The sequence below is a fragment of the Triturus cristatus genome, chromosome 3_1, assembly GCF_964204655.1.
Source record: "Triturus cristatus chromosome 3_1, aTriCri1.1, whole genome shotgun sequence".
Classification (NCBI taxonomy): domain Eukaryota; kingdom Metazoa; phylum Chordata; class Amphibia; order Caudata; family Salamandridae; genus Triturus; species Triturus cristatus.
Window position 1 is genome coordinate 874,491,323 of NC_140583.1, and position 144,179 is coordinate 874,635,501.

Sequence of the window (144,179 nt, forward strand, 5' to 3'; positions counted from 1 at the left end):
ACTAGGTAGGAGTACATTATGTTACAGTATTCATATGCAAGTATATATTTTCTGTAACAGCAAAATGGTTGAACTGTTTATCTTCCATTCTCATTATGTTAATAACATTATTCTGTTTCCTTCTATTGATTATCGGCACAGCACGTCTTTTACTCAAGAATCACAATGTTTCAATAAATATTGAAACTGCATGTTGTGTATTTCTTGTGTATCTCTCTGGGTATGCATGAGTAACCAAATGAAAAGGTTCTAGATCTGTTACCACAATTTCATTGGGGAGTCAGGGTTGTCATGTTCCGGGGTTGCAGAATCCATTTGTTGCCTGGTCAAGTTTAGGGTACAGATGGTGTACTGTGAGCTCGCAGGACAAAGGGCAACTCATTCTGATGGTATCTGTAGAATCAGTCTTGCCCAGTTTTGACGTTTATGTCCAACAAACAGACAGTTTTTACTAAGAAACTATAAACCATATGCCATAAGGGCTCTCATAACATCAGGAGAGCAGTTTGTGACTAGCAATGGTTTTATTCTTTTAGGGGTGTATGTTTGTGTTAGCATGTCCTCTCTATACCCCTATGTATAGTTCACTGTACCCCTCCCATTTTAAATGATTTTCCATATTCCTATCATTTCCCCCCACACACATCTACACCTAAATCATGTACTTATGTGTGCAGAGATTTACACATAGAAAAGATGAGAGAGGCAGAGGTTACTACACATGGGTCAGTGAATAGAATTTTTGTTAGTATTACTGTACAACTACTTCACATACCACAACAGTTTGTCAATAGGCCCCACAGTGTGCTGTGGTGCATGAATCTTTTTCCAGGAAGAGATGTGTGATCAAACAGTTGAAAGCCTGAACACCATCTCTGTGTTATCAAAGAAGCCATTATTGAAATTTTTCAGTACTATCCAGCAGCATTCACGTTGTACTTGAAAACGGTTAGCAGGCTTCAACCTCTAAAGTGAAAATATTTAAATTATCGATTTTTGACTGAGTCCAATAAACAAGTCTAAAAGCAGAGCATTCGTTTGATATTTACATTTTTGGCTGTCGAGCCAAAGAAGTAGAGTTCTTTTCCCAGTGTCACAACTTGAGCGAACTCTGTGATGATGACACATCCCTTTGCATTCCCATGTCTCGGCTAACATGTTTGTCAAAATTCTGAGTAGCCAAAACAGTCTAACCTCTAATATTAAGTCCAGTGTATCTAAACTGAACATTTGCATGAAGAAGACTTTAAAGAAAATTAATAGGTGCAATTCTACTTCAAACAGTGGAAAGGCACCAATATTAATTTTGACATGGAGGGTAAGGGCTAGATGAATGTTTATGAAGGAGGCTGGGCCTTGCCTTCATCTCCCCTGGGAGCTTATATACCTCAGGCTAGGTAGCCAGAACAGTGACCGTAAGTGGTCATACTTAGACATGGGGTGATGACCACAAGGAACACTCTTTGTTTCCTGCAATGCTGCAATACGCATGTCGCAAAGGAACACCCAGCCTACAACCCAATAGAAGGGCCAAAATCTGCCACAAAATGACAGTGATATCTGGGAGAGTGCAGGCACAGCTATCTCGGGTACCCCTGAAGTTATTTGGGGTGTGGCTAAGATGTGTCAGAGTGCCCTGACAGGGAAAAGGTGGTTTGCGGTCCTTGAAGACTATTAAGCTGTGATGTGTTACCATATGTCAACATGACTTTATCTACTATGCCATATTGGCTGAGACAGACGTTATGGCCATTCCTTGAAAAGGGGCTGTATATAGAAAATGTGTGCAATGTGATTTATGTTACATTGTATGCACTAGTCTTATAACATGCAATTGTTGCTGCAATACATTGTTTGTTGTGAAGTAAACTTGCTACATCCTAACCCAAGTCGATTGGGGTCTTTGAGATTGCAGGAGAAACAGGTATGGGGTAGGACCATTACAAGAGTGTGCTTACTATATGTCAGCCACTCTACTTGTTATTTCCTTCAATTTCGACTTTTCACGTATTATATACAATTCAGCTTTATTTTGTTCACACCTATTGAGCTTATGACACATTTTTTAAACTTTTACGAACATTTACAATTGCGTTTTCAAAGACATGTGGTGTTAATTTTTCATGGGTAAGCCATTGCACACACTGTAGACATGGACACGGTTTTGTTGGTACCAGGCCCCTGACCATAATGCGAGTAGGCTCTGTACTTGAGTCTTTCATAGGAATAGCCTCTAATCTTGGCCATAAAAATAAATAAAACTGTGAGGTGCTTGGGCTGGAAGCAACAGTCACACATTATGAGTTTACAACTTTGTTAGTTTGAACAGATTGAGGCGTGTTGAAAGGCACGATGCCCCGGAGGCGTAGCGTATCTCTTTCAGCATTCCACTCCATTCCTTTTTGTCCTCTTCATACCTGTGGAGAAGGGGAGCACAGACATAGTTAGATGTGATTGTTCTGTGTTGCATTTTTATATTTTTTCACACAGTGTCCTCCATTTCTTTCTCTACAGGTTTTCTGTTCGCTTTGAACAACTGCCTGTTGAGGTCTGGCCTGATTTCAGGGAAGTGATCAACAGAAAATGGAGCTTAGAGAAAAATAATGGTAGGGGCTTCAACTTCTCCCAAATGTTGATTTCATTAACTGTTCTGGCTGATGAGGGGTGAAACCCCGAAACCGGTCCTAGGATGCTTGATTCCGGTCGAGGGAGACGAATCTACCTGTTCTCCCTGAATTCAATTCCTTGTAGGGTAAACTCCTATTGGGTGATCTGAGCGACCAAAAAAAAGCGAAAGTATATTAGTCTCTCATTTGTAACGGCCCAGTGGGAGGCAAATATTGGAACCCTAGAGAACGAAGATTGGACTGAGGCCCTGGGGGTGCCCCGGGAGGCTGCTATATCTGCCCATCTCAAACTAATATAACTCAAATATCTCCACAGGGCATACTACACGTGGCACTATCTGTGATGTATGGGGGTGATTGCCTTCCTTGCTTGCCTTCGTTGCCACACGGCGGAAGGTACATCCCCACATACAGTGTGGAGCTGATCAGGGCTGGACCGGTTCTGGAGCTGAGTGACGTCCTGTCTCAGTGAAGTCTTATCCTGGTAAATCCCCCTAGACCCGAAATTGATGCGCCTGCATGTCACAGATGGTCTTGAGGTAAATAGATATAAAACACTACTCTTGTTTTTGGGATTAAGCCTGACAAAGTGGGATATACCAGGACATGGAAGGCCAAGTCGCCTCTGCCCTCGCAACCTGGAAAAAGGGGATGGATCACTGCATGGGTCTCGAGGTCGCAGTACCAGGGGAGGGTATTTCTGCAGAAACATCCCAAGATGAGGCAGAAGTGGGTGAATTATAGAGGAGTTGTGCTGGACCCTGATCTCTCCTCATCGTGGATGGATGGGAAGATTCAAATGTATGAGGGCGGGGCGAGGAATAGAAAGGCAGGGGACCATTGTTCAAGTTGATGTCCATGCTATGTATTTTTGTGTTGCATTCATGGGGGGGATGGTGCCAGACGTGCAGGTTCTTTTGAATGCTTATGGATATGTTGAAATTATCATCCTGTGTATATTTGCAGGCCCAAAAAGCCATAGATCGCTGTCAAAACTCAATATAATTTGTTGTGGAAAGCTTAATGTTAAAGGGCGGATTCCAGTAGATTTTTACAGTATATTTTTTAGAAGAATAACACACCACCAACAATGTCAGCCAGTGTAGCTCACAGTCTCCAACTGACACACATGGAACTTCACTTCCCTGGAGACTGTGAACATTCCTGGCATGCTCTGCCTACATGTACTTAAAGGAAAGTACACATATAATATAGCTACAACACATCCCCCTTACCCAACAATACAGAAAATAGCCAACAATTAAATATAAGAATAATAAAAATGAAAATAACGTTAAGCATACAAACCATGTTGTAATAGGACCAAGAGGGCACTAGAAGATAAGAATCATTTCATGAAATAATCTTTAAATCAAATTGGTTTTTCTAAATCTTGTGGAAGACTAAAATCATAAGATCTTTTCCAGAAGCACACCTCTTGGAAGAGTCGTCTGGTGAGACCACCTCGCTACTGTGTATATTTGTCCTTGGCAGAACTGTACCTTTTCCAATTTTTAAACTAGCCTTGTTGCCAGAGTACCTCACCAGTCTAGACATGCTCCACGTACAACCCGTATGTACATTTACCACATTTTTCTTGATTGAAGTAATAGCAAAAGAGCTCATAATCTCAGTCACACCCTTTCTATCCCACCTCGGTTTCTTTAGCAGAACTAGATCCCCCACACACCACTTCTTGCCTTTGACCGAGTTCTTTTCATCATATCTGAGCTTATATCTCTGCTGATAAGATGTGAGTCTGGCCCCCATCTCCTCCTTATCCAAACCCACAGCTCTGTTGGTTGGTAACCACTCTGGGTTTAACTTGGAAAGGGCTACTCTGCCGTTAATGATTCAAAAGGAGGCCTTTGTGTTATACATTTAGGAGCAATGCGATGTGCCCACCACATGGCTCTAAGAACCCCTTTGAGTGGAACTCTGGTTTCCAAGGCTCTCTGCACACAGCCTCTTCCACTGTTTTCATTCGTTCCATTAGGCCATTGGCCTGTGGTGCATAAAGAGCTGTCCTTTGATGAGTTATCGCAAAATCAGTCAAGAATTCCTACATTTCTCGTGAGATAAACTGCACTCCATTATCTTTAAACAGATACTTGTGTACCCCTTCACTGAAAAATTCTTCCTTGAGAAACTTCAAGACTACCCTGGTGTTCACTGTACCCACACATGGTTGATACCAATTTTGAACTGTAGTCCACCAGCAACAAAACAAACCTTTCTGTAGGTGACAACAACTCAAAAGGGCCCATAATATCTAGAGCTAACTTGGTTTATAATTTGTCAGGCACAACAGCAGGTGACAGGGGAACTGAGTTGGTGATGCAGGTCTTATCATTAGAGGCACATAAATAGCATTCTTTGAACACGATCTCCACCTGCTGCAACATGCCCGGCCACCAATATCTCAAACTCACCCGGGCTTTGGTAAGACTCATGCCAAGACGTCCCTCATGGCCTGAATTTATTACCTTTGATCTTATGTCCCTAGGAGGGATAATTCTATCCCCTCTCATCAGGCCATCTTGGTACAACGTGAGTTCATTTCTCACTGACCAAAATGGTTTTAAGACTAGATCCAACACCTTGTAATCAGGCCAACCCTTGATAGCAGGAAATACTTTGTCGTCCTCCACACTCTTTACCCACTCATCTCTCGTAATGGCAAGCTCCATACCCAGCTCACACAACTGGAATCATTAATGATTTCATCACTCTTGCTTCCTACTAGAAAATGTGACAATCAGCAGCTTTATTTGGCAACCAGGAAGATATTGTACTTGAAAATTAAACTCCTCCAATCCTTCGCTCCATCGTTTGATTCTCAGAGTTAGCCTCTAGCTGTGATAGCAGGAAAAAAATTGAATTAGGGACATGAGCTGTTCTTGCTAGAAAGTGAATGCCCCACAAATAGAACTTAAAGTGTATGACAGTCCAAACTATACCTAGAGCTTTTCTCTCAATGCACGAGTAATGTTCTTCCGCCTCTTTGAGTGCTCTTAAGGTGAAAACAACCACCCTTTCTTCACCATCTACTACATGGGTAAGCACAGCACCCAACCCCTTAAGACTAGCATCTGTGGTCAGGATCGTCTTATTTTAGTGTCAAAATGGCCCATGGTAAGCATCTTGCTGATCTCTAGCTTGACTGCCTTGACCGCCTTATCAAGCTCGTCTGACAACGCAAAATTAACTCCCTTTTTCAGCAATGTCCTGATGGGCTCTACCTCACTCGCAAACCCCTTTATGAATTTTGAACAAAACTCTGTAAGCCCAAGAAATGACTTTACTTGTTCTTTGTTACTGGGAGTGGGGACATTTACTGTGATATCCGCCAACTCTAGTTTGGGCTGGATGCCCTCACCCGACTTTTTATAGTGAAAACACGTCATAGGCAATAGCTCTTTAAGGGTGGATTGTTATTACGCTTTTTTAAAGGCTGTAGACAGGTATTTTGTCACATAGAATCTCACATATTACCACAGTAGGTACAGGTTTTGATGTTGGTTACCTCCTCCGACAAACACTGAGCATAGCAGAAGTGTAATGTGATGTAATTGTTAGGCTCTTAGATGGACTTGAATATTGTTTTGCCAGCTATAAGTGTGTACTTTTATGACTGTTGCCTTGTAGGAAAGCTTATCTTCAATAAAGTTAGACTAAACAGGTTATATTTCACAAACCAATGACAAAACTATATGCCTGACTGGATCATTTGAAAATGTATGTCTGATGCCACAGATATGTTTAATATTATTTAAAGGGTACAAGGCCTGACTTATTTGTTTGTGAAAAGCATGTGTAAGATCCAGTAGGCCTTTAACACTGGTTTGATATTAAACGTGTTAAAGCCTGTAGACAGGCATTTTGTCACATGGAATCTTGCTTTCCCTTTATGACAAAACCTGGTGATAGCAAATCTTCACAGTGATAATCCTTGTTGGTCCTTTTCGACTGGGCTGTATTTTATTTGTGAACTGTTATTTTGTACACATTTGCAATTGTATGGTAGTATGCCTGGCAGTAGCTTTTCTTTTCATGGTGTCAAACCATTGATAAAGACCATAGGTTAATTAGGAAAACGTTTTTTTTTTTTTTTAAAGCAACTTTTTAATAACTTTAAAATAAAAGTAACATAGTCGCCATATGATCACTTAATGGGTTGCACCAGAGGCAGATTACAGATCCTTTCCCCAGCTGCACATACTTTCGCTGTAGTCCATCACTTTTACCCAATAATAGAACATTAGCAAAGACCTCAACAGCATCAGGAATGACCCTTTTACATCTTGAATCATAACACCCCTCTGGATTGCTGCCATGGTTGCCATTTTTCCCATTTGTTTTTGAGCTTCCTCACTCCTCATAGATTTGATTTGTGGCCAGCATTCACCAGTCGATGTCCAGCTATCCAGATCAGGTGCATCGCTCACTCCCCACTCTCTGGCAGTATTTCTTCCTGCCACTATTAAGCCAAGACTGCATAGTAGTTTTGAGTATTTCTGTGGGTACACTGAATAGTAGTAATTTTACCCAACACTATCTACTTGTGTGCCAAATAAACTCCTCAAGAATTACTCTACCTCCTTCGAGAAGTGTTCCACCTGGAGACATGCCCAGAATATATGTGTAAAAGTGACTTTCCGGTTCAACCTCTTGTGCGTCTATCTGTGTAAATCTTCCAAAGAAACGTTAAGTTAGATGCATCGATCTGTTTACTATGAAAAGCTATCACAAAAGCAGTAGGTCTCACTTATTTATTAGTGGAAGCATATTTTAACGTTTGCAACCCTTTACTGGTGGGTTATTATTTTTACGCTGCGTTAAAGCCTATAAACGGCTATTTTGTAACATCGAATCTCAGATTACACTAGTAGCCAAGGGTTTTGGTGTTAGTTACCCACTGTGACAAACCCTTGGAGCAGAACCTTTGCACGGGTATTCCTTGTTAGGGCCTCTTATTGGAAGTGGTATATAGCTTTCCTAAATGGAATTCTTTACACATTTGAAGTTTAAACACTATTTCTGATGGCTACCTTATTTATGATTAATTCTGTAGGCCTGCGTTGATTATTTGCCTATAAGAAGTGGTATATATCTTTCCTAAATTGAATTCTTTACACATTTGAAGTTTAAAGACTTTCTGATGGCTACCTTATTTATAATTAATTCTGTAGGCCTGCGTTGATTATGTGCCTATGAGAAAGTATTTAGGCCTGATTTGCTCAACTGGGAAAATCAATCAATCAATCAATATGAACTTTATTCGGATAAAAACAACATATCCATAAAAGTGCAGTTAAAAAACATTATTACAGTTGGACATAGAAGAAATTAGTCCGAAATCATAGAATTACGAAAACGTACAGCCATTTTTAAAAAGGATCCAACTCGGAAACATAATTCATCATTATCAATTGCAAGCATCAACTCATAGGCTATTTTATAATCAGTTACGCATCGGGATTTAAAGTACGGAATCAGAAATTTTTTCGTGAGCGGTAAATAGAAGGAACAAAAGAATGAGAAATGTAACATTGATTGTTTCAGATTGTGGGTACATGGACAGGGGGTGTGATCAAGGTTCAGAGAATAGCCAGTTGGAAAAGACAGTAAGTATTTCATGGTGTCGGTCCTTAGCCTGAAGAATAGACCCCGTTCCCAACAGCCAACAGGTTTTAAGAGATATGTAGGCATTACTGTGGATACATGCTCTATTCGCATATATCTAGCAACGGAGGTTTTATTACGTTCAGCTGCTAGCCTAGTTTCTTTATACGATGCATAGAGTAGTTTTTCCACAGTTTTAATGCTTGGGGGGTTGTGGGCTAAAGGGTTTCTAAAAAGATGTTCCAAATTCAGGCTAATTAAGCTTTTGTGGACTCCGGCCAACCATGATATGACCAGCCCTCTGTCACATTTTAAACAATCCAGGATAATTTCCCTAGTCAGTTGTGCGGCCGGATTTTTCCAAATCCTAAGCCAGAATAATGTCGGGCGTGCCTTAATAAAATCCTCTATATAGGATAAGTGAAGCTCGCCGTGACAAGCATATGTAGATGAGGAAAATGGGGCACCCAATATTTTGCGACAAAACCTGTTCTCTTCTCGTTGGATAGGTGAGCTGGCAGTGTTCCCCCATACCTCTGCGCCGTACGTAACGGTTGGAATGCATTGTTGTCTGTAAATTTTGACAATAGCAGGCACTACCTCTATGTTTTTGGGTTTGGGTAGCCTGAGAATTGTATTAATAGAATTAATAAATTTCCTATTGCAATGGGCAATGTGATCATTCCACAAACCGTTAGATGCAAAGACCTGGCCCAAATACGGAAAAGTGCTGGTGCTAGACAATCTGGTAGAGTTAGATACAATAGAAAGGTTAAAATACTTCTTAGTCCCACATGACATTAAAAATGATTTCTTAAAATTAGTACACAGATCTAATGTTGCCATAAATTCCACAAAACCGTTGACCAAAGCTCTCAGGGCATTAGGGGTACGCCCCATTAGCACAGCATCATCTGCATAAAGCAGCGCGGGGATTTTATTCCCGTCGATGCTAGGGACGTCCTCAGTTAGGGGCAGTAGAGATTTAGATAGGTCATTGATGTATAAAATGAATAGGAGGGGGGCCAAGACACAGCCCTGTCTGACCCCCCTACCAATTTCAATTGGCTTAGAGACCTCACCGTTCCTTCCAATGCGAACCCTGGCTTTCAGGTCTCTGTGTATATATGCTAAAAAGGAGACTAATGAGTCGTCAAGGCCGAGAATTAAAAGGGTTTTCCACAGCTGGGATCTGTTTACAAAATCAAAGGCTGAGGTAAGGTCCATGAATGCCAGATACATTGGTGTTTTCTTAGCTACGGTGTATTTACTGACAATCAGGTGAAGATTCAGGCATTGTTCAACAGTGCCGACCCTACTCCTAAAACCCAATTGAGACCGATGCAGGACCTTGTTATCCTCAGCCCATGAATTAATTCTGTTAAATAACACCCGTCCCAGGATTTTTAGGGTGTTATCAATCAATGAGATTGGCCTATAACAGCTCGGGTTGGATCGGTCTCCTTTCTTAAAAATTGGGACAATAGTGCTAACTGACCAAGTGTCTGGGATAGATGAGTTGGTGAGATTGTTAAAAACATTCGTAAGAAGTGGCGCCCAAAAATCAGGTTTACTTTTAATAAGGTCGATAGGGAGACCGTCTGGTCCGGGGGCATTGCCCCCCAGGCTTTGAGTTATTGCTTCTTCGACCTCATATAGTTCAATCAATATCCCACCAGTGTATATGTATTCTTTTTTGGGATTATTGGAAATTGGGGCAGCATAAATCTTACTAAAATGATCTTCCCAAGATTCACTCATAATGTTACATGCAATTGGTGTGGGGATATTACCCATAGATTTCATATCCTTAACTGCCTTCCAAAAATTCTTGCTGTTTTTTAACACATTAGCCTGCACAAGATTTGCCCAGTTGTTATTAGTAAGCTCTTCCTTTCTGCGTTTTATAACTTTTTTATAGTTTGCCCTGAGTGATGATATAGCGGACGCCACTCTGGGTTTGCTTACAAGGGCCTTTCTTAATGCTCTATTAGCCGCAGAGCATTCAGCATTAAACCAACCAAGCTCATAATTCGGCTCCCTTATTGGTTTAGACAGTATATTTTTAATGCCGGAGCATAGCCCTGAAAAGGCGTTAACTACCTTTATATTATAAAGGCAGGGCGTTAAACAAATGTCCACCAGATTTGAGTGGTGTTTAATCATTTTTTCAAATAAAGTGTTGTTGTCAATATTGCGCCAAACTACTCTGAGTTTGTCATTTGATGCCACCAGATCTCGTGCACCGAGCGCAAAATCATGCGCAGGGCGACGTGAAAAGCTTAGAGTAGTACTAATCGGATTATGGTCGCTTTGCATAGTTTGTATCACCTCTGCCTTTAACACATAACTTTCTAAAGAGGCGGTTACAAATATATAGTCAATAATAGAAGTGGAGCCTCTGCTTCTATAGGTAGGAATTGCGCTACTGTCAGGGGGGGAGGGATCGGCAATCTGCATAACATTCCGGAAATTATGGGAACTTAAAAGATTCACTAGTTGTTCCCCTCGTTGACTCAGAGGAACTTGTGTGTCAAGTCGGATAGCAGAAAAAATGTCTGTGAATCTTAACATTAAAATCACCGCCCAAACATATACCCATAATTTGGTCATCGCACGTACTGGATTGTAATTGTAAAACAAAATTAAACAGAGATGAAAAGTTCATATTGGGCACAGTTTTAAAATCATCATTGTAAAAATTTATCAAATAAATTGAAACTCCCTAGTATAAAGAACTGCATGAAATTTGTCGCTGTTCGTAGGTATAATTCTGAAACGACCACCTGCCTTAATATTAATCCAAATTGACAGACCTCCAGCAGGTCTGCCTGATGTGGGGATGGGGGACAAGATATTAAAACATTCAAACCCCTCCATATACAAATCCTGGGTTGCCCAAGTCTCCTGGAACATAACAACATCCTGCTGATTAATTAATGCTTGCCAATCCACTAAATTTAGCTTGGATGACAAACCAGCTATATTCCAACTTCAGATTTTAAGTGTCTGATTATTTTCCCTGGTGTCTAATATATCCAATATGGGAGCATGGGGACTATCTTGGGTTGGTACTAGGATTGTAGCGTTAGTTCTTGGAGCCTTCACTGACTGAGTACGCAGTCAATCTTGACAGTCCAAGCCCGACAACGGGGTAAATCTGTTATAAGTTGTAGTGTAATCGTGTATATTACGGGGTGGCACTTCAAATACAGGTTTATAGAAATAACCTAAAGGTAGGGCCCAGATATTAGTATCTTGACCCATCTGTTCCATCTGGGGTGTCAAAATAGTTTTAGCCACTGATTGTCGTCGAAAATTGATGATAATGCAGTCACCATCGATATCTTTGGGTGAAGTCCCCAACCAGCCTACTCGTCGTACCATAATTATGTTCCCGATCAATGAGGGCCTGAATCTCTTATGTTTGGTAAGCCAATCCACGCACTTGCAGCGTAGTTGCTCCCAGGACTCAAACTGATCTTCTCTTAAGGGGGGAACACCTGCTAAAATTACGACGTATGGGCATGCCTCAGGGGGCAGGTTTAACACCTCCTTGTTGCCCACAAGATTAGTTGTTGGCTTTGGGTTAGTATCGGCCTCTTGTATGGTTTTATTTATTTGGTTTATGGGTACATTTATGGTGTGTGACTTGTTATTTGATACATTACCATCTGAAATTTCAATAACACGGTCCAAAGGGCTATTGGCATCCCTAATATTTCTCACATCAAGACAGGTGCGAATCTTATTACAAGTCACGCAATTACTAGGTCCCGGAATTGGATTGGGTGTCACTTCAGTATTTGGCTGGGGAATACATTTACTATTTGAGAGAATATTAGCATTTCGCCCGCCAATATCGGCACGGTCACATGTATAGGCAACTGCTTGAGGTACCACGTTCGGAGGCTGTGGTACCGGATTAGGAAATTGAACAAGCAGCAGGCCGTTAATACGGTCTTGTAAAGAGGAGAGGAAATTATCGAGAACTGGCTTAATATGATCTGTAATAACAGTTACTAGATAACTAGTATCAATTACTCTGTTTTCAAAATCATTGTCAGTAGTAGAAAAAGGGCGACTATTGTCTGTTTGTGTTCCAACCGTACGGGAGATCATATCAACCAGAGAAATGTCCTCAGATATTTGATTAGTGGATGGGTGAAACCATGAGGTTAGGGTCGAGCGTGTAGAGCAGGGTCGGCTAGGTTGTTTTCTCTTCACGCTTGCAATCTCTCCGACTTTCCTTTTGCGTTTGGCCCCCATAGTAGATGTCGGTACGTTTCTAGCATCTGGGTTTGGTACAGGTGAATCTGATGTTATAATGTCACATGCCGCTTCAGAAACTGAAGCAGGGGCTATGGAATTGTTAGCAGATAGGTCACAAGTCTCGTCAGTGAATCCGGTAAGTGGTGCAATAAGTGGAGCAGATTGTCCCAGACCGAGAGATAGCCGCCTCTCCGTAAGTTCAATTTCATTACTTACGATGCTAACTGCCCTTTCCAACATATTTTCAATACAAGTAGTAGTTGATTTCGTAACCGTAGCGTTAGTGCGCTTCCCCATGGTTTTCAAAGTGGCTATACAACAGTATTACAGGGGAGTAACAATGTCAGAATAGAATAGAATAACAATGGGGGCGGGTGGCGCTCACCTGCGCAGCGATCGATGGCTGCTTTCAATTGTCGGAGGTGTGGCCCAGACCAGACTCCTCCGGGCTCTGACGGGCAAGGACGGGCCCGCCCTTGGCCCGGGCTTGGCCCGGGCGTCGCCCGCGCGCGTCCCGCGCCGCGTTGAGCCTGTGTGGGTTTTAAACAGGCTGGGCGCAGGCTGATCTCCTCACAGCCGGGCGCCCAGCAGCAGGGCCTCTGGGTAATGTAGTTCTCCTCCCTCACGGTGTGGCCTCGGGAAGTGACAAGCACAGATTTCCCCAGCAGCAGGGCCGTTCCCCTCACGGCGATAGCAGCAGCAAGTTTGCCAGGTCACAGGTAAGGTCTTCAAAGAGCGCGTCCCGCGCCGCGTTGAGCCTGTGTGGGTTTTAAACAGGCTGGGCGCAGGCTGATCTCCTCACAGCCGGGCGCCCAGCAGCAGGGCCTCTGGGTAATGTAGTTCTCCTCCCTCACGGTGTGGCCTCGGGAAGTGACAAGCACAGATTTCCCCAGCAGCAGGGCCGTTCCCCTCACGGCGATAGCAGCAGCAAGTTTGCCAGGTCACAGGTAAGGTCTTCAAAGAGCACGTCCCGCGCCGCGTTGAGCCTGTGTGGGTTTTAAACAGGCTGGGCGCAGGCTGATCTCCTCACAGCCGGGTGCCCAGCAGCAGGGCCTCTGGGTAATGTAGTTCTCCTCCCTCACGGTGTGGCCTCGGGAAGTGACAAGCACAGATTTCCCCAGCAGCAGGGCCGTTCCCCTCACGGCGATAGCAGCAGCAAGTTTGCCAGGTCACAGGTAAGGTCTTCAAAGAGCGCGTCCCGCGCCGCGTTGAGCCTGTGTGGGTTTTAAACAGGCTGGGAAAAGTGTTGTCAGACTCCATAGGTTCGATCTGTTCACTATGAAAAGTTAGGACAAAGGCAGTAGGCCCAAATTATTTACTGTGAAAAGTATGGTAAAGCGAGTAGGAGTTTAAAAGTGGATTGCTGCTATCCTGTGGTATAGCCTGTACACAAGTAATTTGTACATGTAATCTCACAGATTATCGTGAGAGGGTAGGGTTATGTTATGTTTTATAGGTTTTATAGAGCATGTTGCTACCTATATAGGTGTCCTGGCACTAAGAGACCAAGCTGAATTACTAGAAGAGTGTTCGACATTTTGGCTGCCGCCACCGAAAAAACTAAACCTTTGGACCGAGTCCAGTTAAAATCTAGGTACAAGAAGAAGACATGCATCAGTAGAGCGAAGGGTGCAGCACAGAATGTAGAAGGTAAGTTTATATCTAAGACTCATTGGACCGGTGTGGTGTAAGGCTCAATGTACATGGCAGATGGATTTAAAGGTAATCCTTTACTCCACTAGGAGCCACCGCAATTAAACCAATGTGGCAGAAGAGTCATGCCAAGATAGACTAAGAGCTAGTTTGACAGCAACATTTTGGATGTGTTGGGGTTTTTCCAGTAGGCCCATAAACACATTTATCCAGGAAAGGAGAATTGCCATAGTCTAGATGACTCTAAATGGTTGCCACTGAGAAGAGTGTCAAACTTTTCTTCAGCACTTGTAGACTTTAAGAAGCATGTGGATGTCAGAAAGTTGATTTGACGTTCATGGGATACATCCAACTCAAAATTTAAACCCAAGTTATTCACTGATGTCTCTGGATCAGGAGGGTCGGAGAAAGATAGAGGCATGAAATTGGAGAGAAAGGGTTGCATAGGTTGATTTTCGTTAATCCAAAACACCTCGGTTGTGTCAGAAAAAAACTTTAAAGCAATGGAGTGCAGCCAGGAGATAACTCCAGTCATACTTAGATAGAAGGATTAGATAGAAGGATTAGATAGAATACATACTTAGATAGAAGGATGAAAAACCATGTTGATCCACACTAATTAATAATTGAGTATTGTCTGCATAATTCATGCAGCTAAACCCAAAAGATATAACAGATTTTGCCAGATGATGGATATCGATGTTAAACAGCATGTGACTTAGCGTAGACCTTTGTGGGACTCACTCATGCACAGTTTTAAATTCTGACATAAAAGGTGGAAGGAATACTGCATGACACCTTTCCTTTAAATAGGATTCTTACCACTGGCATGCTAACTCACCAATGCTGGCCTCCGACTGTGTGGACAGAAGAATGGAATGTGACACTGTGTGGTAGACGGCCAACAAATCCAGTAGCACGAAGGCCACCGGATTAGCCCTATTAGCTGACATACGCAGGTCATTCAGAATTGATAGCAAAGCTGTTCCCGTGCTGTGTCCCAGTCTGACCTCAGACTGTACAGGCTCAGGATCTGAATTTGTTCCAGAAAGACAGAGAACAACCTGTTCACATACTTCTACATGAGTGTAACCATAAAGAGCAGCATAGAGATCGGCCCAAAGTTGGGAAGGACAGTTTGATCTGTGTTAGGTTTCTTTAATGAGGGAATAATGAGTGCCTCTTTCAAATCAGCGGAACCAATGGATTAGCTAAAGAACTATTGCAGACATCACGCAAAGGATTGATAAGTTCGGTAGGAAGGGCTTTCCACACAGGTGAAATTGGATCCAAAGGCGATCCGGATGAAATAGAACATGCAATCCCAATAAATTGCTCCAAGCAGAGTGGATCAAAGTGATCCAAGGAGGGTGCCAGTGATCCCTCTGTAGTCGTAGTGACCCCACCAGTTTGTGATGTTGGAATATCAACAATATCGACCAGACTGAGGTTAGGAGGCCCAGGTTTGAGCATGATTGGCTTATATAATTCAGTGTGGAAAGTCCCAGTGAATCTTTTTTTGTGCAACATTCAGCTTTAGAGGTAACTAGCATTTGTTTATAGTGCTTCAGGGCATTTAAGCTCCAATTTGGACAAAAAGGTGTAGTCCAGATGCCAGATTCTTTCCAATCTCTTACAACCAAACATGGCCTTTATTGAGGATGAAGTACACCAAGGAGCCAAAAACCTGTCTCTTTTAGTACTAGCCTTCTTTAAAAGCAGCACTGCACCTAGGGCTCTGTCAATCAGTGACATGGCAATTATAATCCTCAGCAGTAGAATCTGTTATAGGAACCCTGTGTATGGTGCCGAGTTTACGGCCAAAGTCTGGAAGGGATAACCTACCCCAGGGGCATCTCAGCTGTACTATGTTAGATCTGTCCAATCTAAGAGAGATGTTAGTCTTTAAAGTAATGGTGAACCTGACCAAGTAATGATCTGATCACACCTGGGGTATAATTTCCCCACAGTGCACAGTGTCAATTGGACCAACCATCAGGTCCAGCATATGGCCTTTTAGATGGGTAGGCCTCGGAACTCTCTGCAACAGCTCTTAGATAGTCATTCTCCTACTAAATTTAGATGCCGGTTGACTAAGCAGAAATTCTGTCCAGATGTTAAAATCTCAAGCGCAATGATTTGATATGGGACAGTAACAGAGGAAGCAGAAGAGCTAGGAAGGCATCCAAGGAAGTTCCCACCGGAGTGGGCAGACAGTAACCTAAGACACCGATCATGAAAACAGAGGCTGGGGACACAGTAGAATACCCTAAAACCTCTGCTGAGGAAAATTCCATTGGAGAAAGTTACATAATGGAGTATTTGCTATAATTGCACCTCTGCCCACACGTCTGAGGGGAATAGTAAATCCATTGGGACATAGGGCAGCAAAATCAAGAGAGGGGGTGTTGGAAAACCATGTTTCAGTCAGAAATAAAACTTCAAGCAGGGGCGGCTCCTCCACTGAGGTGGGGGAGCGTTGCCCCACTGCTTTCAGAGCAGTGAAAAATTAAATGATAATAACGTGGTTATTATTATCTTATTTTATGTTTCTGAAGGGTTGGATTAGGGCGGGCGGGGCTGGTGGCTCAGGGAGGAGGAGTGGATTGTGCACACTAAGGGGGAGATTTACTAAGATTATGCACCTCTGTTTGCGTCACAAAAGTGACGCAAATCGGTGCAAAATCTTTTTTTCCCACTTTACTTTCCAGTGCTAAACTTGTTTAGCGCTAGAAATAACGGAAAAGTAATGCAAAGCAGCGCATAGCGCTGCTTTGCGCTATGGGGGCGTACCAAGGGTGGTGCATGGGTGTTTTCATGCAACTACCCAAGGTTTCTCATGCTAAACCCAATTTACTAAGTAAAGTATATTGGGTTTAGCGTGAGAAAACTGCACCCTTTTCAAGTAGGCGCAAGAAAGGAGAAATGCTTTAATTTGTCCTTCCGTTTACGACTTTTCAAGTGTGCTGCACTTTGTAGCACACATACAAAGTGGGAAAATGAGTAAAGTGAGTCTATGCATTGTAATTTGTACTGGAAGGGTTCCTTCCAGTACAAAACCTATGCTAGACTCACGGAGACACCCTTGCACAATGGCACAAAGGTGTCTCTTTGGCGCACAGGAGCGGATTTCAGCGCCGGTGCTAATGAGAGGGGAGGAGAGTGCCTTATTTTAGTAAATAGGGCGCTCTCCTCCTCTCTCCTTTTCACACAGCGCAGCATAGCATTTGCGCCTGCTGCAGTGCGCTACATGAAAAAAGTAGTAAATCTGCCCCTAAGTGCGCAGAACTGCTTGGCCGGCCGTCTCGGCGGCAAAACAGTCCTGCACACTTTGCATATTCCCCACCCAGGCTGCATTGCAGCCTGGGTGGGGAACATGCACAGGCTCTCTGTCCCAGTCTGAGTGCCGAACTATGACGCTCACCAATCACAACGCTGCATTGCAGCAATGTGATTGGCTATGGGGAGTCTGTGTGCTTCCGGACTCTAAAGCAACGAGGGAGACGAGGCGGAGGAGGTAAGTGTTTTTCCTTTTGTTTTAAAAATATTTTGTACCCCCCTGCCAGCCCCGCCCTCCTGCCCCCGTTCCCTGCCAGCAGCCACTGACTTCGAGCCCACCTTAAAAAAGCAACTCAAAAATCTCTTTTGCATATTTGACAGGGAACGGGCATCAATTAAGGCACCCCTTAAATGACCAGTGAAGTGGGAATCTTCACGTATTACCGTGTGACCTACCTGTTCGTCCTTACTCGTATTTCCATTCATATTTCTCATAGCTTAGCCTCCTCCAGTCTCTCGTACCCTTGTAGACGGAGACATAGGGTCAGCACTCTGGTTGAAACACCAGCTGGGGGGCAATATCAGCCTAACACACTTCACAAAGTGACCTAAGCCTAGCCTTAGCACACCAAAATTGAGTAGCTCTTTCCTGGAGTACCTAACCTAAGTATATTTGTCTTTCTCTGCAGAAATAAGACCATCATGGCTGGGATTTGGTGTTGGTCACTCCCTCTGACTAACCCTCAAGGTAGAAGAATGCAGGTTGAAAATCCTTGTTAAGGGAACCTTCCTGCACAAGAGGCGTTTTCCTTGTTCTGTGTGTGCTGCAGAATGGGGAATGGAGAAAGAGGAACAAACTAGGAGAAATGTAAACATTTCTCCTTTTTACGCCTGCTCTGGGGAGGCGTACGTTTTTGGTGCTGCCCCAGGTTTACATGATGTATTAAATCTGGGGCAGTGAGTTTTGAGTGGGAACACCCACTGCAACGGCCATGGAACGCCTCCTTGACGTAGAGTAAGGCAAGAGAGTGCTTTGTACTGCCTTGCCTTACTCCATGTCAATGAGGCCATGCAAAGTCACCTCACAGATATGACTGAAAGGCCTGCACCACTGGATCGTCATAAAAAGTGACGCTCCAGCAGCACAGGGCTCATGTAAATGAGGGCCCAAGTCCCATGAAGGCAGAATACAGACAACCATTCCAAAGGATGGAAAACAGCCTAAGGTGATTAAAACGGCACTGGTCTAAAAGGCCCTGGAAGTGGGGGACTAGATGTCATACATCAAATGCACTCTGGGGTTGGGTTCAAAGATGATATTGTGGTGTTGATGGACACGCAGCCGTAGGGTGTGTCAACGAATAAGGTAACGACAGACCCCACCGACACACAATGTTAGAAAGCAAAGTGCCTATGGAAGAAGGGCCTGGAGAAAAGGTAGAGGTGGAATGTGCGTATGATGACACAGTGGCTCTGAGGCCAACATTGATCAGAGTGAGGCTGAGGTGGAGTCTGATGCAGCAGACCGGCATAGTGCTGAATCCAGCCACAAACGGGCAATGCAAGCTGCATAACCACAAATGATGGCAGCTGTGGAGTAACAGGAGGAGGAGCTTTGTAGAATGACACGAGAAACAGCAACAACAATATACTGAAGAGGCAGGAAGTGGTGTTGTTTAACCCTTTTGTTATGTCTTGTGATCACATTTAAAAACTGACACGGACTAGACGGACGGAGAACTGCGTTTAGAGTGTGATAAGGCACTCACTCACATGGGGTGGTTTGACATGGCGAGGCAAAACTTTCCAAAGCAAAGGCTAGCGACAATGCACACTGACCCACGCATTCATGGGAATATATGAGGGTAAGGCTCAATCTGGCTGAATTGACAGATCGAGGTGTCTTTTGCATAATTATCTCAGTCACATACATTTTTTTGAAGTTCCTAATAATGGCAGTGAGAGGGTACTCCCATGGGAAATGTTCAAGAGTCTCGTTAAAATGTATTTGAACCTATCACACTATTCGAGAGGATTTACCACATTTAAAAAAAAAAACTCATCTACAAATGAGGAAGTTGAGATGCCAGAAAACTATCTGGCAGACTGTGGCAAGCATCTAGGTCATAGCTTAAGTTATATTTGAGTTTTTGTGGTCCTTATGTGATGTTTGAAAGTTATCACTAGGGCCCTAAATACAAGTGGGCTGGAGAATTCTCTTCTGAGCAAACCTGTGTTTGCACAGGCGATGGAACTATTACACCGCATAATTACTACATGCGATAAAGTCCACATCTCCCTGTTTATTATCGGGCATGTGGATTCTGGTGTGGAAAGCACTACAGATCTGCATCGTATTCCCTATTGTCGGGCAAAACCTCAGAAGAGGTTGTGTGATAAATACCGAAATACACCTCGGGAGAAGTCGTAATCCCGGTCCTAAGTGTTTGTACTCATTTTGCACACAATGTGAAGGTATGTAGGGGTAAAAATGATAAACCCAACCACTGTAAATGCATCTGAGCCTCTCACAGGAGTTTAATGCCGACTCCTAAAATGGCACTGGTGATAGGAAAACGAAGCATAATTATTAAATCTGAGCTGTATGTGCTACAAACAGTCTTGCATTATTGTGTACATTAGAAAACCATAAATGTGTGTATATTTTGAAAATAATAAGATGCACTTACTTCCAGACATCAGTAACTTCGGTGGGTGCGTACTCTTGAGATTCAAGCTGAACCATCGCAAATCCACCAATGGCATAGAGGGAACCTCCCATGCTGACCAGATTTATGGAGCTTCTTTCCTGTGGGAACTCAGGAATGGCCTCCCACCTTTCAAAACATGGAAAACAAATTAAGAAGGAAAGAAAAACTCAAAAAAAGAAGACAACAATTGTAAGAAATTGGGTTGTTGGTTGACTGGAGTGCGAGCCCTGGTCAAGCAACAACCACAATCCTTGTCAGGGCGAGGCACAAGCCGAACGTAAATTAACCTGTGCCCAACCGTCTAGTAGCTTGGGACAGAGCAGTAAGGCTTAACTTAGACGCAATGTGTTAAGTATTTCTGCAACACTTCAAACAGGAGTAAAGTAAAACCACCATACAAAAAAGGATACCACACCAGCTTAGAAAAATATACATTTCTTTAATAAATAAAAACAAGACCAAAATGACAACAATCCAATCAGTAGAACTGGAGATATGCTAATCGGAAGATCTTAGTAAAAATAGCACCAAAAAGCACAAAGAACCAACTCTGGATATCTGGTCACGCAGGACGGAGACAAAGTCACAAGCTCAGGCCTATCACGATGGAGTGTGGTCCGATTAAAGGGACCCAGTTAGGCCCATTGAACAAAGTACCTTCAAACCTGGTTTGCGAAGCATTGCGAGGATCAACGTCAAAGATGGTTTGGTTTTGAGATGCGACAAGGTTGTGGTGCAAGGTCCTGCTTCCCTGTCGAAGATCCCGTCAATGAGGGCTTGAGATGCAAAGTATGGCATCAAGGATGCATCACACAGTCGAGGCGATACGTTGGTTCAGAAGAACTGAGATGCAGAGTTTGTTATCGAGGCTATCATTGACAACGGATGCGAGGGCCTGCACCGAGGATGTGTCATGCAGCGGAGGTTGTGATGGCCTGCGATGCAGGTATGTGTGACAGGTCTGACCCACGCAGCACCTGCGATGCGTCAGTTCTGCTCAGGTTTGCGCTGCGGAGCAGAGGAGATGTATCATTTCCACTTGATCACAGACACTGGCAGAACCCTTTAAGCCAACTTCCAAAGATCCAGGACTGTGGTGGCACCACTTGGCAGGGTAGACTCACAGCTGTCAGAGTCTGAGTGCAGGTGCAAGGTTGCTGGAAGCCTGTTGTGTATCTGAGACTTCAGATCAGGAGGCCAGCAAACTATCCCCTGGAGTCACTCTGGGGTCCTGGGTTCAAGAGATGCAGGTATAGTCCTTCTTACCCAGGCAAGAGGGCATCAGGCAGCAGGCCAGCACAGAAGGGCAGCAGTCCAAAAGAGCAGCATTCCAAAAGAGTGGCAGTCTTTTCAGCAGCACAGCAGTCCTTTTTTCCTTGCAGTGTATCCACAGGTGTACTGAAGAGTTGGTGTCTGAGGTCCAGTATTTATACTCAGTGGAGCCTTTGAAGTGGGAAAAATCTTCTAGACGAATGCATTTAAAGAGCAAAGTTGCCCTACGTTTCTGGCCATGGCTCCAGACTAACTACAGGGGCCCTGCGCCCAGCCCCTTCCACCCATCCTGCCAGTGATGGCCCATCTATACACTTCCAAGCTCCCTATTGTGTGTGGCTATCTAGAAGGAATACACAAAGCCCAACTGTCAATCACACCCAGTCATGTGACCCAGAGACAGCTGCAGGCACCAAATGGCTAAGACAGGAAAATGCCAACTTTATAAAAGTGCCATTTTAACATTGGATTTAAAATCTAACTTCACCATAAGTTAGGGTTTTTCCTTACAGTTTCAAAGACACCAAACATGAACTGGTTACCCATTTGGAAATTAAAGCTTATTAAATGTAATAAGGTAGTTCAAATGCTATCCCATGGGAGAGGAAGGCCTTGCAGTAATGAGAAACGAATGTAAGAGTTTTTCACTACCAGAACATGTAAAACTTAAAATGTACATGTCTTGCCTTTTAAATACAGTGCACCCTGACGTCTGGACCGTGCCCTGGCCTACCCTTGGGGTGACTTATATATATTAAAAACGAAGGTTTGGGCTTGGCAAAAGGTTTATTTTGCCAGCTCAAAATGACAGTTTAAAACTGCACACACAAGCTGCAATAGCAGCCCTAAGACATGTTTAAAAGTGCTATTTAAGTGGGTGGCACAACCAGTGCTGCAGGCCCACAAGTAGCATTTAATTTGCAGACCCTGGGCTCAGGTAGTGACACTTTACTACGGACTAACAAGTACATTAAATATGCCTATTGGATATATAAGCCAATTTTAACACATTTTAAGGAGAGAACTCCAGCACTTTAGAACTGTTTAGCAGTGGTAAAGTGTACAGAGTCATAAGGCCAGCAAAGAGAAGTTAGCAAAACAGAAGGACTGAATGCAAAACGTTAGGGGGAAAACCAAGCCAAGGATGCCAGGTCTAAGACCAATTACTTATTTTAACACATGGAAAACATTTACATTTTTCACTCTACTTATTCACCCATGTTAACATTCTGCCAATTCACAAGAAAAGGGGCTGATTTTAAGGTGCTCATTATGAGCTGTTCGGATTTATGTGCGAGGATACCAGGTAATGAGAATTAAAGTTTCCAGCTAGTGTCCTCACATCTAAATCCAGCTATGCCTGATGCCTGGACCTGCCTGTGATTTTACCAGGGGTTACTCTGCACTCTGTACAATTAGCTCAGTGTTCTTCCACATGGTAATCTCATTTGCAGGAACATTGGGCCAAGTGTGACGGGGCAGAGTGGTATCACCTCTAAGGATAATCCTGCCTTAAAGGTTGGGGGTTTACACTTAAGGTTTTAGCAAATATACTCTTTTTGTGGTTATGAAAATAAAACATGCCATATATTCTAAAAATCAAAGCTATGCACGTATGTGCCTATCTAAAATTGTGGATGTTAGTGAATACAGACTATGTTGGGACACTAAGGGGCATATTCTCAAGCCCCTATCGCCACGGGAACGTCACTTTTTCTGACGTTCCCGTGGCGATAGGGTCAGCACCTTATTCTCAAGACAGCGTTAACCCACTTAACGTGGCTTTAAGCCACATTAGGTGGCTTAATACTGCCTTGAGAATAAGGCCCTTTCACGCTAAATTTAGCGTGAAAGGGGCGTGCAGTGGGAGTTGCAATGGGCGTTCTACCGCAACACCCATTGTGATTGACTCTGCCACCTATTATCAAGGGCGGCGATAATAGGTGGCAGCGCCGAACTGAAGACCAGAAAAATCCTGACCTTAAGTTGGCGAAACAAGGAGAAATGCTTTATTTCTCCTCGTTTTTGCTTTTTCCATGTGTGCTGCCTTGTGCAGCACACATGGAAAAAGCAAAATTCCATGGTTTGTTTATGTACAGGAGGGTGTCTCTCCCTGTATATGAACAAACCTTTTCAAAAATGCCATTTTGTAACGTTGATGTATGCTGCACGAAGCAGCACACATGAAAGTTAGAAAATTGTATTTTAGGATTGTTTATGTGCAGGAAGGGGGTCCTTCTTGCACATAAACAGCCCTCCCCTGCACACAGACACCCTTCCACTCTGGTGCAAGGATGTATGCGTTGGCGCTAATTAATATAATATATTATATTAATATCCCCCTATATTAATCTCATCCCAAGTTACCAACCTCTATGCCACACTCCCTTGGAACACCCAAGTCCACCCTATACCTTAAAATTGTAACTGTGGAAAATCTACACTACTGACAGATTTTTCCAGAGTTGTAAGTAGGAAAATTTGAGTTTTTGAATGGTAAATCATTTTGCTAGATAGATTCCTTCATAAAATGTTTGCGGTCTTAAGTGTTTAGTTTTCAAAATAACGGGCTTTCCAAAAATGCTGTATGTAATTTCTGATTTCCTCTTATTATTGACATGCTAAGTAAATTGGTATCAAATGGTGTTTGGATGTTAAGGGCATGACTATATTTTCAGTAAAACATTCTGACGAAATGGCCCAAATGCCCTCTACTGGTCACAGAGTGCACCTGCCAATCATGAATGAATGAATTAATGAAATACAACGTATAGCGCGCTAAATAAGCCCAAAGGCATCAAGGCGCTGGATACAGAAACAATATGCAGATAGACAAGGAAACGCTCAAACAAGCCCCACAGGGAACAACCAGGTCTTTAAAGACTTTCGGAAAAGAGTATGTGATCCTTGGCCCGAGAGTTCATCAGGAAGAGAGTTCCATAAGCTGGCTGCGGCAGTTGAAAAAGCTCTCCCACCCCATCTCAACCTTTTAAACCTCGGGACAATGAGGAGATTCTTACTTGCAGACCTGAGGTTCCTCAAGGGGACATAATGCTGGAATAAGGTCTTAATACCCATTGGGCCAATGCCATAATAGGCATTATGAGTGAGGCAAGGAGTTTAAACATGATTCTGCGCTCCATAGGGTGCCAATGTAGCGAAAGAAGGGAAGCTGAGACAGTGTGGTGTTTAGGCAGGTCCATCACCAGCCTTGCAGCAGCATTTTGCACCATCTGTAGGCCCTGCAGCTGTCCTTTGTTAATGCCCAGATACAGGGTGTTGAAATAATCCAATCTGGACAGTATTAATGCAACAACAACATGTTTACGAGCTGCAACAGAGAGGAATCGTGAGATTTTCCTAATAATCCTGATTAGCCCAAAACAGGTAGCCACTATATGGTTTCAAACATTGTTTATGCACTTCTCTACCTGCGGGTGCAAGATCTCTACGCCAGAATCTCTCCTTTCTTCTGCACTCCTGTCTCATCTTCCGCAGTCTATCCGAGAACCAGGGTGCGGAAGGCCTTTTTCTAGCTGAATAGTGACATTGTTTAGGAGCAAGAGTGTCCGTGACTGCTAAAAGCTTTTGTGAAAGCTTGTCTGCGGCTAAATTAGCACTTAGGTATTCCGGAAACTGAAAATCTATAAAAAGGTTAGCAACGTCCTCATTGCTGATCCGGTTAAAATTTAGTTTATCCGCCGCTCTAACCTTTTTAGGATGGAAGTTCTCAGCTACTACTACCCTTAAATTAAAGGGAATTGCAAAGTGGTCTGACCAGGCTAGCGGGAGGGGCTCTCCCAACCAAATCCGATGGTCACTGGAAAAGATCCCATCTAGAGTATGGCCCGCTACGTGAGAAGGAGAATTAACAAGCTGTGAGAAGCCACAGCCGTTCATGCTTTCCAGAAGGGTTTGTGTATCGAGGGTAGCATTGTTCTCTAAGTGAAAGTTAAAGTCCCCAAGAAGAGTGAAATTTGCTCTTTCTAAACAGGGCTCCACCCGGTTACACCAATCCTGACTAAAGGGTGCTCTAGGACACGGCTGTCTGTAACATAGGACACCGGAGAAACTTTCTGTGGGGGTCATATTTATAGAGAAGTATAGTGCCTGGAAATTGTCAGACGGAGAGGAGAGTGGTTCAGAGCGACAGTTAAAAGTATCCCTGAACAAAATGCCTAGACCCCCCCCACGTCGTCCTACTCTGTCCAGTCTGGTGAGGCAATATCCCAAAGGGATAGCCTCTACAAGGTCAGGCCCAGAATAATCATTGGCCCAGGTTTCAGTTATAAAAACCCAATCAGGATTATGTTGTAAAACAAAATCCTTAAAGGCAACATTGTTTTTGATCAGGGACCTGGCGTTAATAAGAAAACCCTGCAGCGGCTTCCCAGTTTCCACAGGGGTAACTATGTTTTTGATAGTAAGCAAACACTTTACCCCCTCCCCTATAATGCCAAAATCGCACTTTCTACATGAAGAGGGCCCCATTCTAGAGAGGGTTTTGGGGTAAAAAACCTGCTTACAGGGCTGTAAACTAGCCAAACGCAGTTTCAAAAGTTCCTCCTTTGAGTACTTTGTCCGGACAGTGGATCGCAGCGGAAAACTATCCGCATCCCCGGCACCTGGCGCAGACTTAGCGCGGACGGGCGCCGACGGGCTTGCCTTTGGCGCGCCAACGGCGCACCCGCTGCACGCTTCCACTGCGCGGAGGACCGGACATGCTGTTTAAATAGGGTTGGCTCAATAGAGCGCTAACCACCCTGTCTCCGCCCCTTGCCAGCCGGGAGAGGAGCAAAGGAACCGCCTACACCCTCCACTCAAACGGTATGGACCGCTGTGGACCGGGGTGCACGGCGGGGTGCAGGAAGTACAGCAAGTGAGGTAAAGAATGTGCAAATAGCGCAATACAGTTCTACAAAAGTATTAAAAGTCCTCAGGCAGTGTCTAATTTACAAACAAGAATGCCCCCCACAAGCTTAATTTAAAATGCGTCCAGGCAAGCCTGCAGCCTGCGGCCTGAGGTGTGATTGGAGTGCGAGCCCATACCCATTTTCAACTTCACTTGGTTATTGTAGCACGTACATCTTCTGAAGCCATTCATAAAGTTCTTCATGCACTTATTGCATAAAAAACAAACGGAAGATGCAGGAAGGAGTAAAACGTATCCGCTTCATGAGAAACTCTTACTTGTTGTTTTACGTCCTGAACAGTAAGAGCCCCATAACAAGTTGGCTGATAAAATGAGGCGGTAAAATCGGACTTGGTGTTACTATTACCGGCTAGCATTACCATTCCATGTACAAACCAAGGGGCATATTATCAAGGACGGCGTTAAAATTATTGCCGCTAAAGCGGCGATAATGGGCTTGATAATATGCCACAGAGAATAGAACATGGGCTTCTTTATGAAAACCCCATCCAGGGGTCGGATCTCCCCTCCCTGCTTCCCCCCCTCTTCCAACCTGTTATGCTCTGCTACCTCAAATCACCACTGACAACTTCTGTTGGGTGCCTGAAAAGGTCGCAGTTTATTCATATCACAAAAACTTTATACAATCGTAATGCATTGTTCATGGTCATGTACATAATGCATGGTTAATCTTGCCCCAGCTCTATCAATCAACTGGGAGGGGAGGGAACCCTTTCTGCTTCCGGGTTTAGGCTTCAGCTTGCTACCGATTGGGCGGGTCTCCGTTTGGACCTGTCCGGGCCGCAAGTGCCGTCCCGCTCGCCCTGTGACCTTACAGGGGCCCTCCCTTCTCCCCGAGGCCCCTGCCGGCTGGCATCCCAAGGGCCTTTCTTGTGTATCTACTTTAACTTCTTGTGACTGGGTCCTTTGTTTTTTGTCTCCCTCTGAGCCCCTGCCGTGAGGCATCCCAAGGGTCATGGGGAGAGTATTGTCTCTAATCCTTGTTGGCGGCGTGCCGCCCTTTTGGCTCCCTCAGTGCCCCTGCCGTGCGGCATCCCCAAGGCATTGCGAGAGCCTCTCATCTATCTTCTACTGGGTTCTCCCCTTTCTTTTGTTAACTTAGTCTGCCTAGCTCCGCCACGCTCCCTATGGTTTTTCGATCAGAGGGAGCTCCCCCCTCGCCGACTCCTACCCCCGACTGTCATAGGAAACCCCTCTGTTCCAGAACCCCCACGATGTTCAGCAGGAACATATCCATACCCACTCCCGTGAGGTGAACTCCGTCTCCGCTGTGATACCCCGGGGATCTTAAGTTTATGAACCCATGCCGCACGAAGCCCCAACCATTTGCCTTACATACTTTTGCCATGGTGATATTAAGTTTTTTCCTAGACTTTTCCACGGCCCCCAGGTCAATCGCCCCCCGCCAGGTGCTCCGCACGATGATTTCTGAAAAAATTATGTCCGCGGGGCGTGTCATTCTTGCTAATGCTGTGAGGCCCTTCCGCATGTCTTCCAGGAGTGCCTTTCGCCCCATTGTTGCCAAGTCATTCCCGCCCAAGTGGACCACCACTGCGTCTGGCTTGCTGCCCCGCCGTTGCGCCTCCTGCGCCATGGACAACAGCTCTCCCCATCTCATCCCGGGGCGCCCCCACCATTCTATGTCGGTGTCCCGCAGCCAGATACCGCCAAAGTCCCGTCTAGCCGCTGCCCACCGCTGTGCCCGCGTAACGTACGAGTGCCCCACGATCCACACCTTCTTGCGTGCAGCATCCGCGCCTAGGAGAGAGGGGAAAGGTGGGGGGGGGGGGGGGGGAGGGGGGGGCTTAGAATGCTGCTGGGCGAATGTACCGCTTGTACGCGCCGGATGCCCACCGCCCTATCCCCTTAATAGCGCCCCCCCCCATGCCCAGCCCTGCCGCCGTCGTTGCCGCCCCGATCCTGAAGGAGTGTGACCCATATTCCCGAGCGGGGAGGCCCAACGCTTCCAATGCCTTCCTCATTGCCGCTATAAACTGAAAGCGGCTGAGGAAAGATCCATCTCTGTGCTGAAATAGCGGCCCCGTCCTCCCCTGCACGCTCTCTAGGTGCCTCTTTAGCAAACATACCGGGCAATGGTCTTCATTGTCCGTGCAGCGCAGTCTGGTCCATGCTCCCTTGCCTGTCTGGTCCGTCTTGGACCTCCTTAGTAGTATGTCCATGTGCTCCTCCTGCATGACCACCCCTTCTCTCTGTATGCATGCTGCTCCAGCCTCTACCACTGAGGGGGCTACCACCTCGCTGACCCTATATGCCCCGAAGAAAGCTACTGCAAATGCCGCCCGGAACAGCTTAACTTCACACCTCGAGGAGCATATCCCGTCCAGGGCCCCCAGCATTGCCTGCAGTAATCTGAAATGGATGGGGCGCCTTGCATCCTCCGGTGCCTGCTGCAACCTACCCCACCCTTTCATGGCCATGCGGCATTCAAATGCCCCTGTTTGATCGGCCTGCCCTGCCAATTTCGTGTAGTAAGCTACTGCACTTAAATGTGCTTGTGCCCAAGATTTTGATTTCCCTTCCTGGAAAGCCCACTCGATGAACTCCAGGATGTCCCTTTTTGCGGCCAATTGCCCCTTCCGCAGGCCAGCTTTAGCCCTGAACGTTTCCCAGCATTTCCGGTACCGGCTGTTGGTCTTTGGGGCCAGTGCATTCTCCAGCAGCCATCTCAAACCGCTTCCACCCATGCCCACGCTTCCTCCGGCATCGGGGTCATCTGCATGTCTGCGCCCGGAGCTAGCTTCCTGAATCTGTCCCACTGGAAACGAGAAATAGCATCCGCCACTAAGTTTTCCACGCCCGGAATGTGCCTGGCCCTTACTGCAATGTTCCCTCTCAACTGGCAGCCCACTAACTTTCTCAGCAAGGCCGCCACTGCTGGGCAACGCGCTGTTCCTGTATTGATCGCCTGCACCACTGCGTGGTTGTCTGACCACAAAGTGATCTGTCTATTCGCTAGTTGGGGGGCCCAGATGTGGAAGGCTACTACGATTGGAAACAGTTCTAGTAGAGATATGTTTGAGGTTAACCCTGCTGTGCGCCATGCCTCCGGCCAAGCCCCTGCCGACCACGCCGTCCCCAGCAGGGCCCCGAAGCCGTAACCCCCTGCTGCGTCAGTGTAGAGTTCCACTTCACAGGCCAGAGCCCAGGGGGCCCGCCAGATCAGGGTGCCATCGAACTCTGTTAGAAAACTCTCCCATTGGACCAAGTCGTCCCTTACTCCCTGCGTAATGCGAACCCTGTGGTGTTTTTGTGCCAGACCCCTCGTGAGCCACGCTATCCGCCGGGCAAAGGCGCGTCCTGCGGGGATTACTCTTGTGGCAAAGTTCAGTTTCCCCAGTAGCTGCTGTAGCTCTCCCAGGGTCGCCTTCTTCTGCTGCCTCAACCTACGTATATCGTTGAGCATGTCCGCTATCTTGTCAGGTGGCAGCTTGCATGTCCCTGCCACTGAGTCTAGCTCTATCCCCAGGAATGTCAGTTTTGTTGTGGGGCCCTCGGTTTTCTCGTGGGCTAGCGGGATCCCGAGCTCCTGCGTCAGTGCCCTGAAACTAGCGAGGAGGTTGGTGCAATCCTCTGTGCCTGCCCTACCCACGAACAGAAAATCGTCCAGGTAGTGGACCCGCCCTCCACTTGGTGTCCGCTGCCCCAGTTCCCACTCTAAGAAACTGCTAAAAGCCTCAAAATGTGAACATGAGATTGCGCAGCCCATGGGGAGGCACTTATCGTAGTAGTAACCCCCATCCAGTCTAAAGCCCAACAAGTGATAGCTGTCTGGGTGCACCGGTAGTAGCCTAAACGCAGACTCTATATCAGACTTGGCCATGAGGGCCCCCGCCCCTTCCTGTCTAACCAGGTCCACAGCATCGTCGACCGAGGCATAGGCCACCGAGCATGCTCCCTGATCCAACCAGTCATTGACCGACTCCCCCTCTGGGTATGATAGATGGTGAATCAAGCGGAATTTGCCTGGCTCCTTCTTGGGGACTATACCCAGCGGGGATATTATCATGTCCTCCAGTGGCGGAGTGGGGAAAGGGCCTGCCACCCGGCCCAGCCCCACCTCCTTTTCCACCTTCTGTTTTGCTACCTCAGGGGCGTCTTTGACCGATTTCAAATTAGTGCTCTCCCGCGCCCCCTTCGGGCCGCAATATGGGATGGGGAAACCTTGTGTAAACCCTTCCGCCAATAGTTTCCTGTCTGAGTGTTTGTGGTACCTGTTTAGTAGTTGCAATAGCCTACCTGCTCTTATGGGTGTGGGGAGCGCCTGTCCCCCGCCCCCTTCCCCCCCGGCCGTCCCCGTTGGGGCCTGCGCCTCACTTCTATTTCTTTGGGTCAGCTTTTGTTTTTTCTGCTGCCTGCCCTGCGTGACGCCGGCATCGTACTGCAGGGTGGTTCCCCCCGCAAGACCCGCACTCATGCTTGAATTTGCATGCGGCCCCCCACTTGCACTCGTCCTTGTCAAACTTCCAGCATGTTTTGTTGGATTTCGTGGCTGTTTGTCCCCTTCCCTTGTGGTCCTTCCCATACCCTTCAAATTTGCCCTTACTCCCGTAGGGACGAAAATTAGCCTCCTTCACCCCCACTCCTTCTCTGGCCGCCACCATGTGTTTGGAATAGCCCTCCATGTCCTGGCAGTCCCAGCCTATCGTTGGCCATACCTGCATTTTTTCCCTGAAGCCCTCGTCATATTGTAGCCATGCATTCCCCTGGAACTGCTGCTGCGCCTCGTGCACCTTCTGTTCGTATAGGATCAGTGCAGCTGCGCACTCTGGAAATTTCTCAATAAATACGCACGCTAATGTCCTAAAGGCTTTCAACCAGTTCTCTATGCTTCTTTCCACCCTGGGTTTCCTGGGGCCCCTCCTGTCCTCATCTTTCCTGTCCTGTGTGGTTAGATCCAGGCCCGCCTGCCTTACCTCTAGCAGGGAAAATATGTCTATAAATTCCTTCCTCCAGATTCTCTCCTTCACCGTGAGTGGGATGAGGTTTGCCAGACCCAGCAACCTTGTTGTCGTGGGAGGGTCGCTTGGGGATGGGCGTATATACTCGCTTGCCGGCTTGCCCTCGCCGACCCCGGCTGTGGCTGCGCCCTCCCCTGACCTGGCCTCAGCGTGCTCCTGTCGTGCTTGCACTGCCTCCGCCCCCTCTCCCTGGCTACCCCCTGTGGGCTCCTCATCCGCCCCCCCGGCTGCTTGTGGCCCTTGCTTGGCCGCTTTGTCCGCCGCCAGGCTCCTTGCTGGCCCCCCTGCGTTCCAAGGTGTATTCCCTGGGAATGGCACCCCACTTCCTGGCCATTGCCACCAGGGTACCCAGGGTGGAGGTTGCATTGCTCCCCCCGGCCAGGCCTCCAGGCCTGCGCCTGCTTGCCAGGGCGATGGTGTCTGCCATGGCCCCCCTCCCGTCGCGCTGTGCGTGTTACCTGCCTCCACTTGTGGCCCCTTTCTGTTTTGTGGCCCTAGCCCCCCCGGCTGCACCCGAGCGCTGCGTGGTAGTCCATGCTTACCCAGGGTGCTCTGCGTGGGTCCTTCTGGCGGGGCCGCCGTGTTGGCCACAAACCCCTCGCCCTCGCTGCTCTCGTCCGAGTCCGAGCTGTCCACCTGCACCGCTGGTGGTTGGGTCTTCCTCCTGGATGCTTGCGACGAGGTTCCCTCTTTGTTTGCCCGTGTTTTGTTTTTGTGGGGGGGCGCCGTGTTGGCTACAGCCCCCCCTGTCTTTGCTCTCTTTGGTGGCGGCGAGGGCACCTGGCTCCGTCGCCTCCCTTTCCCAGAGGGGGCTTCTTTGATCTGCTGCTCCATCCAGCTCCTGCCCTTCAGTGCCACCAGTGCCCTTGCCTGTTCCAGCATGTCCAACAAATCCTCGTCCATGTCGTCCTCCTTGCGTTTCCTTGTGTCTGCTGTCCTCATGGCTGGCTGCTCCTGTGGTTCCCTGAAGCGGGCTGGGGGCTGCCTCTTCCTTCCTGTCGCCCCTTTCCTGCTTGCCATCCTCTTTCCCGGTTTCTCCTTTATTGCCGCTGCAACTTGCTCCAAGGACGTGTACTGTCCCTTTAAGGGGGCGCGCCCCTCTCCAACTCCCTCCCCTCCGCCGGTGAAATTGACTAAGGCGGAAGCGTGCTGGAGCGAGGCGTGCTGGAGAGAGGCTGCCCGCGTTGCGGTGAAGCCGGGCAGCTCGCTGTTGGTGTCCCGGGGAGAGGCGCGCTGGCGAGAGTTGCTGCGAGGTAGGTGTTTGCCCTGATATTCGCCGTCCCCGGGGGTCCTTTAGTGCTGGCTGCCTTTCCCGCTGCCTGCCTCCCCTCCGCCTTCCCGCCGCCGAGGATACCTGGTCGGAGACTCAGCAAGGCTCGTGACCTCTGCTGAAGCGTGGCTGCTCCTCCGCTGGGTACTCCGCCGTCTGCGTCCTCGGAATTTTTTCGGCGCCAAAATCCGGTCACCGCTGCCGCCGCCGGTTCCTCCGGTGATCCCGCGCCGATTTCTTCCTTGCTCGCCCTTAGCCCGGGGGGGGAATTGTGGAGACCTGCCCTGGTGACCCCCCTTTTATTCCCCCCCCTGGCCCACGAGCGCGACCCCTGATTGGGGGGGGGCTCGCTCCCGCCTTCGGGGCCAATCCTGGCACCCGTCGGCCTAGCCCTTAATTTACATTCCTGTGGGGGTTGGCCGGGGGAGGGGCGCCGCCCCCGGACGGCGTTTTGCCCGGGCCCCTATCGGGTCCGGCTTCGCCTACCCGGCCCGGGCTCTTTCTCTGCGGCATATTATCAAGCCCACTATCGCCGCTTTTAAAGCGGCGATAATTTTAACGCCGTCCTTGATAATATGCCCCTATTTGAGTCCTGAAATGGGGACTAACAGTCAAAACCCGGAATCCACGTGCCATTTACTGCATGTTTGTTCTGAAATTCCATATTCCACCTGCTGCTAGCAATGGACAATGTGAGGAGTTGCAAAGGCGATTTTGTTGGGTGGAACTCTGCATCCAGTGACATTTGTTATGATGCGGGGTGATAACTCCAAAGAAAACTTGTGAAATTACCAGTCTGCACAACTCAAAATGAACCCAAAGTATTGCTGTTCCAGAACATAGTACTGCGCTATCTATCATGTCTATGCCTGGCCAATACAGGTTTTTTTGGGAGGTTGGACATTACAGCATTGCCCTCTTTACGGGGGGCCGTAAAATTTATTTTTCGTACTGTTCGTCGCGTCAGGCTTCGATACAAAATAAATAAATAATGGGCCGCACAATACAGGCGAAAACTTCCAAGGGTGGGAGGGTCATTGGTTATTTGTTTTTCTGAAACAAACCTTTGTGTTTCAGAAAAACAAAAAGTTTTGAAAAGTTTTGAGAATGGCCGTATAAAACGAACACACTTTTTGTACATTGAAAGGTTCATTTCAGTGTACAAAACGAAAGTTTAGCTAAATTCGCGACCCCCACCTTCACCCAATCTGCCCACACCTGGTCCCATTCATAAACAAGCGTGCTTTGTGATCTGGAGCAAACTGAATCCTGACGGATATCCAGGGCTTTAAGTGGGCCGGGTCTCACAGGGTCTGAGCACCGGCAGTTTTTTTAAGGGGCCACGAAACGGGTCTCTATCGGGCTCTGTTTTGTGCCCTGGCTGTGACAGCAGGCACATCAATGTGCGCGTGGTGAGCGTTGTAGAGGAAGGGAAATCCTATAAAGATAGTCATTTTCACTCTGGATTTCCCTTCTCTTTTTGAAACTCAGGAGCAGCAACATTGTCGTGGTGTCACCAGGGCTTTAAGTGGAAGTTTTTTTCAATATTATATACAACAAGCCATAGTTGCTGCTTAGTTATCTTATGCAACTAGCAACCAATGACAAAGTCAATATTAGTGACTTGTAGGTATGATGTTACTTGTTGTATCATATATCTGGATGCAGTGACAGAAAGAGTAAAATACAAGTGGGGCAGCAAACTTGTGCTAAACACAGATTTTTAGCTTACGTGTCTTTAAGCCAAGCCCTTAATTACATTGACCACGCCCCTTTGAGAGGCCCCCCCAGGTTTTTCATCCCACTTAAAGCCCTGCGGATATCCCTATGGTTTCTGTGTTACTGATTTCACTCTTCTGAGCTTTCACAAGGTGGCTGGTGAGAGGCCTAAAGACAGCTATGTGCTCTTTGCATTCCTGTCTGCATGTAGGGCTGTGAGTGGTAACAAGGGGAGGGCAGCCCTACGACCCGCACAGATTGTAGGACCCAACACGTGCTTTCCTAATAGAAAGCAGGCCAGACCTGTTAGTTTGTGGTCCAGGCAAAGGTACAACACCACTAAGTGGCATCAAATGTGGAAGAGGTGTGCTGCAGCGGCCAGGGTGCCTGACTCTGGACCACGCGGTTCACTGTTCGATCCCCAGCACCGGCGGCAGGTTAGCCCAGAACCATGTGACTCTGAGCAATAGCTTGCTTAATCCTCCCGAGGGCCCCCAGAGGCAGGTTAGCCCAGCACCATGTGACTCTGGGCAATAGCTTGCTTAATATTCCCGAGGGCCCCCAGAGGCAGGTTAGCCCAGCACCATGTGACTCTGGGCAATAGCTTGCTTAATATTCCCAAGGGCCCCCAGAGGCAGGTTAGCCCAGCACCATGTGACTCTGGGCAATAGCTTGCTTAAACTTCCCGAGGCCCCCCAGCGCCGGGACACCTCTCCGGAGGTAGCTGTGCGCTTTACAAATCCTGGTATTTCATTTCAATACTGATTTCTTCTCTTTCACCAGCATGACCGCTTGCTTAATTACCAGCAGCAACTTAGATAGGAAAACAATCAGGGCTGCGCCAACATTTTGGCCCTCAGCTTCACTTCTGGCACGCCTGGGTCAATGCCTCTTTCAGAAAACTGACTGTAGATGAGACTGATGTCAAACCAGCAAGTTTAATGCGGGAAGAGCAGTAATCCTATCAATAATAGAGAATGAGGAAAAGCACTGCAGAGTTTCTGCGCAGAGTGTGGGGGTGGGAGTGAGTTGTGGGGAGGAATAAAAGCCACCTTTCTGTACATTACTAATAATAAAACTACCATTGATAAATCCACTTTCCCCATTGATAGTTTTAGATATGTTTGGGATATATATAGGATGATAGCAGGGGAGGAGCATCACCGCACTTAAAATCCCCCCAAAATCCCAGAGATTAAAAATAAAATGGTAATTTATTACCATTTTATTTTTCATCCCCTCCCCCAAACAGAGCATCCAAATGGGGGATGGGCCGATACTGAGTGACAGCAGCAGGGAGGAGGGTGGGCTGTCTATGTGTGCACTGTTCAAAATGTGCATGTCTTTTTGGCCAGCTGTCTTGGAACGGCCAGCCACACAAACACACTTTAAACATCTCTAACCCAGCTGTCTTTAGACAGCTGGGTGAGAGCAAGTGCAGACCTCCAGAGCGCTGTGGAGCGGCGAGGGAGGCTGCTCCCTCCAATCAGGGTACTGCTCTCATGCTGCATGAGAGCAGTGCCAGGATTGGTCAAGGGAGTTGCTGCATCCAGTTCCTATGGAAAGAAGAGGACCGGAGAGGAAGATGCTGCGTTAGGATATGTTTTATTTATTTACATTTTATTTTACATGTGCACCTGCCCGCCTCCCCGTAAATGCCAGGCGCCACTGGATGATATACCAATAAAGGCTCAGACCTTGCTCAAGCCACACACGAGGATCAGCTCTGGCTTAATGTTCTGGAAAAGAAATCACCAAAGTCTATTGAAGTCTGTCAGTTAGGAGAGGCCATACTGAGACCGAGTAGAAGTCTGATCTCGAAGAGACAAACTATGCATCCTTAATGCTTTACTGCCTGGCTCAGCTTTGTAGTTACTAAATGCTTATGTTGCATATGTAAAATGTGAGGCAGTCACTGGCTTGGCGCTAGCTTGGTTCTGCCACAGGCTCGCTAGCAGAAAGCCATATCCTAGTTAGACTGATTTGACTTCAGAAGGCATAAGAGTACTTCAAGACCATTGCCACAGCTGTGACTCACAATGTAAAGATAACTGAGTAAGGGGGGCCTATGTTGGTATGGGGGCTGTGAATATGTGGCCTTACAGCCAGAGCTGCTGATTTAGGAACTGGAGAACCAGGTTTGAGTTAGGCGATGGCTCAACATCCTGTGATTCTGGACAAATCCCTTAGGGGCATGTTTACAAGCCCCTTTGCACCGCTCTTACACCAGGAAACGTGGTGCAAGAGCGACGTCACTTAATAATGAGATATATAAAGTTGCGCAAGGCCACCTTGCATGGCCCTGAGTGGCTTCATAAATCTCGAGTAATGTAACGCAGAGCAAATCTCGGCATTGCATTACTCTATGCCAGGGAGGCGTTTCCATGGGTGTTGCATGGGTGTTCCCAGGCAACATCTGTGGATTTTGAGGCATTCCCAGATTTACCAGAAGTGGCAGATCTGGGAATGTAATCTTTGAAATTTGCCCACACACTCAGTTGATTTCACCAGGTCTGAGGCCGAGGTGAGTAAATTACTCGCAATGAGGTAGCGTGCAGTAAGGTAGCACTTTCTGATCCAAAGTGTTTCTAAATGAAAGAATAAAGCGCCCCGTCCCACCTGGGGGTATCATCCCTTAAATGCACAGCTGGATACTGAGTATTGGATGGTTATTAGATTTTTCAGTTTTTTAACAACAACCGATGTAAAAAGTTCCTTGGTTTAATCATTTATTTTAAGAAGTTTGTTTCATTCAGAAATTTCATCTTTCAAGAAATTATAAGTTGTTTCATATGAATAGCATACCCGCAATTGTAATGATGAAGTACATCAAATTGTATCCGTCATCCCAATGCATTGCGGGCAGATGTTGCCCTTCATCAGGGGAAATGAAGTTGAAGACTTGTGTTCTCGACTTGCGTCTCTCACGGACTCCGTTAAGGTGGACACCATAGGTGCAACAAGGAGAAATGTCTTTCTTTCTCCTTGTTTTTTCCTCTTTCTTTGTGTGCTGCATTCTGCAGCACACACAAAGAGGAAAAAGCCTCAGGGGATTGTTCTGTGCAGAAAGGTTCTCCTTACTGCACAAAAACAATCCTGCATGCAACGGAGGCAGCCTTGCACCAAAGTGCAAGGCTGTCTGTTTGCTGCAAGGCTGCCTGCATTAACGCTGGGCTGCCAAAAGGGCGCCAGGGCAAGGGAAAAGCAGGAATGCGCCATATTGACTTAAATACGGCAATTGCCTGCCTTTTGCTTGTCAACTTGTTGCATTGCACTGCCTGTCTTGGCCATAAATATGGCCATTATTCTCCCCGTGCCATGCATAATTTAACTGTTGTTCATGTAAAGCGCTCCAGTACTTTCGGGTCGATTTCGAGCGGAAAAAAAAGCGAAAAAAGAAAAAAACGACATCAACATGATGAGAGTTTTCTAATTCAACACTAGTGTAATCTGCAAAGTCAGTGTTTCAGACACTGTTGAAAGGTTAGTAGTACATTCTATCAGGAATGTAAGTCTCTGGATTAAAAGTGCTACCAGCGTTTTTCTAGGTAAGTAATGTGGGGGCATATTATCAACAGCCAGCGATAATTATCGCTGGCCGAGCTTAGCGATAATTTTGTTATCGCAGGCTATCTCTGGAATTTATCGCCCTGGTAGCGCAATATTAACAACGTGTTTCTCCAGGGCGATAAAAATTCCAGAGATAGCGAGGTTATCGCCGTTTTGCAGGGAACATCGCTGGTTTTCCAACGATGTTCCCTGCAAAATAGCGATAACCTTGCTGATACGACCCACAGGGTCGTATCAGCATAATCCACCCCAATGTTTGGGATAGGTAAGTCCTGCATTCTAGCTAAAATGCTGGGGCAGCCTTGTAAATGTCGCAATGTGAACATCAGCGATATTTGCAAGGTAGTCTATCCGGAGTACGCCCAGTGACACCCACTTTGCATCTCATTAGAGATGCAAAGGGAGGCGTTGGGAAAAAAGGTGCTAACATGCGATTATGCATGTTAGCACCCTCTTGTAAATAGGGCGATCATTTTATCTCCGCTTTTTTGGCTTTTTAAGCCAAAAAAGCGGAGATAAAGCCCTTCTAAAAATGACCCATGTTTTTTTTTTACCTCAAGAGTACCTCATTCTCGCTAGATTGTTGATGCTGCTGCAGAGTTTTTTTTTGTGTACACTAACTACAAACTCAACTCCTGCATACTGGCAGAAAACAAGCCACTCGGTCAAAATGTCAAGGTCATTTGCACAAAGAAAGCACATTTGATAAATGCATTGCCAAGGAAATGTATATAATGTTGTTGTGACTGCAACCCATCCAGTGCAGCTGACACAGATTCGCTCAAATGATAATAAAAAAAGAGATCTCACTCAGGGACGTTTTAAGGATTTTGGGGGCCTAGGATCGAACGTATTTTGGAGGCCCCTGTTCAGAACAGCCTTGAATTTATGATCCAGTTTCAGCTCTTTCATGTCCTCTTTGACCTGGTCACTGACAGTGCAATTGCACACTGCTCCAAATTCTAAATGTGTTTACATCTGATATTTAGGAATAGTGAATTATTTTTTTCAATATTGTAACACAGCAGCAGCTCCCTAATATTACTGCAAATAATCTCTGTGACATATGAATATGTGCGGTCCTGTTTTGATCTAAAGGAATGAAACATAAATGCAACTTTTCTCTGCAAAATGTCTGTAATAGACTCTCACACGTCACCCACTTTAAAATAAATTAAAGGAAAACGGTATTTAAAACAATCTGTTTAAGAATTATTCAAAGCCATCAGAGCATGACTCTCTGCAGAACAGAGCAGGCTCTATCAGGGGAGCCCCTGAAAAGCTGGGGCCCCCTAAATAGCCGGGGCCCTGGGCCAGAGCCCACTTTGCCCATGCCTTAAAAAGTCTCTGATCTCACTCACTTGTTGCTGGCGATGTCGTACACTTCCGCTGAGGCGATAAGGCCGTCTTCCGTAACGCCCCCGGCGATGTAGATCTTGCCTTTGTGCACGGTTGCACCAAACATCGATCGAGCGGTCCTCATGGGCGGGAGGTCTTTCCAGCCTCCTTTCTTGGAGCTGTAAACAAATACCCTGCCAGTGCTTTTCCTGTGCAGAGAAAAGAGGAGGTAAAACAAAACCGTACACGTCACTAAGTGAAAGGTTTTCAGGGATAATCAAACAAGCAAGCAATCATTTGATATTTAATTATATGTATGGTTATATTTGTAGTTTAAATACACACCATTTCTTCAAATTAAGCAGTATATGACATTTAAGGACATGGTAGAGAATGTAGCCTTCTTGTTGAACATTTATCAATATAGGTCTCTGGTTAGCTACGTTATAGATTCAGGGCCGGCTTTAGCCCTGGTGGCGCCTGGTGTGACAATCTTTGTTGGCGCCCCCCACCCATGACCTCCTCCTTGGTTTCCCTCACTACCACATGGCAAAAGTGCCCCTCGTCTCTCCATAGTCCCTCTCTTACATACATTTGATTTGTTGTAAAGCACTGGTAAAGACTGGCTTTACTAATCCATCAGCTATCCACATAAAATACAGATCTTTACTTGCAGTAGGCACTACTTTGAGTCAAAACTGCACTAGACAAAACTGCGATCTCTCTCTCTCTCTTTCTAGTAGGACCATTAATCACGAGTTGTCTTGACATTTTTATTGCTGCCTGAAACACTGGCATAACGAAACTTGAGGGGGACACCCTGCAAGGTTTGTGGAGGGGTCCCCTCCAGCTGGACTCAATCAGGAGCTCTCCGGCCAGAGAGGGGGCCTCCTGGAGCTTGCCCCCCCCCGCACTGCAGTGGCTGCGGGGGCCTGTGTTATGCCACTGGCCTGAAAGCTGGACACTTAAGGAACTCTACAGCAGTTGCTTTTAAATCATAAGTTATTAATAAACACTGCACCGCCCCTGAGGTCAGTCCCCACCTCACAGGTCAACGCCCAGTGCAGCCCCACAAGTTCACCGCCCTAAAGCCGGCTGTGTTAGAGATTTATGTAGTGTAAGCCAGGCCCACAAACGTGTTTAAAGTGCTGTAGCTAGGGTTGAGAAGTACAAGGCTTAAAGAATGTACGTGACTGAAAAATTCTTTCAATAATAAGTAAGAAATAACATAGACATGTGAAGCAGCATGCGCTGAAAATGGTTCTATCTTAAAAAATAACCAACATTGGCAAAAACTGTGGATCTGTCTTTAATTAATTAATACATGCATATGGCTGTTTGACAGAGGCACGCATGGCTGAACCACACATGCTTCTATAACGCCATCCTAACCACAAATGCATCTAAACCACACATTCCTTTACCAGGCATGCCTGTATCCCGCATGTCTTTACCATGCAATTTTGTGGTAAAAGCCTGATTGGTAAAGGGCTATGCGTGGTAAAGGTTACCACTACACTGACCCCCCCAGCCCACCGAAGCCCTAAGATCCTATTCCCCTACCTCACCCCGTGCCCTCAGGCCTAAAACCTACCCCGCCCTTAAATGCCCTTTCCATTTTCCCTGCCCTGATGCCTAAAACCCTGCACCCTACCAAAAACAACCTCGACCCCAGCCCCACCACCCTGAGCCCTAAAAATTACCTTGCGCCATCCTTAACACTACCCCTACTCCTTCTACTGCCCTCTACCAGCTTGAAAGACCAAAGAAGAAATAATAGGCTGTCTGCAAAAGAGAGCACATTGCAGTTTCATCTAACTGTAATGGGATGATCCATTTACTAGCACTGTAGTGGTTCCTTTTGGGGCAGCAGCCCTTCTATACATAATGTAATTGAAGGATCTGAGTGGGCTTTATTTCACAGCAACTGCTGCAGAAGAATGGAGAATGCACACTTGCCAAAATGTATTCTTGTAATAGAATGCACTCACCATCTTTAGATCTGTTTACAGACATCTTTGGCTGCTTGCCTGACCTTTTGCTGCCAACACTATAACATTTTAAAATATACCTATATATACCTTTGGTGCCGCCCAGAGGAGTATTTCTCTCACAGCTAATGGCTATTTGCTGTATCATTCTGCCACCTCTGAGTGCTTGCAATACAATTTTCAAGGCACTATTATTCATCTAAAGTACTTTCAATTACATTTTTTGTCACATTAAATTCTTTATCGCATTCATGCAATACCACCACCAATATAAGTGCCACCAATACCACCTACATTATCATAACCACCAATTCCACACTTACTACCACTATAAATACCACCAGGAATACATTCCCCGTCAATACCACCAACAATTGGACTAAAACCACACCCATCAATACAAACACCAGTACCTATACCACCACCAATACTACCACGGGAAACATATCACCACCAGCAATACCACACCACCACCATTACCTACTTGTCTGTCTTCCTTGTCCCAGCCCTGACATAGGTGTCCCATAAGAGAAGTACCCCATATAATTTATCTAGGAAGGAATACTTTTACCTATTTACATGCAGTGTCTTTCTTCCATTTCCATAGTTATTACCTATTTACCAGGGGTGTATTTCTTCCATTTCCATACTTACACAAGACTGTCCTCTTACCTATAAACCATCCACCACTATACTGCGGAGACGATTGCCCAGTTCTTGCTTGCAGGTATGTTGACATGTATTAATTTAATGTGTTTACAGTCCTTATTTCTTTATTAAGCACTCGTACAGATTTGCAGTCTGGTGCTTGGATGTCACCGCTATTGTCATGCTGTTGCATGGGCTCCACGTTTTTTTCCAGGAGTGCTGCTTCGCTCCTCTCATGTACTTTGGCTGGGGCATGGTGGAGAGACAGAGGGCCATATTATCAAGAACGGCGATAAGGGGCTTGATAATATGCCCAAGAGAATTCCAATAGAAGCCCAGGTTTGATGTCCTTCACACTAGAACCTGGGCTTCTATTGGAATTCTCAAGGGCATATTATCAAGCCCCTTATCGCCGCTTAAGCGGCAGTTTCCTGCCGCTAAAGCGGCAATAATGTTATCGCCGTTCTTGATAATATGGCCCAGTGTGCCTTGCCAGGTTTTACAACTGTGTTCTCACTAACGTAGGATGGGACATTTTTACGTTTCCGCTGCAATAACCAGGGCAGGGAAAGTAACAGCAACTTCCCCTTTTAAGAACAGAACAAGGGTAAATAAAAAAGAGAAATATGCACTTGCCATGGCCTTATTGTATGGCTGTCTCACTTTCAAGAGGCAATATTTACAATATCCTCCTGTTGAAGTTTTTGTATATAGTACTAGATATCACATCACACAAAGATTAGGAGAGAGCACTATTTAGCTGGTTGAGCATTGTGGTTTGTTTCTGGTTCTTCCTGCATTGAGCATGGAAGGTGGAAGGAGTAAGGAGAAGCCTGATGTTCATCAAGTGCTCATGTTGAAGTTCTTGGCCTGATTACTGATGCTGTGTCTGATGTTTAGGGTTCCTCTGATTTCCCACTTCCCGAAGGAACAAATTCTGATCCAGGGCATGACTCTGGCAATGAGGATCAGGATTCACTTTCCAAGAGGAAGTATATCCAAGGGATTCAGCTTACTGAGTTTGAGAAGCATATTTGAGAATTACTAGGTGTGAAGGAACCTGGATTGAAGGTCACTTATGATGTTTATGCCGACTATGAGACCTCACTGTTGATTCGCTGCCCGTTCATTGCATCCTCAATGGAATACTTTGTAGGAATGGAGGGATATTGACTGGTCAGGCTTTCTGTGTTTTTTTGTGAAAAAGCTATAAGTTGAAGGGCTTCAATAACGACTTTCCACAAATCACTAAGATATTTTTTCTCGCAAACTTGACGTCTTTCTCATCCTTGACCTATAGAGAAGCCCTGCTTCCAGATTCTATGGAAAAGAAGATTAAATGGGCTCATAAGTGGTGCTACACAGACTCCAATTTTGGAATATGACGTGTGTCTTTATGGACCTTTATTGACCTTCACCCCTATGCCCAGTTTGTTTTATCCTGCAGTTACTCATTGTTCCGATGTTTCTCATATTGCATGATATGCCCCAAATTAAGGGCCCTTCTTGGGCAACTGCCCTGCCCTGTGCTCTGAAGCCTAGCACGTTTTCAGTCTACCCTCTCCTAAGCCACTTGTCTATCCTGTCCCTTCAGCACTCGTGTCTGAGAAGCATCAGAATAGACGCCATTTTCACAATCCACTGTGTACAAAATGCTCTAAAACAGCCTTGCACCCGCTAAGAATCGACGGGGGGAGTGGGGGTGTTGGAGAAGGGAAGTTATTCCTCCGTTTTTTAGAGGGGGGCTAGAGGGACAGAGGATTTAAAGACGAGATAGATTGTACATGTTTTCTTGGTCATTACTCATGAGAATAAACAACTCGAATTCAGACCATTTGCGCAGCTCACTTTGAAGCTCCAGCCCGCTTAGAGGTGCCTCAGGGCCAACGAACTATTGGTCCTAACGTGCGTCACATTATGTGGGTGAGCATGGCTTCAATTAGAAGCGCCTTTTCAGGGCCGCAGTACATACTTACAAACTAGCGCTATGTATGACTGCATTTACTATCCCTGCTAGTTAATTGGAAAACCATGTCATGTTTCTACAGGTTACATTTGCACACATTTTGGATCGGGTCGCGATCATCAGAATGTTAGTGTCACCAACGCAGCCATGCACTCACTTGTCGTCTGTTTTCCCGCCGAGACAATACATGATTCCATTGTACGAAACCACTGAATGGCCGTAGATTTTGATGGGAAGCTTCTGGGTTTCTTTCCATGCTACGTCACTGACGAAACAAATAAAGATGGTTAGTCAATCCAACTGTTTTAACTGTGCTGATAGGCTACGAAAACATCAAGCCATGTATGACCTACTTGGAATCGTAGCACAACACCGAGTCGAGGGGCTCCTCCGTCTGTAGGTCTCGGCCGCCAACGGTGTATATCAGGTTGTCGGCCTCTGCCAGCCCAAAGAGGCATCTGGCGGAAGGCATTGGCGGGAGCCCAACCCACTCGCCAGCAATGCTGTCCAGCTGAAACACAGAAAAGTACACAGCCGCATGAAGTCAGACATAAAAAAGTGTTTCAGAAAATAAGCTACACATATATTTAAACACACAAGTATTGTCCCTTTTAAGCTAAAGCCAAAGGCTCCTGTCATTCTGGCGCAATCATTTTTTTTTTGTTTTCAAATGCTTTTATTGAATTTTCTTGGAGGAAAAATGTTAGAGGGAGTACAAAATCAGAAGCAAAGCATAAATACAAATAAGGTAAGTTCAAGCGCTGCGAGATATGTAGCATTTATGGAGTTACAAATATGAGCTTGCTATCTAAGGGTTTCCGATAAGCATTAAAAATCGATAGTACAATATCTTGCAGTACCTCATAGAGTTTCAAAGAGGTAACATTCAGTACAGATGATAACACAATAAAAAGAAAAACTAATAAACATAAATCGACATGTTGAAATTGGAGAACAGTGTACATCAGTGTTCAATAAACAGCATATTACCACTAGTGGGTAGTAACCAATGATCATACATATTGATTCACCCATCAGTTCAAGGCATTTTGTGTTTTTTTCTAGGTATAAGCCCGTAGAGGTCACAATTGTCCCTGAGAATTTGATTTATTAAGGATTGTATTGTCAGCACTGAGTGAAGCAAACCCATGCCCCTCAGGTGTGGATGGAGGGATGTTCGGCCCCATCCCAGTAGCACATAATGGTCTTGGTACCTATAGTTATTTGTAAGTATATGGTGGCATATTATCAAGGGCCGGCGATAAAGATCGCCCGCTGTCTCTGGAATTTATCGCCCGGTTAGTGCGTTAATAACAACGTGCATCGCCGAGGCGATAAAAATTCCAGAGATAGTTGGGATGTCGCCGTTTTCCATGGTGGACAACGGCGATATCCTCGATGATAGGGCCTGTGGTCTTAACCACACAATCCACCCCCATGTTAGGTATGTCTTAGTCATTTAACAGACATTAAATTCCTGCGTTAAGGCATACTTAACGCAATTTTATATATCGCTAACCCTCCTTGATAATATCGCGAAGCTGCCTTCGCGATATTATCCCATGTTGTTTCCACAGCCACGCCTCTTTTGCATCTCATTATCGATGCGATGCGAAGCGAGGCGTGTGAAAAAGGGGCGATACGTCAAGGAATCACGCGCTAGCGTGCCCTTGATGATAATGCGATAATATTATCGCCGCTTTTCGCCCGAAAACAGGCTCTAAAGCTGCGATAATATTATCGTCGCCCCTTGATGATATGCCCCAGCGACCGTAAACCCAGTACACAGAGCCAAAGATTGAGGGCTTGCATCTTGGAACTGCCATGTAATTGAATTATGAGTTGCGTAATTTGCTTTTGCATAATTACATGAACATTTTTGAAAAATTAAGCAAAATTACTCAAATTGGAAAACTGATATTTAAATGGTAATCCTTTACTGTGAAGCGGATGTAAGCAATGTAGTATAATAGCATAATTATGGGACTTTTGAGTAGCAAGATTAACATAAAATTATTGAAATTAGGCTAGATTATGTCATCATAATCAACATTTCGCCTGGGCCTAATCAAATGCCCCCTGCTTTCTGCCTCATTTAGAAGTCGGTAACTCACATCTTCTGAACAATTTTCTTTTAATACTAAGAAAGAACATATTTTGACTGCATTGTTTAGTCTATCACACAGCTGCATTCTTGCTGTGACATTATTTAGTGCTGCTTTGAAAAAAAGGTCATGAGGAATCAAAACTGCAAATTAATCAATTAATTTATTTGTTCATTCAGTAATGCATACTTTCCTTTGTGCAGTACGTTTTACTGTTTCTTACTGACCCCACATCGGGCGTTTAGGGTAAAGATTTTACTTACATTTTGCCAGTGCTTAATTTCAGCCGGTGCTTTCCAGTGCTAAGCACCGGCACTCAATTGTTAACACTGGTGCTTATGACAGTCTGCCACATGGTGTCACTGTCTGTCTGATTTACAGATGAGCACAACAACAGTTGTTTATTGACTCAATATACATTTATAATGGCGAATACCTGCCACCCAAGCTATTCTTATAGCTGTAGGGGCCTGGCATAGTCTGAGGTGTCAAACATGTTGGAATGTGATGCTTAGTAGTTGTGTTGGTGCTGTCATTGGCAGAGATGGCAGGGGCAATGGGTAGTGCAAGTTGCAGAAGGCTCTTGATGAGGGTCCTGGCACTCAATGTTTTTTACAAATTAAGCACCGCATTTTCCTTTTCCCTCCCCCAACCCTCCCTTTTTAGGTCTCGCCTGAGCCAGCGCATGCGCTGCTCTGGTGAGACATTTAGTGAGTGGGCTTTAAAAAGCCGACCACAGCTTTTTGTGTGGCATAGAGCGTGCGGTTAAGCGCACAATTAAGAGCAGAGGCGCCATCTGGCTTTCCTCTCTCGTCATGGTGCGTGCACATCGCACACCACTCGCCAGACGTGACGCTGAAGCTGCTTTCACTTTTGCCGTTGCGCGCGCACCACTCGCGTGCTTTTTAAAAAATTTCTTTCAGCGTGCGCTCCCCTGGAGTATTGGCTTGGGAACGAGCAGCACCACGCACTTAGTCCTCACGCACAGCTGTTCCCCTTGCATTGGCATTTCCAGCGCAACTCTGTCTTCCACATTGCTCTCACGTAGCGTGCACTTTACAGTGCCGCTGGGGCACAAGTGTACACTCTACGGTGCCCCCGGGGCACAAGCAGGCATCCACTCCAGATCACCAGGGTTTCCCAGAGACCGGTGCCTTTTCCAAGGACGCGCACTGCACGGATGGTGATCGCGCTGAGTCCTTCATAAACATGCTTCGTAGAATGCCGCTGCATGGTTTGTTTGTATCTGTAGTCAATTGGTGTGCGCTGTCTGGCTAGATTGCCTCCTTGGCCCCTACCACCTGGAGGCTCCCGCCCTGATCGGGTATGTTGGCATGTATTTGTGTGTGCACCTTACCCAGCCCTGCCAAGTACCACGCATCACCATTAAAATAACACGTTTTAATGTGGTGATATGCATCACCGCATTAAAATGCATCATCGCGCATTTTAGCGCGGCTTGTTGTCCACCTGCTCGCACTGAGCTAGTGGAACTATGAAGGTAGTAACCGCGACCGCCGGGTACAGCAGTACAACGTTAGAGTACTAGGACAGCTGTCTTTGTTTCTCCTCCACATGTTTAGTGCAATATCCAAGCCACAGCTCGGCATGTGACACGACCACTACTTAAGGGGAAAAAAACCCCACATAACTGATCAAAACGAGAGGTGTTTAAATGCATACTGTGATTGTACAGTGTCACTGCTGGTGCTGTGCTCAGCTGTGTGTGCTGTTGGACATTACATACGTGTGCAGCCAGACCGGCGCTTTAAAGTTATTTAGCCACTGAGGGAGCTCTCTCAGCTGCAACCCAAATCGCCACTTAGCGCTTCATCACAAAAAGAACGGCCTAGGAATTAAATCAGTGGAGCTGAGGGGCCAGAGGTGAGTGCTGATCTAGCATCACTCCCACAGATGCCCAAGAAGGAGCGCTTCTCAGGGGGCGCTAGGGTGCGCACACGCAAGATGGCCGCACAAATGTGAGGCTCCGGCGGCCCGATGCATTTATCCTCCATATATCCTGCTAATCTGGTCTCCCCCTATCTGGAAGAGGTGGGATTTGCTGCATCTACACTGTCTGCCGACTTGAGGTGAATTGCGGCGATTTTGGGCGAAAACTGTGAGTGTACTGGCCCCACGCGGGTCCGACCGAGAGTGACAGCGGAGCGAGCAGGAGACCCGAAGCGGCCCCAACTGCTAGGGGAGTCCGCTGCTGCACACGTGGAGACTGGGCCCGGAGGTGCGGCCCGGGTGGCAGTGGGGAACGCGTCTGGCGACCACTGTGCGGCGATCTAGAACTGTGCACGGTGGCTTCCCTGTCGGCGGGAGCCTCGGACTACTGTGGCATCGGCGGGGACAACATCGACCCGCGTCGCGGAAGCCTCCGACTGCTGTGGTATCGGCGGGAACAGCATCGGCCCGCGCCGCGGAGAGTGTGGTTAGTCGGGGGCGGCGAACATTGCTGGTGGCAACGGAGGGTGGAGGCAGAGCCCGGAGGGGTGCCGTGGACCTTGCTGATCTTGGGGCCAGGAAGATTGGTGAGTGCTGCTGGACCTATCGCGCCTTCCTGCGGCGGAGTGGCCTATTATTGGCGGGAGCCCAGGGCTGCCGGGGATTGCGCAGCACCCTCGACTCGGACAGCGGAGGGGGCAGATTTACCACTGTAGGACGGTGTTCAGCACTGACCTGATACCCGGTGGCAGCTTGAGCAGCGGTGGAAGCGAGGCGAGCTCGGCGCTCGCGGACATTTGCCTGGAGGACGCGGAGGGGTGCGCAGGCAGCTTCAAGCATGCGATAAGTAACTGAGACTTTGCCTGTAATTCAAAGCTTGTGGCTGTGTGGGTTCTGGTCGGGGCACGGACACGTCTGAGGGCCACAAGAGGTGAGGCTCGGGACACCGGGGGCTATTCCCCCCCCCCAAGGCGCGCTGGGTATATTGGGGGCCCGTTGGCCAGGGGCAGCTGGAGAATCATTGGCAAGAATATGTAACCTTCCCAAGTAGAATGTTGGAGCTGTTCGTTGGCCCCCAATCTAACACCAGCGTGCACAGGCCTACCAGGACTCGAGTTGTGGGGTTTGGGGGGGGCTGACATATTTGTCCCGCTGGCATTGAGCGGTGACAAAGGTACGTGTGGAACGCTGAGCCATCGAGATTGTCGCTGCGGGGGTGGTGGGGGCGGCGACCCCGCTGCTGTACCGGATTGTCCCTGCTGGCGCTGATTAGCGCAGGTGTGGGTCCTAAAAGAAGGCGCTGCAGGGCCGCTCCGGAAAGGTACGGCATATACGAATAGTCTGCCCCCTGCACTACCACTACCATGGGCAAATCGGATGCTCGACAGCCGAAATTGAATTTTGACGCTGCAAAGAAGGTCCCCAGGGCCTCCCAGGACGATCGGAACGCAGACACAAGGGTTGGAGATCAAGGGGGGGCGATGTCCCATGATGCCGACGTCCAGAGTATACTGCAAGAAGTTAGGCAGGGCTTTGCCACCATAGTGGACAAAGTGGACAGAATGTCCACGCGAATGGACGCTATAGCCCATAAGTTGGAGGGGCACGACGACCGTACAAAAGAAGTGGAACTGCGTGTATCGGACGTGGAAGACGCGACGACCGGCCAAACAGCGCAGTTAGCCCAAATGGACAAGCTTCTTAAGATTATCGCCGCAAAGAATGAGGACTTGGAAGCGCGCAGTAGGCGCAACAATATACGCGTCATAGGTATTCACGAGTCAACCAATACAGGGAAAATGGAAGAGTATGTTGAGAGGCTGCTACTGGCCGCCATTGGAGCTGAGTCCTTTTCCAATCAGTTAATTGTAGAACGGGCTCATCGATCTCTGGGGCCGCGGCCTCCACCTGGCAGCAGCCCTAGGCCAATTATAGCGCGACTACTGAACTACAGAGACCGGGATGTGGCTTTGAAAGTGGCAAGAAGCAAACGGAATCTGACGTATGATGGGAACGCATTTTCCATCTACCCGAACTTCACGCCAGTAGTTCAAGAGGAGCGGCGCAAATTTGTAGATGTAAAGGGCAAGCTGCGGAAAGCACAAATAGATTATGCGTTATTGTATCCAGCGTGGCTCAGAATAACTCATCAGGGGAAACAACATTTTTGTACCAAGCCGCAACAGGTAGAAGATTTCCTCAAGCGCCTCAAGCGCACGAATCGCGCGGGTGGAGGCAGAGAATCGTCACAGCAATCGTTGCCATTGAGAGAGGAAGAGGACTCGTGAGAACAGTGACCTTATTGAAGGGCTGTGATATTTTTTGTCATGTTATGCACAGTTCGTGTAGAGGTCGGACTCATAGTCAGACCCGTTAGTTTTTATGTTGTGCTGCAGGGGGGGACCTGTTTTGAGCAATACCCACTACACATCGGGCACCCTCTGCCTGTGTGGGCCCTGATTGGCTGTCAGCGACGGGCTCCACGGGTGTGAGGCATCTGTGCCGCCACCCAGTAATGTCCCTCTTTGGGAATACCCCGGGGAATGCTCTCTTTAGGTTCATTGCAGGGGTGGAGATGTTGTTTTTGTTTATGTTGGAAGTAGGGGAGGGCGGTTGGGTGAATATTTCTGGCAGGTTGGGGTTGCTTCAGTGGGAGGGGGTGGGTAGAGGGCGAGCCTGTTCTGTAATCTGTGTGACGCTCATATCACAGACTCTTTTTGTTGAGGATTCGAAAATGTTCCCAGTTGGGTTGAAGTGCGAGCATACTAAGCAACGGCAGGTAATGTCCTACACTAGCGTACATGGCATGGAGGGCCTTTCAGAGGGTAGCATGCAAGTTGATGATGCAGGACTTGGAATATGACTGATATAGACCCTGGCATATTGAACATCATCACGTGGAACATTAGGGGCATGGGAGACCCAAGGAAAAAGAGACGCATGTTGGCATATCTTGACAGGCACAGGGTGCACATAGCCATGCTACAGGAGACGCATCTCACTCCCCAGAAACCAAATAACTTTGCGCAGAAATGGGCGGAGTATAGAATTTTCTCCTCATATTCATCGTATGCACGGGGAACGGCAATTCTTATTAAGAAACGGGTACCGTTTCAACTGGCTGGCACCACATGTGACCCACAGGGTAGATATTTTTTGGCTTGGGGGAGGTTGGGCTCGGTTTCGGTCACTTTAGTCTGTTGTTATGGTCCAAACATGGATGCACCTGAGTTTTTCACTTCATTGTGGGCTAGGATCTTCGATATTGGCTCCAGTCACATTATCTGGGGTGGGGACTTCAATGTGGCGTATGATCCAGGATTAGATAGATCACATCCTACACCTCACCACTATACCAAAGCGCGCGTAGTTCTCCAGGATATCATAACCACCTATCACTTAATAGATGCTTGGAGACACACCCACCCACATGCTCGGGAGGGGATGCATTACACAGCGCAGGCAGCTTCCTGGGCGCGGCTAGATTATTGGTTGATGTCCCGGGGTGTGGGGCCGGCGATAATTCAAGTGCAGCATTTGGCTCGCACTTACTCGGATCACGCCCCAGTCAAGATCACGTTGGCATCCTCTGAATTCTACATGCACCGTGGGGCTTGGCGAATGCACGCTCCCATTTTGTTAGATACAGTCTTTCAGACAGAGTTGCGAGAAGAGATTAAAGATTTCTTTGTACATAACAAGGACTCGGTGGATAGTGTGGAGATCATTTGGGAGGTGTTTAAAGCCACGCTCCGGGGGTTTTGCATTGCAAAAGGATCAGGGGTGCTCAAAGATATCACTAATACCCTGAATAGACTGGAGGGGGAGCTCAAGTCCTTGGAAGCACAACTAGCCTTGGCCCTGAGTAATGATACCCAACTCAAGTTTTGGGAGACACTTACGGAATATATGGATATGGCGCAGAGGGAGACCCGATTCAGGGGTAAATACTGGGTGGCGCGTTGTTATGGTGAAGGAGATCGCCCTGGTAGGGCCTTGGCGCAGACAATCAGGAAGACTCGCTACTCAGGATATGTTATGGAGCTGGAGGATACAGACGGAGTGGTTTATTATGATACTGACCGCATTCTTAAGGCCTTTACGCACCACTATACCCAATTATACACCACCCAGGGGAGAGACAGCCTGGATTTGGAGCATTATTTAGAGGACGTAACGCTGGCCTGGTTAAGTGATCGGCAGAGGGAATTCTTATGTGCACCATTTGAGTTGGATGAGGTCCGGGAGGCTATTATGAGCCTGCAGTCCGGGAAGGCTGCGGGATCGGATGGCATCCCGATAGAGTTTTACAAAACCTATATAGACCTAATGGCCCCCATTTTGCGTGAGGTGTATGAAGAATCCTTGGAGGCTGGCCATCGTCCTGCATCTATGAGGGAGGCTACTATTGTCTCTCTTTTGAAACCTGGGAAATCGCCCCGGCACTGTGACTCCTATAGGCCGCTTTCGCTTCTTAAGTGCGATGCTAAAATCTTGGCTAAACTCATTGCCAAGCGCTTGAGTTTGCTCATGGAGAACTTGATTCTCCCAGATCAATCGGGCTTCGTGCCCGGCAGGGCCACCTCGCATAATCTGAGAACACTTTTTGCTATTATGAATAATGTTGCGCCGGAGTTGCCATTGGCTGCTGTATTTTTGGACGCCACTAAGGCGTTTGATTCCATTGAATGGGATTATATTTTTGGGGTTCTACTGCGGATGGGTTTCCCGCCCCTATTCCTGTCCTGGATTCGACTACTGTATCAATCGCCGGCTGCCAAGGTGCTCATTAACGGCCACATGTCCCAGACTTTCCAAATTACTAGGGGCGCCAGACAGGGGTGTCCGTTATCCCCTCTGCTTTTCGCCATTGCGATGGAGCCGCAGGCAGCGAAGCTGCGCCAGCACCATAATGACAAGGCCCTACGATGTAATATGCGGCAAATTCTTATATCTCTATACGCCGATGATATCACCCTCTATATACGAGACCCGCAGCAGAATATGAATCCGATATTACGAGAATTTATAATATTTGGGGCCCTGTCGGTAATTCAAATTAATTGGGGGAAGTCTTGCATTTTCCCGTTGACGACGTCGACGACGCGCTTCCCGCTGGATTACCCATTGGAGTGGTGTGATGACGAGCTGAAATATCTGGGCATTAGGATCACAATAGATGGGGAGGAACTCCTGCGCTTGAATTATGGAACTACTATGTTTCACATCTCCGAAAATATTACTCGCTGGATAGTACTTCCCCTCTCCATGACAGGAAGGGCTTCCCTTATCAAAACTTCCCCAACTGCTTTACCTCTTTTTAAATATCCCATATTATCCCGGGGCTTTCTTTTTCAAGACACTCAGGTCGGAGTTAGTGCGTCTCGTGGGGGGAGGGAAGCAGCCCAGACTGCAATGGCAGGTGCTTATTAGGTGGGTTCGGACTACCGGATTTTGAGCTCTATTATCTTAGCGCGCAGGCTCACTACGCGTGGTTCTGGTTAAAACAGCCAAGGTATGTGCTGCAAGTCGCGGCTGAGCACTGGCTTGCGCACCCCACCCCGTTGGAAGGAGTGTTATTTGACCCAATTACGTCCAGAGATCGGGCGCGGACCACACTCACGTGTACAGTGGGGGCTTGGCAGCGTATTGGCCGTATGTTGAACGCCGCCATACTTTACTCCCCATTGATGCCTCTCCGTTATCATCCGAGTGTACCCCTGCTACAAGAAACAATATTCCATTGTTTCCGGGAGCGCACTCGTATCGACACTTGGGGGGACCTCTTTCATGGTGGTCGCTTTCGCACTGCTGAACACATCTTCCGGGGCCTGCAGCAGACCCCGATGGATGTCTTCCTATATATCCGCCTTTGATTAGGCATTCGGGCTATAATCTTGGAATTCCCGGCGGAACCGCAGGCACTGGCCCGCTTCAATCGATACTAAAAAATACGACGAATAAACGTCTTGTCTCCTTGATATATAGGATGGTGCACGCGCAGAGGGAATTGCCGGCCACACTCTCTCGCTCGCGATGGAGCGAGGAGTTGGGTTTTGCACTGACGGATGAGCAGTGGGAATACTGTTGCCTGAAAACTGAAAGAGTTTCGGCTAGCAGCAGGCTCCGTATACTTCATTATAAATTTCTTCATAGGTTATATTATACTCCAGTTAGGATGCACAGATATCATTTGCAGGAATCGGACTGTTGCAAGAGGTGCCAAGCCCCAAGAGCAGATTTTCTTCATCTGGCGTGGGACTGCCTGGGGGTGCACAAATTTTGGGGGCAAGTCTTTGACGCTTTGGCCTTAATGACGAATACTCGCATTGAGCCCACGCCGGTGATGGCGCTGCTAGGATATGTCAAACCAGTACAGGCGATACATCGTAAATACGTCGCTCTCGCTTTGCTCATGGCTAAGAGGCGGGTGGCGTGCCGCTGGGGCAGGGGGCGTGCGCCCAAATTTAAGGACTGGGTGGATTACTTGGTGGTTTGCCAAGACAAGCACGCCACATATGCTGAAATGCTGCCGAGTGCCTCCAGACCTAGGGATATCTGGGCCCCCTTGACATGTTACTTACTATCGCGCCCGCATGGGACGGATCCCCCTGGTGCGGAGGTGCCCCTGCAGTCAACTTCGTGATAGGAATGGGAGCGCTGTAGTGGCCCCCCTTGTTCGCCATTTACTGCATACTCAGATAGACAGTCCTCTAGAACGAGGGTGGGGTCTGTGGTGCGGGCTCCATGCTGGTGATCGTACTGATATTGTGGGCCTTGTGCTGAGTCATCGGGTGTCAATAAGTGAAGGGGAGAAGGCCCAGATCGCATGAGTTTACAGGATGTGCCTCTAGATGTTCACAGCAGCATAGCTGCAGGCGGCACCAATAGAACCAGGTGCCGGCAGAATGTAAAACTGCCTGCATGTCGGCCTTCGTGGCTGGGCAGATATGGAGGGCTGACAGGTGGTGAAGCCGAGTGCATGATATCGTAGGGGCAGCCTCATAGTCTCTAATGTATTGATGATGAAATGTGATGTTCAACTATGTTCTGAGAACTGGTCTCAGGTCATCCATGCTGGAGAAACATGTGTACTGCTGATGTATTAATTACTGCTTGTAATGATGCTCACGATTTTTTTTGTTTGGTTGAAAATCAATAAACAGAATTTATTTTTAAAAAGGAGCGCTTCTCAACCTGCCTGTGCCACTAACTCCGCTGCACTTCTGTGGCATGTATTACTCTGTCAGTGCACGTGCTGGGGGAATGTGCCAGAAACCTCCCTGAAGGTCCATGTTAGGCAACGCTGACTGCATTCTTTAGCTGCTGAGACCCCGCCATGACAGCCTGCCTGTCGAGTGGCCTGTAGTTCCTTTAGTGCTAGACAGTAGACTACGTGATTTATCCTCGGTGGCACCTTCCCGGTTGCTCTTATTCCGGCAACTGGCACCACTACCCCCACTGGCACTGACAGTGACCTTTCCTTTTTGCGCTTCCAGCATGATTCTGAATGCTGCCAGAGTCGGAGAATCATGAGCGCCGGCATCATGATTATCACTGTAATACTGTATGTACAGTATTTTTCTATCTGCGGCACCCATAGGCAGAATCAGAGACATCTTAAGGATTTTGGGGGCCCTGGGCCAAACATATTTTGGGGGCCCCTGTGCAGAACAGCTTTGAATTTATGATACAAATTGAGCCCCTGTTTCCCACGCAGTTTCCGCTTCCTCAGCTGCGTTAGCGATCTAGTTTGCATCATGGGCATTAGGCTATATTTTCCCCGATGTAAACAGATGCGCGCAGCTGACAGCGGTAGGATTTAGTGTTCCCTGCCCTGCTACTAGGTTTTTAATACTTTTTAACTTGTATATATGTGGCTGAATTACTCTGTGCTTTTTAACAATTTCTCCTACCTATGCGCACTTGCACTTTACTTGATTCTGCTTGCCTACACCTCCTTAGCTGCTCCGATTCGCATCTCGCTTTTCCTCCAGTCCTTGTCCGCCGCGGCTGATACACCGATTGAGCGGAGGGCTGGGGCTACTATTGGGCCCCTCACTTCCGCCGTCACAGTTTCCGCTTCCTCAGCTGCATTAGCGATCCAGTTTGCATCATAGGCATTAGCCTAAATTTTCCCGATGCACACAGACGCCCGTCAGCATCCTGGAGGCGTCCGGCACCAGCCATGCTGCTCAGTTCCCCCCCAGTGAGTTTCTTCCACTATATTACATTAGGGAAAAACCGCTTAGCCTTAGGCGGCTACCATTATGTCAGTGTACAGCGGCTGATCCGAGCTTGGAGGTAGACTTTCAACGCAATAAGTGCAACTGGTCTCCTCCAGCCAAGGAAACGTGTACCCAAGATCCTCCCACGCAACAATAAGTGTAAAAACAATAAGAAAACAGAGGACTTAAAGGCCACACTTTTAAATTGTCGCTCCATGCAAATGCATGAACCACACATTTATGACCTACTTTTAGATGAGCAGCCTTATCTCTTATTTCTCACTGAGACCTGGCTGTCTGAAGCCACCAACCCTACTATCACCTCCGCCATCCCTACGGGTTATAAAATCCTTAGGAGGGAACGACCGAGTGGGAAGGGGGGCGGTGTCCCCATAATTTACAATATAAAACTAGACTGCTCTCCCATCCCGATGGAAAACATTGAGGGCGCAGAGTCCTTAGACTTCCGCTCAACCTTATCCCCCCATCATAGCATGGCTGGTTTTCTGATTTACAGACCTCCCAGTGCAATTGGAAATTGTATTACTACGCTTAATACATCCACCACCTCCCTGGCCTTAAAATACAACAACTGCCTTGTTGTGGGAGATCTCAATATACATATGGATAATAGAAAAGAACCTCAAACAATTTCCCTTATTGGAGACGCTGCAGGCCTGCAACATGTTTCCATGTATTTCTTCAGCCACCCATGAGAAGGTCCATACCCTCGACCACATTTTTCACAACTTTGACAGATCAGTAAGCTTACTTCTTCTCATTACCTGGTCTGACCACCGCCTATTAAAATTCATCATTCCCAACTCTGCCACTGCCCCTCGGGCTAACGCAGGGCAGAGGGTCCCTAATTACAGGACATTCCATAAAATATCCATCCCAATGTTAGCAGACGCCCTCAGTTATTCCTCACCGGAGCTGTCTGGCTGCCCCGACTCGGACGCCCTCTCAATAGATTCATAGCTCCGAACCAACATCGGTGCAGCGGTATCGGTTGTTTCCCACTCCTCAAAGAGGTGGGCCCCACCAGCTCCATAGTTTTACGGTTCCCTTAGATGTAGCAAAAACAATTGTAGAAAAATGGAACGGAAATGGCGTAAATCCTATGCACCTTAGGACAGGAAGGTGTAGAAAGACACCTTAAAAGCTCATTACATTCTCGTGAAGGCAGCCAAGAAAAACTTCTTTCAAACCAAGATAGAAAATGCCCAAAATAAGAGTAAGGAAATCTTTAGCATAGTTAAATCCTTTACCGCCCCGAAAGCCGGGACAAAGGAAGGGCCATGCACAGAGGAATGGTCTAAGCAAATAGCTCAATTCTTCCACAAAAAGCTCTCTCGTGATCAAACAAGCATTCACTAACATCTCAGAGGAAGAACTGACCTTCTACCTTAGTTCTAATAACAAATTTCACCTCTTGGATCCTCCATCTTTACTAGCTTTCCCTGAGTTTCAGCTTGAAGAATCACTGACCCTTCTCCAAAGCATTAAGTCTGGCTCTCCTATCGACCCATGTCCAGCGAATATCCTGAACCTATTAGCTCCCACCATAAACCCCATGGTAAACCAGCTCTTTAATGCTTCCCTCTCCTCAGGGAACATGCTGAAATTATGGAAGAATGCTAAGATTCTTCCACTGATAAAAAAGGCTAACGCCAAACTGACGGACCCTGCCAACTACAGGCCAATCTCCCTTCTTCCTGCTCTCTCCAAAGTATTAGAGCAGCATGTAAACAAGGCCCTCCAAAAACACATTGAAGATGGGAAGCTCCTTCCTGAGTCCCAATGCGGTTTTAGGGCTAATTACAGTACGGAGTCCGCTTTGCTGGAAGTGACTGAATTTCTCAAGGGTAAGCTGGACCAGGGAGGCAAGGCTCGATACTGCTTGATCTGTCGGCGGCCTTCAATACAGTCCCACATGAGAGGCTCCTGGAGAGACTTGCTAGCAGCGGCCTGGGGGGGACCGCCTTAACACGGATGTCATCCTTCTTGGCAAATAGATCTCAGGACATCTGGCTCCCCCTTTCTTATCCCCGGTTCCGGCCATGAATGTAGGTGTCTCTCAGGGCTCCATTCTCAGTCCTACCCTTTTTAATATATATCTATCCCCCCTTGAGTTTCTGGTAGAGGAAGAGGGCGTCAAAATAGTTTCCTGTGCTGATGACACTCAGCTGAGATTTACATGTGAAAAAGGAACCAACTTTGACGTGCAATGATTAGGTTTTTCCTCACAAAGGTTTTTAACTGGCTTAAGATCAATCAGCTGAAGTGCAATCCTGACAAAACTGAAGTTGTTTTCTTTGGTAATCCAGAAACGCTCTTGGTGACAAAAAGATCAGCCACCCCCGCCCGCAGAAAAGGAGAAAGTGAAAAACTTGCGCTTGCTTTGGCATGCTCCGGATGCCAACAAAATTCCTGCCACTGTTACCGCTTGAGAGTAGAAAGATTGTGGTGCAGGCTCTGATTACATCAAAGCTTGACTATGTCATCAGCTTGTACCTCGGTCTTCCCAAATCCATAATCCAGCACCTACAAGTGGTACAAAACGCGGCAGCCAGAGCCATCCTGAGACCTAAACCCAGATCTAGTATGACCCCTATTCTTAAGTCTCTACACTGGCTCCGCATGAAGAACAGATCGACTTCATAGCGATGACCATCTTCTTTAAAGCTTTCCAAGGCTTAGGAGCCAGCTAACTAAATAAGCGCGCTAATCGCTACACAACATCTAGACCCCTAAGATCTTCCAATGCCAACCTGGCCATCGTGCCTAAAATATGCCATGCCTGCACTGGAGGCAGATCCCTCGCCTTTCTAGGCGCAAAATTGTGGAAAAGACTCCCTGAGTTTCTGAGACTAACCACAGACCTACTCTCTCTCAGGAAGAACTTAAAAACCTGGCTTTTTAATAACTGATGGGTCTTTTATGAATGTTTTCCTCCTACTGTCACGCGCCAGGACACTCTAGTATGAGTGCCTGTGCGCTTTATTAAATACAAAATTTCATTTCATTTCATTAGGTCCCTGACAGTGCAAAGGAACACTCGTCCAAATTCTAAGAGTCTTATTTGTGAGGCCTTACTTCATTTTTATGCCATAAAATTTTTGTGACGCACCGGCAGCGTAAAAAATGTGCATGTTGCACACTATTTAAAAAGTAACGCATCTAGGCAGATGCGTCACTTTGTAAACCCCTGCACCGCATTATACCTGCGCCAGGTATAATGTATGCAGGGTGGGTGTTACACCGCAAGAAGCCTTGCAGAAGTGGCGCATTGAAATCTATGAGAACTCAGTGCGCCGCTTCTTGGACACCATTGCGTCAATATCTTACCCCTGCCTCACAGCAGGCATAAGACTGATGCAGGCCCTTTCACATGGGGCTGCCCCATGTGAAAAGACACATCGCTGGATTTGTATCTATTTTCAAACACACCCCAGCAATGCATCACTGTTGCGCTTACAGATACGTCAGAAATACTGACGTATCTGTAACTCCTTGCGACATGATGCGTCATACAGTAACTATGATGCATCCATCATGTCGCAAGGAGGGCGCACTAAGAATTGACGCATCCCTGTTTTCACACCGCGATACATCACTTCTCATAAATAAGGCCCTAAATGTGTTTACAGCCAATATTCAGGGATAGTTATGTGTGTTTTAAATATTGTACCACACCAGCAGCTCACCAATATTACAGCAAATAATCTCTGTGACGCCCTCCCATTTCTTATATGTTAGGCCTTGTTTGATCTAAAAGAAACTTTTTTTTATGTATATTGCATGAAACATAAACACAACATTTCTCTGCAAAATGGCTGTACTAGACTCTCACACACCAGCTACATAAAAAATAAAGTAAAGGAAAACAGTATTTAAAACAATCTGTTTGAGAAATTTGCAAGGTCATTAGGGCAAAAGTCTGGAGAATGGAGATGACTGCCAGGGGGCCCCCTGAAAGGCTGGGGCCCGGGGCCAGAGCCCACTTGGCCCATGCATTAAAACGTCTCTGGGCAGAATGCAGCCGCTGCCGCCTCTCAGGTCGGTCGAGTCCGCACTATTCAAGGTAGGATTGCAAGCATTCAAAAAATATACTGACTAGTCACATTTGTTCATGTCCACATAAAGCCATATGTATGACATAACTTTTGTGTTTTTATTTAATTTATGTATCTGTCAGGGATCATCAAGTGCAGCTCTAAATCTTGTTTAAGTGCTTTCATAATTTCTTCTGTTTGTAGTATGTACTAAAGAGGGAGAAAATACCTGCTTTCTGTGATTTTTGTTTCTAATGTTCTACCACTTGGTACAGTAAAATGCGAGTTTCTGGTAGCTCAAATGGGTGTAATTTCTGATATTTATGTTTCCCTGGTCTTCATTGCTTGATTTTGCTCACGAAAAAGTGTCTCTCATAGTCATTGAATGTCACCCATAAGTACACTGAAAAAAGGAAAATGTCACACATAAGCAATCTGAGACACTGGCAGCTATGCTTACCTTTGGAAATAGCTGGCGGAAGCCAGAAACAGCCCATTTATGAAAACAAGCATTTGCAATGCGATAGGTCTCGCATTTACACGAGTTTGAGCTATTGACATTGCAAATAACAATGCCTTTTATTTTTGTTTTAGTTTTTAAAACTTAAATAAAAGGCATTGTCATTTACAATGCCAATAGCTTAAACTCACTTAAATGCGAGACCTATTGCATTGCAAATGCTTGTTTAAGTGTGCTTCTGCCTCAGTGCTCCGGTATTATTACAAGAAGTGGCAAAGTTAGAGGCCACCTTTACTGCATTCCATATCCCTGGGTTTCTTTTTACAGTTCAAATGGCAAGGAGGTAGCTGTCTCATGAGCTTGGTACACAGTAAAGAGTAAGGACTGGGATGAGCAAGGCGGTAAGGTGGTAATGGAAAAATACCAAACTGAAGCACCAACATACAAAGAAAACTCCAAGGCAAGCTGACCTTCTCACATTGACACAGTACAACTTGAGCTCTCTTGCAATCAGGGATCTATTTAGACCTGTGAGAAGGCACTGCTTCCACGCTCCTATTTCTCGCCAGAGCTGATGGTAATTTGTATTTGCACTATGGAGAAGTGTGGCGCAGCGGCCAGAGCGGCTGACTCTGGAGCATAGGGTTCATGGTTCGATCCCCTGGTGACAGCTCAGCTCAGCATCATGTGACTCTGGGCAATAGATCACTTAATCTCCCTGTCAGTCCCCCAGCGCGTTTGAACCCCTTGAGGGGGGCATATGTTCCTGCCTTATAGGAATGATTCATTTATACATTCAATTGCTTGTGCGGCTAGGCTATGGTAGGAGAATAGCTGGGTTTTGAAGACATGACATCATGATAATACTCACTTGTGTTTTTCACATAGCACTACCTAATGCACTCCCGCTTTTTCTAACTGCTGAACATAATGGATGTTTACAATACCCAATGTAATAGTGCTCAATGTACCCATCTTGGAAGGACTGAATGCTGATTTGGTCCACCCAGGATTGACCTGCAAGTTATCGTGTTTTTAGCAGGAACGTTCAGCTCAATGAGCTGTCATGCTGGCAACCTCTGTGTTGGTGTCCTGTCTTTATACACTCTGCACTTGTCAGATGTGCTCTGTGGACTCCAAGGCCAAGATTCACAAAGGTATGGCATAAGGTTAGCATTACTGTTAATAACGCCAAACCGCCGCTTAATCTTTTTGGGAATTAACAAACCAACACAAACTGGTATTTGCATTGGTTTGTACGGAAAAGTAAAGCAAAGCAGCGCAAAATGCTACTTTGCATTACCTTGCATCAAGGGGGCGTTACCTGGGTGGTACATGGGTGTTTCCATGCAACCATCAATGCTTTTGACGCTAAAACCTATCTACTAAGTTTAGTAGACAGAGTTTTCAGCCGCATTTATTTTTGGCACTAAAGAAGGCGTTAAAAGGAGAAATGTTTTTATTTTTCCTTGCTTTTTCGAGTTTGCATGTGAGCTGCACTGTACAGCAGACATACAAAGTAGGAAAATGTTTTAAACTTGTCTAGCTATAATACTGATGAAGGAGATAAACAGGTGAATCTCTACTTGACACATAAAACCGATTTTGACACCTTTCAAAGAAAATGACAAACGTGCACAATTGGTGCTCATTATACGTTTAAGAGTCTTGAGAAATCGATCATGAAGAGACTTAAAGCCTGATTACGACTTTGGCTGTGTTGCGCCGCCTCTGCACGGGCACAGCACAACCAAAGCCGCGCAAAGACCGCCTGCCTGATTACAAGTTGTACTAAAGCATGCGGACGGTCCTTTTGCCGATCCTACGGTGGTGCCCTGAAAAACGGCACCACAGTGGGTTTGGCAAAAATGTTCCAGCACAGCATGGACTGTGAAGTCCATGAAGTGCTGGAACTGGGGATGCAAGCAGACACAGGGGCACATAATGTGCCCCCCTAAATGCATCCCCATTGCAGGGGGTAAAGGGGCCCAGTAGGGCCCCCTTTGTTTCCCCACAGCAGCATTTTCATGGTGGGCTCATTGCCATGAAAATGCTGGCAGTGGAGGAGCTCATAATATGCTCAGGGAGGCTGCACCAGTCTGATCAGCATATTATATTGCCCCTCTGCCGTGCAACCACCAGGGAACGGCGATTCCCTGGCACAGCCAGCGGTCTATTCCCGGAACAAATTAGAGAGTCGCAATCTGGCGGACGGACCACTGGGAGTCTTTTAGTTTATGGACCGCCAGACTAGTAATCAGGTCCTTAGTTTCTTCATCATAAAAGCATGCAGAAGAGAGTGTAGACTAGACAAAAATGCTTGTATGAATAACATAGGTACGTGTTTGCTAAACTCCATATAATGTATTCTTTAAACATAGATTAGAAATCTGAAAGTGATGACTCACATGTTGTGGAAGCTTCATTAACCAGTCTTCTTTAAATAATGATATATGTGAAGAATTAACAGGACTAAATGTAAATCTGATAACCTTATGAACGATTATTGAAGAGTTGTTTTAATACTATCTTTGCTCATTGTAAGTGCGCACCAACCGAGAAAAAGAAATGGTGCTGCACGTTTATGCTAATTCTGATTTCCCTGAAACTTTCAATGAATGATCTTCATAAATGTAAAAATGAGAATTACTAGAAACGATTTGGTTACTTCAAATTTTGAAATAATGTTATACATTGGTACTTTTGAAATGTAGTAATGTGCCATAGTTACACTTACTAATTGCAATGGAATTAAAATGCTTCCTAAGTGACATAAATTGAAGAAAAGAATATAAGGTTTTAGAAACTTTAGAATGAAATATGTATTTCTAATAATTTATATTGTGTATTTCTTGAATTAAATTCAATTTAGGCCTGCATTTTCTCTTTTCCTGTTTGATTCCATTCTCAGGAAAAAGCCTCATACATTTGTAATGTGTAATGAAACTAAGGGGGATATTCTCAAGAACGTGTGATAACTCGCTAAATTTGCTTAACGCAACTTTGCATATCGCAGTCTATCGCGGGAAAATAATGCTGTGTTAACGTTGTATTCTCAGCATGGCGGCACCCTGCGATAGTCTCATGATAACGTGCCAAATGACCGCGTTAAAACGGACGCGAGGCCCAAAAAATGCGAAACACGAACGCGTAAAAAGTTACGATGTGGCCAATCGCGTTACAAAAACCAGCGATAACCAGCGACAGGCCTGCAAGTCCCACGCATCATGCGGGGAAATGCACTATAAAAACACCGAAAAACACAAACAAAATATTACAAACTGCGTAGCACCATGGAGGAAACAGGAGCAAGTACAGAGGATGAACAGAACCCCACAATCCCCCAGGAGGACCCGCCTGAGACCTCGGGATCACGGAAGGGCAAGGAGAAGAAGACAAGGAAGACGAGCTTCAGCCCGCAGTAAAACAGGATCATCATCACGGAGGTGATAGAACACCACCAACAATTGTTCATCACCCCCAACCAGCCATTGGCAAACAAAAATGCAATATGGCAGGACATCCTGGACAAGGTGAATGCAGTCGGAGTGAGGAAGAGGGCAATTGGAGAGGTCAAGAGGCGCTGGAATGATGCAAAGCGCAAAACCAAGAAGAAACTCGCTGACAACCATCAGGCAGCAATGCAGACTGGAGGTAGCAGTCCAGTGGAACACCAGGAGCTGGAAGAGATGGAGTAAATGGTGTCCACAGTCAGTGGGGAGATGGTGGCAGGATTTGGGGGTCCTGACCCTGCTCGACATGACCTGACACAACAGCACCAGGGTGAGTACCCAACACTGACTGGGGACGGGGGAGATGGGCACAATGGCACACATGCACAATTAAGTAGAGCACACTGCACACCCACAATGACTCCAGAGCATGTCCCTGGTCCCCTTGGCACACTGCAGCACACACACAAACTGCTAGAAGGCCCACGTCCACTATGGGCATAAAGGGGTCCCCCCACCAATCCCACAACCAACCCATGCACATGTGTGAAAACCAGTAAATCTGCAGGTCTGTGAGCCACACTGTCAATGCAAGTGAGACTTCATGACGAATTGCATGGCTGCAGTCCAATTATCATGAGATGCTGCACACCACGACACTGAGGTGGCCGAGTGTGGAACACATCCGGAAAGGAGCAGGTCACACCCTGACACATCCACGTGCACACACAACCCCTGACGGCAACAACACATCTGCGGATAAACCATGCCCAAGAGCCCAAATCAGCCAAGTCTGCAACATCTCAGCACTGTAGGAGCACAGAAGTCTAAGGCACACCGCCCCTAAGGGGTAAGGGGCAGCAAAATTACAACTGCAGGGGTGACTCACCCACAATGCAGCACACACACATAACAATAACAGCACATCAACATTGCCGACAATGTGGTACGAAGTGCAACACTTTCACTGCAGAACAGAGGACACAACTGGTTCTGCATGTGCGTAGAAACTGGTCAATCACATCTTGCAGAGCAGGAAACTGTGAGATGATAATGGACGAGTACAACCTCACATCCCTGATGTAGTTAAAATGTCCACTGTCCAGCATGAAATAGTCAGCCACTCCCAAACAGTCACCATGCACATTGTCATGCAGTCTGTATGTAAACACGTACAATGCGTCAACATACATGGAACACTCAACCAGCATCTCCCCTTTACATTGCAGAGAGACAATCAACACCTCCTGCACAGCAGACCAGACATCTCTTCAGTGATGATGAAGAGGACCCCCTGGACATTTGCCCCGACACACTCCAACGGCTCGTGGACAGCCTCTGCACCCCACCCCCAGGAGCACTGCGGGCCAGCTGCATCGAGGTGACCTCACCCCTGCACAGACCACACAGCAGGAAGCAACCACCACCACGGCTGGCACCCAGCACCTCACCCAAGAATACATGGCATTCCAAGGCTAGGTGTTAGACTGCCAGAAGGAGGTGGCTGAACACGTGCTGGTGGGCTTCGCCAACATGGCAGCCAAACTGGATGACATACGTGAGTGTCTGAGTCACATCAGGGACCACTTACACTCATTACCGGACAACCACAGTTCACACCATGATGTCCAACAATCCATGCCCAACCCCGCTGGAGTCATGCCTCTGAGAGGAGAACAACTGCCTACTCGGAGTGGCCTCAGCGATGTCAGCCGAGAGTTGGCACAGATGATGAGGATAATGGAGAACATGGAGCATATGCATGCGGAAAGAATGGCTGCCATGGATGCACACCAGCGAAAAGTTGTTGGGATCTACCATGCCCTGCAGATCCTCATCATGGCATTGCTAAGGCAGTCGCAGATGAATACTGCTGGTACTTCCACACATACATCTCCGGCCCCTGATGGGTCAGTGGCACACAGTGCTGCAGACCAAACATCAGCACCCACATGTCAGACAGATGACAATGAGGACGAAGATGCGGGTGATTCCACCTGTGTGGTGGTAAGAAGGAGACAGTAGCAATCCTCTCCGCCATATGCCCTGTCTCATCTTGCTACTACCCTCTGCATCATGCCCTGTAACAACACATTCCAGTGTCCCCCGAAACACTCCCCGACACTCACCTTGGACCTCGACATGGATTGCCATATTCTGTTTGCTCAACAATTACACAACAATCACACTGCGGACTGTCCTCTACCTCTTTCGATGTACTTGTCAATCCCTAAATGACTCTGGCTGGCCAAACCCTGGTCTACAATGTAATGTGGTGTTTGCATGGCCATGTACTGCTCCAGCTCCGACTACCCCAAGAATGTGAATGAAACATTCAAAATGACACAGATGTGTCATGTCCATAATCGATCAAGTCTGAAAGTATGGAGAATGTAAGGATATTGATTGCACAAAAAGGGACATACTGGGAAATGAAAGCAATGCACATGTGTGACCGTGACACACATAGGCAGTGAGATGACTGAGAATGTGCGCACTAGCTGTGGCCTCAATGCACAGAAACAACACTTGCGCACTTTCACGACTTGGCCAATGCAATGTTAGGAAATGGGGCTGTGTATGTAATGTCTAAGTCGTTGACAGGCATAACGTAGTGTCCTCCATCACATTTGACAACAGATTATCTCTTTGCATACCTACTGACACTCAAATGGGTGGACACAGCCTGTAGTAATGGGTCACATTGATACACATGGCAAGAAGTTGGACACCATGCTCATATTGCTGAAGACACGTAAGAGCACAGGTCTATCAGCAACTATCCCAACCACAATGTCTGGCTCAAAGAGGTGGAGCTGGCAATAGGGATTCACCCCTCAGTGAAATGCATCAGTCAGTCCCTCACTGTGTACGGACAATGCTCATTGAGGCACACGATTTATCATTTTAATCAACAATCATCACAATTGGACACTAGTGAAGTTGCGTACACTTATTTTGCATGTAGGTGTCAGTACGGGCAGGACAAGGACCACAACATGCAGACCAATGCATCAGAGACTAACAGGCAGCATTCGGTCACGGTACAGTTCCATGTGACAGCCGTTGTGCATGTGCCCGGGATGTCCTGCCATTGCGTTGGTGGCTCTCGTAGTACCGGCACTCTTCTCACATGCGGCAGTTATGTGGATGACATGCCAAAGCTCATGGCAATGAGTCGTATGTGTGTGCAACCTTTGGACGCATGGGTAGTTGTGTACGTAAGGTTCAAGAGCATTCCATGCAAGAGTCCCTCGAGCCAGGACTTCTGTGTCTGTGGTATGGATACGTTGGTCTTTCATTAGTGCAGTTCTTGGTGTGGATGTCATCATCATCTGCCATGGTATCTCTCTCAGGGGGTGCCGGCAGCATGCAAGGCCAAGGTCCGAGGTGCAGATATCCTTCCGCATTATGTATTGAGACAATGGTGCATTCATCCCTAATGTTAGTCCGACAACTGCTTGCATTCTGGAAATGTGATGTTGCTTTCACACTGGAAATGAGGCTAGGCCTTAGGCTTATGGTGCACCACTGGCAAAACACACACAACAGTTGGCATGTATGATCCAGAAGCCCGAGCGGTCTTGCGCTCCTTGTACAATCCCTTCGTGCGCGGCCGCCCTCCGGGTGCATGCTAAATTGCAACATTGTCTATTTCGGGCCGTGTGGCGCTGACACGGTGACAGAAACACACATCAGTTGGTTTCCTGTCCATCCCAGAAATGAACCACGCCCAGAGCCCAGGAATAATTATTCACACCCCTACGCTGTCCTGGCGTACGCCGACCCAGCCCCCTCGGCTTACGTATAAATGGGGGGACAACGCCGCTACGTGACCTAGTTCTTCTCCACTGCCGGAGGTGACATAGCTGCGTCCGCCTGGTATAGCACGGGACTCAATCATTGAGGGTCCATGACTTGCGTTGCACTGAGTTGGTGGCACCGGATGCACTGCGGCTGGCATGGGCCTAACGCCACGGGACGGTGACATTCGGTGCACTGAGTTAGGGGCACCATAGGTGCTGAGCGGGTGTGCATCCTGCGATGATGCGCCGTCCTGGCAGTCCGGGCTGGTAGGGATTTGTGGGAGCCCAGCTGGACTGCAGTGTAGGCCTGAGTCAGGGGGCAGCGCTGGTCTACCGCCACATGGCGTTGCCTCGCAGTTCACAGAGTTGGTGGCAGCCTGCGATGATGCCCTGTGCACTGATGTGATATCTGCCATTATTTAATCAAGACCCAGACTCAGGTGTGTGACCTTGTGGCACACAGTGCGGGGCTGCATGATGTGGAGGCTGCCAAGGTCACGGGTCCCGGGCTTGGACCTTGCCCCGGCACGTGGTGGGCCCTCTTGGAGACACGCTGTTGGCGGAAGGTGAGCAGTGAGGCCTGATTGCGCAGGGGCAGCCAATCACCGCTGGGTGGCGGTAGGGGTTGGTGTTCAGCAGACTGTGTGCGCAGGTGCGGGCACGCGCTGATGGCGTGTGCAATGATGTAGACTCCACCATTCATAATTCGGTAATCTGTTTCAGATGAGGGACCTGGTGGACTGCAGTGTGTACCGGCACGTGGTTGGAGACACACCGGTGGCAGCAGGTGAGTAGTGTGGCCTGGGTCCGCAGTGTCGGCCCACTCTCTCCCTCTCCCCCTTTCGCTGTCTCGCTCTCTTTCTCGCTCTTTCTCTCTCTCTTTCTCTATCTCTCTCTTTCTCGCTCTTTCTCTCTCCCTCTCTCTCTCCCTCCCTCTCTTCCTTTCACTCTCTCTCTCTTTCATGCTCTCTCTCTTTCTCTCTCTCTCTCTCTGTCCTTGGATGAGCGCATGACACACCTTCTTATCTTTAAATTTGTCTTGCAGGCTGTGACTTACAGATTGTCCAGAGCCTCTTCCACATAGTTGTATTCGGTTTAATTTGAATAAAATTGTTTTGTTTTGAAATTAAAAGATGAATGACTGAATCGCCTTTTTCTGACCACACATGATTGTTGAATGTTGTGATTGTGCGACATCAAGCGAATTGTTTTGTTCCGGATTTCGTACAGTTGATGTGATATCTCTTTGTCCGGGGTGGGAGGGACCGGGGGGTCCTGGGGGTGGTCGCGGTGGGTGTTGTGGTCTTCTTGGGGCTCAGAGCTGCATGATCAGTGGCTCCATGGCATCTGTCGTTCTGCAGGTGTGGCTTTGGGCTGGGCTCCCCTTCATGGTGCAGGTCGTCGTCCGACTTAACACCAGGTAAAAGCAGGTGTTAAATCCCTGCTGCTAACGTGCCTTATCGCATGTTTTGTGAACTTATCGCGGATCTGGCTGGTCGTTGAGAATGTTGCGAAGTGGTGTTGTCACGGCTTTTTGCACGGGAATGCCTACCCTGCATCTCATTAGCGTTAGTTGCCGGTGTCATCTGTGGCGATGTTTTTTGCGGCTGCTATCGCAGCAAAAGTGGTAATATGGGCTGGTAGCACCAGCTTGTGAATAGTGCGATTAATTTATCGCCACTTTGGCGGCAATAAAGTGCCGCTAACTTGGCGATAGGAACTTGAGAATATGCCCCTAAGTTTCATAAGAAGAGTTCTAATGCATATGCCAGGGCAATCCGCAATTATTTTGCTACTTTGGAAACAGCTGCTGTGAGAAACTGTCCTCTTTAACTCACTCATGTGCTTTTGTTAAATGACCATTGTCTGCAATTTCATTTCTTAAATGGTTCAACAGATTGCGTGATGATTTCCACCTTTTCTCATAAAATGTGTCTTTTTATGCTGCAAGACAATCATCCTATACGAACTGACCAAAAGACTGATTGGTCTTATCAGATAAGGTAACCCTGGAGGTGACACCAAGGAAATGGGAAATTATATTATGCATTGGATTGATGATCGCACAAACATTCCCTTTACCACTCATTTCGACACTTTGCCACCTTTCTAAAGATGATTCCTTACCATCAGACTGACAGACTGATTTCGAACTTGCGGACTCTTCTGGCTGGCACATACGATGTGTGCCCTATTCCTGGACTTCTTTCCCCCCTGGGAGAGAATCTTTGAGCTGATATGATCCATGTCCTTTTCTGAACTCTCCTTATAGAACTTTGGTAATTGATGGCCCGAGAACAATAAATCTAATTATTCTGTAATCTTAAATTCAAATCCCTGATATTGATGCATTTACCTCCTTAACCTACTGATGAATTCTAACAATTCAAAAATCCTGTTTCTGTCTCCCTATGACTTGTCTCCAGTGGTTGTGTGTGCATTCCAATAGTATTAATGAGGGATGGGAATACTAATAGAGAGGTCTCTAGTCAACAGGTCCTAATGTTACTATTTTGCATAGCTTTAACTGAATTACTTGTTTGTATGGTTCTAGCCCGACTGTATATCTTCAGGAGATTTGGGCTAACAGTAATGATTCTGTACCTGTATAGTGTAGTATTGACAGCCATGTACATGAATCTAATAACAAGCTTATGAATCAGTTACCCAAGTCCCGGTCCTCATTGGATAACTGAATTGGATTCCCTGTATCCGACCCCTCTCAGCATGGTTAAAAAATTAATCGGAGGACCAAGTAAATGACTCTGAGGTGTAGTGCCAGGAGAAATTAAGACCAAAGCATATGGGCCCAGTGGCGCTAAAGCAGTAGTTTATACAGGAAAGTTAGCCTTCCTGTACAAAACCTATGGTAGACTCAGGCACGCAAACTAGCACTATAGGGCTAAGGTGTGTGCCTGGCGCACTGTAGCTAAAAGCTGCGCCAGTGCTAGGGAGAGGGGAGGAGAGAGCCACATCTCTGTAGATATGGCGCAGTCCTGCTCCCTTACTATCACACAACGCAGCACAGCATTTTTGGCAATTGCGTTGTGTTCAGTGATTTTTTTGAGAATCTGGGACTAAGAGTTTATCTGGGACAAGAGGAGACGTGGTAATCATACGGAATATCTCTGGTGTGCAGCAAGGTATGTATCTTGAATCACATTGCTGGAACCTTGTGCCTTCAGAACAAGTATACTATATTACAGTCATTTACTAGAAGGTAGGTGCAACTATTTTTGCAGCACGTTTTAGGTTTTGCTGTTTTGTTTCTTTTTTTCAGAATATGCAAAAAAAAGACTATCAAACTTAGAAGAAATTTCAGATCTACCCGCAGTTGTGTGGACCTGATATTGATCAGTGAATCACTTGTTTTTTACTTTTGTAATCAGTTTATATCCCTATATAATCCATCACTTTCTCCAGAATTAACCCTAGGCATGAATACTCAAGAGATCATATATCAGCCTCCAAATTAATCATTGGCTTTTGTGTAATCAAAGCACTTTTCATAAAAGTAAGTAAACTCCTCCACGAGTGACCCATTGTTAGATGAACATTACTGAGAATAGCTAAGACAGTTCCTCATTCCTGCATAATGTGACTTTCTAATCAAAGACGCATCTTCAATAAAGCCCCATAAACTAACTAACCTGAATATTGCTGTCCATTACTTTATAACAGTGTTCAGCTCATTGCTCTATAAATGAAAACATGCAAGATGCATGAAGTTGAGCACGCGTTATCATGGGTGTGGCCCTACTATTGAAATCACAATACTGATGGGACACCATAACAAGAGCAGAATATCAAAAATAAAATATTGACAGGGAAGTAAGGCTTCATTTTCTATACCTAACTCCACATATATGTACAAATAATGTCCGTATAGCTTCAATTTACCTAGATGTGGAGTTAAGAATAGTAAATCTATACTTTCCTATATGCGCTTACCTTTCGATATTTTGTCCCTCGATAGTCTGTCCTTGAAATTCTTGTACCACAATGTTGGTGTTGATATTCAGTAGTACAATCATTATGATCCAGTAATGATATCTCTGGCTTCTTGTGATATTTACAAACCACTCAGCCTCCTTGTTTATTGCTATGTGAATAGAATCCCTCCATGATGGTATCCGACCACAGAGCACAGGTACCAATTATGTATCCTCGCTACACTTATTGTTCTTTTGTGTTAAATTTGACGGCAATGTGGTTCTGGAAATGTAAGTGTTGCTTCTTAAGCATTACTGCGAGCTCATACAACTTAACACTCATTCACACCACACAGAATGACACAGTCACTATATCTTTCAACTCTCCTTACAATGTGGATCCCATTACAAGCATATTTTCAGTATTTGTCCGTCTTCCTTCTTACAAATAGCCCACCCAGTGCAACTAGATGTTCAGTATTCATTGGTGTTCCTTCTTATACACTGGTCGCCAGTACGTCTGATGTTCAGCATCCAACTCTCTTCTTTCTAAGTGGTCTATCTAGATGTTCAGTGTTCATGTGTCGTCCTCCTTATACACTTTCCCACGGTACATCTACATATTCAATAGTCATCTCCTACGGTATACATCTCCTGCTTCCATCAAATGCCCTCAGTATAAATTGCTCCTTCCTCTTCTTACAAAAAGTCCCAAGTATACCTAGAGGTTTAGTATTCTAACTTTTCCTTCTTACACAGTGACCCCCAGTATATTTAGATCTTTATTAATACAGGGCTCAATTTTCTTCTGGATAGGTTAATTTATTCTTTTGATCATATCTTCCCAAACTATAGAGATGAAGCACAAATCCAGCTACACCTGCAATTAACAATCCAGATGAATTCCCGTTATTAACCTAGCAGTAAATATTTCAGGAATTTCATAAACCCTAATCCAACCTTCGGGATCATGTTCGCGCTATATAAAACTGTATAAATAAATAAATAAACCAAAACGTAAATTCTGCTTGATCTGGTTGTCAGCATCGCTCAGAATTCTGAAGTTAATTCAGCATGTGGGAGCACTGGTGGATTCAGCACTGTCCATGGAACTACAGATTGAATATTAAATTAAAGTTGATTATTTTTTTGTTGATCCTTAAAGTGCTTCTGTCCATGTAGGGCGTACACACACAGTAGAATGATGACTGCTCTATGTCATATCCACCTACGCACTAACTGAAACACTGTGGGCTGTAAAACTGTCCAGCCAGAATTGTCAATAAGACCCATCTTGTAAACATATCCTTCCACAGGGTCACTTGGGCGGATCAGAGCAAACACCCATAGGTTTGAATTCCAAGCCTCACCTACTAAAATAGCCAGACCGTACTTTGCATCAGAAACTAACGCCTCCCTGGAACATGTGTTAATTAGGCCTTTTTTTTGACACCCTAGTGTGTTCTGGGAATTTGAGTATTGGTTTGCTACTACTGATACAAACCAACTGTCAAACGATAAGGATCTGTAACACTAAAACTGCATTCTTACATCATGGAGCTAGGTGTAAACCTTAACTGCAAGCGCTCTGCTCAACTAGAGCCCTAAATATGAATATCCCAATATTCATTTGGGTGCATTTGGAAGGGTGATGTTTGACCATTCTGGCAAATAGGTTTTTAGGCCCAGAGAAATTCATTTCTATTATACTTTTTTAACAACTCAAAGATCCTCTGGTTCTCTGAACTTTTAGTCATGCTAGTCAGACTGCCACTAATCTCACTATAATAAAACTTGCCTTGCACCCATGCTTGTAAAAAATCTGGTAAAACATTAACACAGTGGCAAACATTTTTATACATTCTTGCATGGTTGCTTGTATGATGCACCACAATATACCAATGCCCATGTGGGCATTTGTAGTCACTTCTTTTATGTTGTCTTTTACGTTGCTGCGTTGCACAAAGCATTCGTAAAATACCGGTAGCTCTAAATTAAGCGTGGACTAAATGTAAATTAAACCAGTTTAATTTACAAAATTTCTGGAATTTAATCTTTTACTTGTTCTGCAAAATTCCGGAAACTACTCCATTATGCCATGAGGCATAAATATGCGCTATTGATGGTAAGAATTTACTACACATACTCCAATAATATAGCACTAAATGACAGATTTGCATTCCATGGAATTATGTGTAATTTGCATGATTTTGCTGCAATTTCACATAATTCAGAAAGCAAATTATGCAGAGAAGTTTCACCGCCGTCCGAACTATGAGCTGGATTTCTGAGAAGCCGACAGTGCAATGGGACCCACCTGCCTAGAGTTGGCGGTATTGAACGTTTTGGGTGTGCAAACTCACCCATTTCCTTTTCTTAACTTTAGTCTCCCACGTGGATCCCTTCCTCCAAGTTCCTCTTTCACAGCAGCAACTCGAACCTGAAGAAAACGACCTTGTTTGCGCTGAAATCCAGTTAAGTCCATTTTATACTAATTACCTATTGACTGGACTGGGCGCATATGGGCAAGATTCCAACAAAGGGTAGTAGGTAGCTTTTTACATGTGTCATCCATATGTGTACATACGACACTTGTGCAGTAAAAATATACACACCAGCATCGACATATATGAAAAAAGATACACCGCTGTCAGAAAGACCACCTCTGGGCCAGCAGTCACATCTTAATACAGTGAGCGGGAGACCGCTGCCATGGTGGTCTTGCAGGGACCGCCACTGCAGCGGTACAGAGGTAATACCACCAAACTCATAATCAGGCCCACAGTTATAAACATGCTGGCTAGCAATTATATACATCCTTTCTGAGACTCATTCTTGGACAAATACAGTATTAATTCATAGACTAAATATGAACATAGCATGTACATATGAAGTACCTGTCGGGCTCTCTTAAGGTCCACTCCTGGAAGGCGTAGATAGAGTGCCTAGACCTTTAAAGAGTTGGGCCCAGATTTATCAAGAAGTAACACAACATAGGGCAGCAAGTAAAATTGCTGCACTGTGTTGTGTGGAAGAGAGAGAGCAGAACAGAATCATATTTACTAAGATGTGGTGCTGTTCTGTTCTCTCCCAGCGCTGGCGCACTTTAGGCAGCAATGTGCCAACGCAGACACCCGTGCGCCATAGTGCAAGGGAGTCTGCATTGTCTGAAGTGCAGCTGTTATACTGGTCCCTTCCAGTACAAAACCTATGGTTTAAGGCTTTTCCCACTTTGTATGTGTTCTTACCAATGCAGCACACATGCAAAGTGGGAAAAATTAGGAAAAGATGAAAATATTTCTCCTCGTTGCACCTGCCTCGAGGAGGTGTAGGATTTTGGTGTTAATCCCTGTCTACAAATCCTTGTAGATATGGATTTGTATCAAAACCCATGGGTGGTTGAATCGGAACACCCATGTACCATACATGGAACTCCTCCGATAACGCAAGGCAGCATGTTGCGCACATTTATGTTACTTTGTGTTAGTATCCAATGCACATCACAGTTTGCGTTGGATAGAAAATCCCACCTGAAATCTTTGCATCGATTTTGGGTTAGAAAAGAAACAAAAACCCAATGTATAGCGTCGGTATATCTAGGCCATAGTGGACTTCAGCTCAGGTGTTTATTGTCGACAATTACCAGTTGCCTCACAAACAAATACTCATTAACTGTCTGGCTTCAAAGGCCAGTGTCAATGGAACTAAATATACAACAAACTAAATATACAAAAAAACGAAATATACAACACAGCTTTGGTAAAAGGCAGGAGCCATTTTTCCCCAGGAAATGTAACAACCCTTTTTAATTAATTAGATTATACTAATAAACATCTATATTGACAGAGATACGAGTTCTATGGCCTCCTTTAGCGGTCAAGGGAAACATAGTACTAATTAGTAAGTCTATTTTAGTTATTAAATCATTATAATTAGTCTACAAATAGCGTGTTGAATAAATATGAGTATGAGAGTATTCTTTGAGAGCAGAATGGCACGGCTGAAGTTCCCAAACATATTATTTTCCTTGTATACTTGGATGGGTCACTAGAAAAGGAGGAAAGTCTTTTTTTAAAATATATCATCGCTTTATGTAAGATTTGTCATTTATATTTATTGGTTAAATACAATGTGTTCTGTCTTACATACTGTTTGTGAGATGTTATAGTTTGTGACATGTTATGTCATCAGCATTTCATTCTGCCACTTTTATCCATAGCATAGTGAGACTTTGAGAATCTGTGCACCCTTTCTGATAGGATCTGTGAGCTCTCATTCTCTCACGTCATGGGGGCTTGGTGTGGCTGTGTTAAAGAAGTGAAAACTGAACTGTTTGTTGTGTTGTTTATCATTGCTTCGTATTGGTTTAGTGGGGTGAATCTTACCATGCAAAGATTCTTCGTGGTAGACTTGTGCATGGTTTGCTATAGGATACTGGTGTTTTTTCATGATCCCTCGAGAATAAACAGTTGTCCAGAGGTCATCCTAAACGGCCATTGCTTATAGGGCGGTTTCAATTATTTCCTTTTGGGGTTGTGCATTGTAGGCCCGAGTTTGCTACTTTTAACCAATTCTGATGTTTCAGTGATGTCTGGCTGTGGGAGGAGTGGAATCCATTCTAGGTACTGCAACACATGACCAACTTCATGGCTTTGGTAGCATGTTGTGCTCATCGGGGTGTGGTGTGGTCTGATCCACATGCTCTGTTGGTTATGACAGGCGCCATGGCAGTGCGAGAAGATGGATGTGGCATAGAGGTGGCACAGCAGCTTCAAATATATGGATTTGATCATGGCCGGACTGGGAACAGAAACCAGCCCTCGACTGGATATCTTGCCTACAATGTTCCTGGAATGACCGCTGGCATGTTGCGTGATAAGTGAAAGCAAAAAATAAAAAAACACCACAGGGCGCAACACCATATATGGAAATGAATGCATATAAACATGAGTTGGAGTCAGAAGCAAAGTTGAGATCTGGACACGCGGGTTTGTGAATGGGCTGTGCACAGGTGACCAGGTGAGCTAGTGGCTGAGTTAGAAGATGGAGGCGCATAACGATGAGTCGGCTATCTTTGAGTCACAAAGGGAGTCATCGGCTGAGTTGGGTACATGGTGATAAATGGGCTTTCTACAGGTCACGCTTGAGTCAGAGGCAGACTCAGGAATATGACACCCAAAGTGGGAAGCGGGATCTCTGCAGGGCACTCTGAGAGTGAGTGCCAGATAGATGAAATGGACACAGGGGGTGGTGAGTTGACTCTTCTCAGGCCATACAGTGAGTCAGTGGCTGAGTCAGAAGCTGCAGAAATGGAATGGGTGAGTCAGTGACTCAGTTAGGCCCACAGTGCATGAGGAGCGGACTCTACTATGGCTTAACAGAGTCAGTGTTTGACTTGGGCCTTGGACACAGACTGTGTGTGGGCTCATGTTCTCCCTTCCCCTGGCTCGGTGCCCCGCGTCTGGTATGTACACCAAGGGCTGTTGCTGTGTCAAGTGTCGCCAGTGACCTTGGGTGATGGTCCCAAGGGTCTAGTTACTTCTTTTACTCTGCTTGGGGATCACGCAGTGCCTCAGGGCTGAGTAATCTGCTTCTCCCTCGTGAATCCCTCTGCTCTCTACTCCCCATCAATGTGATAAGGACCAGCACCTCATGTCTGTGTACCCTGCTCTGAAGGACCTGGCTATGACTGACAAGGTCTTGTGGAGTAAAGCCCGGGCTACCACGAGACACCGATGAGTGCGCCTTCAGCATCAGGACCAGCTCAGTGTTCCGATGCAAGGGTTGTGGGCCTGTGCCGGCATTTTTAGCAGGGTTGGGCGCTGGGGACAAGACGCACTCGCACACTTTTCAAGACCTTATGCTTCCACTGGAGTCCCACTGATATCCGCTCCGCCTTGACTCCAGCTCTCGCTGCCTCCTGACTAGGCCTGGCCAGACCGCATTGGGCTGATGCCAAATCGATTTGGGTTTCATGCATGTGGTGAGACGGGGCAGGTGGTAGTCCTTTCATCATACTTCACTGGGCAGGGCCTGATTTACTCCTGTGATATCCATGACACTGTCATGCAGGACCCCACACCCCATGGCCAGAGACATTGCACTGAGCAGCTGCTGAATAATTCAACAGCAGCTCAGTGCAGGACTGCACCGCCCCTCAGCTGTCATACTGGCGTTCACTCTGGCAGCCTCGTCAGCAGCATCAGTACTGTACATATGAATACCTTTGAGCATGTCCTTCTGCCACTACAAGTACTGATGCTTTCCTTGGTCTCATAGATTTCCGATGCTCAAGTGGAGAAAATTCAGAAGTCTGGTCCTCAGTACCAGTAAGTACTGCTCATTGAAAGCTCTGGAAGAATGCACTGCAGAGGAAGAACTTACCACCGCTCAAACCATGATGACTTAGAGTGTTTCTCAACAATGATCATGGTTCACATTTATGTTAAATCGGTCCACAACACTAAAATTCAAGACGATGTTGGTTTGTCAACCAATACCAACAATATAGAACCTACTCATTTATAATCATTGTTTTTTTGTACCCTTATCATCATTTGTGTCATGAGCGGGATTAAAAAAAAAAGTCTCTGCTTAATCACCAAGAAAAAATCCTTGAGGAATATAGAGCAGCTATACCAAACTCCAAATTACCTATTTTTTCTGATCACTTGTAGGTAATTGAATTCCACATTAGTACTCAGTGAGTCTGAAACCATCAGAGCTTCCACTGTGCTCCCACCAGAGTCTAAGACAAATAAATCTTGGTTTAAATAGGTGTTCAGGTGATCTCAGAGCTGCCAGTGCAGACCTACAACCCTGTACTGTGGACCTTTGATGGCTTGAGGGGATTTAAGAGTCCCTACAAATGGCCCATCTCTTCCAATGTCCCCACCACACACGGACTTCGGTGATTCTTCTAATTTTGTAGGCAATTCTCTCTTAGAATTTTCAGCTGGACACCCGGAACCCCCAGCAGGCCACTCCTGGTGTGGGTTTTCAGGATTTGCAACTTGGCCGCCAATGACACACTTCCTAAAATCAGCCTCCTCTTTCTGATTCTTTTCTCTCTGCTTGTAGTTCCAAGTTCCAATTACTTGTCTCCAAAAATGTGTCTTGATTTGTCTTGTGTTTTTTACCAACCATGAGTGGTCTTTAAGAGGGGCATTCATCAACCATGCTCTCACTTCAGAGTCACTATGGGCGCCAACTTGACTTGTCTGTCGTAGCCCAAATCCGGAGTCAGCAGAGAGCTGCGAGGGTTACATCCCTCACGCACTGTAAAGGGTGCGCTCCAGAGGGCCAACATTTTAGGGCAGAATGTCTACACGCGACCACTTCAGAGGCTGGTCCTTCTACCTCCCAGCTCTTATCTCCTTCTATGCCATGGCCCCAAGACCCATGAACGGTAGCTATAGCTCCGGTTACGCTGCCGAACTTTCTGTCTGTCTCACTCCTGCAGGTTATTTTTCCACCCATGATTTCTCCATTTGTCACTGTTTTACATCTTTCTCTCTTTTCCGCTTCTCTCCCTCTTGTTTCGGATTATAGTCTGATGATTAAATAAATGCTCCAGTCTACTTACCGCCCTCAGCACAAGTTAAGCACTGAAGTTCAATGAACTCAATTAATAAATTATTAGTGTGGGGGAAGAGGCTAGCATACAGCTGAGACATGCTGGAGAGCAGCAACTCATGGAAGCATCTGTGCAGGTCAGCAGGTTCTGAACTGCCATCAAGAAGGAAGCTAAAAGTATTTCCTGAAATCAAGCCATGACAGTCCACCCCAGGAGAGGTGGTGATATTACTCTTTCAAGAGACACAGATGCTAGGATAATCCTAAATAAAACTATCAATCCTGTGACTCTAGCAGACATGCCGGTACAAGCATGGGCAGATGCTGTAAGAAAACCAACAGCATTGGGAATATAGAGATTTTAATATTGTTTAAATGTAGAGCCTCATTTACAACAAAATGACGCCGCATCACCACAAACCATTTTGCTGCACCGAGCTGTGTCATTTTAAAAGCATAAGATGCATCGTATTTAGAACCATATAACGCATCCCTGTGCTTTCCCCTGTGCTAGTCAGGATAGCCACCATCTGCCTACAATGCTCTACTTTTCATATCTGAGGCGGTGAGCTTTAATCTAGGATACCATGCCTCTCTTCCACAACACAATTAAACTATATGTTTGGAGCAATTTAGGATGGATTAGCCCAGAGCCGCAGGAACTGAATTCACGATTTGATGGCACCATCCAAACCCTATATATATCTGCAGCTTCAGGGGATGCAAACGGATTGTAAGCTCAGAAACTGGAGCATTCAAACTGAGTCAGATCAAAATAATTCAATAATGTCTTTCCTAAGAATATCTCACTTTAATAGTCTATGCCATTGGCAGGGGGGAGAAAATGACCTGCTACAGAGACCTCCACGTAGGAGATAGAAAATGCGCTGACAACATTATAAAAGGCGCAATACTCCACCGCAGTAAGAGTAGTGCAATCAAGCCAGTTGACACTACTACCCTTCGGAGAAAAAAATAATTGTCTCCCAGGTAAATCCAGTAATTTATTCAAAATATTAACTCTGGTTCACGCAACAGCACTAACACTACTGCTAAACACCAGGGCTTCCAGAGCAAGACATTCAATCAATGTGAAATATATAGTCTGGTCACAGGCATGCTTTGAACCATGTCCAGATGAGAAAATGTAGAGTTTTGACCGATCAATAATGTAAATTGAAATATAAACCAATGGAACAAGCACCATTAAAACATACTTCATGGCCTCTGTGCAGGGTGCAACATCCAGAAAATGGCCAAATAATTGAAAATGCAATTTGAGAAGAGTTGATTTTCTGCCTTAAATTCAGCGAACTCATGAATGAATATCTTGTTTCTAGCAAATGTACTCAATCTACCATACATTAATGCAGGAGTGCCTTTATTCATGCATCTACTGTCAGCTGAGTCTAGTGCCCTGCACAAATATCTCTAAAGAAAATACCTCTGGCTTAAGCCCGCCTCTACTTTGACAGAGCATGCTAATATTTTAGCCAACACATTTGGCGTTTAAAAGAAAGAAATGATTATTTTATATTAAAGAGCAGGTGCATTCTTGTTATTAATGGAACATTGGCTCTTGGAGAATGTGAGGTGTTCGGAGAGCGTCAAACACATTTTTACATTGCAACGTGGCGTTTTGCGCGGCCATAATGTCTTTCTTGTCATATGCCAAGGAACAGTGGGAATTGTGCCAATGAATGCATCAAGCCCTGGAGGAAATGTTCAGGCGCACATGCACAGACCCTGCTGACAGCGGCCTTTTGAACACGACGCGGCCATATGTCACCGCTCTGCTGCCTCACCACATGTCGCAGGCGCAGTATAGGAGCAGGCGCGACCCCTGGAATGGCAGAAACGACGCCCCCCCCCCCTGCTGTCTGAATCGCTCGTCGATGAAGTAGACAGCACCTACCTACCTGTAGAGCACTAGGGCTAGTAGGGTTGTTCTTTTTATGAGACCGGCGTCGTATAACTTCCGAAATAAAAAGCCAAGTGCAAAAAATGTGACTTAAAAACATTCTGACTCTTAGCACAGCGATATTTTCAAATAGTTTCAGAGAACAGAACATAGGCAGACTGAATGAGTGACCGTTTAGAGAGGAGGTGGGTGGTTCTGTCGGGAGGTAGCCCTCTTCATTCGTGCTATGGTAAGTTGGAGGGTACAAGCTGGTAGGGAGTTCACATCCGCCCAGTAGTACATGTAGGGCACACGGAGCAGGGGGGGGGGGGGGGGGGGGAATTCTATGAAATACACGATTCCAGTCCTGTAACTATCTCGTAAGCAGATGCTTTGCCGGGACAGAACAATATGTCACATATGATGCGGAACAAATTATGTGGCAGGATTGACTATATTACATTTCAAGGAAATGCAAACTATACGGCATAATGCGGCACATTTTGTAATAACATTAATTCACTATTTTGCAATTTTTACCAACGGTAAAATTGCCTTAGAAAAGGTTTAACTTCATAAGTACCACTTTTGTACCCAAATACAGTAATTAGCTACTGAAAGGTGACCAGTCAAACTTTGTGAAGGGCGAACCACAGTGCGGCAACAGATCACTGCTTTTTTAGTAACTTTTAATTCGCTTTAGCTGGAAACAAACTTTTTTTGTTAAAGTCTGCAAATTGTTTAGTAGATGATGACTTATGTGGCAAATGAGAGAAAAACATAATTGTGCGGAAAATGCCACAGCCGCAGAATTGTATAATTCTAGTGGCCCTGCATTTAAATGGAGGTTCACATGTCTTTTTACAAGCATTACAAATTACAATATAAAGGACAGAGTCCCAAGAGATCTACTGTCGGGATAATCGTCTACTTAAGGATTTACAGAGATGTAAAAAAGACCCATGATAGTGAAGAAAGTCACTTAATGTTCCACTTATATGGTTGGAACTCATCCCATATTTCCACAGCATAATAAATGGCCACATTTACTCTGTGAAGGTTTATGCTCAGTTTATAGTCAAGAGATAATAACGGCAGGTAGATAATACCGTATGGTCCTATCAATAAAGTGGGCCCAGAATGGAAGGTTTACCTTAAACCATGGCTCTGTGAGTTGCAAATGTAATCACTATGGCACACATGCTTTTATAATGACACATTATGGTGTTTTATATAGCATCATGATCCTTCACACACATGCATGTGACCGTGATGCAAAATGCCCCATTGCGTGGTTACCACATTGTGGGCACAGTGGAAAATCAACTTTAACAATATCTGATGCGTTCACTCCAGGTTCTGAGAAGATTGAGTAAACAGAAAGCATCTACAGTTCATATGGCAGTGTTTGAAATATAAAACATCCTACTTTCAATAGAAAGGCACTTTATGGTTGTATCATAGGAGAAGGCGTCTGTTCATTGTTCTTACTACGCAGAACCGTGCCTTGCCTTTTGGCACTGCATCCATGTGAATGCGTCTCGGCGCTTAGTGATAAGAAACAACCCATACCTGGAAGAAGTACGAATGTAGGGGCTGCTCTTTGTTTTCCTCATCCACGTACAAGCCTCCTATCACGTAGACCTGGTTCGCCTTGGTGACGATGCTGGAATGATTTCTGGGGATCTGCTCAGCCAACGCAACCAAGAAACACTCATTTTCTAGGGGATCATAAGCCACGGCGGCTGTGTCATTGATCAGGAGGACAAGGTCCTTGACAAACATGCCATGCCTCGGAATGTCATTCAGGTACCCCGGGAGAAGATCCTCATCGCCCACGTCGCCGTTGACTGCTGCCTCACCTGACTTGTCTTTGTTTTTGGCAGGTTCTGGCAATTTCCCAGCAAAAGCGTCCTTGATCACCTTCATTTTTTTGACAATCTCTGGGTCGCTCTTAAGAATGTCATCCTTTTCCACGAACTCCTTGAAGTATTTTTCTGGCATCAGGCGAAAGCGTATGCAGTCAAAGACCTCTCCTAGGCTCTTCACATGGCTCTCTTTGTCAGTACGCGCCCACTTCATGACCGCTTCGAAGACCACTTCCTCCTTCTCCACAATTAAGGAGTCGCTAGATATAACTGAGATGAGTTCATGGGGGGCTAGCTGCATGAAATCGTCTTCTTTGCAGATTTGCTCAAAGCGGTCGGACACGTAATCTCTGGCGGATACTGCTAGCCTTGGGCAATCGAGAAGAAGGCCTAGTCTAAAGATAGCCAGACAGTTATTGGGCGCAAGTCTTCTCTGGAGGTAGGAGACGCATACCGTGAAGACAGAGGGGATCTGGAAGCGGCTAGCCAGTGCAAAAATATCCTGGACATTCGCATCGTCAAGCTCAATTTCAGCAGAGTACAGGTATCGGAGGATCACCTCCATGACGGCCGGGTCAACATTCTCTAAGACCACCTCCTTCTTCTTTTCCTCAGGTTCTTCAGATAAAAAGTACTCCCGGAAGTATGGGCTGCAAGCTGCCAGGATGAGCCTGTGGCAAGGCAGGCTTTTGCTTCCGGCTTTCAAATGGCAGTCAACGAACTTGGCCTCCTCCAGGAGCTCCTTGAGGCCATCTTGAAGGAGCGTGGACTGGTAGAGCCGCAGTTCTTCTGAGAGGTCCTTGCGGGGATCCATTTTGTGAGCAGGGTACTGAGGGAGGGAATATGCCCGGGGTGCTCTCAGCTCACAGGTCTGGCTGCAAAAAGGAAGAGCTCCCTGCTCTGCCGGGCGAGGAGACCCTGCAATATAATCCTGCCGGCTAAATATAGGTGCAGGCGCTTGCAATCTGGAATTCAGGATGGCACATTTGGAGAGCCGGCAGCAGCTGTCACAGACTTAAAGAAACAACTGCAGCCTTTGGTCACTATGGAATTAACGCTGAGACTCGACGCACAGTGTCACTCCCACCCCTTAAATAGCATCAAACTTACATTTATTAACATTAGTGTTACTGAAGGGCGCCGACGTGTTTAAGGCCCTTTTTATCCAGCTCTTTTGTGGCAGAAATCTTAGTTATTCGTTTAAAAGTTCTATTACGTCTAACGTCATTGGCTTTTTTTTCTCCGGAAATCAAAACATCTGAAAAGCAACAAAATTCAAAGCCGCTTTGGACATTGCACCGTACACAAACTTATCAGTTATATAACACACTTGTTTATTTATTCAACAACAATTTATTCATTTGATCGTTTAAAGTGCAATAGACGGGTCCGTTTATGCCCTGTCTGGTGTTACATCCTAAAACATATTTTACACATTCTTATTTTTATTTCCTTATATATTTCTCACTTTCTTATCCCATTTTTTTTATTTTTTTTATTTCTCTTGGTAGCCATCGTTGATAAGACTGGCAGCTGCTACTGTACTGATAAAACCCTTCATCAGTGTGCCCCTGCCAGCTTCCATGTGAGTCTACTTCCTTGCTTTAATGCAGTTTTAGAGCCTGAGCTGCCCTTCCTGCATTAACAGCACAGAGCCTTGCTCCTCCGGCCCCCTCCTGCAAGAAAAACCAATTAAAATAACAGAATGGTGCATAGATTGCCCTGCCACCCCGCTTGAGCAAAATCAGGGATATCTTCAAAAATATTGCACTGAAAAGCTCGACAGAAAATATGTTTTTATTGTCACTTCTGCGAAAAAGTGCTTGATATGTTTCCTGGATTCACTTGTTTCCAGTCCATCATTTTGTAACTCTTGCATTTGGCACCTTTGTGATAGTGTTAACATGTCCCCACTAATGATCGGAAAACTTAAACCTCTAATACTTGTTTATGCGCGCTATTAGATTCAAGCAAGTGGAGGATGAATAGGGGGGGGGGGGCAGAAACAGACTGGCAGGCGTCATTTGTCATTAGGCATGGGTTGGCTTTACTAGGTGGGTGAAGGCAAAGCTGGTGGGGGATAGTAGTCAGGCACAGCCTTCGCAGAAAGTGGGGGGTGGCATCTTCTGACACAGCATCCTTGTGGGGGAGGGATGCTGGCAAGAGAAGGTATCAGCTGCTTCTGTGGTGTCAGAGGCTACAGAGAGTAAGACCACCAGACACAAACCGCCTTCAGCTGGAGGCTGAGTCCTGGAGGGTCAGTTCTGCTGACCCTTCTGCTGCTGCTGTCATATCTGGCCTGGGAAAGATGAGGCGCTGTGGAACCCTCGACGGCGAGGGACGCGTGGTAGAACTGCGCCTGGGTTTGCGCCTGCTCATGAGGGTGGAGATTCCTAGGGAGCATATGCCCTAGCAATATTAACCCCTATCAGTAGGCTGAGGTTCGGTGTGAGGTGTGGCACCACAGCCTATGTGTAATGGGGTAGCACTAGCCATCTTGACAGTAAAGTGTGTAAAATGCTATAGTGAGATGTATGCAGATTAATTTCCGTAGTGAACTTCTGAAGTGGTATATGTTTTGAAGAATACTTTAAAGAACTGAGGGGCATAATTAAAATCCCCTATCGCCACGGTAAAGTCACTTTTGGAGACGTTCCTGAGGCCATACAGGCTTTGCCTTATTTACAAGGCTTAACTTGGGTTAACACCGCCTTGTAAATAAGGCCCCCTTTCACACTATACTTAGCGTGATGGGTGTGGCGGTGGCGTTCTGCCGCAACACTCATTGATTTTGACGCTGCATCCTATTTACAAGGTTGGCGTAAATAGGAGTCAGCCCTAAAATTAAGACCAAAAAAAATCCTAATCTTAACATGGCGAAACGAGGAGAAATGCTTTGTTTCTCCTCATTTTTGCTGTTTCTATGTGAGCTGCATTGTGCACCACACATCGAAAAAGCAAAACACCTTGCATGATTGTTTATGTGCAGGAAGGTGTCCCTTCCTGCACATAAACAATCATTTTAATAATGACGACTTGCAACTTCCATAGAAGTAACAAATTGTCATTTAAGATTGTTTATCCGAAGGAAGGGACACCTTACTGCACATGAACAATCATTCCCCCTAACGCATACACCCTGGCACTATGGTGCAAGGGTGCCTGCGTTGGCACTAGGCAGCTGAAGTTAGCACTAGCGCATTGGGAAAAGCAGGGCTGCACCCTATTGTTGTAAATATGGTGCAGCCCTGAGTTTCAGAAGTGGCGTAGCGTGGCGTGGGCCCTATTTCTGTGCTAGTTGTATCCATACTGATAATCCTGCTCAAGCCTTCGCATGCTTAGAGAACTGACTGGCTGTTGAACTAGTAGCTCTCTAGCTCTTCCTTTTGTTTTATTTGTGCTCTGCACCTATGTAAAACGGGCAAAGGAAGCAGGAATGGAATTCGTAAGGACCATGGTGTTTAGTGATTAGGGCAGATTAACATGCAATGGATGACACCTCCCGCTTGCAGATCTAGGTCCAAGATCATTTCTCGCCAATCTTTTTTTTTTTTTCGTGAAAAATATTTTTATTCAAACTTAAAAAATAAAACCATACAAACCAAATCAAGGCAATACAGTACAATAATCTCACAAAACAAAAGGCTCAAGACACAGCTAATATATACATTTCGGCGTTCTAAAAAGCCACTTTAATGAACGAGGCATACGGACCCGGAGACAAGCTTTGCTTGCTTGCTTCAACCCAAGTGACCCACAACTAAATGGGAAGTTATTGAAGTTCTTGAAACTAGTGGCATCTAAGCAAGGCCCAGTGTAATCCTGTGTGAAACTAAAAACAATAACAAATTAAACCTTTCTGAAATGTAATCTGTACACAGACTTTGATGGTTTAGAGGAAGATTGCCACACCGGGAACTCTGCTCTACTCGAACATTCCTGCACTTTTTATAATAGATAAAAATGTTAGAAGAGCATTGTCTAGAAAGCAGAATTAATGAAAAATGTTTTATCAGAGTATATTTTTGTAATGGTTTTAATTAATCATAAACAATAAATTATTACTTACTTACTTACATTTAGGCATTGGGAAACAATTACAAAAAACATACATTATCGTTCCATATTCAAAGCTATTAAGTATCCTCCTCGTCTACCTTTAGGGAGGGGGGTGGACAACAGGGGTGCACAACAGATCTTTACTTTTGTTTCATGGACTCCATATTTTAGACCATTTTTGTGTTCATAAAAAGCAGAGGAATCCGGCGTAATATCTCGCCAATCTTTGATCGTTCTTATAAGGCACATGAGGTCTGCCCAATGAAAATCTCACCCATGTTGACTTTACACTGAAGGCCGTGTGCGGTGGTGGGTAGACCCCCCCCGCAAGGAGTTGGACCTGACCCTGCAACCCAAGGCCTTTCTTTTGTCTCAGCTATGGAAGCCAATGCACACATCCTCGAGGAGCCAATCAGCTGCTTGGTGACAGCCAAAACCTCAGGCAAATGGGCGTCTAGAGGCTTTAGGCAATTTAAAGGGGACTTTTTAAAAGTACCTTTTGTAAAACCTAACTTCACCAATTAATTGAATTTCTAATATAACCAAAAAAATTCTAAGAATTACATTTGTGGAGGAGGAGCCTAGCGCGCAACCAAGATGGCCGCGTAGGTGCGAGGCTCCCGAGGACCTCCGCAACCTCCCACGACTATCCTGAATTTATCCTGTCTCGGATGAGGGGAATGTGTTGGTGAGCCTGAGCTGAGGTGGCACCCGTTTCCCGTTGTCAAATCGGACCTCGGACACCGGAGTGAGCACCGATTGAAGTCTGCGGCCTTCTCCTCGCCAGACCCCGGATTTGCGCTGAGGGGTGACCCAGTGACAAAGTGAACAACGGCGGCGGGCCGGGCCTGGCGAGTCGCGCACCCCGCGCTTTCGCTTTCGCTTTCGCACCCCCTTGCAATCACTGCAGGGTTGGGTCGCGGGGCTCTTTGTGTTGGTGTGGTCTCGCTGGGAGACTTGGCCTGCCCGCCGGCTGTGACTCACCCCGCCGATCGGGGGTGGCCCCCCCCGGAGCTTGTGGCTCTGATTGCCTGCCCTTCACGACGTGACTGGTGCGACCGGGAGACTAGTGGCCATGGCCACCAGACAAGATGGAGACCGGGCAAAGACCAAGCCGACCCGGCGTGGAACCACCCATCAGGCCAACAGTATGGACCGCTATACCCTCCCGAAGGGATCTCCCGGCGGACCGCACAAATCCCCTGAGGACCCTCCTGATGCCCCGGACCTGCCCACGGATCTGACTCTGCGGGATGTCATGGGCGCCATTGCCGAGATGAAGGCCTCGGTAGGCCAGCGGTTCGACACACTGGCACAGAAGATCGACTCGGTCCTCGTGGATGTTGGCCTGGTGAGGGCCGATCTTTCCAAGACCAACGACCGAGTTGATTCTTTGGCCCACACCGCATCGGGCCTTACTACTGATGTGGCGGCGTTACAAACAGAGGTGCGCCGGCTTAGTCAGGCGAGCGCGCTTATGGATCGGCGCCTGGAGGACTCCGAGAGTCGGGCACGGAGAAACAACATCCGCATCATCGGAGTACCCGAGGGACGGGAGGAAGCGGCGGCGGACCTATTTGTGGAGGACCTGATCGCTACCCATCTCCAGCCACGGGGGCTGAGTAAATTCTTCGCGGTGGAGCGGGCCCACAGGGTTCCCAGGGGAAGGCCGAAGGTCGGAGCCCCTCCGCGGCCCCTCATTGCCCGGATTTTCAACTTTCGGGACAGAGACGCTATCCTGCAAGCCTCCAGACTGTTGGGGCCGGTTAAGCTTGACAACATGGAGGTGAATTTTTATCCGGATTTCACCCCAGCGGTCCAGAAGCAGAGACTGAGCTTCCAAGGCGTCAAGCGCCGTCTTCGGGACTTGAACCTTAAATACGCAATGCTCTTCCCAGCCAAGCTGCGAGTGGAGGTAGAGGGTCGCACGCACTTTTTTGACCGCCCCGAAGCGGCCGGAGACTGGCTGGACACTCTGTCTGGGGATCGTGAACTGGGGGGCGGGGGGGGCGGCGGGGGGAGACGGCACACTGGATCGGGACTGAGGGGGTGATGTTGGGCTTCACTCTGGACAAAAATGTTGCCACTCTCGATTAAGCATCTGTCTGTATAATTTCCCCTCCTATGGAGGTTGTGTGGGGTCTCTTGGGGGTTCTCCCTCCTCCTCTAGGGGGCTTAGCTAGTTTTTATTATATATATGGGGCGACAGGCACACTGCACGTTGGGGGGGCTGTTCGGGCTCATGCAGGGGTGCAGGGAGGGGGGAGTTTTGTTGGGGTGGGTGGGTAGGGATGGGGGGGTGTTGTTCGTTTTCACCACAAGGCAAAAGTATCATTGTGCTAGCTCCATAGTGCTCTCGGGGGGACGAATGGTGGCTCTTGTCTATGATGGGGGGTAGGGAACTAACTCTGTTGTCCTGGAACGTGAATGGACTGGGGGACAGGATTAAACGTGGGGTGGTCCTGCAGTTCTTGAAGCGAATCTCGCCCGATGTAGTTTTTCTGCAGGAGACACACCTCATTGGCAACTCCTTCTGCGCCATGAATCGGCGTGGCTATCGCCTAGTGGCCCATTCGGGCTTTACGTCTGGATCAAGGGGTGTGGGCATCATGGTTAAGAACTCGCTTCCGCTGGAGATTGATGAGGTGCTCCATGACGACAGGGGACGTTACGCGGTCTTGGTGGGAAGGATGGAGGGCAAAGTGGTGGTTTTTGTGTCAGCATACGTCCCACCGGGGCTGCAGTCGACTACCTTTGCGGACCTGGGGCGCCTCCTCCTTGGCCTTCCGGGGGGGATTCTGGTGGTGGGGGGGGATTTCAATGCGGTGGTTTCCGGGACTGTGGATCGTCACCCCCATAGGGACCTCCCCCGGGCCCAAGCGTGGCTCTCTGGTCTATTGGACACTTTGGGATTGGTGGATTGCTGGCGTTTAAAACATCCCACGCAGTTACAGTATACCTTCCATTCGGGGGCCCATGGTAGTCTCTCACGACTAGATTATGTCCTGGTCCCGGCGGCCTATGTTGGGAGGGTGGGAGAGGTGCGCCATTTGGCACGGGGTATCTCGGACAATTCCCCGCTCCTGTTACACCTGGACCTTTTTCCGAGGGGTGAGGGTAGGGTGGTCCCGATCAATCCCTGGTACTTGCGCGACCCCACTATTCGCGCTGAATTGATTAAATCCCTCCAGCGCTACTTTGACGAGAATGTGGGGTCCGTGCCTTCGGCTGTCTCACTGTGGGAGGCATTCAAGACAGTACTACGAGGAGAGGCCCTGTCCCTCATTTCCCACACCCGGAGGCGCGAGCGGGAGGAGGTGACCCGGGTGGAAGCTGAGATAGCCGAATTGGAGGGTAATCTAGAAAGTGGGGTGACGGATGCCGTATTGCATGTCCTCCAACTCAAGCAAGCGGCCTATAGGGCCCTCGTCACGGAGGCAGCCAGGGGCCTCAGTAGAGAGCAACAGGGGAGATTGTATGATGTGGGTGATAAGGCTGGTAAATTGATTGCGTGGCTGGACAAAAAGGAGAGAGCGAGTCGTGTAGTCCCGCTGATTGAGAAAACAGACGGTGTGTGTGTTACTGAGCCGGAAGAAATTGTCTCCTGCTTCGCGGACTATTTCCGTGGGGTGTATTCCCCGGTGTCTTCCTGCTCTGAAGAGGATTCCCGTACCCTGCTCAGGGATATCGCGCTGCCTTCCCTTTCGGAGGAGGACAGAGTGTCGTTGGACGCCGCTCCAACCTCCGATGAAATCGCCCTCGCCATACGTTCGGTCGCTTCCGGCAAGGCCATGGGTCCTAATGGTCTCCCCATCGAGTTGTACAAATTGAGACCGGATACGCTGGCACCACATCTCCGATCGATGTTCCTGGAGGCCCATTCGGTGGGCTCCCTCCCGCTGGACCAGCGTCTGGCTACAATCGTGGTTATCCACAAGGAGGGGAGACCTCGGGACCGGGTTACATCCTATCGGCCCATTTCGCTACTGAACGCGGAGCCTAAAATTCTCGCCAAGGTCCTGGCCAATCGGCTGGTCGGCGTGGTGGGCGAACTGGTTCACCAGGATCAGTCCGGCTTTATTCCCCATCGTAACACAGCTCTTAACTTGCGGCGTTTGCATGGGGTGCTTGCACGTGTTCAGTACATACGGGAGCCGGCCATTTTGGCATCCCTGGACGCCACCATGGCGTTTGATACGCTTGAATGGCCATACATCTGGGCGATGCTTGCGAAGTTTGGCTTTGGCGCTGGGTTCATCAGCTGGGTCAAATTGCTGTATTCGGGCCCATTGGCGCAGGTGGTGGTGAACGGTAGAGTATCGGCTCCGTTCGAGCTGGGCCGGGGCACGCGGCAGGGCTGCCCCTTATCGCCGCTCCTTTTTGCGCTTGCCTTGGAGCCCCTGGCAGAGTGGCTGCGGTGGGAGCCTTCCATCCGTGGTCTCCGTTGGACCCCCGAGCATGAGGACCGCGTATCCCTATACGCTGATGACATCCTCTTGTACCTAGCTTCCCCACGTAACTCACTTATAGTACTGGTTGATGTTTTGCATTCATTTGGTCGTAACTCCGGCCTTGTCATCAACTGGGCTAAATCGTGCGTGTATGTTCTCTCTGGGGAGGCGCCCATTCTCCCGCAGGGCTGTCCTATCCAGATCGCCCCGCAGGGATTTCGGTACCTGGGTGTCTTCATTACTCTGGACCCGGAGGCCCGGTATGATCGGAACTTGCTTCCCCCCCTCCAGCACCTGAAGGAAGATTTCACGCGCTGGCGGCGCTTGCCGCTCTCGCCGCTTGGCCGGGCGGCATTGTTTAAGATGATGTCTCTGCCGCGCTTCCTCTACGCTTTGCAGAATACTATGGACCCCGTCCCAGCGCGCTACTTCCGTGAGGTGGAGAGTTTGCAGCGCCGCCTGTTCTGGGACGGGAGGCCGCGTATCGCCCTGGCGAAGCTGACGCTCCCATGGTATGACGGCGGGATTGCCCTCCCGGATATCAAACGATATTATTGGGCCTCCCAGCTGGCTGCGATTAATCACGGCCTGTATGGGCCCGCTTTAAACCCGGCATTCGAAATGGATAAGATGCTACTCCCGGGTGGGGACTATAATCGAGCGCTCTACTCCAGCACGCCCGACGCTCGGCTGACTGGCCCCACGCGTGTCATGGTGCGAGTGTGGCACGCGGCTAATGTGGCGATGGGGTGGAAGGATCGTCTGACCCGGGCGTCACCACTATACGCGTCCGAGCAGTTGGGCTCCCTGTGGACCTCGAAGGGCTTCGAGAGGTGGGACATGATAGGCATTAGCAAGGTGGGGGATCTCTGGACGAGGGGAGGATTTAAAACGTTCGAGATGCTGCAGACGGAATTCCACTTGCATGGCAGGGAGTACTTTCGGTATTTGCAGATCCGTCATGCACTGGGCTCCGTCTTCCCGGACGTGGCATCCATCCCGGAGTGTTCCCCCCTTGAGGATAGAGTGCTGGATGGACACGTTCCGGACAGCACGATCTCACTGATCTACAAAAAACTGATCAATGACCGCACGGGATTGCTGACTGCCCTTCGTGAGGCTTGGGTTGCCGATGGACTGGAGCTGGACGACGAGGACTGGACCCTTGCGGTGGCCTCCCCGAAAGAGGTGGCCATACCGGCCCGCCTTCGCTTCGTCCAGCTCAAGATACTCCACAGAGTCTACATGACGGGGCCGAGGTTTCTGCGTATGGGCTATGCTGTGGACGGGTTGTGTAAGCGTGGGTGTGGCGCTTTGGGGACCTTTCTGCATATATTGTGGGAATGCCCGGAGGTGGAGCGATTCTGGCGTGGTGTGCATGAGGTCCTGCGTGTGGTTACGCATGTTGTGCTGCTACCCGAAGCGAGGAGATGCCTGTTGAATGTGTGGGAACCTACCGACTACTCGGCGCCACAGACGTGGTGGGTGACTCTGGGATATATGGTGGCCAAGCGTGATATTGCTCAACTGTGGGGATCTCAGAGGTCCCCGACTGTCTCGGCCTGGAAGGAACATATGGATTGGTGCATGTTTCGGGAAAAGGTGGTGTATGTTGCGAGAGGTAAGCCTGGGACATGGGTGAAAGTCTGGGGCCCCTGGAACGCCTACCGCGGGGGAATCTGTAGTCCACCGTTATTGCCCGATCCGTCACCTGCCCCATCCCCGTAGCCGACCCATCTTCCCTGTTCCGGGCATTGAGTTTTACCCAGCCCTAATCCTGATCTCTTCCCCTTCTTGATACTCCTATGGATTGGTAGGGTCCCCCTCTCAGGGGAGCACATGCTGCTATTTCTGATTGTAGATTGCCTTGTGGTTTTTGTTTTTTCTGGTTGTTATCTCAGTTTAAAATGAAACCGTACAGTGGGGTCCGGATGGTGTGGCTATCAACGCTGCTAACTCCTGTGCATCTTCCTTAGCCGCAACGCGCGCTCTACAATGTGTATCATATGCTCCTTTTGTTTACTAGCGGCCGGCCGGAAGGTTGTAGGCCCATCTTTGTATATTTTTTGAGTTTTGTAATAAACGGTTTAAAAAAAAAAAAAAAAAAAAAAAAGAATTACATTTGTATCTGGTTGCCTCGAGGAGATAAAATCATTAACTTAAATAACATATCCCAATGCTTTCTAATAGAACAGCTAACCCTGCCACAGTGAAAGTAACCTTTAAGGCATTGTGACTGTAAGGGCAAGCTTAACATTAAACTTTAACTGTCCTAATTTTAAATATCATTGTATCATGCACCCTGCCTCGTGGGTATGTAAGGCCTATTTAGGAGTGACTTATGCAATATTTAAAAGTAAGAGGGTTTAGGTCTTCAAAAGGGTTTATTTTGACAGGTTGAATTTGCAGTTTAAACCTGCACCGCCAGGTTACTGGTGCCAGACCTGCTGTAGTGGCACAGTATGTGCTGCGGTCCCCTAGTGACATTTAACTTACAGGCCCTGACTACACGGATGCATTCAATACCCATGAATACTAGGGACTTATAGGTAAGTTGAAGGTAAGTAACTGAGCCAATTTTGATATATTTTAGAAGTCAGAGCACATGAGCAGGTGTCTGGTTAGCAGAGTCCCAGTCCACAGAGTCAAAAAACCAGCAGCATCAGTCCAAACAAAACGGGTGAAGTCATGCAAAAAAAGGCATTTTCTTAAAAATCCTCTGAGAAAATATGGTCTTTAGTTGGAAGTGGTTTTCACCCTGTCCACGTAGGGGTCCTAACTCTAGTCAGGGTAAGGGAGTCACACAGCTAAGATAAACCCTGAACATCCCCTTGGTAGCTTGGCACGAGCAGTCAGGCTTATCTCATAGGTGATGTGTACAGCATTTTTACCCACACACACAATAACACAATGAAAATACTACAAATGGAGTCCACACCAGTTTAGAAAAATTGCCAATATTGATCTGACCAAACAACAAAAGTTCAACATACACAAGTCGAAATATAATTTTTCAAAGATTATGTAAGTTTAGTCCATAGAAACCAATGGATGCGTTTGTTTTAGCACAGAGTACCTTAGATGCGTCAAAAATCCAAGATGGCGCAAGGCACAGGAAAGGTGAGACACCGGAAAAGTAAAGCAATGCGTCGGTTCCTTACTACACAGGGGGAGGTGATGCATCGGCTCCTTATTGGCAGGGGAGGTGATACGTCTGTTCCTTACTGCTATGCAGGGGAGGTGATGCGTCAGTTCCTTACTTGCAGGGGAGATGATACGTTGGTTTCTGGACATATGGCCTTGGTTCCTTACTGTGGGCGGTGTCGATAAAGAGTCACGTTGAGGGACGATGCTTCGAAAATCCATAAGCACTGCGTCGATGCGGTAGCTGCAATACAGTGCTACGCCGTTTTCACAGCCGCTAGGCAGGCGCTGCATCAATTCTTCAGTGAGCAGGTGCTGCGTTGAAGTGGGTGCTACGGATGTCGTGACATGGTGCTCGGGACACAGGGTGCAAGGATTTTTCTGACATGCTGCGACGGCGAGCTGGGCCTGAGGTGAAAGCCGTGGGCGATACTGTGAGCAGGCAGTGGTGATGCATCGATCTTTTGCAGCGGTGCATTGAAAAAACTGGCGCTGGGAGTCGATGCATGGGTTTTCTCCTTAAGATCACCAGGTTACACTTCCAAGGGGACAGGAACTGGATTTTGCACCACTTAGCAAGTCAGGGCTCTCAGCAGAAGAGCCCAGGCCATGGGAGGTGAAGTCTTTGATGGCCAGAGACTTCTTAACAGGTGTAAAGCACACACAAGCCCTTGGAAGGTGGATACAGAAAACAAAGTCTAGTATTTTCACTCCCAGGACAGAAGCAGCAGGCCAGTACAACAAAGCAACAGGCAGAGTGGCTGTCCCACCTACAGCATCCGTCTCTTATTCGTGGCAGAATGTCCTCAGTCCAGAAGTGTTCGGATTTTGGGGTGCGAGAGGTTCAATACGTATACCTCTTTCTGCCTATGAAGTAGGCAAACTTCAAAGGAAAGTCTTTTTAGTGCACAAGACCCTGCCTTTCCTTGCCCTGCTTCAGGTACACTACAGGGGGTGGAGACAACTTTGTGTGAGGACAAGCACAACCCTATTCAGGTGTCAGTGACAGCTCCTGCCACCACTCTAGCTCAGGAAGGCCCATCAGCCTGGTGATGGACCATCAGGATATGCAAGGCACACCTCAGCTCCCTTTGTGTAACTGTCTAGAGTGAATGCACAATTGCCTGTCAGCCAACCCAGACGTGTATTCTCCAGACAGGCAGAGGCACAAAAGTGTCATTTTCAAACGCACAATTTAAAAACCAACTTCATCAAAAGATGTATTTTTAAATTGTGAGTTCAGAGACCCAAAACCCCAAAACTCTATCTGCACCCAACTGAAAATTACACTTAAAAGATAGTTCAAGGCAATCCCCATGTTACCCTCTTGGAGAGATAGTCCTTGCAATAGTGTAAAACTAAATTAGCAGTATTTTACTTCTAGGTCCTGTAAATTACACCAATACAATTCCTACCTTTTAAATAGACTGTACCCTGCCCACGGGGCTGCCATGGGCCTACCTTAGATGTGACTTACATTTAGTAAAAGGGAAGGTTTAGGGTTGAGCAAGTGGGTGCACTTGCCAGGTCGAAATGGACGTTTAAAACTGCACTCACAGACACTGCAGTGGCAGGTCTGAGGCATGTTTGCGGGGCTACTCATGTGGGTTGCACAATCAGTGCTGCAGGCCCACTAGTAGCATTTGCTATACAGGCCCTGGGCACTCCTGGTGCACTTTACTAGGGACTTACTAATAAATCAAATATGCCAATCATGGACAAAACCATTCACTAATACAATTTAGACAGAAAGCACTTTAGCAGTGGTAAAGTGAACAGAGTCCTAATACCAGCAAAAAGGAGGTCAGAAAAATACTAGAGGAAGGCAAACGTTTTGGGAATAACCTTGCAAAAAGGGCCAGGTCCAACATCCTTCAAGTTTTAATCAGCTCTTGTGCAGAATAAAGTTGACACATTTTGGCTGTTTTATGTATTAAATGCTTTGGCAGGACATATACAAGGACTCACTTGCAAGTCCATTTGTGGTGGCTAAGTATAGACATGTATATGTGCATCTAATGGGTACCAAGTTTAATGGCGATTTAAAACTTCTAGCTCTGGTAGTGTCATGTAAATGGCAGGCAAACTGTGTTTTTATAATCGCATGTCTCATCAATTAACAGCACTCAGTAGACACTTCCTGTACATTTGAGCGCAGAGACCTGCAGATAGAACAGGTAATAGAATGTCACTATGCATACAAAATCTTCTTGTAGGAAGATACACCAAAACCTAACATATTAGAATGAACACTGAGCACACATCCAACAAGGTTCAAGTCTTACATTTAGTTGGAAATTACTGACTTATCAACAATACCAAACATAATATAAGAAAAGAAACCACAACTGCCACTGGAACACATCAGTCAGAACAACATACTCACATCCAGTGGAGCTCAGGGGTACAATATAGTAAGATCTCACAAAGGCCACAACAGAACTCAACTTTTCATAGCACAATATACCACCCAAACCAAAACATAATGCACTAAAATAAAAAGCACCTGATAGCCCACACGAGTCTTGTTTATAGGGATATAGAGGACTCTTAGCAAAGCTCTGTCCTCTCATTTATCTCAGACACACATCACAAGCTGGGGAGCGTGCATAAGAATTGTTAAGACAAGGATGTCTCTTGGATCGTGAACCGGTGTTTATCCCTTCCCTAAGTACCGAACTCCATGTGAAACTGTATTTTGTCACTAATATCTTGTGTGTAAATAGAGTGTGTAATTCTTCATGTACTACACGTGTGGTAGTAGGACTCTGTGTGGGGTGAGTCTGAGTACTGAAGCCATTTGATTCTGCCTACTGAAGCCATTGGGATCCATTTTGGATGCCCTTAGTTGTAACATGGCACTAGATGGAAGGCGAGGATGGCTGCCCCCAACAGTAGATGTGTATTTGCCTGCATTACTGTGATTAAAGGGTAGAGACCCAGACAGTGATGTGAGGAGGGCTGAGACAGAGCTATCTTTGGATATTGTACGAAGATTATTAGCAAGGTGCAGCTTATTAGAACTTCTTGAGTGCTGCAGTTTGTTAGATGGTAAGGGTGAAGTTTGTGACTACAGTTTTTTTTTTTGTTCAAGGTGAAGACATTTCTAGGCCAGGTCTGCCCTTTTGTCTGTCCCTGATTACTGATTCAGAAAGGCTGAAGACAGACAGGTGCAGAAAACACATATTCATTGTGTCTTTGTTGTAGTGCTCCTGCCTGGAGGCAGACCCAATGCTATGTGCTGAGAAGAGCATTGCGTTAGACAAAGAGTGAGTGTCTTGAGAGAAGCCTGGGAAGGACACTTGAAAGAGAACCAATTGAAACCCCCAGCACCCCCTCCCCCCCCTCCACCCCCACGGATCTCAAATTTGAGACAGTGGACTCACATCGCCTGACTGCAAAATGTATATAAAATTCAGATCCAAACCACGCTACCATGCCAAAGCATTTGAACAAGTCATCCTTACATATTAGCTATTTTATGCACAGTGCATGGCCTTTATTGAGCAACAAATAAATGCATCGAAGAACTGGATGGAATTCATTCAACAAAACCATTTCCATGGTAAAGGAAATTCAGCGAGTAGATTTTATTCCAGATTTAGGGTTTCCACCAGAAAATGGAGGATTTTCAGTTGCCACTCTAAATATGGCCTTTAGTGTGTTACCTCAATCTATAGCTGACTGACCTTTGTCTTTCTACAGAGATCAGGGTCTGTGTTGTATCAAGTGTTGCAATGAAAAAATGTGGAGACAGAGGCCATGGTAATTGTGGAGTAGCTGCAAACATGAGAATCAAATGTTGTGCATAGCCAAGGATAGGCACATCATTGTCTGCATTAATGTATCATTACAGATACAATATATACCTTCATTAGGATCAAGAAAGGTGTGGACTTTCACACCTTCTAGCAACCCATAAGTGATTCACTTTTCGAATGGTACTCCTAGGTGTTTCATTGATCCACTGAGGTAAAAGTAGCTGAGATGTATATTCAGCAAAGTCTACTAAATTACTGTGATCCCATCTAGATTTAAAAGGTCACTAACCAGAGGTAGAGTGCCAAAGGCTGGACTTTTCAAGCAGCGGATGCTGGATTGAACATGATAAAAGCAAATGTTTTTATTTAGCTACAGTTCTGAATTCACATGCCTGACTACACTGCTGATTCTTGTATTTGCTGAAACGGTAGAGGTGAGGCTCACTCAACTCCAGGACAGGCCTATGTAATTGTCAAACCTCTGCTTCCGGCTGCAAGTCGACTAATAATAAAGCTAATGGATGCAGAAGGAGGGCTTGTCCATGGTAATATTCAAACTTGAACTGGACAGTGGAAGGAGGTTCTGGTGAAGCAGTTAAGCTTTTCCTGCCTATTTATGAGGTCTGGTCAACCTTTCATACACAAAATTTGACTTATGCTTTGTTGGCTCTATGGCCTATGTCTTACATCTTATCTTGAAGTCTTGTTAGCTTGTCACCTTACGTATGAGTTAAGAAGAATTTGCTTGGGTTTCAGGCTAACAGCTACATGCACTGCAGCACAAGGATAGTGAATCCTTTTTTCAAGCATAAATATTACAATGTTTTTAGGGAAGTTAGTATCATTAAAAAAACATACCTGCAAAGAGCCATAATTTATACGCATCGACAGAGCCACTAGATTTAGTTTTGGCAAGCTAGTGCGATGGGGACATTCTTTGTTGTATGGTAGGCACATTTCACCGAGATAAAAAAGAAAAGCCTACACATGGCATCCATTTGCTTAAAAAAATTAGATTAGCCACGAGGGGACCTGCCAAGTGGCTCTTCTTTGTCTGGGTTCTCTAACGCTTTGGGGGTTGTAGACATATGGAAATGGTTTAACCCACTGCACACACGCTTCACATTTCAATCAGGGGCTCACGGTAGCCAATCTAGGATTGATTACATATTCACACATGCCCAAGATGTCCATCTGTTCACTGGCTCTGGCTGCCTGGCCCGCGGGATCTCCGATCACTCCCCTGTTTGGGCATCCTTGAGCGTTCCACAAACGGGGAGCCCGGGCTCCATCACAATACAGCCATGAGCGTTCAAAATACCACATATTAAGGAGGCTCTCTGCAAGGAAACGGAATATTCTTTTGCTGAAAACGTGGGCTCTGTTGACTCGGCAGTGACACTGTGGGGTGCCTTTGGGGAAGTTATTAAAGGCAGGGCACTGTCCTTTATGGTGGGCCATAGGGCTGAAAGATCGAAGAGGGTATCGGAGCTAGAGTCAGACATGTCGGACCTGGAGGAGGCGGCGGCACGCGACCCTAAAACCACAACTCAGCATAGCCTTACGATCAAGAAACAGGATTATAGACATCTTCTCTTGGAGGATGCCACGTTGCCTGCTCTGTCTTCCCGTCCTAGGATTTATGAGCAGGCTGAATGAACAGGCAAGCTTCTGGCATGGCTGGAGCGCAGGGAACAGGCTGCTCGATGGGTACACATGATAACCAACTCAGAGGGCACACTCCTCACCGATCCTCACCTCATAGCTGACGCTTTCGCACTCCACTATGAGGCGGTTTATGCAAGCTCGCAAACGTCATAGGCCACAATGTCGGCTGATCTCCTGGCCACTATTGAGGTGCCGACTATTTCTCCTGAAGACAGTGAGGCCCTTGAGGCGGATGTCACGGGGACAGAGATCCAAAAGACTATATATGAAATCCGGCAAGGCAATGGGCCCCAACAGGCTTCCCATCTAGCTTTTTAAACCCATGACGGCATTGCTGACTCCCCATCTCTTGAACCTATATACTGAGTGCTTTGAGATAGGTCAATTCCCAGCGGAGATACGTACGGCGGCTATTGTGGTAATTCACAAACCGAATAAACCAGTTGACGACTGTAAATCCTACTGTCCCATTTCTCTCTTGACGGCCGAGGCCAAGATCCTGGCCAAACTCCTGGCCAATCGACTCCTCCCCTACATCACGGACCTGGTCCACCCGGACCAGTCAGGTTTTATACCAGGGAGGAACACGGCCTGGAATTTACGATGGGTGCACAGGGTCCTTGGTAGGATTCACACCATTGAGGAGGACGCGATCCTACTCTCGCTTGACGCCTCTATGACGTTTTATATCATAGAATGGGACTTTCTCTTCGCCGTTTTGGCTCGCATGGGATTTGGACCCAAAATGATTCGTTGGATCAGATTACTGTATACGCAACCCACGGCGCATGTCGTCGTTAACAACCATCGCTCCGCCACTTTCACACTCCACCGAGGCACGAGACAGGGTTGTCTCTTGTCTCTGCTATTCTTTGCCCTAGTTTTGGAACCCCTGGCTGTATGGGTCCGGGGAGATCCGGAGATACGGGGGCTTAAATGGTCACTGGGCCACGAGGACCGCATCTCGCTTTACGTGGATGACATCCTCTTGTATTTGACTTCCCCAGCGCGATCACTGCGATCACTGCGATGGGTACTTCATATCTTCCGTATCTTTGGGGCCCACTCAGGATATCGTATAAACTGGTCCAAGTTCCAGATGTATGCGCTATGGGGGGCTCCCCCAGCTAGTCCCCGTGGCTATGAGATACCGGTAGCTCCCCGCGGTTTTTGCTATCTCGGCATTTTTGTCACCCAGATTTTGTCAGCAGATCTTGAACGAAACCTGCTCGGACCCCTTCAATGTTTCAAATCTGATGCCACGCATTGGCGTTCTCTCCCTCTTACTCTCCTGGGGCACGCGTCCCTGTTCAAGATGCTTGCACTCCACTTTTTCTGTACGCATTACAGAACACCCCCAACCCTGTCCCAGATTCCTACTTTTCTCAGATCAAGGGTGCACTACGGGGTTTATTGTGGGAGGACCGTACGCCGCGGATAGCCATGAATAAACTCACCATGGGCTGGTATGACGGGGACATTGGGCTACCAGACCTGAGACTTTATTATCAGACATCCCAACTGATTGCTATTAATAGGTGGGTATTCGGTCCCCACGATGACCCCAATTTTAGAACAGATCATTGGCTCATGGGAAGGGGCGGCTACAACAGAGAGCTGTATACTACTCCCCGTAAACTCAATTTAACCGTCCCCACAGCTCGCATGGTCGAGACTTGGCATGCCGTCACAAAAAAACTGGGCTGGCATAGGCGTTTGACAAAGGCGACACCATTATGGGAACCAGACATTTTGGGACAACTTAGTAAATACCCAGGGTTCGACAAATGGGACACTATAGGGATATCTATGGTTGGGGATATGTGGGTGAAGGGGAAACTGGCCACGTTTGCAGAGCTTCAGACTAAATACCAGCTGGCCCAAACCGAGACTTTCAGGTACTTACAGATTAGTCATGCTATATCGTCTGCTCTGCCGCGAGACGGCCTACTCCCTGACTCCACCTCTTTGGAGGACCGGTTGTTATTGGATCCCATGAATCACAAGGCCATTTCACTCACCTACAGGAAACTGGTCAACAACCGTGCAGTTCTGATTCAAAAGTTGAGGACGTGCTGGGAGAAGGACCTGGGTTTGATAGAGGATGTGGATTGGCGTGACACATTGGCCTCCCCTCGTGAAGTGGCCATCCCAAAGCGCATGCGACTCCTACAGCTCAAGATCATTCATCGGGTCTATTTTGACGCTAACCTCCTGTTCCGGATAGGTAGACGCCCCAACCCGCTCTGTCTCCGGCATTGCAATCAAGTAGGCTCCTTCATGCACATATTATGGGAATGCCCACACATCCAAGATTATTGGGCGAGGATTGCCCGTCAACTTGAGAGAGCATGCGGCAAGTCCCCGACACCATCTCCTCGCCTCTGCCTGCTTAATATTTGTGGGGCGACAGATCTTTCTCAGGCTGAACAGGTTTGGGATTCGCCATTGCGAAGCAAAACATTGCACAAAACTGGAGGGTGGAGGCGGTCCCAATCCAGGGTGCATGGGCAAGAGATATGGATACCACAATGATTGCGGAAAAGTCAGTCTTCAAGGGCCGCGGATGTCCCAAGAAATGGGATCGTAAATGGAATAAATACAGAGGGGATATCTGTATCTCCCCAACAGTGGAGCTGCAGAGGGAGAGGCGTGCACAGATGGCCCAGCTGATGGCAGAAATGGAGGCTTCTCCTCCTCAGAATTAGTATTGGGGTGGCCCCCCGGTCTCTGGCCTCTCCTGTACCAGGAGCTGTATCTCCATATATAGGACTATGTTCTATGATCAATTGGTTTTGACATACTCTCAGTGATTTGTAATGCTCCATGCCTATCGCATATGTGGATGTTAAATGGAATTGTGTGCGGTGGAAGGGAATTAACTTGTGATAAAACCATATGTCATGTGCTGATACCTGGTTGTGGTTGAAAATCAATAAAAAAGTTTACAAAAAATAAAAATAAAATTAGATTAAAAATACCAGAGCACATAACTTAAATATCACCTAATGAATTTTTCTCAGACAAAGTAGAACAACTTTTTTTGTTTTAATGCACACCACAGGAAAATGTGATTCTTACTGGAACAACAAAAAGGTACTATTGTCTTTGAATTACTGTAACTTGAAGACACTGCTTAAACAAACAAGAATGTAAACAAAAAACATGAATAAAAATGGAATAAAGAATGTAAAGCAAAATTAATTTGAGAAATAAAGTACTGGCCCAAAAGCCCTATTACTGAAATGCACTTTTTAAGCTGTTGAGCACAGAAGATCAGGCAAAATGCTGTCCCTCACGGAATAAAAGATTCAATGCTTGTAATGGGCTGAATCATAGCTCAGTAAGTGCACTGTGGTGGGTGGAAGCAAAATATGAATGACAGTTGAAGAGACCAATGGATGAGGAGAGCTCACCCATAGCCCTTCTATAAAGGCACAAATGTATGTATTCTTTATTCGTTCATTGTTTTGATCAATGAGGCTGTTGAGATGGCTAAAAGCGCAAGCTGTTGGTTGGTAGATAAGAGCTAAAAAGACTAAGCAAAATGAAGATGGACATTTTAAGTGCATTTGATTTCATGTATTTGTATTCTATTAGATTTGAAGTTTTGCTTGTACTGTTTTCTATTATTGTTATAATAATCTCAGCAACTAAATAAATAAATAGCAACAGTGTATTTGGTTAAACGCAAGACAGCCTTGGAAGTTCCTGTAATTTTGCCCTGGCATATGCCCATGAGATTTGCATAATGTAATTTTTTTTATTAAAAACCTACCTTTCTGCCCGGTTCCGCATCTTCACTGCTCCTGCTCTCCTGCCTCCGACAGGAACAGGAAGCAGGAAGCCAGGCTCCCTCCCCTAAGCCAATCACAACGCTGCATGCATGCAGCATTGTGATTGGTCTGGAGCGCCGTGACATGGCGCTCTGCCAGGGGGTTGAGCGGTGTGCATGTATTCCATGCAGGCTACAATGCAGCCTGCATGGAGAAGGGCAAAGTGTGCATGACTGGTTTGGGCGGCCCGAGAGGACTGAACAAACAGTCTGTGCGTTCTCAGGAGTGGGCAAACCACTCCTCCCCTGCCTGCTCCGAGAGCAGAGCAGCCCCGCCCACCCGTCAGCCTGCAAAGCAAACATAAAATGGTAATAACTAAAAGTTATTACCATTTTGTGTTTTGGCTTCTCGCACTGCGAGAAAGCAGTGGAGCGACGCTCCTCCGCCATAGCGGAGGAGCCGCCCCTGATTCTAGGCCTCATTTAAAGCCTGTTGAGCGGTCAGCAAAGGATATGGCCACGACTCCCCCGCTGGAGGACTGCCTTTCAGAGTCAATGATCCCCTGCTTGCCAAGCCAGGATTTGTGTGACTTCACTGGAGCTGTTGCCGCAATGGTGCAATCAAAGGCACTAACCCTTTGCCCAGCAGGCACTGTGTTTGGCACTGGAAAAAGGCCTCTATTATCCTATTGTTAAAAAAACCTAATCTGGATCCAGGGGAGACTAACAATTATCGACCAATTGCACGTCTCCCTTTCCCTGCCAAAAATGCTGAAAAGATCATGAACGATCAATTGGCCCAATATATAGCTGAGTATTAGCTGTTGAATGAAACACAGTTTTGCTTTAGGAAAGGCCACAGTACAGAAACCACACTCATCAAAGCCACTGATGAAATTAGGTTTGTGTTAGACAAAGAAGGTGAAGCCGTACTTGTGCTATTGGACGTATCAGCAGCGTTTGACACGGTTGATCATGCCACGCTGATCAACAGTGTCATTGGGAATACGGCAAAATCCCTTCTGTCATCATTCTTATCGAATTCATACCCAGCTAGTTAGCCTGAGAGATTTCAATTCCCCAGTTTTTTCACTTTCATGCCGAGTCCCGCAAGGATCCTCGATAAGTCCAACACTGTTCAACATTTACGTCACCGACTTAGCACAAGTGATCAAATCGTTTGGACTAGCTCTCACGTCATATGCAGATGACACCCAATTAGTGCTCGCTGTTCATAAAAACGGGGACACAGTATTGGCCAGCTTCCACGATGGCATGTTGGCCATCCGTGCCTGGATGTCAAGACAATGTCTTAAATTAAATTAATCTAAGACAGAAGTAATAGTCTTTGGGAATTTATCTCCTGGGTGGTCTATGGGCTGGTGGCCGGATTAATTGGGATCGCACCCAATCCCGGTCACTATAGCCAAGAACCTGAGTGTCATTCTCGACGATAAGCTGTCTTTTGAACATCATGCTAACGCAGTGGTCTCCTCATCTTTTTATGTCCTAAAAATGGTGAAGGAACTGCTTCCGTTTATCCCGATTGGTGCCAGGAGAAAGTTAATATCCACTCTGGTTATGTCCAAAGTTGATTACTGTAACAACCTTCTAATCCATGCACAGGAAATGGTTCTTAGTAAGCTGCAGTTGGTGCAGTATGCGGCTGCTAGAATACTTTTGGGTACTTTGAAATTCAAGTCCATTTCTAATGTGGTGAGACAGCTCCATTGGCTGCCCACAAGAAGCAGAACAAAGTTCGAACCACTCTGCATTGCCTATAAGGCCATTCACAACATAGGCCCGGAATTTTTGAAGAATTAATTTCAGTTATACACTCCAATCAGATCCCTGTGCTCAGCAGGTGCCAACCTTCTTATCGTCCCAAGAACCTACAGAGCCAACGGGGGCGACAGACGTTTTGTAGCGGCCACGGCTAAGCTGTGGAACTCTCTTCCCTCGCAGATTAAGGCCAGCCCTACTCTATTGTCATTCAGAAAACAAAGAAAAACATGGCGTTTAAATTAATAGTTTTTTTTTCCATCTTAAGCCTTACCTACTGCAGCAATGGGTATTTGCGCACTTTATAAGTTGTTTAAATAAATAAATAAATGTCTTTGGTTTCACAAGAACAAACTACAAAAGAAGGAGTGTGTTCTTTCAGAAAGAAATACAATGGCTTGAAGCACAGGATTTTTTTTCCCCATGTATAATATCCACTTGCGAATTCCACACCTGGCAGCAACATGTATTTTATAGAAGTACTGGGTAGCAAAAACGAGTGACTATTGCTCCACCACTATGAATCCGTGGCCTGTGGCGGATGGACCGCCGAGTGAAGGATTTCTGCTGGCAGAGCTAGTGTCCCACCCGTTAAAGCTCCCCGTCTGTCAATACTACACAGTCCCTAGTACACATAACAGGGCTGTATGTATACGCTCGCTGTTTGCTGAAAACATGGAAAGTCTCACAAGCACACACTTTCTCCAAATATTTGAGGAGTACTATAGTTGGGATAATAAATCATTCTGTGTTCGAATATTCGGGGGTATTTCTATGATTCTCCTTCGATGTTCAGGGGCAGCATAGAAATACAGTTAGTTTCGGGATGCATTTGGTGGAAACCTAATAGAAACCCAGTGTACCGTTCACCCACTGGGTGTCCCTGGCCACCATTTCTTTCCAAGGACACCTACCCATGAGAAGGAGTACCAAAGAGGCTTTTCACTTATGACTTTTTAACAAAATCTTTACAGATATGTAACTTTGAAAGAATTACTGTAGTGATTGCAGCATCCACCCTAGCCCTGGAGCACACAAATGACTATGCCACACACGGAGCTCTGTAAGACACGTCTTTATTCTTCGGTATGCAACTGTTAAATGAACGGACTGCGTCATAGACTTTATTGATCATACCCAGACACAGAGAATGATAACTAACCTCTGAGCCGGCCTAAAAAAAAAAAAAAAAAAGATATTCGTTGGTTCTCTCAAGAGAAAATTTATCCTTATCTCCAGAGTAACTTTTACCAACAAGAAGAATGTGATGTTGGACAAACAAATATGTATCCCCAAAAGAGACAGAAAGTTGTCACTTTTTCAGACACCAACTCATCAGATTCGGACCATGAAAGTCCGTATCTGAATGAAGAATTTGAATATAATCCAAGAAGTCGTAGGGGATCCACCTACAATCATCAGCAATATGGCCAAGCTTCTTTTTTAGAACAAGGCAGGGGGAGAGGACAAGCGAGGTTTCAAAGGCAAGGCAGGAACAATTACCGCCAGACAGAGCAAGTACATCCTCAGCCATACATACGAACGAGAAACCAACAATATTGGAAGTAGCAAACTTGGTAGAGAGAGATAGTATACCTATTTTTAATCTCTCTAAGCACCCACTGTCAGCTGCAGAAAACATGCTTCTTAGCAAAGGCCTATCCTTTGTCCCCAGCATTCCTCCGGACATTTTCAACATGAACAAAGATCTGTTTTCCTTCTTTAGGAAAATTCGCTTACATAAATTCATGTCGGACATAACTCCCATAGAGGAAGAAACCAACTACTCAGGATGTAAACCACCATCTAGATTTACTTCCACTTTGGAGATGGTTGGACCTGAAGTCGCTATTTTTGAAAAAACTGTAATCAAGGAACTAGAGAAGATTACTAAATATGTCCGCAAACCCACACCTAATCTTACGAAACCGGAAATTAAAGCACTCAAGGACCTAAGTAAAAGTAATTCCATTATAATTAAACCCAGTGATAAAGCAGGGGGCATAGTGATCATGGATAGTTGCTCATACTCTCAGAAAGTAGAGAACATGCTTCACATACCAGAACACTACCAACCAGCTTGTAGATCGGCCCTAAAAGACCTCCAGACCAGAATAGAAACTAGTACATCCAAAGCATTCATGGATGGCTACATCTGTCAAAATGAACTGGACTTTCTAAATAAAAGAAATGTGGTTACTCCAGCCTTATATGGGGTCCCAAAAACCCATAAAAGCATACTGGATCCACCCTTGCGTCCTATCATATCATCTATCAATTCACAGACAGAGCCCCTCTCACAATATGTAGACTCATTTCTCTGTCCTCTGACTAAAACATATCAGTCATACATCAAGGACACAGGTCATATGATCTCGACTGTGGAAGGCATGCCTTTCAACAAAGAATGTCAACTTTTGGTCACCCTCGATATAGAGTCTCTCTATACAAACATACCCCAAAATCGAGCCTTGGAGGCAGTGGCAGCCCTCCTTAATAGATCACTGGGTGAGAGACCTAATACCTTCATCTTGGAATGCTTGGATATAGTTCTCCACTATAACTTTTTTGAATTCAAGGAAAACTTATATAAGCAAGTCCAGGGCACAAGTATGGGTGCTTCATGTGCACCGAGTGTGGCCAACACATACATGGGGGAATTTGAGCTTAAGCATATCTACAACGAAATGGCTCCGTTCTATGAAAACATCAACACCTGGCATAGATTCATAGATGATATCTTTTTTGTGTGGACAGGAACAGAAGAAGATCTAAACCAGTTCATTGATTGGCTGAACCACAGTGAGTATAATTTGAAATTTTCATGCGAAATACTCATCTGAAAAGGTGGAATTTCTGGATATCTGGATCAAAAGTGGCAATGAGAACATTGAGGTCAGCCTTTATCGTAAACCCCCCTTGTCAAAAAGATTCCATCCCCTTTGGGGAGTTTCTCAGGATCAGGCGAAATTGCACGAACATCCATGACTACAACACACATGCGGAAGACTTAAAAAAAGGCTCATACTCAGAGGCTATCCCAAACGCCTCATTAAACAATCTATGAGAAGAGCCAAATATTACAATCGGGACACCCTTATCTGAGGCCAAGAAAAAAAGCCCATGGCACGACTAGTATGTGTGGTTAACCACACATGCTATAATCAAAAACTACAACAAATACTAAATAAAAACTGGAAAATCCTAAACACCAATGAAAGCTGCAAAACTCTGGAGAAACCCATTTTGGCCTTCAGAAGAAATACCAACCTGCGAGACAAACTTGTCCACAGTAGAATGAAACAAAAAAACTTCTCTGTATCACAGAACACTATTGACAGCCTACCACAGATTCTAGGAAATCACAGATGTGGCACATGCCATGCATGTCCCTCAGCAATCACAACGGAAACATGGACATATGGCACAAAAAATGGACGACTTAAAAGCCACACTAATTGTAGAAGTAACAACGTAATCTACATGATCTTTTGCCCCTGTGGCCTGGGCTACATAGGTGAAACTGGACGGGAATTTCGAATCAGGCTCTCGGAGCACAAATCAGCCCTCAGAACTCGAAAAGAACAAGCCCCCATGGTCAAACATTTCTTAGATCATAACCATGTGAAACATGATCTGAAATGGCTTATCCTTGAGAAAATAACCGTAAGACCAGGACAAGAAGTCAGTAAGGTGCGAAAAAACAGAGAGACTTTCTGGATTTTCCACTGTGATACAGTCCGCCATGGCCTTAATGAAGGGATAACCTGGATTATCACCTAATATCATCTTGGACTGGACATTGTTTATTTTTGAAGTGCTCCTTTTTGCACCTACATTCTTGGTTTCAGATAAGCTTTTCTATTGCTCGGATACCACTGCCTTTAAGGCCACGTTATTAGGCCACTCTAATAATAGCAACAGCATCTGTCCCCTTTTTTCGCTGAGCTATCAAGAGTAACGGGGATCTTTCAATGGCCTATAAGCTGTGCTCTTGTTTGCACCCCAACTTGTGCTCTTTCCCATACACGATGGTGCAGTCTGAACACCTCTAACCAACTATATTCCCTGGCTGGGCCTCCCCTTATGCATACGTGGGTATCTCGAACTCACCACCTCGATATATAATCCATCCAAGGAAGTAGACACATATGTGTCTTATCCTTTCAAATCATATTAGCGCCCACCGGGCCTTTATTTATTTAGGTCTTTCTTACACCTTCTTGGCGTTGTAGTAGCACGGCTATTCTAAACTTAAAACTGCACGATGGCAAAGTTTGCCTCCCTCTCTTTTTTGTAATTGGAATTAAAAATCCCCTCTTTCCAGAGATGACGCCTACAAAATACACACCTTTGTACCATAAGCTATGCTCTTAATATTCTTTCTCACATAGACAATCCTTACTTTACTTCAGACCGGCAATGATATTCAATTCCTCTCGAGGGCGCATCATCATTCTGTGATTTAATACTTATTTATAGTTCCATAACACATAAAATACATTCCGGCAAAGTTCGGTTTTGTTTTGTAAATTATCTGGAATGCTATCAGTTCCCCTTATAAGATGGCGTCTAAATATAATAACATCATGCACCAAAGCTAAAAACATGGCGCCTTCCAATATTTTTACTTTAGATTGACAATGCTACTCATCAGACCATGAAGGTCCTTTTCTCTCTTTTTATACCATCATGAAAGTCGGGTCATTATCCCTTCAATACATGTCATTTTAACAGCATGTTGCCCGGGATCTCCTAGAAGAGCAGCAGACCTAACTCCATTAAAAGATATGTATAGAGATCAGCACCAGAGTAGGACCTCCCGTCATCTCGCGAGAACAAGATAAAGATATAATGCGTTCAAATTACATCGCACACTTCCGCTTGCCTGCCTGGCCTGTTTCTCGGCGAGACTACGTTTTGCAAAAGGTATGTCCCAGCACTGCTACACGGGGAACTTTGTGCCATAGCTTCAATCTATTCCATACTAGATGCTTTAGCCGTTCGGCACCCATGCTAAGTCCCAGCAAATTTTAAATTCAGACTAGGTTCATTTCTGTCGTAACTAATGCAGAATTGTTCCCATCAGATTAAGTGGGTCTTTTAGAATCTTGTTTGCAAGAAATAACCAGCCATTACATAGAGAGTATTGTTTTGGCATAATGCTCCCCGGAACAAGACCTATCAGTTACTTGCGAGAACAGGATAACGATAGACTCAACCTAACTCATACCCTGTTTCTCTCGCTTACATGTTTGGGTTGTTTCTTTGACGTGAGTTCGTTCGTTTTTCAGAAGGCACACTACTTTACCGCTACATGGGAATCCCTGAGCGGTAGCTCCACCTACCTTACACTAGATACCCTATTCGTCCGGCGCATATGGCTAGATCCTGTCCAAAATATATATATATATTTTTTTTATTATTTTAACTTTTGGATATGGTTTACTTTTGCCATAGAAAATGTAGTGGTGTCTTCCTTAGATCAGATTTGCCACATTCTATTCCACTCACAACGAATAACCTGTCGCTATATAGAGGGTATTACTCTGGTTTAATGCCTCTCATAGCAAGACCCATCAGTAACCTTAATGATATCTAGAAAAGCTACTAAACCCCACAGTTACAAGAAGTACTATACGCATTAGACTCATTATGTACACACCGCACTGTAAAATAGTTCATGTTAATATAGACTGCTAGCGGTAAAGCTGTTCCTTTGAAATACGCTCATATACACAATAGATTGATAAAAACTTTCCCTTTTCCCTTTTTCATAGATCCTAGGGGACTTTTTAGCCCTATAAACAAAGAGGAAAAACCCACCATTGATTCATAGAGAACAGTAGACTTCTTGTGAATGGCCACACGCCTAGGCAAGGTAACCTCTTCTTTCGGTATAAATCAGACTTTAGTATTTTGCATCATGTGTCTAAAAAGTTTAAAACATTTATATCCTTCTTTACAGCGTATTTTTCACGACTGGGATTTCAGTTCGTACCTAGAAATTATATACCATACTTTATGAGTCCCTACCATATGGTGGACACTTTCAGGTACGATGGTAATTTCATTCAACACTTAGCCAACGAAGCTCTCAAATAAACAGTCTTTATAACAAACACATTCTCTCTTATAGAAATTGACAATACTGAACTGACGTGTACAGATTGACTTCACCGTGCACTTTGTGCACCTTTCTCTTTGATTAAAAGGTCAGCTGTTTAGATTTCTTGGTCATTTACGGTGTATGTTCCATCCTTTTCTAAAACATTTCCTCAAACCTTACCTTAATAACATCTATGGGTCTTCACAACAATGGTTGTTCCTTGCTTTGCCACCCTTCTTCTGTTTTGACTCACACAACTTTGTTTGGAGCCTTTTTACAAAAACTCTATGGCACTTAAGGAATTTTAAGTCTACCAAATATCACTAATTCAAATAAGGAAACTTTTTACAAAATTAAATGCATTCCCTATCAACTTGCCAATGACACTTTGTTTGTCTTCTTTGCAGACATCCAGACCTCCCTTGTACATATTACAAATTTTAATTAACAACAGTCGGTCCTGAAGAAGGTGGTCTCCCACTGAAACGCGCGTTGACCGCGATTTTGTTTCCATCACAGTGTTATTGAAGATTGTTGATTTCCAGCTTGTCAATCTAATCCAATCTGACCAACCAAGGGGTCCGGTGTTTATCCCTCTCCTCCTGCTTTTCCCTTTATATTTAAAATTTCCTTTTTGTGAATGAATGCTAGTATGAATGATTAATAATGTTCATATTGTTGTTTATGATGTGGTAGTATTTATTGTCTTGGATGTCTAGGATGTTATGATTAATTTGTTTATCATACCAATCATGTGACATGTTTGCACAAAAAAATGTAAGTGTATATATACAAAAAAACGGAAAAGAAAAAAATACATTCTGACCTTATTCTTATTAAAAATAAAAGATTTTTCTTAATTCAAGTATTGCAAAGCACTGATATGTCTACATAAAGTTAGTGATAAACTCTAAAGTGACATTTGGCATGTTGTTTTGATAATGCGGAATCTTAATAGATCTACTATCAAATTATATAGGCCGGCTCAGAGGTTAGTTATCATTCTCTTTAAATTGTCCTCTCCCTCCTCTGGGGCCTAAAAGTACAGAGGGAGAACCTTTGCTCTCAATGTCATACCCAGACACAACCAAATACCTCCCAACTGATTACGTAACTTTGTAAGAAATCCGCCCGGGACAACAAGGGTCCTACTGCACATGATCACACAATACTATATCTACCCCTTGTTAAATTAAAATACGGACAACATATATACATTAGAGTTCCTCAATGAGTTGTCGTGGTGCTCGCATTAATCTTCCAGATCAAGTTGTACAATGTGGCATCGTAGATGCAGACTCAGATGCTTGACTTGGGCACTCAGGTGGACTTGTGTCACTCGTAAGGTCTGGAGCCGACGAACATCGATGCAGATGTTTGAAATGTGACCTGTCATTTCGAAATGAAATTTCCTGGACGTTGAACGGTCACTATATATCCTTTACTTGTCAAGACTTTATAGTTCAGCATCAACCAGAGCATCAGTCGTACATTTCTGTTTTTGTTTGACTAGGATCCGGTCTCCTTCCTTGAAAACAGCGTCCGTAGCACATCGGCGATTATCTGCATAGACCTTCATCTTACTTTTGAAAGAAGTGTCCCTGACACGAATCTCAGCAGTGTCCATTACTCAGCTCATGGTCCATTCTGGTAGCGTTGTCCCAATGGCTCTTCCAAGCAAAAAGCTGGGAGGGTTTTCACTAGTTGTAGAATGGCGAGCTGACCAGTAGGCACGAAGGGCAGAACATAAGGCTGACTTGAGAACAATTCATCCGAGCGCCGCATGCTGAAAAACTTTCTTCAGGGTGTCTATAAATCGTTTAACAACGCCATTTGCCTGTTGCCAGACAGGTGTGCTTTTCTGATGCTTGACATTCAAGCGACTAAGAAAGTCTTTAAACTTTCTGCTATTGAAGGGTGGACAGTTGGCAGATTTGAGGAGGGAGGGAACACACCACGCTGTGAAAATATTATCCAGCCTCTCGATGACCTTGTCATGGGTGGTCGATGATAAATTTTCCACTATGTGAAACATGAGTACTCATCAATAACTACCATGAGTCATTGTTTAAGGGTCCAAAGATATCAACTGCAATTTTCTCCCATGCTTGTTTAGGTAGGTCAGACATATTTAGTGGTTGCTGTGTTGTCTTGGGAGAACTTGGACCTGGCATCCTTGGCATGGGTTCCCTTGTCTCTTTGATCCTGCCTCCTGTATTTTTGACTGAATGCTGGACTTCGTTTTTGCTGTGCACTTTACCATTGGTGATCAGAGCTAAAGGGCAAGTGTTCCCTGTGTAAAATATGATTGTGAGTGGTTATCCAGGATTGGCACTTTTGATTTGCTGGTAATTCCCTAGTAAAGTGCATTGAGTGTGGGCAGGGCTTGTAAATCAAATGCTACTAGTGGGCCTGCAACACTGATTGTGCCACCCACAAGTAGCCCTGTAAATGTGTCTCTGGCCTGCCACTGCAGTGTCTGCAAGTGCAGTTTCATACTACCATGTGTTTGCCTCCTGTTGGATGTCATAAGGCCATCAAATATTTCATCTGCAGTTCCCCATAACTCCTCTGCTGGGAGTTCTGACCCGCCAAGTGGTGCCAATTTCAGTTCTGGGTCCCTGGAGGTGGTTTTGCTACTTCGAGGTCTGAAAATCCATGCATAGCCCTTTAGCGGCTGCTTTTCCCACCGCAAGCTTGCCGTGCGGTTCAAAAACCACAACATCAGCGCGGTGCAGCCAAAGAATCAATGCAGCACCTGTCGCATGGCTAAGAAATCGCCACAGCCCGAGTCCTGAGCACCGTGTCTCCGACGTCCAAGACCCCCGCTTCGACTTCAATGAAGTCCCTGTTGTGCGGCTGGAGGAATCGATGCTTCACCTGTCCGTGGCTGTGAAAAGTGTTTTGCTGCTGCATCGATCCTGAATTTTGCACTCATTGCACCTGTGCACCAAGTATTCAGCGACAACGTAAGGAGCTGAGGCTGTGTGTTCAGAATTTGATGCATCGCTTCTCCTTGCAGTAAGGAATCGAAACAACATATCTCCTGATGCCTCCATTCTCCTGGGGCTCAAGAATCAATGCATTGCTTGTGTTTTCTGATGCTTCCCTCCTCTGTTTTTCGTCTCAGATTTTGCCACATCAAAGGATACTTTGTGCTAAAACCAATGCATCCATAGTGCTCTATAGAGTAACTCGCTTAAACCTTTACAAAGTGATATCTTTGCTTATGTATGTTGAATTTTTGTCATTTTTGGTCTTGTTTGTTTAGATAAAGATTGGTTATTATTCTAACCTGGTATGGTGTCCATTTGTAGTGTTTTCACTGTGTTACTGTGTGTTTATGTACAAATACTTTACATGTTGCTTCTGAGATAGACCTGACTGCTTGTGCCAAACCACCAAGGGGGTGAGCAGGGTTTATCTTAGGTGTGTACCTCCCTTACCCTAACTAGAAGGAAGGGTCCCTACTTGGACAGGGTGCATACCATTGCCAACTAGAGACCCCCATTTCTATCAGGTGATAAGCAGTTGCACAAGTGACATGCGTTCAGTTCCTTCTCGACTTGTTCTTCAAGGCAAGAAACCATACTCGGTCTCTGAGGGCTCTCTTGGTGGCTACAATGCCATGATGTCCTTCTTGTGCCAGTTAAGTGACTTATTCTCTCAAATTCTCAGGGATGAGTTTCCTCGAACCTCTTAGTATATTACCTCTTTGAGTGACAGAAAGTTCTTTTTTTTTGAAAATTCTTTTTATTGGCATTTTATAATATGAGCATACATACATCACTCGTCGTGAAAATGGATACTTTACATTAGCGGGCAAATAGACCGACATCAATATAGAGAGTACGTACGTGTCTTGTTTCGTGTGGAAGTGGTCTGTATGATTACCGAGCATAGCCTGTATAGAAAAACTGGGGAGGAGAACCAAACTGGGGGATGCCATGGAGTTCTGAGTGACTAGTTCTAGGCTGTGTCCCAAGTCTGCCATTGCCCGTTCGGCTATATAGCTGCCAACCATCTAGGGCGGGGTGGGTGCGTGCAAAGTCTGGGAAGATGAGCCGTGGGATGTATCAGGTGAGTAGAGGGGGGGACTAAGTCGGCCCGGGGGTGCTGTGGGGGGGCGCTGGGGGGGGGGTCCCCCGCCGCGAAAACTCGGATCGCGGGAGGCGGTGCGGCGTTGGGGGTATTCATGTCGGCTACCAGTGTTGTTGGAGTCTGGGATTGTCGGAATTGGTGTAGTAGGAGCGCCCACTCTAAAGAGATTGGGGTTTTACGGGTACCCTTAGCCTCCTCCTCTCGTATTGCGTCCTCCTCCGACGCAGCCCATTTAAGAACCGCCCCTACCCAAGCTGCAAGCGGGGGACCAGTAGGGGACCGCCAGTGCATTGCTATACAGCGTTTAGCCAATAGGTGGGCCAGGGAGACGAAGCGCATCGATACCTTGTGTCGTTTTCTCCGCCCTAGTATACCCAGCGCGCATCCCTCCCAGGTAGTCAAATGGGTCAGCCCAGTGAGGTCTCTGAGTGTTGAGTGGATAGAGGTCCAATAGTTCTGGATGCCCGGACAGGTCCAGAACATGTGGAAGAAGGCAGCATCCTGCGCCTGACAACGAGGGCATAGAAATGTAGTGTCGGGGTAAAAACGTTGAAGGCGCGCTGGCGTCAAATAGGCCCTATGGAGAATGTGAAACTGTATATTCTTAAAGCGGGCATTCCTGGATACTTTTTTAGGGAATTCGATTGCTCTGTCCCATTCGCTGTCGTGAAATGGTCGTCCCGTCTCCTCCTCCCATAGGGCTCGGAGATGCACTAGCAGTGGGGGTGTTAGGTTCCCGATTGATTTATACAACCAGGTAATAAGGTGTCGACCCCTTCCCAGTTGTAAGAGTGTGTGTAGGACTGGGTGTGTGGGAGGTTCCCCTTGTGTGAGGTCAGCATATGGCCGAAAGTGGCTGAGGAGTTGGCGGTGAAGCAGGAACTGGCCTGGGGGTAAATCGTATTCCTCCATGAGCTGTCGGTATGGCCTGAGCTGTCCCTCGTCAAATAGCATTTCCGCTTCGACAATGTCCCTCGCCGTCCATTCCCGAAGCATGGCGGGCGTGAAGAATCCGTCATTTCTGGGCCAGCCGACCAGCGGTAACGATGGCGTGTATGGAGGGCAGCGCGGTGCCATGCGATGGATACGTTGCACGCATTTCCGGGCAACGTCCACCTGCAGGGGGTAGGTTCGTGTGGGACGGGAACCCGGCAGAAGCAGGCGTCGCAATTCGGGCAGAGGCACAAGTCCCGTGGTAGTGCTTGTCTCAAGTAGGTATCGCTCCGCCGTCCAATATGAGAGCCATTGGAGCTGCGACGCCAGGAAGTAGGCTTCGAATGAGGGCGCCCCCAGCCCCCCCTGCGTCGTGGGCAGTCTTAGCTTGGCCAACGCGATTCTGTGCCGTCCTTGCCCCCATATCAGAGAGCTGGAGAGCGTATCTAAATCTTTGAAGAAGGAGCGGGGGGGAATCACTGGGAGATTGGTGAAGTAGTACAAAAGCCGCGGGACCAATATCATCTTTGCCAGGGCTACCCGGCCAATCGGGGCCAGCGGTAGACTCCGCCAGAACCCGATGGAGGATCGTATCCCTGCTAGTGCCCTCCGATGATTCCCCTCGAAAATGTCGATTGGGGAGTGATATAGTCGGATCCCAAGGTATCGGGGACCTTCCGTCGCCCAGTGCAGTTTCCGGTCACCGATCCAGACCTCCCGAGAGGGGGCGTCCGGGTGGAGGGGATAAACCATCGATTTGTCCCAGTTCACCTTTAACCCCGAGGCCTCCGCAAACTCCGACAGGGCGGTCGCAACGGCGGTGAGATCCGCCGTCACATCCCGTATATATATGAGAAGATCGTCCGCGTACATGGATACACAGTGTGTAATATCCGCTAGTGGAATACCCCAGTTCTGCCCATCCCCACGGAGCCGGATGGCCAAGGGTTCTACCGCCAGTGCGAATAAGAGGGGCGAGAGGGGGCACCCCTGTCGCGTGCCCCGGTGTATCGCGAATTCCGGGGAGATATAGCGACCAAGGCGGATCCGGGACGTAAGATTGGTGTAGAGTAGGCGAGTATAGGCTATGAGTGTGGGGCCGAGACCCGCTCGTCCCAGAACTGAAAAAAGGAATTGCCATGTGAGGGTGTCGAACGCCTTTTCAAGGTCCAAGATCAGACACGCCGCGTGCGAGAAACGATCCCCGATCTGATCCTGAATGTGAAAGAGGCGCCGAATGTTATGAGAGGTATTCCTCCCTGGGACAAAACCACATTGGTCCGGGTGTACTAACGGGCATATGATTTGAGAGTATCTGTCCGCCAAGATTTTTCCCAGGATTTTACAATCAGCTGTGAGCAGCGTGATGGGGCGGTAGGAGGCGAGGAGTTGAGGGTCACGGTCGGGTTTCGGAAATGTCACGATCACCGACGCTCTCATAGAGCCGGGCAGCTCGCCAAGTCTAAGCGCCGAGTCTAATACTGCCGATAGACGAGAGGTCAACTGTGGGGCAAAAGTGGCGTAATATTCAAGTGGGAGCCCGTCAAGGCCAGGGGCTTTGCCGCGGGCCAATGCTCGTATCGCACTTGTAATCTCAGTTGTTTTTATCCGTGTGTCCAACCCCTTCCGGTCTGCAGAGGCAATTCGGGGAAGGGGAAGGGGGTCAAGGAAGTGGTCGATGGCCCTAGGATCGAGAGACGTGGGAGCGGTGTAAACTGCCGAGTAATGATGATAAAACGCCTGGAGGATCTCATCCTGAGATTGCACCAGAGTACCCTGGGGGTTTATGATTGCAGTGATAGGCCGAATTTCGGTATCTTGCTTAGCGAGCCATGCTAGGAGTGTGCCCGACCTATCACGTTCCCGATGCATTCGGTTTGCGTAGGCTCGAAAATTGTGACGACGCAAGTCCACGCACGCCACCTGGTATTCTGATTTGGCATGGGCGACCTGAGTTACTGTCGCCACCGATTGATCTGCGGCCTTAGTGGCCGCAGCCAGTTGCTGCTCCGCCCTCTCTAGGGCACGTTCCAGGGTGTGTCGCACCCCGGCTCTGTACCGGATGCATTCTCCCCTGGCCACTACCTTGAAACCATCCCACTCGATCAGGGTGGACGACGCGGTCCCCGCGTTATGTGTAAAGTAGTCTTGGATGCTACGTTGGTGGTCATGTGTAAAGGTCTGGTCTGTGAGACACTCCCGTGACAGCCGCCACGTTGGAACAGGGGGGTGCGGGGGTCGCCACTGAAGGCCGAGGAAGTGCGCATCATGGTCGGAAACGACCCTACCCAGATAATCCGAGCGACATATCTGCGGAAGAAGCGCTGCCGTGCATAAGAATCGGTCAAGCCGAACTCGTAAATTATGAGGGATGGAGTGAAATGAGTAAATGCGGGCCTGGGGATGGTGCAGCCTCCATGCGTCCGTGAGGGACCAGTGTGCGGCCCACGCTTTAAAGCGGTCTATTTGTCTATAGGTGGGAGAGTGTGGGAGTGGAGGGTGTGAGCGGTCCAGCACCGGGTCCAGGATACAGTTGTAGTCCCCTCCTAATAGCCAAGGCACCTGTGTAAATTGAGCCAACGCGATTGTGAGTCGGTCCCAGAATTTATCCTGGTCGACATTTGGGGCGTATATACTGCCTAAGAGGACAGCCCTCCCGTCTAAGAGACCCTCTAGCAAGACGTATCTGCCTTCGTCGTCCACCACCCGCCTTAGTTCCCTAAAGGGGATTCCCGGGCGAATCCATATCAGTGCCCCTCTGGCAAACGAGGAGTAGGTCGTGGCGCAGATAAGTCCGCGCCATTTTACTCGCAGTTTGCCGACTTCGGTTGCATTAAGGTGGGTTTCTTGTAAGCAGAGGATAGATGCCTTCTGTCGTTTCGCGTAGGCATATATCGCGTAGCGCTTACGTGGGGTATGTAGACCTCGTGTGTTGAGTGTGAGTATATTAATGTCTGCGCTAGTTGTCAATCGTGTCATAGATGGTCGGTTCTGTGTGGGGGCGGGGTGTGATGCCCCTTAGAGAGATCGCATAATAGACCCTCAGGGACGTGCTGCGTTGGAGGGGGGCAGGCGGACTGGAAGCCTGGGAAAGGGGTGTGTTGTGGTGTGAAACTCCATGGCGAAGTGGGACATATGCAAACCGGGGTGTGAACAACATATGGGGATGTGGGAAACTGTCCCAATACTGGGGACTCATCGTGTGGGTGACGATGTGTCCAAACTACCTCCCGTAACACTATAGGGGGAGAACTGCTTTATGTGCTAGGGGGTGGCGATGTGCTAGTGCGAGGCCACACGCTGAGTGGGCATGTAGTAGGATCACAGTGTATCAGGAGCTGAGTGACTGTCTTTGTGGGTGCAATATCATGGGTGTTAGGTGTGCGTCACATAGAAGGATACCAAGAGTCCGTATGTCTGAGTTGCCTCAGGATTGAGGAGAGGAGGCCGATCCATCCAATAGTCCATCTGCTGTTTGCGGAGTGGCGCAGGGGGGTGCCGCTCGGTCCGCCCCTGAGATGGTGCTGTCGCTGTCGTTGTCGCCATCGGATGAGAACAGGTGTGGAGGATGATCTATAGAGTCTGAAGATTGTGTGGTGCGTAGGTCAATCACCGCTTGTAGAACCTCTCGTCTCTCTCGCATAATCTGTTCGAGATCCGGCGAGTCGTGGGTGCCTTGCACCGATCGGGACTCGATGTTACGGAGCTTCTTGGGTCGCTTCCGGGCGTGGAAAGTTTTGAGAGGGGAGCTCCTCTGGGGGCGAGGATCGGATGCCCGCGAGCAGTGTTGGTCTGTCCAATCTTGCGCGGCCTCCGCAGATGCGAAGAAGAGGGAGGATCCTTTATAGATAATCTTGAGGCGGGCCGGGAAGAGCAACGCGTATTGGATCTTATTGTCCCGTAGCCTCCGCTTTACGTCCAGAAAGGAAGATCTCTGTTGTTGCACCGCTCGAGCATAGTCCGGGAAGATCATAATGTGGTTGTTTTCCAGTCGCAACGGTGCAGCTAGTCGCGCCGCTCGAAGCACCGCATCTCTATCCCGGAAATGCAGGAACTTAGCGAGGAATGGTCGAGGAGACGTGCCCGGCGGCGGCTTTCGGGCCGGCACAAGGTGAGCCCGTTCTATGGAAAAGAATGGGGAGCGGTCTGCAGGCGGGGTAAATGATTTCAGCCACGTGTCCATGTAGGCAATGGGGTCGGCGCCCTCGATTCCCTCCGGTAGCCCCAGCACTCGGATATTGCAGCGTCTCGAGCGGCCCTCCAAATCCTGCGCGTGTTCTTCCACCGCAGTTAGACGAGTAAGGACCCTCTGGAGCGTCTGTTGTTGCTCTTCTAATAGGGGTTGTATTTCCGTAAGTGTCCGCTCCTCCGTATGTACCCGATCCGCCAGCTTCCGGTGGTCATCGCGAAGGAGATTTACATCCGTCGCCAGGGTACCAAGGCGTTCTTCCATGGACAGACGGGATAGTTCAATGGCGGCGAGGACCTTATCCAACTTGTCCGAGATCGATAAGTCTGTGGAGGCCACCGTGCTGGGGGACCACGTCGAGGTCCGAGGCATGTTCTCCGGGGCCGTCTCCGGGATCACCGGATGCTGCGCGGGTTTTGACCTCCCCATTGTGAGTCCACGTGGTCCGGGCGAGTCGGCAGCGTCCGCCGGGTCGTAGTAGCCCCAGCGACGCAAGGAATCCACGGAAGGGCGGAGGGCGCAGCCGCGTCGTCTCCCGGATGGAGTCGCTCAGGGATGCCGCTGCCCGAGCCGGTCCACCAAGGTCCTCTTCGTGAACCGAGCACAGGAATCGTCCGCACCAGCCACCAGGCACTAGACTCAGGGTGCTCCTAATACCAGTCCACCCCCCCACGGGGTCTCCACCGACGGCTGGTGCCACTGGGGATCCTCTGCGGCCGCCCCAAGGTCAAGGGGGGGGAGCGGAAGCACCGACCCCGTGGCCCCCGTGCAAGCCCAAGTCCCTCCTAGGGCCTACCGTCGAGGCGAGGCCATCCACGTCTCGCGGCAGGTAGGTGGTCAGCAGGTCTGGCAAGGGTACCGCAGTTCCTGCGGGTTACGCCTAGAAGGCCGTCACCCCGGCAGGTCCAAGGAGCAAGGCCTCACCGGCTGTGTTGAGAGGGATGCGATGTCCCGCAGGCGGCCATGTTAGGGTCAGGCAAGCGCTGGTCGGGTCGATTGAGTGCCTCCAGGTCCTGCCATCCACATCCAGATCCAGCTCCCTCTTAGCCTCCTGCAGCGCCAGTCATACGGAGTACCTTGGGTGCATAGGGGCCGCCCAGGGGTCCGACTCCAGGTCTCGGCGGGCTCAGCAGTCACAAAATGGCGGGTGCGTCCGGGCCAGCAATGCCCCTCCGCTCTCCGGTGCTCCGCGTCCCCCTCCGGGGGTCTGCCTCCCGCCCACACCTTCCGAGTGTCAGCGCGATCAGGGCGAGATGCGTTGTCAGTTTCTCCGGCTCCTCTCACGGCAACTCCCGCATCTCACAGATGCGCTCCGCCACCATCTTGCGGCTCGGGGTGCGGCGCTGGCGGCAGTTGCCGGACCATGTCTCGTCCGGAGGGTTAAGGATGTGCCCAGGTGTCCGCCGTCTCCCCCGCTGTGATGCTGCCACTTTCCGATGCCTCGTGCATCGATCTGCTCCCACTGGTATACTCCGTAGAGCTGTCGAGAGGCGCCCAGACGCGGAGCCTCAGCAAAGCCTGACCGCCATCGTGGCTCGCTTAGCCACGCCCCCTGAGTGACAGAAAGTTCTTAATGTACATTTTCAAATTCTTGATATGTGAGAGGTCGCGTATGCTTTCTCCATGATTGCGTTGCAATGATATCCTTGAGTGTGAGCATGTCTCTGTCTGTTGGTAGTAGCAATGATCTACTCAATAGATAGAACTCCAGGGGTGCTAGTCTTCACTGTAGTTATAAGCATGTGTTCCAGGTTGAATTACTTGGAGAATGACATCCTGAAAGATTTCTGCAACCGACGACACACCAAAATGAAGTCTTGTATCTGAACCAACCAACTTGAGTTGAAAAAGCAGCAATGTACCTCCAGTTCTTCTCCAGCTCGAGTTGATGGTATCCTTTGTTCAACTCAAGATGGGAGAAGACTTCGGTGTCATTCAGCTGTGTAATCATGTCCACTATGTGTGCACCTTGATGTCTTTCTCTCTCGATTGCTGGTGTCGATCAACATAAATGAGCAGTGCACCTCCACTTTCCTTTTTGGCACTACCACTATGGGCAAAACCCAAGGTGTCAGACCAGTAGAGCGCTCGATGATGTCATGCTTTAATAATGTTTCTAGTTCATTTTCAATGGCCTCCTGTAAATGAAAAGCAATCTGATGTTGTCGCTGAGCAACAGGACAAATGACTAATTTTCCGAGTCCATGAAATAACAACGGTAATTGACATACTAACTAGTTTTCTGAGTCCATGAAATAACAATGGTAATTGACTTACTATTTCAGAATGTGCAATTAGGTTGTAGTTGATGGATATCAGTCCCTTGTCAGCAGCTGTGCTGAAACAGAGTTGTAGACATGCACTGAACTAAGCACCTTGGAGAACATGAATTGATGAATGTATAGTCATTTTCTTATGCCTCATGGTTGCTACGAATAACCCTTGACTTTTCAATGGAGAAGAAGCGGCCCATGTGTACACCTTTGTTTTCGATGGCGTTAGAGGTGGTGTCAGAGACAGTTTGTTATATTTTCCTTCTCGCATGATATTGATCGATGGACCACTGTCTATAATAAAAGTTATAGGGCAGTCATTAACCTTTAGCATGACCCTGGGGCAGTAGCCAAATGATTTTGTTTGCTTCACATGGCGATCTCTCTTTGACTTGTGTTCTTTTTTGCAAGCAGCCAATCCACATGTGCATGTCGTTCTGCGGACGACATCACCATTGCACATCCATCTTCTTCACGGTCGCTCAAGAATGGCATTGGTGATCCTCTGGAAGATGAGTTTAATGACCATCAACTTCATTTAGCCTCTACTTGCCTCAATTGATGTTGCCGTTTGGCCTTGTGGCATTTGCTAGAATACTTTCTGATGCCCATTTTCTCTTCTTGTCGTGACACACTTAGTTTCTCTTTTGCTGTGCAGAGCATTGTGAAATGGCCTTCTTAGCGTCTCCCTCAGCATGTGTCATCTGACTGAATCGGAGAGGCAGCCATTGAAGACCCTGAGACGCATGGCTTCTTCGTTATTGAATTCACTGAACTTGCAATACTTGATGAGGGTATCAAGTCTTTCAACAAACTCATCCATTGCTTCACCAGCTTGCTGCCTTGGCGGGTTGAAAATGTACTTTCATAGTCGACATTCGGCATTGGATTGAACTTGGCTTCCAACGTTTCTTTGATTTGATTGTACAATACTTCATCAGGTTGTGATATTTTCTGTCACTTGTTTCACTCCATCACCTGCAAGGTTCTTTAAGTATTTGATAATCTTTTTGTCATCTACTTCTTCTAGAGCATCTATAAAGTTATCAAAGGTTTTGATCCATGCTGTCCATCTGGAGCCAACTTTCGGCTTTTTGGCGGTGCCAAATGGTTGTGGTGGTTTCAGGAACGCAGCTGCAGAGTATCTGACGTTTCTTTCTACAGTCATTGGAGAACTTCAATTTCTTAAAGACCTTTTGAGTTGTGCTGAATGCCGCCAGCTGCCTCTCTGGTCATTTCTGCAAGGACCAACGGCTATGTAAACACAAACCAGTGTTTGTTCTTAAGTCGCCTCAGCAGATTTTGAAGTGGTAAGGCGCTTTGTATATTTTTCACCAGTGAGTAGACTTTTCTTTCTTACACCTGATTGCCACTTCTTTTAGCGTTTCTTTGTGCCTGGTCGTTTCTGCTTTATCACTTTCTTGCACCAGGCTTTCACTGTCTTTAGGGCTTCTTCATACCTGGCTGTCGCTGGCTTTAGCGTTTCTGCTTAGTATGGATGCAGCAGAGAGGGGGGCGCTAGCAAAATATCATATAAAAAAATACAATAATCTTAGCAAACCTTTTCTTTCGAGGAACTGGAACTGGATGCTGGAACTCCCTTGACCAATCCTGGAGCTGCTCACATGCAGCATGTAAGCAGCACCCTGATTGGAGGGAATGGCCTCACTCTGAGCTCCACAGCGAGCTGGAGGCCTGCACTTACTCTCTTAAGACAGATGGGTTGTGAGGTTTCAAGGGTGCTTGTGTGGCTGGCTGTTGCAAGACGGCCGTCCAAAAAGACAGACATACTTTAAACAGTGCTTTAGACAGCCCACCCTCCTCCCTGCTGCTATTGGTCAGTAGCGGCCCGCCCCCCATCCTGACACCTGGCTCGGAACAGGGGATGAAAAATAAAGTGGTAATGAGCTACCATTTTATTTTTAATCTCTGGGGCTTTGGGTGAGATTTTAAGTGGGGTGACGCTCCTCCACTCCAACCGAAGAGCTGCCCCTGTATGGACGATGTCTCTGTGTTATGCTGTGGTGCAGTATCTCTTTTTAGCCTTACCAGTAGGCTTCTGGCAGGCTTTCTGACTGTGCTCCTCTGTAGAGCTTTCACCTTCTTTAAGGGGCTTATAAAAGCTAGAGTGGCGCTTTGACTTCACATGCGCCCACTGTAGGCTGCTCCTTGGGGCACACATGAGCAATTTGCTGGTCCTCAGCAAACTCTCAGGGAGAGCAGTCTTGTTTCTTCCGGGCACGTATCCCCTACTCGTCGCCAGTTGTAGCATACACTCCAGATCTAGAGCCTGCAAATGATTACGCCACACATGGACCTCTGTAAGACCCTTCTTTATTCTTCGGCATGCAACATTAAACTGAATGCACTTACGGCCTTATTACCAGAACACTCGCTGTGGTGGTCGGACCACCGCCACTACTGCGGGCCTACGCACAGTATTCTGAGTGTGGTGGTGCTGCAGATCAGAGCTTATAAATTCTCCCTACTTCCACGGACAGAGTAATTTCACAGTCATACGCACATACACTCATCATACGCTGGTGGGGCCCATTACACCAACATTCATTCTATTACTCTATCCACACTGAATATGAGAGAGAACTCCTCGATCAATCTGCATCTAATTTGAGGTCAATGCAACCAAATTGAATTGTCTCGAGTCATGATTTAAACAGTTTAAACACATTTGAGATCTCAATAATATGACAAAGAAATAATCACCCGACACTGAAATTCAAACAAGAATTATTTTATCTAAATTAGTTCAAATGAAAAGTCATTCAATTGCAAAATCATTATTCTCATAATTACCTATTCTAGCTAAATGTCGTATTTTAGGTCAGGACAGGTCTCTCAGTAAAGAATCAAAGTCTCTCGAGTCGCCGTCCTCTCAATCAGCATCGATCCTCTTGAGCATAAGTTCAGGAAGAAGTGGCCTTAGACCCTCTCTAGTCTAGTCATATTTATACCAAAACTTACATATTAAAAGTTACAAATAAGCTCCAAGCGTCCGTTGAGCAGAGCGAGCAGGAAAGGATGTTAACTTGCAACATTAGAAAAATCTCCACTCTCGGATATCTCAAAAATAAAAACATGGAAATAGGAAATCAAACTAAATATGCAACATCCATGGATGCTCTTCTCCGGAATTATATCACTTATAGTGAAGCCACCGCAAGTTTATCAAAAAATGTTCATTTGTGACAATTGTTCTCCTCCAAGGATATCTGGCGAACATCCCAGAGTTGTCGTCTTTTCATAACTTTTAGCTCAGACAGAGGCCGAGGTCATATTTTCAACCATATTCAACAGGCCAAAATGGACAACTTAATTAAAAAGTAACACAAAACAACGTTACTACATCGTATTGATTATACAGTGTTAATTCCCACTAATACCCTTATGTGTATGTATTTATCTAGCCATTTGCGACATAAAAAAGCATTAAAGCATATTATTTTAAAGCGCAAACACATAACAAATAGCGCATTAGCCACACTTATTTAATCAATTTGCTCACCAACTTAGTTCACTTATTAATTTAGCCATGCAATTGCATTCCCACGTATAATTCTTTCATTAGTAAGGTTGATTAATTAAAACACTCGACAAAAATTAATACTTAATAATTAATCGTTAGTAATTTTAATTATGACATATAGATATATAAACTGAAGTTTGAGTTTAAATAGAAAACCCTGCTCCAGCAATCCCCCCTTTGGTGATATATCATCACCACAAAAATCCAACCCAAAAATGTAGTCCCCTTTTCTTAGGAGAAATACAAATGTCTTTTTGCTTTTATTATACTCCAGTTTCTCTTTCATCATCTCTTTTTGTTTCTAAATACATGCTTTCCCTAAATTCTTCTAATTCTATTTCTTGTGGGTCTCTTTTTGACCTCTTTTGTCTCTTTTCAATATTTTCTTTTATTATTTTCTTTTTACTCCTCCTGTATCTACAACATAAACACCCTTATTTAAGAATCAATAAAGCAACAATCACACATGTCAATGGAAATAATATCTTACCAAAAATGGTACTACCTATCTTAGCAATAAAATTCTTAACAGCAATCATCTTATTAGCCATTTTAGTCCAGATACTTTCAGCTTCCAGTGGTACTAATTCTTCATGCAAATCAGTAATATTTTTGATATAGACCTTCAGATCTTTACTTTCATCAGGAATGTAAGTGCAACAATGTTGAACTTTCAGCATTCCACAGACTCCACCCTCCTTTGCCAAAAGAATATCAAGGGCAAGTCGATTTTGCATAGACATGGCGCGTAAGGCAACCATCTCTGTATTTACCAACAGAAACCCTCCAGCAGTGCTTGTCGATAAGCGATCCACCACTGTTGACAGCTTCCGAATTCCATATGCATTTAATGAAATTCCCACTGCTAGTATCAAAGCTCCAAAAATATCTCCTACAATTTCTGACCAAGTTTCTCTTTTAAAGCGTGTTAGTAAATTAATTTGTTCTGCATCTTCTATTCTATCCATATGGAAAATCTTTGGAAAGACCAGGCCAACATAACATGTGCCATACCAATGGTCAGGCAACCTGTAATAAGCCTTATTCCCACAAATATAATACACTCCCGGGAAAACTGGATCTTCTCCTCCTTTGAATCCCCATCCTGTTGCAATAAAGTATGTATCATGGCACTCACTAGTCCCAACAAAATAATTATCATATTGGGATTTCCTTCTGGAAATGCATACTTTACCCTTCTGTGGTGCATCTAAAGCCAAAGTTGGACTGGCCCCATTCTTCAACTCCTTTCCCATCTCAATGTCCCACACTGTCTCACTCATTTTATATCCTCCTGCCTTTTCATGCATGCTCATTCTCCTTTTCTCTACCATGTCTAGGAAAGCTTTTTCTTCTTCCTTCAAACTACAAGTTAAATTGTTTCTAAAAATGTAATCTAATGTTAATTCTTCTGTTTCAATAAAAATCTCACCAAAAATGTTAGCTTCTTTAGCAGGATTCAGTTTTTTATACATAGGCAATTGCCCAAAAATGTTATCCTTATTAGACATCCCAAAATCTATTTTCCCTAACAAATAAAAAATACTACTTAACACACTACATGAAATCCCATACGTAGCTGGAAGATGATGATAAGTAACTCCCTCTGAAACGGATGCAGGCAATTGCACACAGACGTAGCAATCCCTTACTTCCATTGTCTTTACATATTCATACAATAATTTTGAAAAAACATTGCTAGAAAAATCATTAATCGACCTATCCTTATGTATGTATATATTACTAATTCTAGTTGGTACTACTTTCTGTGAACTCTTCCCTATGTTAGTCATATTCTCAGTATGTATTCCCAAAGTCTCTACTGTAACTCTAAAAGTAACTAATAAAGCAAGTACACTCCATAATAGCATTAATAGTCCTGTACAGCAGCAGCACATTCTGCACCATCTTTTCAAGAAGGTACATCTACTTTAATTGTTTTCTGTGTTAGCCATTTTACTACTTTGACTGTGTCTTTTGACTTAGCCTCTACCACTCCACTACTGAATCTCTAGAACACTAGATTATTTCAATCTGTTAATTTTTAGATCTCTTCTTCTTCACTTTTCTCCAAGTGACTCCTTCAGTTCACTCAATTTGGATTTTCATCACTTTTCACTTCTTCTTCAGCAACATCAAATTGTATCAGATCCTGAACATCTGTCTCTTCTCCAATGTCAGACAAGATAACTTTCAGGATTCCAACAGTTTTCTCCTCCTCAACCACTTTCTGTAAGGTCCCCTCTGGACTTCCTTGACTTTCTGCCTCTTCTTCTTCTTCAGACAGTGCCACATACGTCCATTCTGGTGACCTATACTTCTGGTTGGGCTTTCTGATTCTCTTGATCTCCTCTGGTTCCTTTAGTTCTTTTCGTTCTTCTTCTTTTGCTTGATTTTGACTTGACACCTCGTTCACCTGTTCAGCTTTCGATGAATTTACTCGTGTCAGTCGATATCTCAGCCTCTTTATCTTGTTAGGCCAAAGATCTCCTTTTACACTTCTTTTCTGTTTCACTTCTCTATTGTTTCTTTCTCCAATCCAAGTTCTCTTTCTCAGAACTCGACCCTCTGGTATCTCATTCTCATTCTCACTCTCATCCGATTCTGTCTCATTTGCCTCTTGTTCATCAACGATTCTCTCTTTTCCCACAGTCTTCTTCTCCACCGATTGAGATTTCCCTACTACTGTCCCTCCTCGGGTCTCCGACACGCAATCTTCTTGCTGTCTACTTGTCCCTTCACCTAGCTTATCAGGAATGTTCCCTACACCTCCTCGGGGGTCTTCCGCAATCTGTCCCTCTCTATCTTCTTCTGACCCTACTTCTTTAGAAGTTATCTCAGATGGATTCCACTCAATGTCTTCATTTGACTCAGGTATAGTCTCTGTGGAATCACTCTTTTCTTTTCTTTCTTTCTCTTTATTTTCCCCACTGCTCGTTAGAACTTCAGGCACTTTTCCAGAATTTGAACTCTCTTCTGAGGTTCTCAATGTTCCTCTTGAAACTCTTGAAGCTTCTTCTGGTAAGAAAAAAGAATCACCTGACTCTCTTTCTGACTCTCTTTCCCCCCTTTCAGGATTCTTTTTTCTTCTCACTGTTTCAGTGTCTGCATCATCACTGGAATCTGACTCTTCAAAGTACTCTTTTCCAGTCCCATCCTTTGGATTTGGAACTCTCAGAGTATGACTTGCATGAATCCAGTTCTTCATTCCAGCACACTTCACAGCAGTCGTCGTAGTCAGAATGACTTGTCTTGGTCTTCCCCACCTTGGAACCAAGCAATTTCTTCTTCTGTGCACTTTTATTCTCACCCAATCCCCTGGGCTCAGATCATGGGCTTGCTTCTTTTCAAGTGTAGTGGCGTCTTCTCCAACCTGGTGAAGCACAGAATGAACTGCGTCAGCCAGGCCTTTACAGTAATCCAAAATCATGTCATCAGTTATAGTCATCAGCTTGTTGACAGGCACGAATGCATGTCTCATTGCACGTCCCATTAATATTTCATGTGGACTCAACCCCGTAGTTCTGTCTGGAGTAGATCTAATAGTCATCAGCACTAGAGGCAAGACATCAGGCCATTTCATTCCAGTGGCTAAACACATCTTGCCAATTCTGTTTTTTATTGTGCCGTTCATCTGCTCAACTACACCAGAAGCCTCTGGTCTGTATGCACAATGTAGCTTCTGCTGTATGCTCAATGCTTCACAAATTAAACTCATGAGTTCATTGTAGAAGTGTCCTCCTCTGTTTGACTCAATTGTCACTGGGAACCCGTACCTAGGAATCAACTCTCTCAACAGCAACTTGGCCACTGTTATTCCATCATTTCTCCTAGTCGGATATGCTTCCACCCACCTTGAGAACAAACAGACTACCACTAGAACATACCTCAATCTATTGACCTGTGGCATTTCAATGAAATCTATTTGCATTCTGGTAAAAGGACCTCCTTCTCTGCCTATTGTTCCTAGGCTCACCACTGTCTTCTTTCCAGTATTGAATTGCTGACAAATCAAACATCTTTGACAGATGCTCTCTGCAATCAGCCTGAACTTTGCATTGTATCAGGTCTGCTTGAAGGACCTAATCATAGCATCCCTCCCCAGGTGTCCCTGGCCATGATACATTCTTGCCATTGTTGACAACATAGAATTTGGCATGACTGGTCTTCCATCCCTATAGATCCAAACATGATCTTTTTCTCTTGGTGCACAACCTGCTTTGATCCAATCTCTCATTTCCTCATCTCCTGCTTCATCCTGCAACTGCCTCACCTCATCCCATGTTTCCAGTACATTAGTAAACATCACTGTACAAAAAGACATCTCCTTCTCCCTTCCCCTGTTAATGGAATGATTGTTCTTTGCACAATACTGTGCTATGTCATTTGCAAACCGATTACCAAGAGTAACAAAATCATTTCCCTGTCCATGAGTAGCACATTTTACAACTGCTAATTCTTTAGGCAGCTGTATCGCCTCAAGCAATTTCCCAATCACTTCAGCATTCTTTATAGGCGTTCCACTCGAGGTCAGGAAACCTCTCTGTAGCCAAAGCTGATCGAAGTCATGAACAGCTCCGAATCCGTACTGACTATCAGTCATTACAGTCACTCTCACATTTCTCCCAATCTTGCAAGCTTTTGTCAATGCCACCAATTCCGCCACTTGAGCAGATTTAACTCCTTTCAAAGGTGAAGCTTCCATAACTTCTGAAACTTTACACACCGCATATGCTGCACTCAGCACACCTTCTTCTGTTCTCAGACATGATCCATCCACAAACAACACATGATCACTCTCAGGCAGTGGCAGATCTCTTATGTCTGGTCTCGGTTTTGTACAGTAATCAAGCACATCCAAGCAATCATGATCAACATCATCTCTCACACTCACGTTTTCAGCATCTGGCAAAAGTGTCGCTGGATTCACATTCACACATCTCTCAAGAGTCACATTTGATGCTCCCAGAATGATTTTCTCATATTTAGTCAGCCGACTATGTGACATATATTGAGTTCTGCTTCTTGTCAAAAGAATTGCCACATCATGAGGTACGAACACCCGTACAGGATATCCCATTATTATACCCTCACTCTGTTCCAAGCTTCTGCATGTAGCAGCTACTGCTTTCAGGCAACCTGGTAAACCCACAGCTACTGGGTCAAGTGTTGATGAGAAGTACGCAATTGACCTTCTCAGACATCCATGTTTCTGGATTAACACTGAAAGTGCACATCCATTCCTCTCACTACAGTACAGCTCAAACTCCTTCTCATAGTCTGGCATTCCTAGAGCAGGAGCTTCACATAATCTGCTCTTTAATTCTTCAAATGCTGCCATTTGTTCTGCATTCAGTTCCAATGGGTCTTTTACTTCACTTTTGGTTAATTTAATCAGTGGTTTTGCTATCAGGGAAAAGTTACTTATCCACTGACGACAGTAACCCACCATTCCCAGAAACATTCTTACTTCTCTCTGGGTCATTGGGGCTCTCATTCCTCTGATAATTTAAATTCTGTCAATGGTCACCTTTCTTAGACCTTTTTCAATATTGTGTCCAAGATAATGTACTTCTTTCTTGCAAAATTGCAATTTGGCTGGAGATACCTTTAATCCTCCATCTGCCAGATGATTCAGTAAAGCTATGGTATCTACTTCACATGCTTCACGTGTCTTTGATGCCACAAGTAGGTCATCAATATACTGCACTAATACTGAGCTTTCAGGCATTGTCAGACTCTCCAAAGATTTCTTCAACAACTGATTGAATATTGAAGGACTCTCTGTATACCCCTGTGGGATTCGGCACCATGCCAAAATACGCTGTCCAAACCGAAATGCAAAAATCGGCTGGCTGTCATGATGCAATGGAATTGAAAAGAAAGCATGGCACAAATCAATTACTGTGTACCATTCAGCATCATGAGGAATCTGATACAAAATCACTGATGGATTTGGCACAATGGGACAGCATGATACCACAATTTTGTTAACTTTTCTCAAATCTTGTACTATCCTGAACTTCCCATTAGGTTTCTTCAGTCCCATTATAGGTGAATTACATGGGCTACTCAGTAACTCTCTCAAAACACCTTGCTGAATCATTTTGTCAATTATAGGTGTTATTCCTTCAATGATTTCTGGTGTCAATCTGTATTGTGGGATATTAGGATAAGTGATTCCCTCTTTCACTGTAATCTTTACTGGATCTACATTATTCATCAATCCCACATCCTCTCCAGTAAAATCCCAGACTACTGCTTTTACTGTGTTTCTCAACTCTTGAGGCAAAGCATCTGGATTAAATACAGCATATGTTCCAACAATCTCACTTTCTCTATTATCTAGAGTCATCCTGTACAAGACATCCTCATCTGGTGTCTCAAAAGATATTCCATCCGGAGTACAAAAAATAGTGCAATTCATTTTACACAACAAGTCCCTACCTAACAAGTTCACTGGACTTGTGTCGCACACTACAAACCTGTGCATATCTGAAAATTTCCCTATCCTTACCCTTACTGGTTCAGTAAGACGAGTCTTAATCTGTGTATTAGCTACACCAACCACTTGGATTGCTTCGTCCGAGAGAGGAAGATTTCTTATATCTGCTGACCTGACAGTTGATCTCGTCGCTCCTGTGTCTACTAAAAAAGTAACACTTTCTCCATTTATTTTCCCATCTACAAATGATCCTGCCTGGTCTATTTCTAGAGTTGCTCCAAGTATGCACTCTTCCTCCTCTCTTCGGCACCGTCAGTAGTCCCCTTCAGACTCACTCCCCTCATTCTTTAGCCAGTATTGTTGTACTGGATTCGTACGTCTCGGTTTGTTTACCTGTTCATCATTGTAGAATCCCGAGTCTTGATTGTATTTCTGGGATCCTCTGTTCTGTGGCAAGGGCGGTTTTGGCTCTTGATTCTGATGCTTGACAACCTTCTGCTGTTGCTGCTGATGATTACACCCTTCGTTCTGCACCTGTTGATTCAAGGATTGATTTTCATTACTCACTAATGGTAGATTTGTACACTCGGATCTCCAATGCCCTAATTTTCCGCAGTTGTGGCACGGAAATTTCTTCTTCGCCTCTTCGATGTTTCCCTTTCCTTTTCCTGTACCATATCTAGGCCTATTTCCTGGATTATTTGCTTGTTCAACCAGCTGTGCTTCTTGTCTTTCTGCAACCTTCACCTGTGCCCACATTGCTTTCTCCTTCAGCTTTCTTTGTTTCGCCTCAATTTCATCACTGAAGTACTTCGCATGTCTCAAGATCTCATCAATCTTCTTACTCTGCCAGTCAACTGTGTGCTCACGTATCATTTTACTAATTTCAGGTCTCAAGCCATATACAAATCTGTATACAAAATGACTCAAATCCTTATCACCCAGATGTTCATCTCCACTGAACTGTTTAAAAGCCAGTATTAACCTTTCATAAAAAGCATGAACTGATTATTTTGCTTCCTGATGTGTTCGATCTATCTTAACCCAATCTGTCTCTTTAGGGGGTACCTTATTCTTCAGGAACACAATAACCTGTTCGTATTTTCTCATAACCTCCGGGTCTGGAGCTCCTCGGGTATTCCTTAGCAGGCCAATATACAACTATTTTACACTCTGCCCACAAGTCTGCTGGAACAATTATATCAAACAGACTATTCAGGTCAATCCACAGCACTTTTGACAATTTCACAAACCTATCTACCTGCCTATACCACTCGACGGGCTTTTCTCTCAGTCGAGGGAAATCATTCGTAAATGACAAAATATCCTGCCTAGTCCATGGGACATGTACATCTCCTCCTCCAGGAATCTCTCTCATAGGATAAGCATCCACTGTTTTTTCCTTTTCTCTCATAGGGAATGCTGAGTAAGTCCTATCCACTGTATCTTCCCTTTTCTTATACCACCTATCCTTCCACTTTTCCACATCACCCCATTTTCGCAATAAGGAAATCATTTCCTTAATCTGCCCTGTTCTGCCAACATCATTTAGAGTCTCAATATCCTTGTCAGAAAAATCCACTCGGTAAGGCTTCTGCAAAGCTTTCACCTTGTCCATGTCAATTCCCATTTCACTCGCTATTCCTTTTAACCTGTTATGTGTATTCTTAGCCCTCCAGGTGATACTCTTGCACATGAATAACAACTCTCCATCATGATGATTCTTCAACATTTCTGTAGGAATTGTTCCCGCTATAAGCTCCTCCAGTTCTATATGCAACCTAGCTACATCAATTGCCTGAGAATCTTTATCCTTCTTTTGGAGCACTTTCAACCAATCATTCAAATCCTCAGCCGTTATTTCTGTAGACTTTTTCCCTGTACTCACTTGTTCTGCCATCCTCTGTGGTTCCAAAATTGATCCTCCCACACAACCAGTATTCAATCCTGAATTAGGCTGTACATCTGACTCTCCATCACATAAAGTATGTCTCAACTGATTCTCTCCCGTCCTCATTCCTGACTCTCCCGAAGAACTAACTTGTCCATTTCCTACATATGGAATTGTTAAACCACTCTCACCCATTCTTTACTTATCAAAAATAGGCATAACCAGACCTATGGTTACAGGCACTGTAACAGCTTCTAGATTCTTTGTCAATTCCCTGATTTTCTCTGTCAACTCAGATGTGGTTCTTGCTAATTCTCTTGTTTTTTCATCCCCAATTGCACTCTCTCTCTCTCGCTCTCTCTCTCTTTTCCTTTCCGCGAAAGAGCTACCACTTTTCAGATCAGGTGTCACAACTTCTGTTTTTACGATTTGCAAAGTATCTCTCATTGGGGTAGCGACTGGTGTTCTCACTTCTGGTTCTGGTCTATATGGAGGTGGTCTCTTGTAAATCATGTCATCCAAGACTTCATCCTCATATTCATTAGCCCCATACCTTCTCAATTATGCATCATGTACCTTTTCCGTACTTTTCCTCCCTTCCGTTTCTTCAACAGTTCTCATAGGATACAGTCCCTCTGACATACTAGCATCTCGCCATCTCCTCATTCGATCATGATGAGTTTCACGATCATATTTTCTCCCAAAAATGTACCTATAGTTACCTCCACTCCTCTGCTTTTCTCGCTCATGCACCTCATCTTCCCATTCTACCAATGCCTCGAACTGTGTCGGCCTTGGTCTGGGCCCTAGACACATCATTTTTTCCCGTAAATTTCTCAACACGGCCAGATTAAATGAACCATGTTCCGGGAATGCTAAAACACCATCTCCTCTAGTGTACTTAGCCCAATTGTCTAACCAAATACAGGTATGATACCCATATTTCGCAACCATGAAGGATGCAGGGGTTCTTGTCGGAGGTAGTAACTCACCCTCTCTAGTTATTATGTCCTTATCCTTGTCAAACCATTTTTTAATTTTACTGAACAAGGATTTCTTTTTCTTTTCCTTTGTTTGGTAATACATTTTTGCGTTTACCACAACCCTCTAGTCCTTTCCACAACTGTACGATCTTTTCTCCAATCCCTGCGCGACTTACACTAACGCACCAATCCCGGAGCGTCTACGTCACCCTGTACTTCTTCCAATCCCTGCGCGACTCACACCAACGCACCAATCACAACGCTTTCGCTGTTCTAACCCCCTGTCCAATCACAGCGCGGTCTTTCTGACGTCAGTAGTCGCTGCAGTCGCTTCTACTCCTGTCTCCTGTCACTCGTCAACCCCTCCTTTACAAAATCTTCTTGGTAGACTCTGTTTCAGATTCTACAAATCTATTAGTTACAACATATAAACATCTCCATTGTCTGCTTCGCTAACCACAGAATAGTAAAGACCTTTCCCACGAGAATCCCGCTTCTCTCTAGAACAGCGCTTACCTCTGCTCCACTACGGAATTATTACTTTCATTGACACAGTAGCACATCCCTCTACTCTGCCCTTCTAACATGCATCCATTAACTGTTTCCTCCCGGAATGTTCCAAAGAGTTTCACAATTAACTAAATGCCCATACATTCACGCACTTTCACACCAGAAAATGTAGTACATTTACACAGAATCCTGCCTTTCCCGAGAACAGCGAACAGTCTGTCCTACTACAGAATTATAACATACGTTAACCAAGCAGCGCTTACCTCTGCTCAGTCCTTCAAACAAGCTCAGAGAATACCTATTACCTCTCCAGCAGTAAGCTTTAACGGCGAACCTTACGGATCCCTGGGACTTAAGACCAGAGTTTCACAGATAACCTTTACTACCATACACACTTCTTTTATACAGAAAATATGTCTCTAATAGTAACACACGACGATGTCACTGAATCGAACCCAGACAATGCGACGCGCAACTTCAATTGTCACACGCTTTTCCCTGCATTCGTACAGGGCCAACAATCCCGTCTTTCCCGAGAGCAGCACTCACTTCCCTCTGCCCTACTACGGAACCGTCACCGACTCCCTACGTCCCAGAAGCCGTACACACTACATATAACTCAATACGATGACTTCAACATTTAGTGTTAGTACATGTATCAACATCAATCAATAAATCAATAAATCCAAAGCCTATGTACAAGCAATTTATCAGATCAAGACAATAATCAAAACCATCATACTGCTACCAGGAAACTGCTGCAGATCAGAGCTTATAAATTCTCCCTACTTCCACGGACAGAGTAATTTCACAGTCATACGCACATACACTCATCATACGCTGGTGGGGCCCATTACACCAACATTCATTCTATTACTCTATCCACACTGAATATGAGAGAGAACTCCTCGATCAATCTGCATCTAATTTGAGGTCAATGCAACCAAATCGAATTGTCTCGAGTCATGATTTAAACAGTTTAAACACATTTGAGATCTCAATAATATGACAAAGAAATAATCACCCGACACTGAAATTCAAACAAGAATTATTTTATCTAAATTAGTTCAAATGAAAAGTCATTCAATTGCAAAATCATTATTCTCATAATTACCTATTCTAGCTAAATGTCGTATTTTAGGTCAGGAAAGGTCTCTCAGTAAAGAATCAAAGTCTCTCGAGTCGCCGTCCTCTCAATCAGCATCGATCCTCTTGAGCATAAGTTCAGGAAGAAGTGGCCTTAGACCCTCTCTAGTCTAGTCATATTTATACCAAAACTTACATATTAAAAGTTACAAATAAGCTCCAAGCGTCCGTTGAGCAGAGCGAGCAGGAAAGGATGTTAACTTGCAACATTAGAAAAATCTCCACTCTCGGATATCTCAAAAATAAAAACACGGAAATAGGAAATCAAACTAAATATGCAACATCCATGGATGCTCTTCTCCGGAATTATATCACTTATAGTGAAGCCACCACAAGTTTATCAAAAAATGTTCATTTGTGACAATTGTTCTCCTCCAAGGATATCTGGCGAACATCCCAGAGTTGTCGTCTTTTCATAACTTTTAGCTCAGACAGAGGCCGAGGTCATATTTTCAACCATATTCAACGAGGCCTCTCTTCATATTTCATCTACTCAAATGCAGGCTGTAGATGTCGGCCATTTCTCAACAGGCCAAAATGGACAACTTAATTAAAAAGAAACACAAAACAACGTTACTACATCGTATTGATTATACAGTGTTAATTCCCACTAATACCCTTATGTGTATGTATTTATCTAGCCATTTGCGACATAAAAAAGCATTAAAGCATATTATTTTAAAGCGCAAACACATAACAAATAGCGCATTAGCCACACTTATTTAATCAATTTGCTCACCAACTTAGTTCACTTATTAATTTAGCCATGCAATTGCATTCCCACGTATAATTCTTTCATTAGTAAGGTTGATTAATTAAAACACTCGACAAAAATTAATACTTAATAATTAATCGTTAGTAATTTTAATTATGACATATAGAAATATAAACTGAAGTTTGAGTTTAAATAGAAAACCCTGCTCCAGCAGTGGTTGGACCGCCACCCCCACTGGGATCCAGAATCCTGCAGCGGTGGCACAGCGGTCATGAGCAGTAATATGCTGGTGGTGCCGCAACGCCGAGCATATTATGAGTTGCCTGTCCACCGCCCATTTCATGGTGGTGAGCCCGGCACGAAAGGCTGCTGGAGAGGCACTTAAGGCACCCTGCGCTCCAGAGCCTGAGGGTGTATGGGGGTGAATTGCACCCCTGTTCCTGTAAGGTGTGGCATGCACGACATGGTGCATGCCTCACCTTACAGGAATGAGCAGTCCGTGCTCTCACAATGCATGTTAGGCTCTATAAGCCCAACAGACCCCCCACTGTCAGACCGCTGCAGCAGCACCTGACCACCTTGGATTACCCTCGTAATCCGGTGGGCGTGCGCCATACGGCTTTGGCAGTCCTCCAGTCAGCATGGCGGTGGCAGGCTGACCGGAGGACTGCAAAACTCGTAATAAAGCCCTAGGTCATAGACTTTATTGACCACACCCAGACACACCCAAACACCTCCCAATTGATTATGTAACTTTGTAAGGAGTTCGCCTAGAACCACATAGGTCGTACTGCACATGATCACACAACACTACAGTGATTACAGAGATTGTATTCGAAATTTGTATTTTTATCTGATTTCCAAGGAAAATCTAAGTAACCAACGGTCCTACCCAATGCGTTAAGTTAGTGTAATAGTACATATTAAGAACATGGGAAATATATAAACAATGATTTCAATGAATTGTTGAATTAAAATCTAATTTAATTTAATTCCCAGGCAGTGCCCAGATTGTGGCGTAAAATCAGCTCTATTTGGTATTCACATCATTGCTGTAAAATGTTGTGCATTATCTTATTTATCTTAATGCTACATTACTTGAGTTTTAAACCTTATCACAGTTTTCTCAATTTACAACATTCCAAACTAGTGGATTTTATGCCCCTGGATGCACCGCCGTGAGACAGAATGGCATATGCCGCAGCTAGAACATTTTAGAAACATGGAATAGTCTTCACATCCAAAACACCCTTCACTGTATGTGCCAAATTTGGTGTGCCTGAATAGTTTGTTGCTGGACTACTTCTGTAATCAAAACTGTAATTATCATGTCCCGTTTGTAATGAAGCGTGGAATCACTTTCCCAGATTACCCATCCTTGACTAATGATGACTTCCTGTTGTAAACATCAACAAGAGGCATGGTTTCTATGTTGCTTGGATTCGTGTTGATCATCAACAACTGTTCGCTGTCCTGTAATTGTAACCTGAGACATGGCTCATGCTCTAATTTTGTGTTCTATGCTCCAGTATCCTGGCTCTCTGAGTCCACACTTACAATGACTTGCAGGAACATTTTCTGCTGTGCACTGGCCTATCTTTTAATGCTTGTGTGTGATGACCATGGATTAGTAATATGATGTGGACTTAATTACAAACAATTTAGGGCCAGATGTACAAAGCATTTTAACAGTTGTAAATACTCCAATTCGACGTTTGTGACTGTTAAAATGTATTTTCTAATGTTTTAACCCCATTTTATGAGTCAGAAAAGGTTTTCCAAATCCTAAAATGGGATTCCAAATTGATACTGATTTGGTACCTTGGAGGTTGTTGTAGATGTCCTTTACAAATGCTGACTGAAATCCAGTTGCAAAACATGAATGTTTTACCAACAACTTAAAGAAGATGGTGATGCATTTGCAAAAGGTCACCTTGACACCACTTCCCCTATGTGATCGAAAAAATTGTTTGGTGAACCTTTGAAAAGCAATCACAGACATAGCCGTCTAATGACCACAGCAGGCCTCCATCCCTGATTCCGACCCATTACAATTTTTAAGACCCAACCTATTTGTACATATTTAAGTTCTGCACTGGTTGTAAAACATACTGGTTGCAGTTTGCATCCTTTATTTTGCGAACAGATATTCGAACATCTGGCCAGGGGCGGCTCTTCCGCAATGGCGGAGGATCGTCACCCCACTGGCAAAAATAAAACAATTACCTATAATCGTTTTATTTTTCATTTTCCAGCTCTGAGCCAGCTAGTGCAGGGAGGAGCGGGGCCGAGGCATGGGAGGTGGGAGAAGGAGTGTTATGTACACTTTTAAATGTGCATGTGTGTTTGGCCGGCCGCCTGCATTGAACAGCCGGGCTGGAAAAACAGCACAGACTCCCTGGTCTGAGCGGAGCATCTTTTTAGCCTGCTCAGGCCAATACCTGCAGTGCTCTCACAGCATGAGACATAAGAAAAAAATTACCTATACCTCTAGTGACTTCAACACTTATTCATATGAAGTAAGATAAACGAAAATTAATACGTTTACCTAAGCAGTAATTTCTGCCTTTTATTTTTATTTTTATTTTTTAATTAATATCTTTGATCACAAAAAGAACACATAATGAACTACACGAAATACCACATTAGTACTTACACAATGAAAATGAACAACGTGAAAAATGTGTTTTGACATACAATTACAAATAAACTCATAATAATCAAACATTGAAGCAACCAAATGAAATGTCACAAAGAACAATCATTATATACACAATCCGAAATACAAAGTTGTCATACAAATTGATGAATTAGACAACTAACACCCTTATATTTGGAATAAATCAAATCCTCTGAAATATCAGGGACACAAGGGGATATATTTGCAATATTTAACCAAGGAGTTGAGTTCCTTTGTCTGCCGACGCGTTTCGAGTGCCGGTTAAATCAATTGCCGCACTCTCATCAGGGCTGGATTAGTCTTTCTCACGAACAGACTGCATTATGCCGATTAAATGTAACCATCAGCAATATGTAACAAGCAGTGGTTGCCAATCTGGTTTTCAATATTGCGTGGCCAAGACGATTTATAAACAGTAGACAGCAATTGCAGATCTTTACTTTCAGGGAGAGGGGCCCAAAGGCGTGGCACCACAGAGGAAGTGTTTTAACAAATGACGGTCCTTCACTCTCTTTAAAAATAGTTCATGGCTAATAAAGCTTCAGGCTCGAGGTTTCAAGTGGGGATTTGTCTCCATTATTGCTAGCAGGGGCATGTGGGACCATACCTGGAGGTCCTCATGCACCCCGTTCCACACCGGCACCAGGTTCTTCTCCCAGGAGACCGACCTCACGTCTGAAAGAAACACACCCAAGTACTTCAGCCCCCCACGCGCCACCTGCACCGCGGAAGCCCACGCGCCCGGGTCAGCCCCTCCGCCCAGGACCCACAACATAGATTTCTTCTCATTCATATATAAACCCGTAGTCTCCCCAAACACCTGCATAATGCGCAGCAACCGTGGGCCAGTCCTATCCAGCTAAGTAAGAAAGAATAGTACATCGTCCGCGTAGAGAGCGATGCGATCCGACAGTCCATTCGCCCATTCAAGCCCCGACACCTGTGCATCAATACGAACCCATGCAGCTAGGGGCTCCATTGCCAGGGCAAACAGATAAGGTGACAGGGGGCACCCCTGCCTGGTGCCCCGACCAATGGGAAAGACCGAAGAGACCGAACCCGCACGCGTACTGACGCTGTTATGTCCGTATAAAGTAGTGTTAAATAGGAGAGAAAACGAGGCCCTAAATTCAGCCGGCGTAGGAGGGCGAATAGATATTCCCAGCTCAATGAATCGAAAGCTCGATCCATATCCGCAAGCAAAAGGGCCGCTCGTACCCCCAAGCTCTCGGCTGCAGCTATCGCCGCATGCGCTCTGCGAATATTGTGACGGGTCGCCCGCTGAGGCATGAACCCCGCCTGATCGGGATGGACAAGAGTCGAGATGTGGGGACGAAGACGGTTAGCAAGCACCTTGGCCAAGACCTTAGCCTCGACATTGAGAAGGGAGATGGGACGGTAAGATGCATGGAGTTCCGGGGGCCTGCCAGGCTTGTGAAAAACCACCACCTCAGCATGTCGCCAATCTCTGGGCAAACGGCTGGCCTCCCTCGCCTCCTTCACAACCCTGCAATAATGGGGACCCAGCTGTCGGAAGTACCTCTTGAAAAATTCAGCCGGGAAGCCATTGGGACCGGGCGCCTTACCTGGCAGCAGCTCCTGAAGAGCCGAATTCAGCTCGTCTTCCGAGAATGGGCGATCCAGGTCGACGCTCACCTCATCCATCAGAGCCCTAGGCGGGAGATCGTCCAAGAAACGGGCGATAACCTCTGCCGATAGACATTCCCGGGGAGCGTAGAGGTCCGCATAATAGACCGCAAAACTGTCTGCGATGGCCGACGGGTCCGACATCGGTTGACCCTCGGGACCGACCACACCCGGAAGGACCAGGGAGCCCGTCGCCCCCTGACACAATCTATGCAAAAGCTTGCTTGACTTGTCCCCCCACTGGTATATCCTGCTGCGGGTTGCCAGCCACGCCTATCTGGCCTCCTCTAGCAACAGGGACAAATAATCCTGTTGTGCTAACAACAACTGGCGGCGGGCCAACCTCCCTCGTCTCCGCTGCGTATTTCTAGGTCCAATATCTTTGCTTCTGCCTGAATGAGAGATTCCCTGCGGGCCTTACGAGCCGCCACACAGAAGGATATGTCCACCCCCCGTAGCGTGGGTTTCATCGCCTCGCACAAGGATACCGCCGCCGTAACCGTACCTACATTTAGCGACAAATAGCGGTCTATAGCTTCACCCATGTGCTCCCTATACTCTGCCACCTGGAGATTCCATGCAGAGAGGCGCCACTGGAAGGGTCCCCGCGCAAGGCCAGCACGCAGTGTAATGGCTACCGGCGAATGATCAGACAACCCCCGAGGGAGAATATCAGCCTCCTCCACCCTGCCAGCGGCCTCCCGAGACATGAATAAATAATCGATGCGAGAGAAGGAGTAGTGGACCGCCGAGAGATACGTGAACGCCGGAGTCCCGCCATGCAGCCGACGCCATGGGTCATCCCAATTCTGCCCCAACACGAGGGAAGACAGCTTGGTGGGACCACGAACCATCGGGGCCCCACCAGGCCTCCACCTGTCAACAGCAACATCCAGCACATCGTTCCAGTCCCCACCAATCACAGACAGGCCCTCTGGGATACCCGTCCACACGGTCACAAGTTTCTCCACAAAACCCCAGGACAACGGCGGCGGGGCATAGACACTACCCAAAATCATGGACTCACCCCTCAGCGTACCCTGCAGGAAAAGATACCTGCCCTGCGCATCGCCCCACGTTTGGATGTGGATATAGGGGACTCGTCTGTGAATCAGGACCGCCACCCCCCTCGAACCCCTCACAAAGCCCGCATGGAACGCCTGGGTAAAGCCGAAGCGCTGAAAAC

The 144,179-nt window shown here is 46.3% G+C and overlaps 1 protein-coding gene across 1 annotated transcript; it reads right to left on the minus strand.

The window, feature by feature from the left end:
* Positions 1-2,010: 2,010 nt before the first annotated feature.
* Positions 2,011-84,209, minus strand: KLHL41 (kelch like family member 41). Its single transcript, XM_085645357.1, has 6 exons — positions 82,892-84,209; positions 44,207-44,364; positions 44,011-44,118; positions 39,272-39,457; positions 20,147-20,293; positions 2,011-2,417 (listed from the first exon to the last, which is right to left on the minus strand). Exons 1-6 carry the CDS (start codon positions 83,999-84,001, stop codon positions 2,306-2,308), a joined length of 1,821 nt encoding a protein of 606 aa, XP_085501483.1. The 5' UTR covers positions 84,002-84,209; the 3' UTR covers positions 2,011-2,305.
* Between the last annotated feature and the right edge of the window lie 59,970 nt (positions 84,210-144,179).

Excerpts from the sequence above, each read along its gene's own strand:
- KLHL41 (XM_085645357.1), bottom strand. The coding sequence starts at position 84,001 with ATGGATCCCCGCAAGGACCTCTCAGAAGAACTGCGGCTCTACCAGTCC. Across the intron at positions 44,119-44,206 it reads GTGTTGTGCTACGATTCCAA|TGACGTAGCATGGAAAGAAA; the intron begins GTAGGTCATACA and ends TTGTTTCGTCAG. Across the intron at positions 20,294-39,271 it reads TACGACATCGCCAGCAACAA|GTGGGAGGCCATTCCTGAGT; the intron begins GTGAGTGAGATC and ends ATGTTTTGAAAG.